The sequence below is a fragment of the Stegodyphus dumicola genome, chromosome 7, assembly GCF_044657685.1.
Source record: "Stegodyphus dumicola isolate Sdum_Otavi_A_Nest chromosome 7, ASM4465768v1".
NCBI classification, from domain to species: Eukaryota; Metazoa; Arthropoda; class Arachnida; order Araneae; family Eresidae; genus Stegodyphus; species Stegodyphus dumicola.
This window is the reverse complement of record NC_140774.1, coordinates 160,153,353-160,297,531: the sequence shown is the minus strand read 5'-3', so window position 1 is coordinate 160,297,531 and position 144,179 is coordinate 160,153,353. Positions and strand designations below refer to the sequence as shown.

The 144,179-nt window shown below is 33.3% G+C and overlaps 2 long non-coding RNA genes and 1 pseudogene across 3 annotated transcripts; 2 read left to right on the top strand and 1 right to left on the bottom strand.

The window, feature by feature from the left end:
* The first annotated feature begins 42,863 nt into the window (after window positions 1-42,863).
* On the top strand, window positions 42,864-96,305 carry LOC146996566 (beta-1,4-mannosyl-glycoprotein 4-beta-N-acetylglucosaminyltransferase-like; annotated as a pseudogene). Its single transcript, XR_015042227.1, has 3 exons — window positions 42,864-42,929; window positions 43,606-43,668; window positions 94,878-96,305. The product of XR_015042227.1 is annotated as a beta-1,4-mannosyl-glycoprotein 4-beta-N-acetylglucosaminyltransferase-like (transcript).
* On the bottom strand, window positions 82,564-91,826 carry LOC146996567 (uncharacterized). The gene is made up of 2 exons (XR_015042228.1): window positions 91,366-91,826; window positions 82,564-82,915 (listed from the first exon to the last, which is right to left on the bottom strand). It is a non-coding gene; the product is annotated as an uncharacterized LOC146996567 (long non-coding RNA).
* Window positions 96,306-98,728: 2,423 nt separating the features above from the next.
* On the top strand, window positions 98,729-110,974 carry LOC146996565 (uncharacterized). The gene is made up of 2 exons (XR_015042229.1): window positions 98,729-99,107; window positions 110,880-110,974. It is a non-coding gene; the product is annotated as an uncharacterized LOC146996565 (long non-coding RNA).
* Window positions 110,975-144,179: the final 33,205 nt, after the last annotated feature.

Here is a 144,179-nt window from a genome sequence, read left to right as displayed (position 1 = left end):
TTTCATATTTCGCAATTATCCTCTCAACCAAATAATTTTAAAGTTAATATAAGTAAAAAATTTACTAATATTTTAATATGTTTCTCTCTAGATTCTTTTTGGTGCGATGCTCTGTACAAAATATAACACGTTTTTCTGCTCTAAGGTAAACTTGAGGATTGCTAAAAGTTAAAACATGGTTCAGTTAAGATCACTTAAGTGTTATTTAATGCATTATTTCTTCCACAAAATTTACCAAATTGATTCGAATATTGTTTTCTGAATGATACAAATATTAAAATATTAAAAATACTTCTTACAGATTTAGTAATTTGTTGCAATGCATTTACCAAAATTATGCAAATGCATTCATTTTAGATCATACTGCTGTATGAAAAATTGCTCTCATTTAAAAATTGTTTCATAACACTTTAAAAATTAGTCTATGATTCAACATAATTGATTACCTGAAAAATTAAGACACATAGTAAATCAATCACTAACTAAATGTAATTTGTGATTACTTTTATTAATATTTTTATGAGTCGTAAGTTATAAATGTTCTTATAAACCACAAGTTATATTTTTATAAGTTTTTGTGTAATTTCTAATAATTTTATGTGCATTTCTCAATTTACATAAATACATTCTCCGAAGAAATATATATGTAAATTTTTGATCCATTTATTTTAATCCATTTATTAATGCACTTACATGAAGTAAAAGAGCATACTGCATATTAAATTCATTATGCATATGCTTCCCAACAGAAAAACATAGTATTGACTTCCTAATCTACCCGCATCTCAATTAAGTACCAGAAAAAAAAATTCTTTCCACCTCCAAAGTTTAATCTCACTTTCAAAGTCCAGCATAGCATAAAATAATACAGCACTTCAATTTTCTGTTCATAAATAACATTAAAATATTTTATGGCAAAACTTGCTCTTCTTGAGTAAGTAACTGGTACGTCATCTTAACACATCTTTTAACTGAGAAATTTGTATTGCTGAATTTTTAGAATTTGTAGGAGACTATTCATTAAAAATGTAGTCACATGTATTTTCCTAGTCATTTAGTAGCCAACAAGTTAAATAAATTTTATAGAAAGCCCACGTTAAAGCCAAGAAGTTTTCAAATTTGGCAAAAATAAATTTTTAAAACTTGATATTATTAGCTATTGCAATGCAATTGAGTTCTGAATTAAAATCATCTGAAACGCTACATAATCATACTTAAAAATTTGTTAAAGTTCAGTGTACATTGTCAAATTATGCAATTTAAGGATATTTTGTGAATAGGCACAAGAATGGAAGAAATTAAGGATATGGATATCCATAAACAGATTTTAGAAATAAGAAGTTAAAAAAAGAGTAAAAGCTGATCCAGAACATTTTGGAAGGAATAAAGAAATTATTTTAAATTCTGCTATGAATCCATTTAATTGAATGCAAAAATATTTTTAAGATTTCACTTAAATATATTCATTTAAAATCAAATTTTATTAGACATCAAATTTATACATCACATATTGGTTTTTATTAAATATAATGCAGAAAGTAAATATTCTTTATATAGTTACAGATAATAGCATTAATTATAACTAAATAAAATTATAAAATAATAATTACTCATATAAGATATATGAAAGGCAGCTTCACACCTTCAACGAACGTAAAAGATATCGAAATGCTTATGTCTTTAGACTGTTGCAGCAAGCAAGCCGATTTAAGGTCTTGCATCTTGATACCCCTTACTTTAGAGCGAGACCATCATGTATAAATGTCAACGAAACCAATTCATTTTCTTCATAAAAATGTTTCCTTTTGATTTTAAAGTCTTTCAAGCACTGCTATTTCATTCAATCATATGCATCAATCACAATTTAAAACTACAAAACATAGTCACGGATCATTATATTTCTGATTAATATCTGTCTTTTGAGAAGAAGAATTATTCTTCTCTGTTTTTTAATAGTGTGGTATTAATAGAGAAATAGTACAAAAGAGTTCCCTTTTATTTTCCAGAATTTCTGGCATATAGAACACAAGTTATACATAGAAAATATTAAGCGTGAATTGTAAATATTGAGGAAAACAGACAAAACAAATAACAAAAGCAAGCTCAATTTTTTGGCATATGGAAAAAAAAAAAAAAAAGTTAAATTTGAATATGAAAGCAACAAAAGAGAAAATTAATTGGAGCCAGAAGAAGATGTTCTTAAATGCGCTGTGAAATCAGTGAAACCACGTATTGTAATTTTTCCTCTATCTCCTAGTTTATATTATTTCCAATAATTTTTAGCATTTTTCTAGTTTGTTTGCTAAAACATTTGAGGGTTATGTGTGTCATGGGATAACTCTAGCTTTCTAATTCTCTGTCTGATACCCCTACAGGCCCCCCCTTTTTTTTTTTTCAAAAATACATGTGCGATATAAAAGGTAATGTAAAAAAATGGATATTCTCAATAAAATAATGCATAATAAACAAAAAAGAAATTCAAAAGCTCAAGGATGTTTCCTTCTTTTCACTTGGAAAAAGTGATCCAGTACATATTTTTTTTCTTTTTAGAAATGTATTTATGAAATCATCCAAAGGCAGAACAATTCCTTTGATTTCTAAAAAAAGAGTATGATCAATCTTGTTCTCAAAACCTGGTTAAATTATTTTTTAAGGGAGATATGGAGGAGGAAGAGTGAAAATTAAAGTCTTACTAAAATTTATGTTTTATGAACTGCATTGTTACGAATTTTGTATTTAGTTATCTATTTTTAGTGGAATTATAATTGTTTTAATCCCCGGTGCAATGCAACGTGTGATAAATTTTAAGAGAAAGCTACGCTCAAAAAAGTAAAAACATAAGAGCACGTGCATTTAACTTTGCATAAATGGATATCTCTTTTATTTGTATTTAATTTGAATAAATGTAATTGACTATTACGTTATCTGTAACCGTAATTTTACTCTTTTGCTTTCCAAAGAAGCAGAGAAATTTCTAGAATCTCTCGCGACCGATTTAAAGCTATAAAAAGGCCTATCTCTGAGCAAAATTCCAGCGTTTAGTTATATTTCTTGCGATAAGAATAAATTTTATTAACCTTTTATCTGACTTGTGCTTTCAATCTATTAGGAACCCGTACGCACGCAACAGTATTCTCCTTGATATGCAATTGCGCATGCAAAAACGAAGAACTAGATTTTGCAAATAAAGAGGATTTATGTTGTAAAACAGTTTTATAGCCTCGAAATTTCACAACAAATTAATAAAAGTAGAGAGCAAAATGATTCTTCTTACCTTGTATCCAGCGCAGTTTCAAGCGAGATCCAAAAAAAGGTTGTAGACGGAAATTGTAAGTGAAACGCATACTTTATTAATGCGTACATGAAAATAGATTGAGATTTGTTAGTATCACAAATACATATCGAAAAAGAGAGTTATATGATAGAGAGTGTCATATCACTGTCCTTTCCTGAAGGAGTGAGAAAAGGTAAGAGAAGGTAAAACGAGTTACACAATTAACTCCTTTGCAGGGTTTTCAGTTCATAATGTTTATCGTGCTGTTGGCGACAGTCCATCACTATTTGCATACCAACACCCCTACTTAATGGGCAGCATCACCATTTGCAGCAGTTCTCGAAGTTTCTCGAACACAGGCTTGCCTAGTGGTTTGGTGACTAGATCCGCAATCATGTCGGAGCCTCTGCAGTAGTCTAGGCTTAGGATCCCGTTTTGTTGAAGTTCACGCAAGTAGTGGTATTTGACGTCTATATGTTTTGTTCTGCAGCTAGTTTTCTCCATTTGTGATAGTTTGATGCATGATTTGTTATCTTCATAGAAAGTAATCGGCAGATTTTGTTTTAGTCCTAGATCTTTAAGCAAATTTAACAGGCATTGTGCTTCTTGTGCTGTATTAGCTGCTGCAATATATTCTTATTATTCAGTTGAAGATAGTGCAATGCAGTTTTGTCATTTGCTGCTCCATGAAATGTAGTTATTTCCTAATTTGAATATGTATTCACTGGTGGATTTTCTTGTTGTTCTGTCATTTGCCCAATCTGCATCTGAATATGCAGTTAGTATAGGTTCTTGAATTCTTTTAAAGACCAACTTAAAGTCTTTAGTTGTATGCATGTATCGAATGACTTTCCTGACAGCATTCCAATCTATGTTCCTAGGTTTTTCATTTCATCTACTCAGATTGACAGCTCATGCTATATCTAATTCTGCTGATTGTTGCAATATACACTCAAGAGCCAAAACATTATGACCAGCCCTACATTTTGCGATGAAACGCGCCTGGATGACGTGGAAGGCACATGATCAGGTGGAAGTGGTATTTAACTGCTGCTGGACAGTCTGAAGAATCATTCTTTCACTTACTTCTGTGTGTGATGGGAAAGGCTGCGGATCTAAGCTACTTTGATAGAGGGCAGATTGTAATGGCTCGAAGGCTCGGAACACGTATTTCCGAAACTGCACGACTCGTGGATTGTTCGCCATCTACAGTTGTTCGCGATTGTACGCTATCAAAGAAAAAGGTCGGAGACTGTCTCGCATGGTGAAGCAAAACCGGTGCCAGACAGCGGCTCAGCTGACAGCCGAATACAGTGCAGGGCCAAGTAGAAAAGTATCGGAGCACACTGTTCAGCGGACACTGTTGGATATGGGGCTACGCAGAAAACGTCCCACTCGTGTGCCTTTGCTGACCAAGCGTCATCGCCAACTGCGCCTGCGCTGGGCCCGGGAACATCGCAACTGGTCCATGGATCAGTGGGAGAGAGTTGCCTGGTCAGATGAATCACGGTTTGTCATTCATCACGCCGATGGCCGTGTCAGGATACGTAGACTTCCAGGCGAATAGTTGCTCCCTCAGTGCACAGTAGGTCATACACAGGCCAGTGGTGGCGGTATTATGCTCTGGGGGACGTTCTCTTGGGCGTCTCTGGAACCCGTGGTTGTGGTAGAGCAGACCATGAATACTACAGGGTGTCTGAACATCATTGCGGACCAGTTGCACCCTTACATGGCTTCTGTTTTTCCAGCTGGAAATGGAATGTTTCAACAGGACAACGCCCCGTGTCACAAGGCTACAATTGTGTTGGAGTGGTTCCAGGAACATGATCCTGAATTTCAGTTAATATCCTGGCCGCCTAACTCACCGGATCTCAATCCGGTAGAACACATTTGGGATGTCATGGGACGGCAGCTCAGAGGTCAAAGACCACCAATTCGCAATATCTCGGATTTGCGTGACCGTTGCTACAACATCTGGTACAATCTGTCTCCAGCCATCTATCAAGGACTTGTGGCATCCATGCCAAGGCGGGTTGAAGCTGTGTTGCTCGCCAAAGGTGGCCCAACTCGTTATTGACAGGTGGTCATAATGTTTTGGCTCTTGAGTGTATAATAATGCCCCTACTGCTTGTCTATATTTTGTATTGTCCTCTAGAAGATCATCTTTAGTTCCTAGTTTGCAGTAGTATGTTTCCATTGGTCTATATGTTGGCTTTTCGTTTTGAAGTCCAAATTTGTGAACTATTTCTTCGATTTTATTGTTTTGGTTTATGGCAAAGGTTCCATCTCTAAATCTTTCGATGTTTATGTCGAGGTAGTAGGTGACTTCTCCTAGGTTTTTAATTTCCGATTTAGCATTTAGTTGTTGGATTGTTTTCATTACATCTTCTTCTCTTTCACTTCCGATAACCATGTCATCTACATATAATATTATATATATGAATTTTTCATTGATGTTTTTGAAAAACAAGCATGCATCTACTTTACTTTATTAAATGATATGTTTAGAAGTATTTTCCCAATTTTTAGATTCCAAGCTCTAGCGGCCTGTTTTAAACCATATATAGATTTCTTCAGCTTGCAAACTTTTTTTTCATTTCCAGCTTTGAGTATCTTTCAGGTTGAGTCATGTAAATTTCTTCTTCCAGTTCTCAATGAAGGAAAGCTGTTTTGGCATCGATATGTCTGACAGACATGTTTTTATACGAAGCTGGACATAGGAAAGCTCGTAGAGTTGTATATTTTACTACAGGAGCAACGGTTTCATCTAGTCAGATCCAAAATTCTGGCTAAATCCTTTTGCGGTTAATCTGGCTTTGTATTTTTCAATTCTTCTTTCTGCATTGAGCTTAGTCTTGAAAAACCATTTACATCCTATTGGTTTTCTTCCTTTTGATAAATCAACTAATTCTCACGTATTGTTTTCTTCTAGTGAATTAATTTCTTCTCGAACAACTATTAGCTATTTGGTTTTTTCATTTTCTTCCAAAGTTTGAATTTCCTTAAAGGTTTTGGGTTTGGAGGAGACTGGATATTTTGCATGGAATCCGTAGCGATTAGGAGGTTTACCTCTTGTGACTCTGTTCGATGTTTCGACTTCCAAAGTTTCTTCTTCGTGTTCTGATATTTCTTCCTCTTCGGGTTCTTCTATTTTTATTTCTTCCTGTTCTGAGCTTTCTTCCTTAGGATTTCCTTCATCCTGGTTTAAAGAGACGTTTACAGGTTCGTCAGTTCCAGTATCTTCAATAAATCGTACAGATCGACTTATTATGATTTTGTCTCCAGGGACTAAAATTCTGTAGTCTTTACTTCTGATGTCGTAGCCGACGAGTATTCCTTCTATAGCGGTATGATCAAGTTTACCCCTTTTAGATTTATGCATGTAAGCAAAAGCGTTGCACCCCAAAGGCCTCAGACGAAAGAGGTTGGGTTTCTTATTGTTATTCCATATTTCGTATGGCGTTTTTGCATTTGGCTTTTTAGGCGTACGATTCTGTAAATAATATGCAGTCAGCAATGCTTCTGCCCAGTATTTGTGAGGTTAACCTGAGTAATCATAGGAGAGCTTCATCTTAGATTGCGGGGCAAGTAATCACCTGGTAAATAATAAGAAATATTTAACGGATTTATGGGTTTACATTCCGTGAAATATTTCTTATTATTTACCACGTGATTTACTATCGAAAATAAAGCTCTGCGATGATTCATGCATGATTCTGTCAGCAGACAGAGCGACGCCACCGCATCTGGATTCGATTCCATCAGGATGTTTTAATTTTTGTTTCTTGTTGATTCATCGCGAGGTCACACGCATTCTTTGCTTAGCGTGTTTTAGAATCCGCGTATGTTTTCTTTAAGTTTTGGCGCGGTTCATTTTTTTTTTTTTTTTTTTTTTTTTTTTTAAATTTTAGATGATAACACACTGATCTAAAATGATTATTTTCATGATAATATGAGCAAAACTTTTCTCTCTTTGTCTTGTTTTGAACTGAGGCTTTAAATGCCTTTGAATCTGATGAATTAATTTTAACTCTCTTGTTAAATTCGTGAATTAATTTCCCTTTTAAGAATTCTGGATTCAGGTCCAATTCTGCTTTGGCTTCAAGAGCCGTAATTAGCGTATTATAAGAACTAGGCATGGAACAAAGCAAAAATGCCGAAACGTGTTCGTCTTTTATGTTCTCACCTATTGATTTGAATTTATCGACAAACGCCCAGTAATGTATTTATATGTGTTTTTATATTTCCGTCTTCCTCAAGCTTTAAACTGTATTAGACCTTCCATGTACCTGCCTGAGTTTTTCCCAGGTGGCTTTAGCAGTAGCTTCATGTTTAATGTGAATTATTTGGCTGTCTTCGATAAATAGATTTATCATCGCGCGACATTGCCGATCCCGTTTACTCCATTGTTCTGTAATAGGGCTTTCAGGAACATCTTCGATTACATTGTAAAGATCCTCCTTTATTAGTAGCATTTGTATTTTGAATTTCCATGTCGAATAATTGCTGGAATTCAGTTTTGCAATTTGCATTTGACTTGAATTCAACATTTTTGTATCGTCGAAAAAAATTTATTTCGCTTTTGATATGAAACTAAAATTTACCTTTAACAGTTTTTTTTTTTTTTTCTTTATTTTTATTTATTTATGCTATGATCTTTTCGCTTCAAGACTCATAATCTTTTGTCGTAAAACAGTTTTATAGCCTCGAAATTTCACAACAAATTAATAAATGTAGAGAGCAAAATGTTTCCTCTTACCTTATATCCAGCGAAGTTTCAAGCTAGATGATACTTAATTAACTTGTAATCCAAAAAAGGTTGTAGACGGAAATTGTAAGTGAAACGCATACTTTATTAATACACGAAAATAGATTGAGATTTGTTAGTATCACAAATAAATATAGAAAGTGGGAGTTATAAAATAGAGAGTGTCATATCACTGTCCTTTCCTGAAAGAGTGAGAAAAGGTAAGAGGAGGTAAAACGAGTTATGCAATGAACTACTTTGCAGGCTTTCCAGTTCATAATGTTTATCGCGCTATTGGCGACAGTCCATTACTATTTGCATACCAACAATTAATGAATAGTGTTTAAATAATTCGAAAATTCATCAGGCTGTCTTTCCATTCATTATGAAAAAAATCTCATGTGTTTACCAGGATTTACTTGTATGGAATATTAAATTATACGCATTTTTTGCTGCAGTTCGTTTATACTTTTTTCTCTCGAATTTTATTATATATATATTTCTCATTCATTTAATTTAGTTCTCACTTCGCGACAAGCCAAAGATACATGAAATCTCAAAATACCTTTATTAAAAATTGAAAAGTATAGAAAAATATAAAACATATATACAGTTCAAACAATTTTTACAATTAAAATTAGAGTTTCTACGCAAGAATCTGAAGGCTTTCAGATTTTATATTACGCCCAAAGGGGAATTTTTTTTTAACGTTTCGTGTGTTACTTTTATTTATTAAATATCATGTTCTTCGTACTTAAACCATAAATTCAATTCAACAGCAATATCACAAAATATTTAAAATAGCATATTTTTAGAATTTCCAATACACAGTCTCATGCACTGGAGATAATTATTTTTAACATACAGTGTTGCCATTGCTCGCTTTGAAACCGTTGAGTTTCTTAATCAAAAACTTATGCTTTATAAAATATGAAAGAGATAATAAAACAAATTCCAAATTTGAGATTCCACATGCCCATATTCGGGTGGACGAATACGTTATTCAAAATTTGATGCCTCTAGGTACCATTGTTTTATCACAATGCGAAATATACGTACATTTATGCAGATTGTACATTATTTAATTTCTTTAAATAAAATACAGTGCTCTAACATTGTGCGGCAACTATTTAAAAAGTGATTCGCCACTTATAGTGAATCGACGCAAAATGAAATTAATACAGTACAAAGTCTTTAATCCGGACTTCGGCGATTCCGAATTAGAGGTTTTTCGGATTATAGATCATCAATTTAAATCTGGTAAAATGGCATGCAGAAATTATAAAATTAAAAATATGAAACCATAATTTATGAAATAAAGAGCAATTATGATCTAAAGGGTATCAAAATTTACAAAAAAAAAAAAAAGCTTAATATTTAGTTGTTTACTTTATTAAACATTTCATTCAATGTAAGTTGTTTAAGTTGCTTCGTTTTATGTGCTAATACTTTCTCTTTAATCCTATAAACAGACATAATTCCTTGTTCAGTTACAAAGTTCTGCTGTTCAAGTCCTGTAATTGCTGTGCCGAGAATACCGACTAACTTGTCAATCGAAATTTTTTCGTTTTCACTAACCTCTCTGTCACTTTCTTCATGCCTTTATCCATTTTTTTTTTTGCAGCAATTCCACTTTTTGTTTGATGGACATCGAAACATGCTTTCGCTTTGTAGATCCTTTGGCAGCTCCAGAATCGGAAACTCTTTTTGACATAATCGAAAGTTCAAGCTTACTTTTTATAAAATTGCTGTAACAGTCTGCAAAAAATAATAAGCCGGATTCAATTAGAAGATTAAGGAACAACGCAATCTGCAACATTAACTGAAATAGATAATTTTAGCCTAGCTTACACCGTCTGTTATATATTAAACGCACATGCCATGCGTAAAGGTATTATGCGCATGCATAAACGCAATATGTGTTTACGCATGCGCATAAAGTTTGCAGCTTAGAGGTCCGGATTAACTTTGTACTGTAGTCCTCCTGGAAAAATTGCCCTTTGGGTTAATAAACCTCTTTATTTAAACAGAACTTAGAACATAAAGGCACATTCTTATGCTAACAAAATCAACTATAGCTTAGCTCGTAGTGATGTAACTAAACAGGAACAATCAAATCCAAGCACAAATGGTGACCAGTAGTCAAACACTACACAGTTTTATTTTAATTTAAGCTGGCTCAGTAACTCTATCATCGAAACAAATTCAAATGTTGGCAGACATAATGCAAAGACGAATAATTAAATTATCAGAGCTGGCAGGAACTAATGCAGCATGCAGGCAGAAAACAGAAACCCACTCTGTTTTATAATAAAAAAACCTCAGTTTAAATACTATCCAACTGATTTGCATTCTGGTGAGGTAACAGAAAGGACAAGTAGTAATAGTAAACTGGCTGAAATTATAAACGGGTTAATTTAGATAATAATAACTGTACATATCTCTGAAATATAATTTTCTTTCTCTTTATGTATTCAGTTTCTTTCTTCAATATGTTTCCACATGATTTAAAAATTTTTGGATTTAATTAAAGATTTCTGTCATTCTAAAAAATGCATTTAGAATCTATAGAAGAAGCTGCTAGTTTTACTTTTTTAGTAATATGAACATTCAGAATAAATATGAAATTATATATGGTCAGTGCCAGTTACACAGCCAGTCTGGCAGAATTTTTAGAATTCAGTGATGCGCCTAGCAAGAAAATTTAGAAATGGCAAAACTTTTACAATTTAGGACAGGCACTGGGGGCAGCATTTAGGACCTACAGAGATTGCTTCATGTGGGAAAATGCCTAGTGCCAGTCCTGTCTACGATGCACTGAGATGTAAGATGAATCTCTTAAATTGCCAGTTTTTCAATTTCTTTAATAACAGAAAAATTCTTTTCTAAAAATGCCTGTCCATGTGATAAAATTAGAAGCATATTTTGATATTTTCCATGCTCATGTCCAGTGAAAGGCAAAATAAGGGGAAAATAAGCATGTTAAGAAAAATACATTTAGTATCAGAAGTAAAACATTTAAATACATATTAAGTTTTCATTGTTCTTCCAAAAATTCGGGAAAAAGTAAGAAATTCATAAATTTTCTCTAAAATACATCCAACATGTGTTAGTACAATGAAGACATTTTTCATTTTGTCACATTTTTCTGGAATCGCGGGTCTATAACTTGTGCCTTCAAATTATCCTAAACTTTCTAAGTTGCAATGTCTAATAGCCGAAAGAAAAATTATCCTTTTTAATTTAATTTTTTTCCCTCCCAGAATTATTTTTGCATCTACAATTAAGTACGGACTGCTTACAGGAAAGATTGCTATTCCATAGAAAATGGCATATTCACTGAAGCAAATTTATATATTCCTTTATAAATGTACAATAATATTATTAAATTGGCATGGTCAGAGCAACAATATTCTCTACACTGCAGCCAATATCTGTGTTTCAGTGTTTTGATTTGAAGAATATTTTGTATATATCCAGATGCAGCTACACTTATACATATCTCTTTATATACTTCTGTATCATGTTACAATACCATCCAATTCTCTTCTGCACGCTACTGCAATCTCAGACTGTTAATAATGTGATAGTTTCGCTGATACTCCAGCAAGCACTCAACTGTACTTCAGTTGTCTGCTAGAATTAAGTGAAGTGCACAATGCAGTATGGGAAATCTCCCAGTTTGATCAGCTCCAAACAGGTAGGAGCATTCTACCTCCAATTTGACAGGCAATTAATACTTGTTCGCCATGTGAATCCTACACTTGGGAAGAACCAGTTTTCTCCATCGGTCAAATGTGCTATTGTGAACAGGTCTTACTAGTATCAATCAGTACATATAACTAGCAGAAGAAATAAATACATGATTAACCTATAATTTTGTGATTAGCTTTACCTTATCAACTGAAGTATAAACACAATTGCTAATATAAGGACTCTGAATATACCTGTATTTTAAGTAGTTGAACTTCATAATTTATCTGGTAGATGTTATCAATACAAGCAGCAGTTAAGCAATACATTCTGTATCTGTTAAAACTAATAAAATTACAGTATATAAAATCAACACCAAGTTATTTATATAGTTCAATTTTAAGGTATTTATATGGTTTAATTTTATTTTGTGGAAAACCCTTACTAATTAAATGCTATTGTAAATACTCATATACATAAATAGTGCTCATTTCATTGAGATAACGTATTGGTACATATGGAAAACCCTGTGTGGACCACAAGAGACGGCGCCAATCGTGTCAAACCAAAAAAAAAAAAAAAAAAAACCCATTTACTAAATACAAGAAAAAAGCGTTCTAATTCTTCTTTCAAATATTTCTGTTGGCCTTGATAAAAGGCTGTGTCTGCAAACTTCTCTCAGGTAATTATTCCAATTTAACTTGTTATGTAACTCTAATTCCTCTTTTCCCCCATTCAATAGTCGTCAATTCTCCGCGCCAACTATAAATGAATCGGAATGCAGTCAAAAATGAAATAGTAGAACCCTCGAACCACATTTCCTTTCGAACTGACACTCGCTTTGCACAAGCCTTAACGTTGCAATGCCATTGCTTCTCAGTTTTTAAATAAAGTGCCATATCATGGCCATTAACAAATTTTTTTTTAGGCCTTAGGCCAGTAAGATTCCATAACTTTGGAAATATTCAACAGTATGCTCTTCTGTAGTAAGCAAGTCCCAAATTAAAAAAAAAATTCTTTTTTTAAAAATGTTTTTTTTTTTTTTTTTTTCTAAATGCGTTTTTTTGAAAATGCGTGACAGAGGGGGAAAAAAGGAGTCTTTACTCAAGAATAACAACTAACACGTGTAATCAAGGTTACGCCAAACCCAGCGTGTTTCAAGACTTTTCCATTTTTAGCGAAAAATCATGTAGTTAAACGTTTTTCTTTAATAGGCAAAATGGTAGACGGGATTTTCTGTAAGTGCTCATATTTTTATGTATGCAATCTTATATAGTTATGCATGTAAAATTCTACTTGCATGTGTTTGCATACTCATTTATATGCACTATTTCAAGTATTACAGCATAAATATTTCTGAAAAAAAAAAAAAAAAACTTGTAATAAAGTGAATGGCAAAGAAAACTCTCTCAATACTTATGAAATACGACACACAAATTATTTAAAATAAATTTTGTCAGTATGTTTTATTTACTAATGGAAAGTACTTTAGCAATAATGATGTTAAAAAAGATTCATGCAAATTCAGTAATTCAAACAATCATACATCATAATTTACACAAGTAAGACATGCAGAATACCAAAACAGTCTTATTTTGAGCATATCTTCTATGTTTAATAATACAGAAAATCATGGAAAATGCATTATGTGTGAACAAAAACTGCATATTCAGAATACATGTATAGGGATTTAAAAGACTAAAATAACTATGCTTATTATATAAAAATATTAACACACAAACCTATATTTATTTAACTGTCAAATTACAGTATGTGAAATTTCCAAAATCAACCCAGAATTTGTGTGGTACACAGATATTATTTAGAATTTTCTTTCAACCTAATAAATTTTCAAGGAGATTAAATACTACCTAAAATATGTCATTTCAATCATTTATATAAAAAATTTTAGAATATCTTCAAAATTTCAATATTTTAAACATACATAGCATTTTTATCACAATTTTTTAAGAAAGATAATGAGATTTAATCAATAAAAATATAATAAAATACATGAAAAACTACTGCAGTCAATCCTATATACTATAAATAATATGCTTGGCATAAGGCAGATTCCAACATTGAACACTCAAAGCTAGATGATGAACAATGACTATTAAATCAAAATAATTTTAAAAGCAACAAGGAAGAGAAAAGGACCTTATTCATCAAGCTACATATTATCACTGTGGCAGTGACACAATCTGAAAATGACCTTTCAATATTATGCACATAACAGTGAGTTTGTGATACATGATTTCTGGACATTTTTAGCACTGAAATAGTAGCTATGCGAAACGTTCTGTTAACAGAAGTATCTGTTTCTCACTGGAACAGAACGTTTCACGTAGCTACTATTTCAGTGCTAAAAATCTGGTTCTGATAACAGAAAAGTACTGAGAAAGCAAGAAATTTCAGGCTGCAGCAATAAAGATATCAGAAAACAATACATTTCACAAAAATGCTATAGTAAATGCAATTCATAATGAAAGATTCAAATTTGTAGATGAGGGAAACATCAAACCCTTAAGAGTCATTCAATTTTGAAAGTGTTTCAGGGTTGTGACTTTTTAATCAATCTAGGCTGAGGTTTTTCTTTCATAAGAATGCAAAGTTGCTTAAAGTCAGCATTCCTCTAAAATGATTTCAGATTTATACCAGAAGGCTCTTCCTTGTAGAATCAAATAAACTGTTTCTTAGGCATTTAGATGAAATGACAATTTATATACCTCATAGAATGATATTTTTTCTTACAGCACATAAAAGGAAAGTTTCTTATATATCGGTACTTTTCCGTTTCGCTGGCGCAAATCTCGTCAAGCAGACTTTATTGGAGACAACATACAGTATACACATAAAAACTGTGAACAAATGTTATTTGTAAGAATTTTTTATTTTGAAGGCATAAACATTTTTAATATTGTTTAAAATTATGTAAAAAGCCAATAAATAAAGACAATGAATTTGTAAAAAGACATTAATTTAAGAATTTACTATGCTTTAATGGCATAATATCCTGCTTCGCTGGCTCATACCACATTACCCCAATTCATTTCGTCTCACATAAACTACACTACAAAAATCTAATTCTCTTAGTAATTATCTATATTAATTTCAAGTTAAATCTTAATTTGGAATACAAATTTAAATGTCAGAATTATTTCAATATTTATCTTTTTCTGAAAAGATATGTAGCAATTATGTAGTCTTCAATGCAAATTATGCTCCTCTACATAGAGTAACATTTGTTATCCTGCCCAAGTGAATAGTTAGTTACAAATATAATTTATACAGTTTTCCCCTTGCACAAGTAACCGTGTATTTGTCTAAATCACTCTTAGGAGTGATGGCTCGATCATAGGAAAGCTTAAGTTAACGCCAGAGCCAACCGTTATGTCTCAGTTTCTGAGGTAAATGGTCATTCTAACTGCAGCACTAAATAAAAGGGATCTGGAACTTTTTTAATGTAAATGGAACAGAGTTTCAGAGGGAAAAATTCTATTTTAAAAATAAATATGCATTACAAGAAGATTATAACTTCTGAGTACATGTCTGTTTTTCTCTGGTTAAAAAAACTGGACGGAGGTGAGGTGTTAACACTTTTAAAGAAAGAAAATCCTACATCCACATGTCGAAGATTTATTTTCCAAGTAGTGCAATGAATTTATGAGAGTGCGTACAGTCAAAAGTCGTTAATTCGGACTCGTCGGGACTTCGGCGATTCCGGATTATAGATCATCAATTTAAATCTGGTAAGACGGCATGCAGAAATTATAAAATAAAAAATATGAAACCATAATTTATGAAATAAAGAACAATTATGATCTAATGGGTATCAAAATTTACAAAAAGAAATAGCTTAATATTTATTTGTTTACTTTATTAAACATTTCTTTCAATGTAAGTTGTTTAAGTTGCTTCGTTTCATGTGATAATACTTTCTCTTTAATTCTATTAAACAGACATAATTTCTTGTTTAGTTACACAGTTCCGCTGTTCAAGTCCTATAATTGCTGTATCGAGAATACAGACTAATTTGTCAATCGAATTTTTTTCATTTTCAATAACCTCTGTGTTATTTTCTTCACTATCGGAAGCAAATTATAATGACGAGGAGCTTGATTTAAATCATATCAAAGACGGAGTACATCGAGATGAAATACTACATTTAGTAAGGAATTATAAGCCAAATAAAATAAAAACATCTGCCCTGAAGATAAGGATAGTGCTGACAGATCAATTTCCAATTCATTGTGCGCCTCGTCGTTTCCCTCCACCCGCAGAGCTGCGTGAAATTGATAAACATATTTTGGAATGATTAGATAATCAAAGGATATGCCTTTATCCATTTTTTGCAGCAATTCCACTTTCTGTTTAATGGACTTCGAAACATACTTTCGCTTTGTAGATCCTTTACATATTAGTAAATATATATCGGAAATTCTATTTGACATAATCGAAAGTTCAAGCTTACTTTTATAAAATTGCTCTAACAGTCTGCAAAAAATAATAAGCCGGATCCAATTTGAAGATTAAGGAACAACACAATCTGCAACATTAATTAGATAATTTTAGCTTAGCTTATACCGTCTGTTATACATTAAACGCGCATGTGTAAACGTATTGTGCGCATGCGCACACGTATATTCGTAGCCGTAAAGGTCTGCACGCGCACATGTAAACGCCTATGCACATGCGTCATCGCAACGCATGCGCAGAGAGTTTGCAGCTTTGAGGTCCGAATTAACGACTTTTGACTGTATAATGTTTTGTTCCTGAAAGCACTAAAAATGATTATGCTGGCTGTGCACTTCCAGCACTAGTGGCCTGTCACAGCATAGCTCCTGCAGACTTGAACAATGTAACCAAATAGGGGGAACAAAATTTTCACTTTTGCTAACCTCACATTTGTTATCAGATAGGATTCAGGGGAAACTTTTCTGCTCAGTCCCATTCTGTTTGACAGCTAGAATTCTACGGGCAGTGCATCACAGTCAGAGAGCTTAGGACTTTGTTTTCAAAGCTACATGTCTCTATTTAAAATTCCTTCCATATTATTTCTATCATTCTCTCTCTGTTCTCATTAGTGTCACTTTAATGGTTTTATTTTTTCTCCCCCATTCATGCGCTGGGAAAAGAATATTTTTTTGTTTCTCTCATCCCTTGAAATCATAAGTTATACCATACATTCGGTGCCTGAATTAAACCGGAGGGCGGCTAAGTTTAGTTTTCTGAATGAAATTTAAGTCCAGCCAGAGCTCCAAATAAGATGAGGTGTGATATTTTATTTAACCATTAATAGTGAATTTAATAATTTTTTTTATATTTCATTGATTTATAATTTTAATTTAATTATTAGTCATTTTATTTTTTTCCCTTCTTTCTGACAGCCGTTCATACGGCTTCAACACTTCTAATTTTGGAAATTAAGCTCTGCCTCGCTCCAGGGCTGTGGAGTCGGAATCAGGCAGATTTTGGAGTAAAAGGAGTCGATAAAAACAAGTCAACTCCAACTCCAGTTTTTGTTGGACAGTTTGAATTTGAAATGAAATTAAAATGAATTGAAAACAAAATTTAACGACAAGCTGAGTTATTATTTTTATTTATGGACTATATACATTAATAAATAGTTATTTTCTATTTTATTGACATATTAATAAATAAATATAAGGGAGATGGATGGATGTGATATTGGCCATTAGTGAATAAACTGATTCATACAGTTACAAATGTCACTGGCAAATTTAGGTAAGCAGCAATAGCAACAAGAACTTCTAAAATTGATGTCATTCTTAGGAAGCGAGCAGGAAAAGGAGCAATTATTGATCAAGCAACTTTATAAGGAAGTACATATTTGATCATCAACAGGTTGTTAGAATTAAGAACTTTTTAGAAGATGTAGATAACCCTAATGTTTCACTAACAGAAAGACTATGGAATGATCTTACAGAATTCGAAACTCTTCTTTCTACACTGTATATAGCCACAAAAAACCCGAAATCTGAAGAATTGACAGGAGGCGAGAATGGAAGATGTTTGTTCTTTCTGAAATGGATGGTTTATTGCAGAAGGAATCATTTCTTTAATGAAGAAAAGAGAAACTAATTTGCTTGACAATGAGATCTTGCTGGGTTCAATATATGTATATCCAAAACACTGAATTTTCTTGGATGACGAACAAATTAAAAAGGCAAAGAAAGCCATCTATGAACTTTCATTAAGAATGAAATTATTCTCAGAACAATTCGAGAATTCGAATCAGGACAGTCAAACTGCAGACATTGCATTTGAGTCTATCATCCTCTTCCAGTGATGAATTAGATTTTAAGAAATATTTTTGGATAATATTGAAAAGGCTAAGACAAAGTGAATAAAAATAAAGAACCAAGAGCATTTAGATATATAAATGAAAATACAAGATTTCTACACGGCCTTTGAAGAAATAGAGAAATATGATTGCGCTTGCAAGACACCTTTCAGAACTTATAAAAATATATCCTGAAAAGTTAAAAGAAATAGCCCTAACAGTAACAACTCTTCCTCCTACTCAAGTTAGTGTGGACTCTTCTCAGCTCTGAAGTTTATCAAATCAGATCTATGGGCCTTCAACAAAGATCTTGCCGAAGCTATACTGTTTCTTAGAAATAACTAATGCCAGTTTTTCCATTTCATAATAAATGCTAATTAATATAAATCGCTATGCCATCATTTTTTTCTGTAGCATCTATTACTTCTTTTATATTAAAAAAATAAGCTGTAATCCATATGTATATGTTTATATATATATATATATATATATATATATATATATGAGGGAGTCGGAACCTTTAAAATTCCAAAGTCTGTCATTTTCACAACCGACTCCACAGCCCCGCCTCATACCTGAGTTTTATCTTTAATGTGCACAAGCATGTGTAACTTTAAAGAACCCGTTTGTGTAAATGCTTTGTTGCACACCTCGCATACATGAGGTTTCTCTCCTGTATGAATAAGCATATGCTTCTTTAAAGCACATTGCTCTCTAAACGACTTTTGACATACTTCACACAAATAAGGTTTCTCTCCTGTGTGAAGTAGCTTATGTTTCTTTAAAGCATTCTTATATGGAAATGACTTATTACATACATCACACACATAAGGTTTCTCTCCTGTGTGGATACGCATATGGAGTTTTACATAAGCTTCTACTCCAAAGGATTTGTTACATACTTCACAAGAATAAGGCTTCTCTCCTGTGTGAATAAGCATATGGTTTTTTAAATTACGCTTTAGAATAAATGAATGATTACAAATATTGCACACATAAGGTTTCTCTCCTGTATGACGAAGCATATGCCTGTTTAAAGTACGCTTGCGTTTAAATGAATTATTACATATTTGACACAAATAAGGTTCCTCTCCTGTGTGAAGTATCTTATGTTTGGTTAAACTGTCCTTTCGTTTGAACGACTTACTACATACATCACACACATGAGATTTTTCTCCTGTATGAATAAGCATATGCGAGTTCAAACCATACTTTACTCTAAATGACATTTGACATACTTCACACGAATAAGGTTTCTCTCCTGTATGAATAAGGATATGGCGGGTTAATTCACACTTTTGCCTAAATGACTTATTACAAACATCACAAACATGAGGTTTCTCACCTGTGTGAATAGTCATATGCACATTTAAAACTCGTTTTAGTCTAAATGTCTTGTTGCATACATCACAAACATAAGGCTTCGCTCCAGTATGGGTATGCATATGGATATTCAATTGCTCTTTTAATTTAAACAATTTGTTACATACTTCACAGACATATGGTTCCATTTTAGTGTGAATAAAGATATGTTTGCTTAAAGTACTCTTATACATGAATGACATGCCACATACATAACATACTTACTCCTGTGTGGATAAACATATGCTGTTTTAATTTAAATTAAAAATTACGTTCCTCACACACGAGGTTCTGTCCTGGGTGGATATTCATCAGCTCTTTTAAAATATTTCTTTTTTATAAATGAATTTTTCATAGTTTCATCCCTACAGAGATAAGCAGTCTTGATATCATATAACTTTCCACATATCTCACAAAAACTCTTATGTTCTGCACATATGTTACATGGTCTCGCTAACAAGAAATTTTATTCAATATAATTCTTGGCTTCTTCACACTAGCTTTCGTTGTACCCTACCTTATACATCTTGTTATCTTTACAAAAATATTAACACATAATGGGTATGCAACACATCTACTGTGATATAGACATGCCAGAATTTACAACATTTCATTAAAAAAAAAAAAAAAAAATCTGCTATGTATCACATATACATTATTTCTTGGTGGAGCATGCATACATCTTTACTTATCAATGTATGCAATTATTAAATTTACCATTACGAATATTCTAAAGTTGTTAGGCAGTGTATACATCACGCACAACGTATTTTTAAGAAGGTTGTTTGAAAATGGTAAAAGCGTTCCGTATTTCACTGTACACAATGTGTCTTAGAGCTTAGCTTTATAACACAATCAGTCTTCAATATTTGGGGTTTTCTTACACAACGAACCCGTTGGCGCTTTGGGAAAGAAGCCCCTTATAGTTAAGAACTCGTATGATAGTTTTTAAATAGACACTTGCACAAAAGGTTTACACCTGCAGTAATTCATAGAATAAAATCAAGCTTAAAATACATACGTAATAAGTATGAAATAATGGAATTCGTTGCGCGCAGATCTTCACGAGAAGAAACGTAGAAGTTACGAGATTTTCTGGTTTATATGAAGATATAAATAATTTTTTCTCCAAGTGATAACTTAGCGTCATAGGTTCATTCGCGTAATGTGCAAGATAAATGGAGTCTACTATTTTGAGTGGATTTCCCTAGGGGAGTTAGATGCAGAATCGCCCACTTATTCAAGGCGCCTTGCTTAGCGCTTTTTACGAGATTTATAAGCGCGCCAATTGTGGTACCTAAGCCAAAGAATCTCTAAGACGATTTTGGAGAAACTCGAATTTCGGAGCATTTTCGCGCATGCTCAATATGTATTTTAAAATTGAGATTTCTGATTGGTGTAGACGGTACAGAAGCAGTGCATTAGTGTTACCATTGTAAAACAAACGAATGTCAATTATGTAATTAAATGCACATTTATCCTTAGCCACCCACGCCTTTGTCACAAAGCAATTTTTGAATCTTATATACAGTAGGGCTTAATTTCTAAGATTAGAAGAGCCGGAGCCCTATGGAAGACCGTCAGCAAAGAGGAAAAAGAGTAAATAAATAAATAAAATTACTATTAAAACTCATTAATAATTTTAAAATCAAATAATTAATTATCATCAAATTAATTAATAGCTATTTAATTAATGTTTAGAAATTGTTATTTAATCAATAAGTATTATATAATTAATTAATAATAATAATTTAATTGATAATTATTAGATAATTAATTATTATTTACTGAATTAATTAAAGATTGAGGTAATTAAATAAAATGTAAAGAGATAAATTGAAATTTAATAAGCGATTTTTAATATAATTTTATTGTTAAAATAAAATTTTCGAAGTGCCACAGCCGCGTATTTCCAAACCCTACCCCACTTTTCGAATTTTTGACGTCATGGAGAAATCGACTAGTTTCGCCTGGATGGTAATTCCTGAGCATGCGCTGAAGGGCGAGAAGTAACATAAACAGAACTTTGCCTTCAACTTGTAAACAGTGTTAAGTATATTGTCTGAAAGTGCATTCGTTTATGCAATTGCATAATTTTACTGTTTCTGTAATAAGAAAACTTTATTCAGATAAAATTTACTTTAATATTATTATCTTGGTATAGGATTATACGAAATGCTGAATACTCTAGGTACTATCGTAATCTTCGCATAATCATTCCACATTGTATTTTGCCTTATCATTGTAAAATGTATTGTATTATAAAGATTAAAGCAAAGCAAATTACTTTGTTAGAAATGTGAATGTTCTAACTGATTTTTCTTTTTTTATTACTCCTTATTTGGATTTTCATCCGCAGAGAACCCGTTGGCGCTTCGGGAAAGAACCAGTTGGCGCCGTTGCATTTTTACTCGCCAAGCTCTCGTTTCATCGGCGATGAGCCGAGCCGCAAACGTGATATTTTGTAAACGTGATTTTTTGTGCATGTAAATTCAAGTTAGCAGACAAAACAATATATTAAGCATATGGTAGTAAAAATTCACAGATAATAAGCATGTAGATGTCAAACTAACTGGTTAAACGTGATATACTAAATAAATTTGTATTAAATTCAAGTAAGCACAGAAAAGAATATATTAAGTATAAGACAATATATAAGCATTTATAACGGAAATAAAAATTCATTTGAAAAATATAAATTAGTATTAATGTACTGAAATTAACCGGTTAAACGTGATAAACGAAAAAAATTTGTCTTAAATTCCAGTTAATACAAAAAACAATACATTTCTTACACCAGCAGTGTTTGCTAATTTTGATGACCATGGTGATGCATCAAACTATTCTGTCATCTTAGATAATCGATGATATTTTTTATTTCAATTTAATCATCTATTTATGTCACACCAGCCGTACTCTGAAAGGTTATTGTTAAAATTTAAGCCAGAAAATTGATTTATTCTCATTTTAGATGACAATAACCAATAATAAAAATAAAAGCATTACTTAGTTAAATTGCTGGTTCTTAGAGCTGTTAATAATTAAGAACACAACGTGAACAGCCGTGTTACAAATTAGCATTCACCCCTCACGCCGTATTTTCTTCCTTTCATCCCGAACCGAGAACCGGCATCTATCTACGAAAATATTTCTATCCATTCGTTGTTAAAAAATTCAGAAAAAATAATAATATAAATCTGCAAATGCGAACAACGACAGTGATAATTCAACAAAATGAACCCAAAAGGAATGGTTGCAAACTTCGAACAAGCGAATAGGATAAATGCGCTGGGTTACCAGGTTTGAACTATTATCGCCAAAGTTGGCGATGTTTACATTTACCGGGTTCTCTGCGGAAGTGCTTTCCATTATTTATTTCTGCTTTGAAAACACATTCATATTTGACAAATAATTATCTCCGCTGAAAATTTTTTGGTTGTTATAAAACTATATTTGTCAGTAATGTAATAAAAACTCACTAATCTACTGCTTCATAGATCAATATAACAACGAATTCAAAAATGTTTTAAAAACATTTCTTTAATCTTTAGTTTGTAGTAGATGAAACTAATGTCACAGAAAAAAAATATTTCAATAAAAGTTCCCCATGTTAATTCAATAGCAAAATTCTTTTTATTTCAGTGAGAAATCCACTTTCAATGCTTATATAACAGAAAAATGTAACATAAGCATTTTAGAAGTTTTAAATATAAGCTAAAGGTTTACTGTACAATTTTATGTAAGGAACGTAATAATTTACTTTCATTCATTTTAAATTGACATATTCCTTTCCAATAGATAACTAAAATTTTTGGCAAGTTAGAGACTTCACTTGAACACACAGTATTCTGTCACTTAAAATATCATTTAATTGTGCTTTTTTATTTAGAAATACATTGGAATTGAAAATACCAAAGGCAAAATGTGTCGCAGATCCAACCTAATTCCTTATTTGGAAATTTTTCAAAAAATTTTCTGTCAGTTTTATCATATGTTGTTTTAAACAAGAAATCTATATTATTTTCTGCAGTAAATTCTGAAAAACATGTTTCTGTTGTTTTTGTTCAATTCTCCTTGCCAAAGTATTAGCTTAGTTTTAAAAGCTTCAATATTGGTGCTCAGTATTAAAATGCTTAGGTTTTTAGAAAATGTTTACTATGTAACTTAGTTTTCCTAATTAATCATTATTAATGAATGAACTTGCTGATGTATGTTTCTTTTCCTCCAAAAATATGTAAACTATATGTCTCAAATCGAAACTACGTCTCAGTATTTTTCTGTGTGAAAACCAACTGATTTTGGTAATAATGTCTCATATACAGAACTTATCTCATTACATGGTATTAAAAAGAGACAACTGTTTAGGATCTTGCCCGTTAATGTAATTAATTGCAGTAATAACATTGCATCTTGTGCAATTTTTTTTATCAATTTGCAACAAGAGCTTTTCTATGTGTCATCATACAGTGATGGAATATTATAGGGGGAGCAATTTTCATTATTAATCCTCTTAGTCCTTTATAATTTCCTGTTAATGCTGTAGCATCATTAGTACAAACTGTGACACAGTGTCTTTAGGTAAGGTTATTCGTTTCAAAATGTCTTAATAATTTCAAATATTTTCTCTCCAGTTGCTTTTCCTTCCCAAATATTACAACATAAAAAATATTCTACTGCGTTATCTTCAAAATCATATCTCAGATAAATGATGAATTGAGACATTTTTATAATGTCGGTAGTGTCATCAAGTTTTATAGTAAAGACTGGATTTTGTATTCTATAGTGTCTGATATGACAGAAATTTGGTGAGAAACGGTATCTTTTTTTTAATGCTATTGTTTTTAAATCATTAATATATTTTCTGTATGCATAAATGATGTCATTTTAATTGCTGAAGGAAGAATGAGTGATTCTCCAATTGTATGAGGTTTTTAAATTTTTTGCAATTAAATATGAAACTTTTAAGATGCCTGTAAATCCTTCTCAGGAACTGTTGTATATTTTTTCAAAAATACATTTTAATTTTTCATGCTGTTAGCTCATTCCTTAAAAACATTCTTCAGATTTATTTACTTAATCTTTATGTTTAGTTTCTGGGGTACTTTTCAGTTTCACTGGTGCAAATATACAATATATACATAAAAAATGTTAACAAACGTAAGTTCTAAGAATTTTTTATTTTGAAGGTATAAACATTTTAATATCTTTTAAAATTTTGTAAAAAGCCAATAAATAAAGATAATAAATTTATAAAAAGACATTAAGAATTTACTATGTTTTCATGGTTCAACATCCTGATTCGCCAGTTCGTATCACGTGACACCACGTGATCTCATCTCACATACACTACGCTACAAAAATCTAATTCTCTCAGAAACTATCTACATTAATTTCAAGTTAAATCTTAATTTGGAATACAAGTTTATTATTTCAATTCATACAAATAACTTACTCTGAAATTATGTAAAACCGCAGTGCTTTACTTCGCTACTGCATTCTCATTAGAATTGATGAATTTAACCCTTGATTTCGCCTTTTCTATATTTTTGCCATCAGGTGAGTGGTGTGATTGTAGTCTAACTGAATTAACGTGAATGATCTTGGGGTATAAAATTTAATTATCTTGTGAAAATTCTATGTAGTTGTATGCCAGTATTGAAAGAAACAATCAATCTGATAAGAAATGGCTGTGAAGTGTTTTGAAAATGTTAAAAAAAAAAAAAAAATTTAAAATGTTTTGAAAATGAGGCGTTGAAGGTTGACATCAGTTGTACCATTGTTGGCGACTTTATTGTTTGCAGCGGCAAAATGGGAAAAGTACCGTTTCTAAATGTGTTTTTAATTTCGCAGGTTTCATGCATTCCACGTGCCAAGTTTTCACTGCATTTAACACACATGGGTATTCATTTTCCATTGATAATGCAACATGTAAAACAGTATAAAATAAACTCTTCTTGATATTTACTCAATTTTTTTTTTTTTTTTTTTTAGAAGTAGAAAGAGAGCCAATGGTTTCATTTTTGTTTGCATTTTCATTAACAGTTTTTCTCTACTTTTATTTGATGTAGGTCCATCCATCCCATTTCTCTTGGTTCACTAGAGATTTGGGGCCATTTAACCATCATGAACAAAATTGCAACTAAAACAAAATCGTTTTTATTATCCTTCGAGATACTACTGAATTTTCCAATGCTTAGAAAATACAGTCAAAAGTCGTTAATCTGGACTCATTGGGACTTCCGCGTTTCTGGATTATAGATCATCAGTTTAAATCTCGTAAGATGGCATGCAGAAATTCTAAAATTAAAAATATGAAACCATAATTTATGAAATTAAGAACAATTATGATCTAAAGAGTATCAAAATTAACAAAAAAAAAAAAAAAAAGGCTTAATATTTATTTGTTTACTTTATTAAACATTTCTTTCAATGTAAGTTGTTTAAGTTGCTTCGTTTTATGTGATAATAATTTCTCTTTAATTCTATAAACAGACATAAGTTCTTGTTCAGTTACAAAGTTCCGCTGTTCAAGTCCCGTAATTGCTGTGCCGAGAATACCGACTAACTTGTCAATCAAAATTTTTTCGTTTTCACTAACCTCTCTGTCACCTTCTTCATATCTTTATCCATTTTTTGCAGCAATTCCACTTTTTGTTTGATGGACATCGAAACATACTTTCATTTTGTAGATCCTTTGGGAGCTCCAGCATCGGAAATTCTATTTGACATAATCGAAAGTTCAAGTTTACTTTTATAAAATTGCTCTTACAGTCTGAAAAAAGTAATAAGCTGGATCTAGTTCGAAGATGAAGGAACAAAGTAATCAACATTAACTGAAATAGATAATTACATAATTTTAGCTTATACCATCCGTTATACATTAAACGCGCACGCGAAAACGTATTCTGCACTTGCGCACACGCATATGCGCAGTCGTAAAGGTCTTACGCGCACGCGTAAATGCCTATGCACATGCGTCAACACGGCGCATGCGCAGAAAGTTTTTAGCTTTGAGGTCCGGATTATGGGTGTCCGAATTAACGACTTTTGACTGTATTATGTGCTTACTTGACAACAAATTTGATTAGAAATAAGAAACATAGTTTATAAATGATGCGTACTACAATTACAAATTGCATGCAGGACACTACTAAGATAGCCAAAAAACTACATCTTAGCTGCGCGTATGCAATTGCTTTGAAATTTGATTCGAGCTGTTTGGAAATCATCAAAAATAACACATAAATCAAGTGGAAAGCAATAAAATCAAAATTAAAATATGGAAATGTTTAATTTAAAATTCCTGGCAAATGTTAAAAAACATCCAAAATTCTCTTCAAATTCCGTATATCTTTTATTGTCAAATAAATTTCTTTGAATTTGGTCTTTGAATTTTACTATTGGTCGCGTTGCCGGTGGCACCCATGGTGCTGTAGCCAAGTCAAGTGCAGGTCATCGGTGACCCCCACGGCAATCAACATGTTAAAATAAACCATCACAAGAAAAACCAAAAACGTAGTATAAAAGAACAAGAAAGGTGAGGAATCCAACCAACTTTAACATAATATCTTCAAGAAGAGCTATGTCGAATTTAATTACATTTCCACATCTAAAACAAAATCCTTGCTTTTCTGTATCCAGAATCAGCTGATGAATCATTTCAATATATTTTTTATCTTAATAGTTCACCAAAAAATTCTAGTCCTCCTCAAAGCGAAGGAAAATCATTGAAAATATCTTCGGATTTAAAAATATTTTTCTAATCTCAAAAGAATGAAAAAAAAAAAAAAGAAAGAAAGAAAGAAAAAGAAACGAAAACATGCCCTTAAAAATGTAGACAAAATTAAAATCCTGCAGTGAAAATCTTTGAAAGTTCAAAATAATTTTAATACAAAACTTTACTAGAACCTCTTATCAAACAGCAGCAGCAAAGGAAAATGGGGGGGGGGAGAAGTAAAATCATTAAAAATATCTTCCAATTTAAAAAGATTTCACTAGTCTAAACAGGATTTTATCAAGTTAATGTGAATTTCAATTTTTATTCTTTCTAAAAAATTGGTTCTAAATTTCTTTCTTTATATATTTACTAATCAATTTTTAACAGCATAATGCAAAAAAAATTTTGGAAGGATTATAAATTTTCCTTTTAAAAAATTATTTGTATATACATAGTCCAAACACATCTGTATACAATGGAATACGTTTAACGTGAAATATCGGCTAACAAACACGAAATAATGCAACGGTCCTGACAAACTACTACATATTTTCATGCATTTTGTTTCTCTTAACATAAAATAAAAATTGCTAAACACGAAAAGATATCCTTTCTGGAAATGAACAAAATACAGAAAAGACTGGCATTACAGGCAAGATTTAAGCGGGGTGTGAAATGAAAGAGAGGTGGTTTCACAAGTTTCGTAGAAAAGAGGCTAATTTGGCTTTGAAATACCCTTGGAATAGCCTGTGACACGAGCCAGTTTTGTTTATCTACGGTACTTTCGCCTTCCACGTCTACAAACACAACACAAACATCTCATCTCTCATCAGATAGCTTTGGAATTCGGTGATGAGTACATGGCAGTGTGAGTAAAAATTAGCGAGTTTGGCTCATATGTTGCACTGCATAGAATTCAGCGACTCCAAGGATAAATGAAAATTATTTTCATTACACACGATTCTCAAAAGTATCAGATTCTTTGGCGCCAAAAGAAATGGAGAATTAGGATATTGAAACTGAGCTGACACTTAAATATTTGAGAAAGTTTTTGTACTAATGAACTGTCCTACTGTACTATCGGAAGAATTCGTTGCAGTAGTTTATGATAATGTGTGTACAGCCCCAATTATGGCAGACAAAGTTATTTTGGAGTTTGTTCAAAGCTAAAAAGATACCATTGATGCAGATTCTGATGACGAAAATAAAATGAATGCAGTACCTGTTCCCACGTCATCCGAAATGAGGAATATCATAAAAAGTATGGACAGTTATTTAGACGCACATTCCAATGGTGAAATGAATAACAAAATGTTTGACATTAAACGATTTGATACTAAAAAAGACAATGCAAAGAAAAATATCAGATTATTTTCCCAAAACTCAATAAATGTTTTGTTTTTCAAAAACTTCAAAATTTTGTATTAAATTCCATTAAGTTCTTGTGGATGTTTTTGTTCCATTGGTTTTTATTAAATACATGCATACATACATATCTATGTAAATAAAATGTACTCTAATAAGCTTAATTTTGTTGAATATATGCTTTTTTTTTCTTTTCAATATTCTTTAACACGAAAAAATATTTCAGTCTCCTCAGTTTTGTGTTAAATGATTTTCATTGCATATCTGTTGCACATAAATCCCTTTTTTACATAAAATATAAATGTATGTATAAAATAACTAAATAAAATTCTAAAGGAAGTTTAATTAGCAACTATGAAATCTTAAAAAAGTACATAGTATGAAATTTATAATGGCAAACATTAAAAATCATTACATTAAAAATTAAGTAAATAAAATTTAAATTATAGAATGTACTTTATAAAATTAATAATAAGTGGTTAAAAATATTTTTTTTAATTACTTAAAACATGGAAGTTATTTGGCAGAGATTGTTGCATATAAATTTACTACTTCAAATTTTCAGATTACTATTCATATTTAAGGTCTCAACTTGCAGTCTTAATCCACATAACAACCATTGTAAAAATCACCTGTTATCATATTCCAAAGATCAGCAGCATACATTTTTTCAAAATTGTGCATAATATTAAATATTGGCTTTTGATAATCAAGTTGATACAAATAAGATGAACTGTTTTTATGGTTTTAGACTAGTAGTTTATTCTTCCATTCACTTATTACAATATTTCATTTTTTATATGGTTGGCTATCCAAAATTTCAAGAGCTTTCCAGAAATTTTTTTGTTGAGTTTTTACTGTACATACATTTCAGCATTTACATTGTCAAAATTGCACAGACACATACTTGAAGTGAATTTACTTTTACAGCTAAACATAGGAACTGGAAAACAAAAAAGTAATTATTCGGAGATTGTATTTCTTTTTCGTTCATGAAAATCAAAGTTCATTACACAAACATGCATTCACACTGTACAAGCATGTATGGAAATTCTTAATTCATTCAATAATCGTGATAATTGATTACACATTTAGTAAATAAATCAGAAAATATTTTAATGTATAACAAATGAATAAAGTAGTTAAGCTTTTATAAAGCAGAGCATAATACCACAGTTACGAAGATATTTAATGTTATAAAGTTAGGTAATTTAGTAAATTTTAGTTGTTCACCAAAGCAATGAATTATGAAGTTCCTTGTATATCTTTATAAATGAACTTTTTTGCTGTTTTAAGCAATTAAACAACTGTTCAAGTTATTTTAATAATTTTGAAATATATACACTAAAAGAAACATTAAAATGTATTAATCTGTTTGTCAACCTTGATTTTGATTTTGGCACGAAAGTCTGCAGAATGCTTCGTAGTTTTTAAGCACATAGAGGCACTGCAATTCTTTCTTATTCCTTGATCTGCAGTTTTCTGCAATTGTTTTCTTTATTTAAATTGCTGTATGGGGATGTTTCCATAACCGGCACTTGGCGAAATTGCGGATTTGTTTACATCGGAAGTGAGCGTACATGCGCCAGAATATGGTAACCCTGATAATTGTTGCAACCCACACAGGAAATTTTCCTGAAGGAGGAAAAGGGAAATTTTCTGTTTACTTTTCGAACATTACGATAAGAGAAAATAAAGTTTGAAAGTCGCAAATCATTATTAGTTCATATTTTCGCAAAACGTTTATGGGGTTTATTTTTCGAACATTACTGTAAAAGAAAATAAAGTTTTTTTATATTTTCGCAACGAACATTACGGATTATTACGGTAAAAGAAAATAAAGTTTTTTATATTTTCGCAAAACGTTTATGGGGTTTGGGGAGTTAAAAAATGCAGCAAATTATTATTATTATTATTAACATAACAAAATGTTCCTTTTTTAGGTATTATATATGTTATAAATATTGCTATTGCCATGAAGACAAACTGGGCAAAGTTAAAATGATACCAACAACAACAGCATTTAATTTATTATAGCTTTTTTCTTACTTTTACTAGAATTCTAATGATAAAATGATTAGTGCATTTAAATACATATTAAATGAAAATATTAAAATAGATATGGAGATGCATTAAATATGATTTGGACTAATTTAATTATGTATTCTTACATATATAGCTATGCACATTTAATTTTTCTCAATAAAAATAATTAAGCTATCCTTATTATTTTTATATGTCTATACATTTTTTAACTCTGCACATAGCTACTTAGAAAGAAAGATATATGGGTAGGATATAAGAAGATAAAAATTATTAATCTTCCCTTCAAAGTCAAATGGATATAGCTGTAGTATATGATTTCAAAAAAAGTAAATCATTAGAATATTAAGCTGAAAATATAAGTCTGAAAGAAAGAGATTTTTCTTAAATTCAAACTGTGCACAAAACATTTCAGATGCATTCAAACTCTGAACTGGAACATGTTAATTTACTGTTGTGGAACTAATATGAAAACAATATTGTTGACAGTATAGTAGTGTACCACCAAAGAATTTATGCTGGGAGAAGAAGCAAAGCTTCGATGACACCACAAAGCCAAATGATAACTGCCTTAATTTTTACTCTTTTTATGCATAAAATGTCATAGTTGTTAGTATCTCATTAAAATGTATTTTCTAATAATATAATGATTTGCAAATGATGGAAATTTACTTGTCATTAAAACATTTTGTTCTAAACATGCTTCAGCTTATCAAAGAAGTTAAAGCTATTCCAACCTATTCCCCATATTAAAGTTTTTTTGATTAAATCAGGTTCATGTCTAATGCATCAAAAATATAAATAAACTTTCTTTAGTATTTGTCAAACATCAGTTCTCATGGCCTTAAATTGGATGCAAGATTTATTTCACAAAGTTATGTTTCACTTATGGGGCAAAACTTTTTAATTTGTTATTTGAATCTGTTACATTAGTCTTTATTTTAAAGAATATATTGTATGTCATATGGCCATGAAGGCAACCTGGTTAAAGTAGAAATGAAATCAAACTTTCTAATTAATGTGATTTGAAGCCATTGTGTTATACTTCGAGGAATATGTTATATGGTAAATATGTGTGCTCATGTTTTTCCTGGAAAGGGCATAACATTTTTTTACAGAAATAAGTTACCAACCTAAATCTATTGTCATGGCAATTAAATTTTTCTGAAAGAGCAGGATTATTTATAAGCCAAGTGCTAAACCTTTGTATTGTTACCCTGATCATGAAATTTTAAATGGTGATTTAATTTCTTTTTTCAGGTTGAACTGCCCTTCAATGAAAGCTTTTGCTCGATGTGTGGCCTGTAATAGCAATAAATGGGACTTTTGTGAACTGAAATCTGTTAGGCTTTCCAAAATCCAGAAAGGTAAAGTTTAACTTTTTATTTAAGCCTAATGTTCTTAAAATATATTAGAATATCCATAGGTGACATTTGATTATTGTTTAATAAAGACACCATAGCAAAATAAGCTGATTGAATCACCAAATTTGTAACTTGTAACTTTTAAATATATCCAGACTGTCTGCTTTAATAAGGAAGTAACATACAGTGCATATATAGTAGTGTTTTGATTTTCATTTATCATTTTATTCTGTTTTAAGTATGTTCAGCAATGCTCCAACATAAGGTATTCCAATTTATATGAGCTTTAAGTCGTACAGCTCCTTATTTTATTTTGCATATTTATACTTGTTGTTTTGAAATTGTCAATAATTCATAAAATGCTGATGAACAAAACATTACTATGCCTATATATATGAATTAGCTTTAATGAAATAAGAAGCATCAAAGTATATGCTAATTGCCATAAAACTCCATACCCTTCTTCAAAACAGTACTTCAGTTATAACTGTGTTAACAGACGATGCAGTTGTTCAACATTTTTATACACTGTGCTGTTACTTTCATACTTTGGTTCAGGAAAGTAAATGGGATTTGATATTCTATATTTCTTCTTTTTTCCACACATTATAATTATGAATCGAGTTATCAGAAAAGAATAATTAATTTTATGAAACCATTAGCATCAGAATAACTCCATTTCTTGCACATGTACTTTTTGTTTCCAATGGTGGATGCTTGCCTATGCCGGCATTGGCCACTCCTAAAATCAGATATGGTGATCTATTATGGAGGCACCTAATAGGCAGGCCACCTTTGCCTCCTATGAAGGGACAGATAATTTACATCCATGCCTTGTTCGTTATTCGAACCCGGGTCCCTCAGTATTGTACTCAGGCTTCCCTAATCACTATACCATCCGGGCAGCTACGACTTTATTTTAATATGCTATTTTGTATTGATATGTAATATGAAAAATACATTTTTATTATGTATTTTTTAAAACAAGTGCTTTTTAGTCATTGGTTCTATTTAACTAGAATTCACATGTATTGTTTTATATGCAAAATAAATACGACCCAGACTGATTGGAATCTGACTTCAGAGCTTTCGCTCGTCGCATCTGTCACATAGCTTCAGAGCTATAACTGTGTTATATTTAATTTTTAGTACTTAAATATTAATTTGTTAAAGTTAAAAAGTAATAAAGCTGAAGAATGTCAATGTGATATATTTCTTAACAATAATGTGCAGTAGTCCCTCTTTAAAAATGGTTTTGATTATCTGCAGACAATAAAAATTGAGAAAGTTATGAAAATTAGATTATTTTGTTGAATTCAAATTGTCCAAATGATAAAGATATACAGTCAAAAGTCGTTAATTCGGACACCCATAATCCGGAATGATCTATAATCCGGACCTCAAAGCTACAAACTTTCTGCATGCGTTGCGTTCATGCGTTGCGTTCACGCATGCGCACAGGCGTTTAAGAGTGCGCGTAAGACCTTTACGGCTGCGAATATGTTTGTGCACATGCGCGTTTAATGCGTAAGGGAGGTATAAGCTAAGCTAAAATTATCTGATTCAGTTAATGTTGCACATTGCATTGCTCCTTAATCTTTGAATTGGATCCTGCTTATTATTTTTTGCAGACTTTTAGAACAATTTCATAAAAGTAAGCTTGAACTTTCGATTATGTCAAATAGAATTTCCGATATATATTTACTAATATGTAATTTATATCTACAAAGCGAAAGTATGTTCTGAAATTCGAAATCTGTTTATCAATTTTACGCCGCGGATTGGAAGTTGATCTGTCAGCACTATCCTTATCTTCAGGGCACATGTTTTTATTTTATTTGGCTTATAATTCCTTACTAAGTATAGTATTTCATGTCTATGTACTCCGTCTTTGATATGATTTAAATCAAGTTCCTCGTCATTATAATTCGCTTTCGATAGTGAAGAAAGTGACCCAGAGGTTATTGAAAACGAAAACATTTCCATTGACAAATTAGTCGGTATTCTCAACACAGCAATTATAGGACTTGAACAGCGGAACTTTGTAACTAAACGAGAAATTATGTCTGTTTAATAGAATTAAAGAGAAAGTGTTATCACATGAAACGAAGCAACTTACATTGAAATAAAGTAAACAAATAAATATTAAGCTTTTTCTTTTTGTAAATTTTGATACCCTTTAGATCATAATTGTTCTTTATTTCATAAATTATGGTTTCATATTTTTAATTTTGTAATTTCTGCATGCCATCTTACCAGATTTAAACTGATGATCTATAATCCGGAAAAATCGATAATCCGGAATCGCCGAAGCCCCGACGAGTCCGGATTAACGACTTTTGACTGTACTTGCATATAAATCACTTCTGCATATGATTGAAGCTTTGCAATATGTGCTTGTTAACTTCAGTTGTCTATAGTATTATTATTATGACAGTTTAACACTTGATATTTGCAGCACATTACTTCAGATTAGAACTATAGGATAAAATGTAGTTGAAAACTTTGGGAGGTTATAAATGAAATAAACGCAGAAGAAATTAACTCAAGCCATTACTATTGTGAATGAATAACAGAGCAGTTAGAAAATTTATTATAATTCAGAATTAATGTTTAGTACTGGCAAAGAGAAAGTGAATAGTGTATTAAGTCAGATAGTTTTCACAATAGAAATATTAACTTAAATAAAAAGAACAAAACTATAAATTTTCCCTCATTAATTATTAATATTTTTATTATGTTTCATTATTAAACATGTTTATTACTTGTGTATCCTGCCAAATAGACTGGCTGCATGGAAGTTTTCATAATTTTCTCTATGTGTGACATGAATTTATGCATCCAAAATGCTAACCTTTGTATGCAACACTCACTCATTTCTAATGCTTTAAAGTCCCAATACTCGTTTAATTTAGCATTTGCAGTATCAGCGTTGTTACACTATGAGTATTACTAATATTTTAATTCAGTGCTGCTTTCTAATTACTTTCACATTTATTTTATTCAATAAATAAATTAACTAAAATATAAAATTCATTGTGAATCGATTTTGTAATTATTTATGTTTATAATTTTTATCCCTTCCAGCTGATTAGGTGTGCAGAAGCAGCAGACTTGTAAATGTGAAGGAGCTATTTGCTTAGTTATGCAGTAGAATTCACCACCCTGCGGCAAGCTTCATTAAAGCTGTGAACAGCCAAGCTAACCATCTTCAGGGCAAGTAGCTGCATCAAGCAAACCCAGTGACATTCCAAAGAGGAATGTCAGTCAAAATAAAAACTTAATACCTAAATCTCGGAAAATCAGACAATTAAGCCACAAATCTTGTGACCAATTTTTCAGTTGCTGTGCTTAGTGCGATAAAGTTATAGGCAATAAACTGAAAAGCTATGGCAGGTATTCTATTGTACCCTTTAATGAAATCAATTTAAAGCAAGCTTATCATATGATAAGCAAAATGATTGTATCATTGGATGGTAATGATTGCATTGCTGGGTATGCAGGCTATGGTTCTACAATGAGCCAAATGTAATATCTCAGTATGCTGTGACTATTAAAATTATAAATTATGTATTATTACTTCATATTGGTCATTATGTTCCAAAATAAATGCTCTTTTTATATAGAACTATATAAATGTAGAAAATCTGAGAAGTTAATTTTATATGGAAAGCCTTCGTGCAAAATTAATAGCATCTTGTTAATTTCATATATGTTTTGTGAAAGTAATTGCTGCTGAATCTAGAATTAATGCATTATCTGAGATTTGAGACAAAGTTTGTCAAATTAGAAGATAGTGAAATAGATAAATAGGAAATGAAACATGAAATTTATATATTTAATATTGAAATAAATATCTCAGTAAAGTGGCTGTATGTAAAGTATAATGATGCAATTTTTATAATTTTTTACTAAAATGCTAAAATTATGTGCTATGAAAATTTTATTTTCATTAATATTTATAATTTTTTCCTCGCAAATTTTTATCCAAGGTGTATATGTTTTAGCTATTTTAGATTTTTCTGTTTTAATGTTAAAAATATCTTCTTTATCAGCATTACATTAAAATCCATCTCATAATCATTTGAAAATGAAGGAAATTTCATTCTTTTCAATAGTTTAAGAATATTTTCATAAAACATAATTATAGAAAAAATGAACTGATACATTTTTAGTTATATATATGTAAAGAAAGTTTTTTAGAAGGATCCTTTTTTCCATACCAGAAACATTTCATGAGCTGTAATATGTAATATTAGTTGGCCTAATATGTAAAAGGAATGTTTAATCAAATTATTTTTATTATACTTTTATAAATATCACTATAATTTTAAGAGTTATTGAATTTAAAAGTGAAAGAAAAAGCTACAGTTATTTCAAGACTCTTTAATAAAACAATTCTTTATTCTTGTATTCTCGTATGAAAATTTTCTGTATATTTAACATAAAATTGTATGCATGTAAATAAATTTTTTAATTTATTATTATCATTCTGTTAGCTTCAATTTTTATTCTCAATAAATTTGATACATATATTTAATATTCAGCTAAGTTTTATTAACCATGACTGATAAGCATTTTAAATTTCATCCTGTCAAAAAATTTAAAATTCCCTTTTTTTCTTGTAATTTTTTCATACACCTCTCATTTTCTGTTTAATTGTAAATATTGCATACTTATAATTTTATAAAGCATAACTTCCCTTCCCTGAAAAAGCACACAGATTCTTTCTTAATTTAAATTTCAATTACAAGTCTAATGTGAAAATGAATTAGCCAATGGAACAAAATAACACATATGTCTTTAATAGAGGACAACATATCAATAATTCCCTTAGTTTCATTTATCCCATTAGCTTCTTTACCTATTAAAAAAATTCTGATCCCCCCCTCATGGGGGAATCAGAATTTCAGTGTAAAGTCATAAATACCACTAATGCACACATTTACATATACACATTTGCTTCCCCTTAATGTAGTATAAGTAATGTTACTCTTCATTGATAATGTTTATTTTTATTTTAACTTTGCCTGTATTATTCACTTTTAAAATAAGCACAAATTTCTATTCTGTTTTTTTGGTTATCAGTATTTATTTCAAGATTCACACATCTGCAATTTCCAGCTTCATTTATTAAAATATATTATGCATTTTACTCATTATTTACATTATTTATACATTATTACTGGTATTAATCTTATTATCTTTTATGGATTGTAAACTGACTCTGGATGAAGGAAATTTCCATTATTAAATATTTTCTATTAGCTTAAATAAAACATAAATACACACACGCAGAATGTTTGAAATAGGTTTTATGCTTAGTATATTGACTGATCTAAGGATGGAAAAGTTGTACAAATAGAACATGTAATTTTGTAAAATCATTACATTTGTCAAAGTAAGAAATAGGGCAAATATGCAAAATTCTATCTGCAGTGCCAGACTTAATTATCGATGCTCAGGATGGAAATCTCACTTGGTCACCCTATATCGGAATGATCACCATACAAAATGTCAACACAAATATAAAATTAACATTTATTTAATTAAAATTAAATATTTGAATTGATTTGAAAAGCAAGTCTTAAGATTAAGGGGAAAAATTACATTTAGAAAACAAATTTATATTTAAAAATGCTTATTAATCAGCTATTTTTGATGATTTAAAAAATATTGTTAACTTTTCTAAAAATAAAAAAGCTATAACTGTTTTTAGTGAATTTTGACTTACGAAAGTTTGTTTATAGTTTTGTCAAAAATTCATTAACATGTTTAGCTACCGTATGTTCAATGCAAAAAGACTGACAAGCCATTAAATCTTGGCACCTTGTTGATCGAAGATAGCTTTTAATCCACTTCAACTTCAAAAAGCTTCTCTAGCATGGAGCAACTGAAACATACACCGTCCCAAAGATATCTTTAGTGCCAATTATGAGTTAGGGATTGATTCTCCCAATACAGACCACATTTTAGGTTCATTTTTTTTTAATATATACTTAAAAACTTAAGGTTCTTCGGAGGCCTCTCCTCTTACTCAGTGGCCTGTTCTGCTCCCCCTGGTACTCTTCTGCCTAGCCAGAATATGAAAAAGATGCAATACCCTAGCCAAATTTTCCATTGCGGTAATAAAGGAGAAAATTCCTTGCATTCTCCCCCACTTCTAGGGCGACAAGGAAGGTAAGGATCAGTTGCTAAATCCTGATAGTGACATATTATAGGCTACCACATTTTACTTCAGGCGCCAATAGGCAGGGAAAATATACGTTGCCCTCGCCGAGTTTCGAACTCCTAACCTCATGATTTCTAGGCGGGCGGGCTTCCGATTATACCATTAAAGACCGCTTTAAAGAGGAAAAAATACCTATAACTCTTCCTATTAATAATGATTAGTTTTTCTCAGACTTCGTTTGGCTTATTAAATTACGGCAAAGCACTCGAGAGCTATCTGCATTAAGGGAGGGATGCCTTCGTGGAGGACTTTTTAAGGAAAACTGGCTCGTATACACGTCACACATGGGGAAAACCACGAAAACACCCATGCAGCCAGCCCGTTCGCGGGATTCGAACCTCCGACCGAACTACCAGTGTTCAGCGACGTTACCGCTCGGCCGCTGGTGGGCCCCTTGTTTTCCAGTTAATTAATTTAATGTGGCTTCATGTTTTATAGTTTTACTAGCTTTTACCCACGGCTTCGCTCGCGTTAATATCCTTAAATAAGTTTCAACTTCGCGTGAATTTTAAAAATACACTCTGCGTAAAATTTCAGTAAATACTGCCCTTCTTCTATACCTATAGACCGCGGATATTTTGTATTTACGTGGAGTGTATCGCCATGAAATCTAGTAAAACTGCTACGTATATTTTCTTAATGACTGAAAAATTTTTGTGAAAGATGACCCGAAACCCGTAAATCCTGAAGGATTTCAAATAATAAAATTAAACAAGGAAAAATTTATAAATGTTACGCTTTCACGCCTTAATTACTTAACGGATCATCATGAAATTTTCAAGAAATATTTTTGATATATTAGCAGTGGCGTAGCTAGGGTGAGGCTATCTGTCTCTGGGCCCAGCATCCAAGGGGCGCCTTATTGATGCTACGAAATTTTTGAATGAAATGTTTTCCATTTTTGGCACATAGAATGGGGCGCAAATGCTTCAGTTGTCCCCAGGCGCTGGAAACTCTAGCTATGCCCCTGTATATTAGAAAAGGTTATAAATAAAATGTTTATTAAATATTTATTGTCTATAAAATGTTTGCGTGGCTTAAACCACGCAAACATTTTATAGACAAGCCAAGCACCTGTGCGCGCAGACAAACTTTTATATCGTTTAACATTTAATGTTTATACAACGGCAATCATTTTAACTATAAAATTTATTGTATAGTTTAAGTTTCAACTGATAAGTTACATTATATAGCCTATAACCTTTTCTCATCTTTCTTGAAAATTTCATGGTGATCGGTTAAGTAATTAAAAAGTGAAAGGGTAATAAACAAACGCACAAACAAACTCGCATTCGCATTTATAATATTAGTTAGGATTATATAATATTAAAAACAATTTTTTTTCGTTATGACATAATTACGAATAACCTTGCTTTGTTAAGTTCCCCCACTTTAAAGATAACCTCTCATATGCATCGCAAAATACAATTCATCTTTCTGTTATATATACAGGCTGACTCATCTTTAATAAAAATCAAACGAAATAAACCGTATTTATATGGAGCAACAAGGCCAGAAATGGAAAAACAGATAAATCTGTATTTAGTACCAGTGCTCCTGGTAGGCACTTGGAGAGCTTTCTGATTCCAACCACAGAGTATATACCGTTTTACGAATTCAGAGTTTGCAGACATTCACTTCGTGTATCAAACAGCTGACGGCAATGGAGGAGCCACTGTAAGAATGTATGGGAAAAGGTGCCCAACCACATGTGTATCATAATATTAATGTTTGCACATTTGCATCAGAACCTGTTTCAATGAACATGGTCTCTTCAGGGTAAGAATATAGAATGTCAAATGGCAAAGATCAACCGAAACACCTGGTATATAGGAGGATGGGTCGCATGTTATGGAAGCTGTGTATATGCTTATACCAAAATTAAAATGCACAAACATATATGCAATTGTGGCTCCAACAGGAGTATCTAGAATCAATGGATATTATGCAGCTCACCTTGCCTTTAATTTTATCTGCAATGTGCCCAGTTATTACGATGATAATCTGTGATGTATGGTATTTTTTTGCGGTGGTTCTTAGAGACACCTTCATAATAGCACCCAGATATAATGGTGAATACACCTTCATAAAGATCGATCGCTGTTCGAAAAAATAAAATTCTTTGTAAGGGTGCCTTGGCATAAAGGCATGTGAACCTTACAAAAAATCAATCTGTAATTTTGAAAAATGCAACCTCTGTAAGGATACGGACAATTTAAGGCAGGTCTCTTTATGCGAATGGGGTTTTCATTTGCATTGCAGATTAATTAATTAATGATGCAGTGGATGGAATTAATTTTCGGCACTTTTGTGAAAAACAAGATCTTTCTACGGAAACGTTCGTCACACATTTCTCAAAGGGTACATTTATACAAAGTCCAGTGAAGTGAATTTGCATAAAGGTGCCGAAGATTTATTTGATCCTTCGCTTAATTAATTAATTCTTCGCTTAATCAGAAGAGGCGTAGCTAGGGTTTTCGGCGCCCGGGGACAACCGAAGATTTTGCGCCCCTTTCTCTGTGTCAAGAACGGAAAACATTTCATTCTAAAATTTCGTAACATCAATTTCGCGCCCCCTGAATTCTGCGCCCGGGGATAGATGTCCTCCCTTGCCCCACCCTAGCTACTCCACTGCTAGTCAGTAATGAAAACAAAAATTGAACTTACATAAGTATGCACTTTTATGAAGAGTGCTTTTCTGAAGTTAGAAAATGATACTCATCAGGGACGCTCGTCTTCAAGGCAGGCGCATTTCTAACAATTTCTTTAGGTAACAAGGATTATCAAACAACAACAATTTGCACAGGTGTGCAAGTATCTTTATGATGCAGGGCCGTTCCTAGTGAAGGTGGAGAGCGTAAAAGTAAGCGGGCTTCGAAAATCAGGGGCGGCCGGACTTCCGCGATACCTAAATATTTCAAATTCATTGTAAATACTTGTCATATTATGTCAGTACTTGTTATACAATGTGTCATATGTAAGTACTTAGTGAGTATGAAATATAAATTTTATTAATCATTGAGCATTTTGTTTTAAATTTGGGGGCGGCAATCTCGAATGTACTCGGGCATCTAATGGCCTAGGAACGGCCCAGTTATGATGTACTCCTTATCAAACCATCTTGATTCAAGGCAAACTAGATATCTAGTTGGCTTGCTTGATTCTTTTAACAGAGCCCTTGTGATCTAGAATTTAGAAGCTGTATTTATAGATGATAAAGTCCAGTAAAGTGAATTTGCATAAAGGTGCCGAAGATTTATTTGATCCTTTGCTTAATTAATTAGTCAGTAATGAAAACAAAAATTGAACTTACATAAGGATGCACTTATGTAAGTTCAGTTTTCCTCCTTTCTTATAAAGAGGTCTTCTAGATCTCAGCGCAGACTGTGGATTCAGATGAACTCACTGCTACTCAGTCCCATGTTGCGTGACACCGCTTCGCCATTTTTAATATGTAAGTGGATGACTGTTTACTGAGCCTATACCTACTATTACCCAAGATGGGAGACTAAGATTTTTGTAGGCGAGATTTCACATGATTTCTGAAGATAATCCCATGACTCTGAGCCACTGTTTATGATTCCAACCCGAGTGGCTCCAGCCCATTACGTCATTCATGCATGTGAGTATTAAGTGAAATTTTGTAAAGCAATGGGTTGGGGCATGATGAACCTCTGTCGAAGCTCCCATATTCACATGAATTATTTAGCACGAATTCCTTTCTGAGGAAGACACAAAGCTAGATTTAGACTTGATAAGGCTCTAGGCTGTTTGAAATATAGGGCCCTTTATAAGTCTGTTATACTATATTTTAATTTTAGGGGGGCGAAGAAAGTGGGGGCCCTAAGCTATATATAATAGTAGCTTATATGTGTAGCTTATACGTAAATCCTGCACTGGAAAGACACTTGAGACCAATGTGCATTAAATGGCTGTTGTTTCTGATCTAGGGCTTGCTGGAATAACTGCAAAAGTAGCTACTATTAAGCTACGAAATTGAAGGTGCCTTTGTAAATATTTGGCAATCCATGTGGAGTTAACGACGGGGATGCATTACAGAAATTAGCTGAAATTTCAAACATCGTTTTTAAAACCCTATTATGCGGCTACAAGTTTTGTTAGCTGGTCTTCGTACGTTTATTCAATCGGGCCAAAGCTCTATTTATACTGTTATTAATGTTTGATAAGCCAGTAATAATATTTGATTCTCTGTGATAATACAGATAAGTAAACTGGAATCATTCTAGCTAATAAATGAAGCTTTTAAAAAAGTTACATTTTCATTAAAAACGTTTTTTTTAATCTTGAATTTAATTTTTCTTTCCAAAAATGTAATTTAGAATTGTAAATAGGCAGACAGAAGAGCATCATGGATGATTAATAACTGCTCGGCGCTAAATTCTCAAATGTACATAAATAAGTATATTTAGTATAATTGTTTGCAGCGAAATAACCTATACCATTCTGTTTGAAATAATTTACTGTATTTTATTTTAATCAAATTAGAAAGCAGTATTATTAATTATACATTCTGAACTGTAAAAACAAGACCTTAAATATAATCAAATGTAGATTGTGAATAAACATAAGAGTAGGAATATAAGAAAAATTATACTATATAACAATTTTATATTTGTTTATTGGCAATAAATAGCAGTTCTAATTTCAATAAATCTATTTACAAGAACTTGCAGAACTTCTTAATAAATTTTGCCAAAATTATTAACTTAACGATCCGAGTTCATCGTTCACTGCAACCGTAACTAGTAACCGTAACTTTGGGCGCCAAATCGATCGCGCGCGGAAAGGATGTCTCGTGTACAAAGTAAGTGCTAATTTGTTATTAATGCAATTTAATATTATTATTTATATATATTATGATATAAATTAAATTTAATTTCATATATTGTCAGAGGATGCTAACGAGAATAAAGTAAATTCGTAGTTTAATACGATTACTTAACTTATCCCTTACTTACGATACTGAGAATTTTTTTTTTTGCTTTTACTGTATGTTTTAAGCGTTTTTAAGTATTTCTAGATTTATAAAAATAGTTTATGTATTTATAAAAGAGTAGGTTTCTTGATTAATTTTATGATAGATATTTCTTTTAGTTTTAAAGCATGAAACTATTTTGTAAAGCTGATTTCTGCAAATCGTATATTTGAAAACATTAAGTAGTTGTATTTAATGTAATTTAAGCAATTTCGTTTATTATTTCTTAAACTTTTGCCCACCAAAAAAATATTATATATATATATTTTTTTATAATCGCATATTTGAAAATATTAAGCAGTTGTATTTAATGTAATTTAAGCAATTTCGTTTATTATTTCTTAAACTTTTGCCCAGCAAAAAAATATTATATATATATATTTTTTATAATTTGCATTTCTGCTGAGCAGTTGTATTTAATGTAATTTAAACAATTTCATTTAATATTTCTTAAACTTGTGCTCAGCAAAAAAATATTATATTTTGTTTTTCTTATTATTTGCAGGTATCCTGATAGATATCTGAAGGAAAAGCGATGAGTAGCCTTCAGGATGGCACTATAAATTCGGTAAGTTCGTTTTTTCTTGTCCTTTCCAGGTTTGGTAGGTCAGAGTTGTTTTCCCTGTCCGATTTCCCTCGGACAGGGAAAACAATTTTGGCCGCCATCTTGGATGAGGCGCGTTTTTGAAATCCAAGATGGCGGCCAAAAAATAGCCAAGGGCCGGTTACGGAAAATTTCCCTGCTGTATTGGCACACATACAGTTTTTGTATATTGGCTTCAGTTGCGGATAAGTTTTTCGAACACTTTCGTTTGTTTTATTGGCGTCGCTGAATTTTGCGATGAAATGCAGAACATTTATTGCCGAGTATCACCTTCCAGATTTTTCATACTGTAATGTATACATCAGCAGTGAATTATTCTCCTCTTTCCTCAAATACACTACGGCGTTAAACAATAACCATTCACTAAAGATTTTGCGTAAATTCCCACTCATAATAATTTAAATTGCGAATAGTCAAAAGTGGGGTAGGCGTCTTGCCAGGTGAAACTAGTCGATATTTCCGTGACGTCAAAAATTCGAAAAGTGGGGTAGGGTTTGGAAATACGCGCCACAGCCTTCTTATTCAGGGCTCCCGTGCGTTCCGGCTAGAATTATGATTTATTACAAAAACTAAGAAGCACCCGAGCCGATATCCGTTGGGCTCCGCCCCAATTTAAGCTCTGATCGTAAGGGGCGGAGTTCTTTTATCATCACAAAAATTAAATATACTTAAAGTATAGCTAATGAAAATTCCAGGGCGAAACAGAATGAGGGTATCAGTGCGTGGAAACAAAAAACGACGGAATCTTGGTGAGAGAGAACGTTCTCTTTGATCGCGGCTCTCTGCTGATATAATTATAGCCATTAAGCATATGTGTGTCAGGGGAAAAATGAGTCCTTAATCTGGCTCCTAAGGATGAATGTAAAGTTGCTGGTTACACTTTTCGTCCCCCCCGTATTTGGTTACATTAGTGGATACTGTGGGAAGACGATGTATAGGACGTTCTTGAGCGTATTATCTCAGTATTTCACTCTTATTGTACTCGCTGTCACTTAATGCACGTTTAAGAATACAAGTTTTCCTTCCTGCGAGGGTAACTAACTGTAAGCATCGATAACAATACGCTAGATACGATGGCATGACGAGAAATTTACGCATTCCTAAACAAACTCCCCCAAATTTTTGTCCTTCTCAAAGGGAAAGGTTTTGGCATGTAAGTGAGGGAACGTTACTTCAACGTCTCATGTTCTCATGAGTTCGTATTTCTAAGGAAATAGTGTATTGCAAGGTCTGCTTATTGTTAAACAAAAACGTTCGGAATTCTAATTCTTTTTCCTTTAAATTGTGGTTTAGTTTTATAAAAAGAAGTACCAGAGCTCATCTTATTCAGTGCTCCGGTGCGCTCCGGCTAAAATTGTAATTTATCTTAAAAATTGAGAAGTAGCGGAGCCGGGCTCCCGTGGGCTCCGGCGCAATTTAAGCACTGATATACACACATACTCTTATTAAAAAGCAATTTTTGACTCTCTCTCTCTCTGTATATGTATATATATATATATATATATATATATATATATAGCTAAAGAATAAAATTGTTTGCTCCTTACAATATAAAAATTAAAGAAATCCAATTGTGGTAGCTGTTATAATATTTTATTGATACAGAAAAAGAATGAATGATAATGAATAAAAATTATTTAATTGTGATTATGTTGCATTTTGAGATGAAATAAAATATAATTATTTAGATAGAAAATAAGGCATAAAACAAGTTTCGTGTTTATTTCTCAATTATTTTTTTTCTCTTGAGAGTTAATCTGTTAGCTAAAATTTTACGAGCAAGTCAGCATTTTAATATACAGATTCTCTGAGTGATTGTATTATCTATATTTCAGTAGGAGCTTTTGTTAGCATCGCTTTGCCTATCTCTTTGTTTTCATTCACTCGAGCCAACTGAAACTCATTCAGGCCTCAGAGAAAAACCTCACTGCGGGAAAAAAACCCACCGACGCGCTCATTCCTGGCACCTGTGCCAAGAATTATTTTGGTTCTCAAACTGAGGATTCATAGGATTATTGCAGATGACAAAACCTCGTACCGTTTGTCAAATGAGTTCTTACATACTTTTGTCCGAAATAACTTTTGCTTGCTCTCTGTTAGTCTGTAGAGGGGCTTGTGATGGAAGAAAAGACCTTCACAAATATCCTATAGATGCAAAGGCTGAAGTTAGAAGCCATAATTAAAGCCGTAGAACATTACAATGTTTTATGGCCTTAACCAATCTTCCCTGGTGGCAATAATTCCTCTTTGGTTTAAATAGACAGTTGCTCATGTATGCTGCGAAAGTTTCTTGACCGTTTATTTGTTAGGAAAAATACCACGGACACTCTGAAAACTGGCATTGTCATTCAGAATAAACATTTTGTCGAGTTGAGGATACATGAGGATTGTCATAGAGGTTAAAACATCCTTCAGAGTGTAAAATATATCCTCATGTTCTTTTTTCTACAAGAACCTTTCTTTCTCTCTATCAGTGTGGGAGTTGTGATGGAGGAAAGACCTTCACAAATCTGCTATAATAGGTGCAAATCCCCAGCAAACATCTGAGCTGATGAACAATTTCGGGACGTCTCCAATCTTTAACTGCAGACACATTTTCTGAATCCGAATACACACCTTTAGAAGGAATGACATGTCCGATGTAATTAAATTCTTGTCTGAAGAATTTACATTTAGCGGGTCATAGTATTGGATTGACTTCTTTCAGTTTCTGAAATACCTCCCTAATATTTTCTAAATGCTCTTTAAAACTGCTCGACGATAAAGATATCATCCACGTACATCGGACAGGCTCCGTAGGAAAGACTGTAAGGATCTTAAGTTTTACTAACGTTTATTTTATTTTAAATCTTTACTATCACTTCTTATTTTCTACTTCCGGCCAGAATTAAAAGCGTTAACTTATTTATGCAAAATTTGTCTGGCGAACGCCAAGTACTTAAGTTGTGGCTTTTTGCCAAGCGAGAGAGAGGAAGGAGTTAGTCGAAGCAGGCCGCTTGCCTTAGAAGTTTTACTCGGTTGCTGGTTGCCTTCCAGGCCAGAGGTTTAATCCTCGTGATAATTTTAAACGTATTGTAGTATTAACAGTTCTCTGTACTACATACGGCTTCCTGTTAATATAAGGCCAATCTTCCACGTTTATTATTCCAAATTTAAGTTAGAGTTTAGTTATATTTTTATATTCTTACGTTCAGACCACAAGTAGTTGGTCTCTGTATTCCGAAGTACGGAAATTATTGTAAAGAGTGAAAAATAAAGGGTTTTGTATACCCTTCCTGTGTATCCTGTCTACTTCCCACATTTATTGAACATAGCTTTAGTAAGCTCCCTGTTCCGAGTCAGGTCCTTGCATGTTCCCAAAGAAAGTAAGGAGGAACATAGAACCTGATAGTGGCGCCCAACGAAGAAGAATAACCATGGCCGAGTTTCAAGAAGAACCTGTGCTGCCTGCAGAAGCGGCTCAGAATCCAGAAATGCCAGCTGCCGCTCTGGAAGGATTTGGTTACATCGTCCAGACCATGCGCGCTTCGATGAAACCAGAAGCAACATTTAATGGAAACTCACCGGTAACCAGTTTTTTGCAAAAATTGGATGACCACTTCATGCTCTACCCCGTGCACAAGTTTCAAAATGTTACCTTAGCTACCAGCGCTTTGAGGGGCCAAGCGCTTAACTGGTTCAAATGTATAGGCAGAAGTCTCTTGGGTTAAGCAGGAAGTCCCACCTATACTTACGAGAATTTCAAGACTGCCCTAGTAAAAGCCTTCCCTGTCGTAAGGGATCGTGCGAAATTAGAAACGGAACTTTTTAGCGTATATCAGCAAAGAATCGAAAATCTCTCAAGCTTTATTTTAAGAAAAATTCACGTCTTCAAACTCTTGTATGGAAACCGTCCGGATCCTGAGATAATTCAACTGATTTTGCCGAGGTTACTTCCCCAAGTGCAAGACTTTATTGAATTAAAAAATCCGACTACACTGGAAAAGTTATTTGAGCTAGCAATCCAGTTTGAAAGTAGAAGAACGGCGGACATTGAAAGAAGACGCCAATATCAACAACGAAACCAATTTGGTGCGCCAAGACCACAGCAAAGTCAAGCACACGGCTACAGAAGCAAAGCGAATCAGTGGGCAAGGAAACCAGAGCATTCAAAAACAGCCGGCAAACGTCGAAAGTTCAATAGCAATCCAGGAAAAAAGTCTCAAGGCCAGTGGAAAAAGAAGGAAAGCATGGAAATGAAAAATGATTTAAACTAAAACGGATTATTTGCTGACGGGAGGGTGCGGAAATCCGAAGGCCAAGAAAACCCCTCTTCCTTCAAGTTAAATACAGTAATGTTGAAAAATTTGACTCTTCCGAAGATTGAAGTGTTGGTGAATAATATCCCAGCCACCGCACTCCTGGATACAGGCGCGCAGTGTTCCTGTGTGGCAGAAGATTTTTTTAGGAAGTATTTTCGGAAATACCGCATATATAATTCGGATAATACGACAGTGTTAGCGGCGCAAGGAGAAAGATGTAAGTGCATAGGTAAATTACCACTATACATCCGTATCAAGGACGAACAAGTAAAGGTTATGTTTTTCATAGTAAAGAATCTGCAAGCACATATTATCTTAGGAATAGATTTTCTTTCAGAGGCACAAGCAACGCTGGATTTTAATAAAGCGTCCCTTAAGCTGACGATGAAACCAGTTCGAGAAGAAAAGCCTGAACCGCCGATGTTAAACCTTGACCACCTGCCTAATGAAGAGCAACGAAGAATCCGACAAGTGGTAAGTGAATTTGCTTCGTTATTTAGTGATATTCCAGGATTTACTCAGGTTACTAACCATAGTATTGACACCGGAGATTCAATGCCAGTTCGCCACAAAGCATACCGGTATGATAAGAATAAGGAAAAAATTATAGAATAGCATATCACCGATATGCTACGTAAAAAGATCATAACGCCCATCTCAAGTAGTTATGCTAGCCCGGTGGTTTTATGTAAGAAAAATAATGACTATCCATTGACACATCCAAAAAGGTGGAGATTCGCGATTGACTACCGTAAATTAAACTCCATAACTAAATATCCGGTATATCTGTTACCTATTATTGAAGAAATTCTAAGGAACATAACATCGACCAAATATATGACGAATTTAGACTTAACGACTGGTTATTTTTAAATAGGGGTTAGGCCTGAGGACGTGCCTAAGACTGCTTTAATAACCAAGTCTGGCACTTATGCATTTCTGCGTATGCCGTTTGGCCTTTCAGGGGCACCGGCAACATTTCAGCGATGTATGGACATTGTGTTAAGGCCTGTTCTTGGAAAGTCCACATTTATCTATTTAGACGATATCATTATTACTAGTGATAATCTCGACCAACATGTACAGGATTTAAGACAGGTGTTTTCTTTATTAAATGAGGCCGGTCTAAAAGTTAATGTCGAAAAGTGCAAATTTGCAGCCCCTGAATTAAAATATTTAGGTTACAAAATATCTCAGAAAGGAATAGAGACAGACGAATCAAAAATAATTGCTGTACAAAAGTATCCGACTCCAAACACGGCGAAGAAGCTCTCTTCTTTTCTAGGACTTTGTTCATATTATAGGTCCTTTATAAAAGATTTTGCAGCTATTGTTGAACCATTGTTAAAAATTAAAAAGGAAAAAGGCAAGATTCTCGTGGACGGCCGAAGCCAATAGTGCGTTCGAAAAATTAAAGCAAGCATTAACGCAAGCCCCAGTGTTGAAATTTCCTGAAAAGGATGAGAATTTAGAAATTTCAGCGGATGCTTCGGATTATGCGGTAGGAGCGGTACTTTGACAAAATCAGCAGCCCGTGGCATTTTTTAGCCGAACTTTAAATCAAACACAAAGAAACTATTCCGCGAGCGACAGAGAGGCACTTGCAGTTCTATTAGCAGTGCAAAAGTTCCGAGTCTATTTTGGAAAGGCGCCAATAACAGTGTACTCTGATCATGCGGCGGTAACTAGATTGTACTCAGGGAAAAACTTATCCCCAAGGTTAATAAGATGGGCACTCAAGCTACAAGAATATAATCTGGTAATCAAGCATACCCCCGGAAAGGAAAATATCGTAGCAGATGCCCTATCCAGAATAAAATAGATGAAGAAGGTAATACTGTAAAGGTGGCAATGCTCACAGCATGTACAATAAATTCCCGAGAAACTGTAATAACCGAACTGGGTAAGGATCCTGAGTTTGGAAGCATTTATAAGTATTTAAAGGATCCTGAAAATTTTAGCCACCGAGATATTAATAGGGCGGCCCATTACGAACTAATACCTGGTCTATTATTTTATACAAAAACTACGAATTCCAACAACGAATTTCGACCTGTTATTCCAGCTAGTCTTAGATTAAATATCCTGCAAGAGCTCCATGACAGCCCTTTAGCTTCTCATGCTGGTATTTGAATAACTATCCAACGCGTACGCGAGGCAGTCTACTTTCCTGAACTGCAAAAGTTAACAAGGTCGTATGTCCAGTCCTGCCCAACATGTCAAGCAGTTAATTATATTAATTTCCGCCTGGCCGGGTTTCTAAATAGTATTAAATCCGAATTTCCAAATGAAATAATTGGCATCGATTTATTGGGCCCTTTCCCAAAAAGTCAGTTAAATAAAAGTCGCTATCTCCTTTTTATGGTTGATTATTTTAGTAAGTGGACCGAAATTGTTCCCTTAAAACGAGCCTCCGCGAAATTTGTTACTGATTCTATTTTAAATATATTTTAAAATATGGGGCGCCCCTAAAAGTTATATCGGATAATGGTCCTCAATTTGTAAGTAATGTATTTGAAGACACGTGCCAAAAACTGGGCATACGTCATTTAAAAATGGTCCCGTATCGGCCGCAATCAAATATAGCGGAACGGGTCAATAGAAATATAGTGAAAATTATCCGTAGTTATGTTAAAAATTTTCATAAAAGCTGGGATAACTATGTCAATGAATTTGCTTTCGCCCTTAGGACCGCAAAACATGATACAACGGGCAAAACTCCTGCTGAGTTATTTTTAGGCATAAAGATTATAACGCCGTTAGATAAATTATTTTATGTGCAACAAAGAGCCCCAGAATTTAAAATGAGTGATATAGAAAAATTAATTAAAGAAGCAAAAAAGAATACTGAAGTAGCACAGAGAAAACAGAAGCTTTATTATGACATGAAACGACGGGGAGTAACTTATAAAGTAGGGCATGAAGTGTTAAAAATTAAGCATTCACTTTCTTCAGCACCAGAAGATAAAACTGCCAAATTTTTTCCACGATTTGAAGGACCATATGTCATAGAAAAAATAACTCACGCTGTAGTGGTGTTAAAAGCCAGAAATGGTGAAACATGCTCCGCAAACATTGATCAAATAAAACCCTACTATGATCGTAATAAAATGCAAATTTTCAAAGATCTTTTGCAGGATCCGGCACGGCAGACACGGCAGGCACAAGCTCCAGAGGTGGAACAACGTCAAGCACAAGGACAAGCCATTAGGAGGCAGGAGCAATTGAAAAGAAAGTTTCCCCGCTGGAAAATTGAAGGTAACAAGAAAAAGAAGCCGTTCCACCGTCCAGAAAAGAGAGCTCACGAAAACCCCCAGAATGAAGAAGGGAGAAGTACGACGAATCCAAGAAAGCCAGGAGAAATAACGGCAACTATAACCCGGCTCCCAAACGGAAGATCAACTCATCGGACAGGACTCTCCGCAGCAAATGTCGCCGAACTGCGGAAGGGCCACCAGCGGCGGAGGAAAAGTTACAAGGAAAATTTGAACGGCCAGCAACGAGGTCCAAGCAGGAACGCGAAAGAAGTGTCCCGGTTCCGCCAAGACCAGCTGCCATCAAACGGCCAAGACCACAGGCAGAGGCGAAAAAGAAGGTATTCAAGGGTGACCGAACTGGAGGAAAAAGAAAGCTTCTAGAGGAAGAAACTGAGGGGCGAGCTCGCACAAGAAGGAGGATAAATCAGACAAGAATCTTCACTACCTTCCAGGACTGGGCTCAGAAAAGAATTGTCGAATATCACAAAGATAAGTAAAATTTTATGTTACTTTGCAAACTTAAGTTAATCTTTCATTCTTACTGCAAGTGGCAGATTTCAAGAAGTTTTACCTCCTGTGAGGTCTACCTTTATCGCCAAAAAGGCGAGAAATGAGTGGTTACCGATTTTGGTATTATGTTTTTCAATTACTTGCGCGTAAAATTAAAATTGATGTATAATAGCGTTGTGTAAATACTTGAATATTGTAAAAGTTATTGTATAAATTTTATTTAAAACATTCTGGCAAGAAAGAAGTTTTAGTCTGAAAGACTTTTTGAAATGTAGTATTTCAATGTAGAAGAATTGGCACTTGCTTTGAAAAGAATAGAAGTTAACAATGTACTACTAATGTATGTTTTAAATTGCGTAAAATTAATGGCATGTTAATATGTTCTTATATACAATGTGAACTGTTATTTTAAATGTTAAGAAATACTGTGATATGATAAAAGTGAAAGTAATGCCAAAAAAATTTTTTTATTCGTGTGACTGTAAAAAGACCAAATTATGGTGAATATGTGTTAAAGGTTGAATGAATGTAGTTAGGCTCTCTGACGCTACACTTCAGAGTTAGCCACTTTCAGAATAGTACCTCAGGGTTTAAAGTTGAAGATAGGGTGTGTTACGAGGTCTTGTCATGTTGAATTTTAACACATTAGTGTTTTGATTGTAGGAGGCAGTGTTGAACACGTATATATAAACACATTCGTGTTTGGTGTTCTTTTACAACACAAGTCAGAGAGCACGGGGAGAGATAATTAAAATAGTCATGAAGGAAATAAGAATGTTAAGAGAAATATAAATATGCATGTTACTTGCCATTTCATTGTGTAACATTTCATTAAACTACTGGAAGGAACCAGATTTGAATAAAAGCTCCTGTTTAGATGCAGTACAGATGGGTGTCCATGGAGCTGCTATTGTAAAAACAATTTTTTTTTTAAAATTTCTAGTTTCTAGTGAGAAATGTTTGTAAAAGATTGGCCTCGCGTTAGATTCTAGAGCTAAAAGTTTTCAACAAGGTCGTTTTAGACCTCAGTTTCAAACTAATTAACTCTGGCGGGAAGTATGTAAGGATCTTAAGTTTTACTAACGTTTATTTTATTTTAAATCTTTACTATCACTTCTTATTTTCTACTTCCGGCCAGAATTATAAGCGTTAAGGTTTTTGTGCAAAGTTTGTCTGGCGAACGCCAAGTATTTAAGTTGTGGCTTTTTGCCAAGCGAGAGAGAGGAAGCAGTGAGTCGAAGCAGGCCGCTTGCCTTAGATGTTTTACTCGGTTGCTGGTTGCCTTCCAGGCCAGAGGTTTAATCCTCGTGATAATTTTAAACGTATTGTAGTATTAACAGTTCTCTGTACTACATACGGCTTCCTGTTAATATAAGGCCAATCTTCCACGTTTATTATTCCAAATTTAAGTTAGAGTTTAGTTATATTTTTATCTTCTTACGTTCAGACCACAAGTAGTTGGTCTCTGTATTCCGAAGTACGGAAATTATTGTAAAGAGTGAAAAATAAAGGGTTTTGTATACCCTGTCTACTTCCCACATTTATTGAACATAGCTTTAGTAAGCTCCCTGTTCCGAGTCAGGTCCTTGCATGTTCCCAAAGAAAGTAAGGCGGAACATAGAACCTGATAAGACCTCTCAACACGGTCTCTGTGGAGGTGTTCAAATGTTGCCTTTCAGTCGTTGAGCCAGATCTTTTCGGATGATTGTAATATTAGCTCCTGTAGCCATGCAAGTAACTCCATTCATATGTCCATGACGAAGAGTCCGTTATTGTGCCGCTGACTTCCAAGCTCTGAAACTCAGTGCTTAAATTGCGCCGGAGCCCACCGGAGCCCAGCTCCGGTACTTCTAAATTTTTAAGATAAATTACAATTCTAGCCGGAGCGCACCGGAGCCCTAAATAAGATGAGCTCCGGTACTTCTTTTTATAAAACTGAACCACAATTTCAAGGGAAAAAAAAATCAGAATTCGTAACGTTTTAGTTTAACAATAAGCAGACCTTGCAATACTCTATTTCCCTAGAAATACGAACTCATGAGAACATGAGACGTTCAAGTAAAGTCCTCACACACACTTGCGGAAACCTTACCCTTTAAGAAGGGCAAAAAATTTGGGAGAGTTTGTTTAGGAATGCGTAAATTTCTCATCATGCCATCGTATCTAGAGTATTGTTATCGATGCTTACAGTTAGTTATCCTCGCAGGAAGGAAAACTTGTGTACTTAAATGTGCATTAAGTGACAGCGAGTACAAGAGTGAAATACTGAGATAAACGGCTCAAGCACGTCCTATACATCGTCTTCCCATAGTATCCACTAATGTAACCAAATACTGGGGTGGTGAAAAGCGTAACCAGCAACTGATTCGAGACTCATTTTACACCTGACATACATCCGCTTGATGACTACAATTATATCGGCAGAGAGCCGCGGTCAAACAAAACGTTCTCTCTCACCAAGATTCCCCTAATTTTTTTGTTTCCACGGGCCTTCATTCGGTTTCCCCCTGTTTTAGATTATCTGAATTTTCATCAGCTATAGTTTAAGCATATTTAATTTTTGTGATCATAAAAGAACTTTTTCCCCCTCTACGATCAGAGTTTAAATTAGGCCGGAGCCCGGTGCTTCTTAGTTTTTGTTATAAATCATAATTCTAGCTGCAGCGCACCGGAGCCCTAACTAAGAAGGCTGCGGCACTTCTTTTATGTAATGGAATAATTTCAGTAGAAATTTTATCTCGAGTATTTTATTTTTAGCAATAAAATTATATTAAAAATCGCTTATTAAATTTTAATTCATCTCTTTACATTTAAAGTAATTTTAATTATTTAATCACTTTAATCTTTAATTATTGAATTATTTCAATAAATAATAATTAATTAACGATTTAATAATTAACAATTAAATTATAATTAATAAATTATATAATAATTATTGATTAAATAACAATTAATAAACATTAATTAAATAGCTATTAATTAATTTGATATTAATTAAGTATTTAATTTTAAAATTATTGTTAAGTTTAATAGTCATTTTATTTATTTACTCTTGTTCCTTTTTTTGACGGTCTGCCATAAGGCTCCGGCACTTCTAATTTTAGAAATTAAGCCCTGCTGAAACGTTTGAAAATGGGACTTTTTCAATATCTGGCAACTTTTGCCCTGCAAGATGATTAATTAGTGTGCCTCCTTATTTCTGGAAGCGTTCTTAGCTTCTGTGGCTTGCAGTGTTCTGCAGTTCTTTCGGGCGTGGCCATCATCACCACAGTTCCAGCACTTTAAGAGAGATTTGTTGCCCTTCATAGTCCGCCTCAGGGTATTGACATGCCTAGACAAATCGTATCGAGCACTAAATTGATCCACTGCTTTCCCCTGGATATGAGCAGTTCTTATTGGGTGGCGGTCTCTAATGGTTGCTTGCTAAGCTCGAATTTCATGGTGTTCACTAAAACATTTTTTTAATCTTTGACGTCCGTCATTCGCAGGACTTTTGTATCTCAGGAGTGCCATTGATGAAGTGCTTTAGAGACATGATTTTACTTTTGTTACTTTACGTTGAGTAAACTCATAAATGCTTTACAAAATATGAAATAGATATTAGAACAAAGTCCAAATTTGGATTTCCAGATGCCCATATTCAGGTGGAAACGTACGTTATTCAAAATCTGATGACTCTAGGTACCGTTGTTTTATCACAATGCGAGAAACATACATACATTTATGCAGATTCTTCATTATTTAATTTCTTTTAACATCATGCAGTGCTGTATTATTTGGTGGCAACAATTTGAAAAGTGAACCGACGCAAAATGCCAAAACAAAATTAATAACCCCTCTGTGCAAATTGCCCCTTTGGGCTAAAATTAAATATTTATGACAAATATGATCTACAGGAGTAATAGTCATCTGCTCCTTGATTTACGTAGACATTTATCAGGGTGAGTTTTTATTGGTATGAGCTTCTATCAGTATAGGTTTTATTTGTGGAGACTTTTATCTGCATGGTCTTTTTCTTAAGCGAATATTTGTCATGTGGGCTTTTGTCAGAAAACAATTCATAGATGTAGTTAAAATTAGCAGATCACGCAGGGCATTCTAAAACCTGATTAAAAAATGTCAGAAGGAGCGTAATTATTTGAAAACTGGGTGTTAATCACACTATAAATGGTTTTCCTTTTCTTTTTTCTTCTTCTCTTTTTACTTATTTGTACGAAGTAAAAAGGAAGTATTGAACTCGCGAAAAATTTCGGGTATCATATTTCAACGAAAATATTCATTTTGACCGCTATCGAATGCAATTTAACGATGTTTTGGCGTGACATCCGTACGTAAGGGTAGTATAAAGGATTCTTTTCCCCCAAAAAATATTATAAAACTTATTTAAAATGAATTCTAAAGAGATTTTTTCGTGGCGTCTGTAGGTACCTATGTATCTCGCATAACTCAAACACAAGTAGCCTCAGAACGTTGAAATTCTGTATATAGGACTGCTATAACATGTAGATGGGTACCCCCCCCATTTTGGTTGCAATCGGCCGCACCAAAAGGCTATAAATAAATATATATATATACTCTTTTACTCGACTCAGTGATCTCAATTCCTTTATTCTTATACGTTTGTAAATTGTGCATTTTTTGCTTCAAAAATGATTGAATTATGTTGTTCTTATCTTCCGGTTAAGGTTTTTATGCCTTACTTAACATGCATGCAATAATTATGGAATTATCAAGAATTTAATAGTTTTTTAAGTGCGGGTAAGCCTAATTTTTGTTTAGCATAGCAGCCTTATTTGTTTACATTGGAAACTTAGCAGAATAGTGTATTTGCTGCCAATCTAGAGAAACTAAGGTTCTCAACAACAAACTAATGTTTTATTATTGCGAATTAAATTATGCTTAATTCATTCTGGAATCATCATTTAAGTTATTAGCTTGTTTTTGCTTAGAAACTGTAATTTTAATTTTAAAATGTTTCTTTAATTGTTTTAACTGTACTTGGTTGTTTTGTGCTTTTCTATATCTTTCAATTTTTAATGAAAATAGTTTGAATTTTTATGTATTTTTGCCTTGCCGCGAAGTGAGAACTGAATTAATTAGAAGCACAGGCGCATTAGGTATGCGACGCTGAATCATCTGCGAAAAACTGTTTTTTTTATTTGTTTAATTTCTTTTATACAGAGTTTTAAATTTATTATAGTATTTGAATAGAACATGCGGTAATTCTTCAGATGATATAATTTTTGTACACATAAAATGAATGAGATGTAAAGCTGTTAAGTGAACCTAACGCCGAACTTTCGCTATAGTAAATAAATATAGTGAACTTTAAAGAGTGCGTTTATTCTATTGTGGTTTATGCGCTATCGATGAAGTAGATTTAATTCCAAATTCATTAAATGTTAATTCAGTATGTTTAAATAAAATGCAGGAAATTTGCGTATAACTTAATATCGTTTACAAGGAAGTCATGTGGTGTACACATCATATTTTTTTAAATTTCAAGCTCATTTCTATATTATGTAAACATGATTATAAATTATTTATTGTTATTAGACAAAATATCTGCTGAGAAATGGCAATAGCTAATTCTGGATGTCTTTCTATTTTATATTCTTAATGATGTACGAAAAATATACTTAGGTTCGAGGCAATAAGAAAGTCTATTTTGATAGAGATATTTAAGAATAAGTTACTTGCAGGCTTATTAAGCTACAAATACAATTTATCTTTTCATAAATGTTTGTTTGCCTTTTAGAAACTTCTTATGAGGGATTATTTAGATACAGACGAAGCTAACGATGATATCATTAAAATTAATAAACTATGAAAAAAAAAATCAATGCAAATAAATCACGGTTTTGGTGTGTGACAATAATATAATTATACGATTAATAATGATAATCTCACTAGCATTGTATTTTTGATTAGTGTGTGATAATTCTAAGTACAGAAATTGAGTGTGGCACAAAGCTCAAAGACTTTGGTTAAAATGGCTTTCTTGGGAAAAGGAAAAAAGATTGACTTAATACAACCTAGCAATAGAATTAGGGGAGGAGGCTATGAGTCTAAAGATTGTGGAGCTAAAATCTCTGATTCAGAAAAGTGCAGCTTATGACGAAGAGTTCGTTAAGGGTGTTTTCGAGGGAATAGTAAATGGTAGGTTGGAGGAGGAGAGACTTAGAGAACAAGAGAGAGATGATTGCCGGGCTAGGGAGATAAGACAATTTGAGTTAGGACAGCTAAGGATCGAGGCAATGGGTAGATTGTCGGCTGCGGTATCGGAAAATTCAAGGTCGAGTAATAAGCAGTTTCATGGTGAGATACAAAAAAGTTATTCAAAAATTTGATTCGGATAGTGGGGATATTAGTTTGTATCTAACAATGTTTGAGAGACAAACAAAGAGGTTTGGTATCGAGCGACTGGGTAGCTTATTTGTTAGCACTATTGCCCATGAAAATCGTTCAACTTATATGTAAAGAACCCAAAGAAAAGGCTTGCGATTATATATATGTAAAGGCTTTGCTCATAAAAAGATTCAAATTGAGCCCCGAAAAATTTCGTCTTAAATTTATTCAGCATCAACGAAGATCAGATGAAACATGGAGGGATTTGTGTTTTGCTCTGAGAAGTTATTTAGATGGATGGTTAAGCGGTCTGAAGATAAACAATTTTGAGAAACTAAAAGATTTGATGGTTACCAATCAAATGAAACTTCGAGCCGACAGCAAAGTCAAGGAACATCTCTTGGATGACTGGGTAAAAGTTATTTCAGCTAAGTTGGCAGATATGTTAGATGACTATGAAGATGTCAGAGGAATTCGGAAGAAATCAGCCAATCCGGGGTATCAAGACCGAAGGAAGAATCATAGGAATTTAACTGATCCTAAAGATAAAAAAAGAGATGACAAGAAAAAAAAAAAAAAATGTTTCGTCTCGGGCAGAACAAATGAAGACCAGCCGAAACAAAGCATTTGAAAAAAGAAAGGCTTCTAAGCGTTTCGAATGCGGCTCAGAAAATCAACTTAGATCCCAGTGCCTAAAACTCATCAAGAATCACCAGCCATGATAAACAACATATACCAATATAAAAGTGCAGAGGAATTGCTGTCTTCGTTTATCACGAATGCACAAGTAAATGGTCATCCTATTAAAGTGCTGTGGGACACTGGAGCAAGCCGCGATTTGGTGAGTCGTAACTATATCGCTCCGGTAATGTTTACGGGAGAAACAGTATGGGTGAGAAGTCCTTTGGATATGGAAGCGAAATGTCTACCATTAACATGCGTAAAGCTTGAGATGAATGAAATTGGGCTCATTCAAGCTCAAGCCGCAATCGTTGGAGAGGATTTAGACATAGGTATGTATATTCTAGGAAGACAAACTGCAGGAAGATTGCAATCACTAGTTCCAAATTCCATAAATGCCGTAGAAACGTGGGCTATGGCCCGAAAGAAAAGTCATTCCCCACAGGAAGTGGCGGATCGGGTTTCGAGGAAAGCGACTTTTCGGGAAGACGCGGTCAGTGAGTCCCCCACTCCAATCCTTGACCCTACCATGGGAACGGAGAATTTGCTACCGCAAGCAGAGAGCAGCGGGGCAGAAATTGCTTTAATAAAGACTGACCGAAGGACATTTAGTGACTCCCAGAAAAGGTGTGAAACGTTAAAAGCGATTTACGACGCTATTAGTTCAAGAAATGGAAATCAAACATCGAAACATACCTACCTTATTAAGAACGATCTTTTCTTTCGAGTTCAAAGAGATCATTATGGAAATGAGAAAAAAATGCTGGTAGTGCCAATAGAATTTCGGAAAAAAATCCAAGCATTATGCCACGAAGGAACTTCGGCTTATTTGGGAATTACAAAATCAAAGGATAGGCTTTTACGGTATTTTTTTTTGGCCTGGTTGTTATAAGGTAATTGAAGATTACGTTCGTTCCATTGACAAATGTCAACGAGCTAGGAGACCAAATGAAAGGAAGAAAGCCCCTTTGAAACTAGTACCTATCATTCAAGAATTTTTTTCTAAATTAAACATTCATGCAGTAGGCCCCCTGCCGGTCAGTTCAACGGGAAAACGTTACCTAATAACAGCCATATGCTTAGTGATGTGAGTTCAGTTTCTGTGACGGTTGCCCTGATTAATATATTTAGTTGTATGTTTTTTCGGAAAGAAATCCAATGTGATCTCGGAACGTCTTTTGTAACTGCACTTACTACGGAACTTTTCGACATGTTTGGGATTAAGGTTAGCCATAGTTCGGTTAGCCACCCCCCAATCGAATCCGATCGAACGTTTCCAGAGTACAATCAAACGGCTCTTATGAGCTCTGTGTCTGGATGCTGTAACGGATTGGGAAAAACATCTTCCCTCAGTGTTGTTTGCCTTAAGAACTGTAACCCATGAAAGCACTGGGTTTTCACCTGCCGAATTAGTGCATGGTAGGAATTTAAGGACACCCGAAACCTTATTATTTGAGCATTGGACGGAGAACAAGAATGAAGAAAATCCAGTAACTGAATATGTTTTCGAATTGATCAATAAATTAAAACGGTGTCAGGAGATCGCAGTGCAAAGAATGGAAGAACTGCAAATTAAACGTAAGCTATGGTATGACAAAAGCGCCGTAAAGCGTGAATTCAAAAAAAGGGGATTTAGTGTTGGTTTTCGCTACATCGAAACCGAATAAACTGGCAGTCCAGTGGTTGGGGCCGGGAGTTATCGAAAACAAAATATCGGATACAAATTACAATGTAAAAATGTCTGGAACGAAGTCTCATATTTATCATGTAAATATGTTAAAACCCTATTATAAAAGACCTGAGGAAATCAATGCCTTATCATCTGAAAGTAAGAATGAAGAAGGTGTGGATCAAGAGTTACATTTTCCGTCTCTAGATCCAAATCCTAACATTTACGATTTCGAAGACATCATTCAATCTAGCAGCTTAGAAGAGTGGTTGGAACCTCGCCATGTAGATCAATTACGAAATTTAGTAAAGAGATTTTCTAAGAATTTCTCCAAAGAGCCGGGAATAACGGAATTAGTAGTGCACGACATTGAATTAATAAGCGACAAACCAGTTAGATCTAGACCCTATAAAGTATCCCTAAGGCAAACGAAAATATTGAAAACGGAGATTCAGAGGATGCTAGATTTGCACATAATCGAGGTAGGGTAATCGAACTACACTTCGCCTATGATTCTAGTGGAGGCACCCAGGAAAGACCTGAGACCGTGTTTAGATTACTGGCACCTAAATGAAGTAATATGCACTGAGTTCTTCCCCCTGCCAAGTATAGAGGAAAGAGTGGAGCTTGTTTTGTCTGCCAGGTATATAACAATTCTAGATTTGGCAAAGGGATGCTGGCAAATTCCTCTAAAGGCCCAAAGATTGGCTGCTTTTGTCATGACATTTGGGATATACAGACCACTGCATATGCCATTTGGGTTGAAAAACGCTCCCTACATTTTCAGTAAGTTAATGGCTGAGTTATTAAAAGGTTGTGAAGGCTTTGCTGTCCCATATTTGGGCAATGTTGCTATTTTTTCCAATACTTGGGAAGATATGAAGCATTTAAATTGAGTTTTGGAAAAAATAACTGCGGCAAATTTGACCATTAAGCCATCAAAATGTCGTTTTGCTCAAAACTATGTAACGTATCTAGGGCACATCGTAGGACAGGGAATCAGACGACCAGCTGAGGCAAAGGTTAAAGCAGTTGCTGATTACCCTACCCCGAAAACAAAAACTCAAATAAGGGCATTTTTAGGTTTGGCAGGTTATTACAGCAGGTATATTCTCATGTTTTCGGTTCCCCCTGCCAAGTATAGAGGAAAGAGTGGAGCTTGTTTTGTCTGCCAGGTATATAACAATTCTAGATTTGGCAAAGGGATACTGGCAAATTCCTCTAAAGGCCCAAAGATTGGCTGCTTTTGTCATGACATTTGGGATATACAGACCACTGCATATGCCATTTGGGTTGAAAAACGCTCCCTACATTTTCAGTAAGTTAATGGCTGAGTTATTAAAAGGTTGTGAAGGCTTTGCTGTCCCTTATTTGGACAATGTTGCTATTTTTTCCAATACTTGGGAAGATATGAAGCATTTAAATTGAGTTTTGGAAAAAATAACTGCGGCAAATTTGACCATTAAGCCATCAAAATGTCGTTTTGCTCAAAACTATGTAACGTATTTAGGGCACATCGTAGGACAGGGAATCAGACGACCAGCTGAGGCAAAGGTTAAAGCAGTTGCTGATTACCCTACCCTGAAAACAAAAACTCAAATAAGAGCATTTTTAGGTTTGGCAGGTTATTACAGCAGGTATATTCTCATGTTTTCGGTTATAGCTTCTCCATTCATGAATGCATTAAAGGGGAAAGCAAAGAAGGGGGAAATTCTTTGGACAAAGGAATGCGAAGACGCATTTATTCAGTTGAAGGAAAAATTAATGAAGGAACCCATGCTACACGCACCAGATTTTAATAGAGAATTTATAGTGCAAACTGATGCTTCCGATTTAGGGATGGGAGTAGTATTAACACAAATGGATGAGAACAACACTGAACATCCCATCTTGTACTTAAGCAAGAAGATTTCAGTGATGGAAGCTAAGTACAGCACAACTGAAAAAGAATGTGCATGTATACTTTTTGCTGTAAAAAAAAACTGCATTGTTATTTGGATGGTCCAAAATTTACTATAACTACTGACCACAACCCCTTAGTTTAGTTAAAAACTAATGCAGGCTCTAATCCCAGGCTAATGTGGGCTTTAGCCCTGCAGCCATATAATTTCCAAGTTATTCATCGACCTGGGAAGAGCCATAAAAATGCTGACAGTCTAAGCAGGTCTGCAACTTTTAAAAAATAAATAAATAAATAAATAAAAAACACTTTAACTTGTATTTATCTATGTATTCGTTTGTGAATTTTATGTATTTTAATTGTGTCACTGGCCTTGATGTAATATCACTGTACTTCTATGTGATTTTTTTCTTATGTATATGTGTAACTAACTCTTTATCTCAAATATACTTAAACATTTTGATGAGCAAAATGTTTCTTCGAAGGGGGAAGGAGCTGTAACATTCCTTCTCTGAAGAACACTTGGTCACCCACCCTAAAAAGAAGGGACAGAGGACCCTCTTCTCGCCTCAGCCAGAAGAGGGGAGTGAACTTTCCCTCCTGGTTGCAGGTGGGAGAAAAAAGATTGAGATGTAAAAGAGAAAAAGAGCGGATGCTGGTTTGCATGCTCTATTGTAGTGAAAATGTATTTTAAAGTTTTTCTAAATTGTAATCTGTACATAGTTGTATATAAAGATAAATATTTAGCCAAGAGCAGGTCTTCTTTCTTTGACGGAGATACAACTATGGTACAGCGCAAATAATTACATCTTTAAAGCATTTCATTTAGAATTGTTTTTGTTTTGATAATTATCGAAGAGGGCTAACTTTTCTTCATTGGCAGTACAACCCAAAACACAAGTAAAAGAAGTGTCTTTATCCCGATTGTTAACACAGAAAATGTTTTTAACCTATTGAATGAACAGTTTTGCTTGGAGAAAAATAAAAAATGATGATTACTTCATCCATACTAATTATGTATTTTAAATTCAAATTTTGTTCTTTAAATTTTCTTAGGCATGTGTTCCAAAAAAGCTATCTTTTTTTTTTCAAGCCAGTCCATGGGAAGCTCCTAACCAACTGTTGTTTTGATTCTTATCAGTGGCGGATAGGGCCAGCAGGTGACCAAAGCGATTTCGGGCCAATCAATCAACTGTAACGATTGAAACCACATGGATGACTCGGTGAGACAGCCCTGCGTTTGAGGGAACGTGCCTAGAATCAATACTTTCACTCAAAAGTATATTATCCAGTGATATACAAAATACACACACATGACAAATGGCAAAATCTACTAAATCACTCTTAAAATATAAATAGCTGTAAAATAAGATATGATAAAATATCACCTTCTAAGAGTTGATAAAATATTAAATTAGAACACAAAGATTTTTTTGAATGAAATGCCTCTAGAAAATCTAGTGGAATTCCATTGGTGAACTGGATTTTCTAGAGGCATTTCACATTAAAAAAAATCTTTCCATTCTAGTTAATGACCCTAATTCCAATCCATCTTTGCCTTCAGGCTTTAAAGAAAATATCAACTCTTAGAATAATTTTGTCTGCTCACGTATATTTGAAAATATTTCAATATACTGAGCCAGTAACAAAACATTTGCAGACTAAAGGATTAGATTACATCCTAGCATATAACATGGTTAGAGAGGCTACAAATTCTTTAACCCATTCAAGACCAGCGTCACGTATACGTGACGCAACAATTCCACTCCTACCAGCCCAGCGTCACGTATACACAATGCAATGATTCTGCTCCTACCAGCCCAGCTTCACATATACGTAACATTAAAACGGAACGATTTATTTTAATTTTTAAAAGCCAGTAAGTAGATGGAGGTAAGTGGTAACTGTTTTCACATGGGTTGATTCATACGGCATTTGACCTTCATGTACTGGCATTAGTTTCTGCTTTGTGCTTCTGGTTTTGATAGATTTATTGAAATAAACAAACTGGGAATCAGACTCTTTATAAGTGTGCCTGTGAATTAAAGGGGTACAGGCGTTTTTGTTTACTTAGTTAGGATTTTCTTTCTTTCTTTCTTTTCTTCTCTTTCTTTTTTTTTTTTCTATTTATTTTGAAACTTAACATAAGCTTTCTTGGTTAATTAATAAGTAACATTATTACAGAAGGGGAAAATCTCGGCTTTCTCGACACGTAATGCGGCTGGCTTACTTGCTCTCATTTCTCAGGAAAGAGCCAGAATTTTTTTTTCCCTTACTCGATTTAATAGGTCATTATATATAATGACATCATTATATTTTGATATATAATGAATTTACTTTACATATATGTAATTATATATAATTTATATATTGACGTGATCAGTAATGGATATCCTGCCAGTGGGGGGGGGGCTCTTTCTTTGATCACTTTCCGGTCATTGTGGACACTGTTTTCGATTTAGAAAAACAAGAAGTTTTCTAATATAAACCTGATGTCACACAGGGTTTGTGGATGAAATATTTCTGAGTGTCTTTTGAAGAAGTTTTGGGACATGGTTTTGGGGTTATATTCAGTTTAATTCTGTTAGCCATGGCTAAGAGACCTTACTTAAAAACTTAAAAATCTGTTCAAAATCATCGGACACTCCACCTTTCCTTCTAACTGGAAGACAGTTTCCAAAAATGTACGTTGACGGAAAAGGTAATAAAAGTAGAAGATGCATTGTGTGTACCAAGGAAAAGCAAAAGCAAACAACATATTTTATGCAATGTAGTACTATGGGTCGATCCTTGTTTTGAATTATTTTACACACAGCAGAATTTTTAATTTGGAACTTAATTACCTACAGATAATTCTTGTTCAGTTTTTTTTTTAATTTCATATTTGTAATTTTTTTTTCATGTTTATAGTATTTATTTCTGTGTGTATAGTTATGATTTTAGTATTTTGCCTGTTTAATTTATTTCTATTAATGTGATATTCTTTGTATTAATTCACATTAAAAACAAGTACATTAAATATGCAACTTCAAAAATTGAAGTCATAATATCAAAATGCTGATTTTATACTTTTTTTTTTTTTTTTGGTAAAATTAGGCGTAACTGCTGAAAATGCATGGGCCGGTTGTGACGATCCATTTCAGCGGGTCCATGACTGCGCTGGTTCTTAAGGGGTTTAGAAACTTCAATTTACTATTTAACACATCAAAATCGTTTGCAGCAGATTGAAATAATAATCTAGAAAGGCTGGGTTGTGATATAATTATAGAAGAAGAACTACTAGTAGAGATGCCCAAAAGTGAAGCTAATGAGCAACGAGAATCGTCCAACTATAATTTCAATTGCCCTATCAAACAATTCGAAGTTACCGTCTTTAATTTTATCATGGATAACACCATTTCATTGATGGAAAGTAGGTATAAAGGGCATAGGAAGTTATGTGAAGACATATCACGTCTCGATCCCAAAAACTTTTCTAAGCCATTGTCGCTGAACTCTTTCAACTATTTATCTATATTATTAGGGCACTATGCTTGTGTAACAATTGATAATCTTAAGGATGAATATCAGGACCTAGTAATTAAATAAGAAATACTAAAAAATTCAATTGAAAAATCATTTTGAATCTGGTACTGAGTCAGAAGAAGAAAGTGCTCTATCTATTAATGAGCATTCATCCAAAGCTAAATGCAATTTTTGAACAAATTGCGTCTTGTGTGTATATAAATTACTCTGGAAATATAATTTATATTGTAATACCTATGCCAATGTCTTTTTTTTTTTTTCTTTTTGCTTATGAGTTTGTACTCATCCTTTCTATAAGGCAAGTTGAATGCGAAAGATTTTCAAAATTAAAAATTGTAAAAAGTAGATTAAGGAATACTATGAAGCAAACTAATTTGGATCGTTGCTATTGATGAACGTAGTGAAGGTAATTTTGGCTAAAGCAAAAACTGAAGATATAATGGAGAAAAGATTTGGCCAGGCACCTGAAATTAAAAAATATTTAAATTTCTAATTATGAATCAGCCGCTGTTTTGTTTATATAATTATTTAGTCACTGTTATTTATTGTTTGTAGTTTATTTGTACTTATAAATATAAATTTAATAAATACTATATTATAATCTCATTCATATAAAGCAAATTTAAATTTTGAATTATGTAAATTCAATTGGAAACAAAATAAATTCATAAATTTTTGCTGTGAACTAATTTGCAATATCATTAAATTCAGAAAACATAAGTAAATAAAGTGCAAGCATGTAAATACAAGGAGGGGAAAATAAAACAATCCTAAAATTTATCTTAAAAATGTTTAAAAAATTTTAATAAATTTTAATTTGCATAAGGTGAATAATTGTTGAGCAGACAGGAGACAGATCTTTTAAAGGGGAAGTTCCCCCCCCTCAATTCTTCAATTAGTCAATTCGTGTTTCATCACCGATATAAGTATGGGTAAAGAAATACACAAAATCAAAAGTAGTGATATATTAAAATGAGAAATTTAATAGTTAAAGAATTTTCAAGAAATTTAGAAAACAAATCTACTACAGGAAAAAATTATTATAAATTAAAAGTACATGCAAAGGTATATTTTTATTTTATAAAATTAATTTTTATGATGATGACAATGATAACTTATATAATGACATTTCATATGGGGCTTAAGGGCTGACATATTTTTTCTTGGCAGGGTGATTTCTTTGGCCAATATGCCATTGGTCCTGATTTATAATTTCTTAAGTTTCATGAACCTGAAATGCAAACAGTTTTTAATGCTCATTTGTTGAGTGGTTACTTTTGCTCAAAGATGAATTCTAACTGTTGATGCTGATAATTCCTTTTCCGTCTGTTCTATTGTCCATTTTTCTAAATTGTCTTCCAAAACAGGCCAGGCTTTGACTCCAGTTTGACAAGATCTTTTATTCTTAGGCACTTTTTATAAGCTACAGAGTTCACGCGAGTTCAAACTTGGTGCCCTGCCTTTTTAGCGCAACTTGAACGTTTGTATCAGGCTAAAATGTTGCAGTGAATTCTACGTTAACTGTTTCACTTGTGCATGACTTACGATTTAAACTAGCAAAATTCTAAAGACAGAGAACAAGTAAAATTCCCTCCAAATAAGCCACAGACTGAAATTTTAAACTTTTAGACCCATATAAACCATGGCTTATTTACCCAAAATTATGGTATATGAAAAAATAATAAAATGAGCCTTACCTTTTCTAATCATGTATCTCTTGCATATGGTGAATAAATGTATTTTGTTGCTTTCAAAAATTGGATAACGTGATTCCTTGATGATAAATTAGCCCCTTCCCCAAATACCCATGTACTATTCACATGCTTTCTACTATATTTTTCTTTCACCCAACTTTCATCAATTTCAACCATACTTCCGAGACCTCAAAGTACATCATTCTCTCTCAACCACTTCTTCATATACATATCTCTCTACAAAACAGCTTCCTGTCTGCCACAGTAGGGGGACTTGCACTTACATGCAACTCATCCATAATTAACTGATTTGTATCTTTCTTATCCTGCAAATATGTTAGTTGGAAGATCAGATTTACAAGTGTTAAAGATGGGCAAAATAGCTCTTTTATAGGATCGAATCATTTACTCACTGAAGTGAACCTATGTAGTAAAGTAAAATATCAAGCGGGCTGTATTAATGAAAACATATTTATTGAATATTGAAAGAACAGCCCCCCCCAAAAAAAATCAAGTCAACACACAATATTTTTTTTTTACTTTCGTCATATAACTAGGGCAAGTTAATTTGCATCAGCCTGTGGTTGCCATCTAGTTTTGAAAATGTGAGCCTAAACATTCTGCCCACCATTAAAACACAATTTCAATTAATTACAGTTTTAAACACAAACTTTTTAAACAAAATAGAATGCAGACATTTTTGAAACTGCTAATCAAAATCATACTCAAGAGTCTATATCAGTTAATAATTTATATCATATTTAAGAATTTGTTTCATGGTTCAATAAAGGACAAAGCTTAAGGATAAGCTCTTGAAAGCAGTTCATACCATTACTGCACGGATCTTACCATCACTTTCAGAATGGAGTCTAATGACTCTTCCCATATGCCACAACAGTGGTGGAATGTTTTCTTCTTTGAGTAAAACAAGATCGTCGACCAAGTCTCTTTGTGATCTTTGCCACTTAGGACTTTGTTGCAGTTGGAAAAGGTACTCTTCTGACCACCTGTTCCACAAATGTTGTAGGATGGATTGACACAATTGCCATCTATAGGAGGAAGGCTCTTGCGAAAGCTCCTGCTATGGTAAGTAGAAACTGGAGCTCCAATCAGAAAGTGGCTCAGTGTGAGAATTTCTAAATCTATAGGATCCTCAGACATTGCTGTCAATGCACATGAGTTCAAGCAGGATACGACCTGAGTAATGAGTGTAATGAACTCGGGATATGTTAGTATTACAGATTCTACACATCAACGAAAGTGATGTTTCATTTCATTATGTTGTGTGAGGATTTTTGTCATTGATGTTATATTTATCCCAGTGATCAGATTGAGTGATCTGCATTTCAGGACTGTTATTCAAGTTATTGGTGTGTGTAGGATGTCATTTCATACCAAACTGATGATGCTGTATGCATTTTGCCCTTTTTCACTCTATCATAGTTTTTGCAGCATCTGGAGGCACTGCGGTCATTCTCATATGGTAAGGTATAGATACTATATTATAGAGAATCATGATTTCTTCAACTCTAGCTTCCTTCATTCAGGAGTGTTTGTCCTCCGGGGAAACCCCGGAATTCCGTGGATTTTGAACTTCGATACCCGGAAATTCTGCGGATCGTCGTTCAAAAGGAAGTAGGAATAATAATGAATTATTTATTTTGGTCTGGGTAATTTTGTTTGCTTTGAAAGCAGAAAACGCAAGGTCTGTGTGTGTGGTGAAAACTTTTCCTTTCTTTCTCCAAAGGCAGTGAAAAGGGGGAAAAACTTCTTTTTTGTTTTTTCCTTATTGCGAGTTATGACTCATTCCCCCGGTTCTCGGACATTCTCTTCTGGATTCTTTTCGGGAAGTAGGTGCGGCAGAAAAAAAAGGGAGAGACTTCGTTCGACCAGATGTGCGATCACGTGACTCTGGGTTCAAAGGTCTTATCTCTCCTGGCGTGACACCAATAAGTAGAGAAGGGGGATTTTTCGCCGTATTAGCTATTTATCATTGATCGCTTCTCAACTTTTTTTTCTCCGCTGTGTAAAATTTTCATTTCATTTATTGATGCATGTGTAAATTTTTCGTTTTGTTTATTGAAATATTTTTTTTTTATTTATGTACGCAAGAGAATTTCATTATGAAATTTCTCAATATAAATAGTGATATTATACAATTAGAAGAAGGTGTCCAGAATGCATTTAGGTGGAATTGGATTGAATGGAGAGATGGTAATGGGGATACAATTGGCACATGGTGCAAGAAAATAAATGTTGCTGGACAAGCATATTGTGTTTTTTGTAACTCGCTGCTGCTCAAGTATGGTGGGGAAGGATTCAAGGCTTTCACAAATCATTCTAAAACTTACTGGAGACTGATGCTCGGCCATTGGATATAGTGACAAGAAAAGCACGGCAAGAGGTATTAATAACTTCGTTTATCGCCGAAAATTCTCTTTCTTTCAATGTAGCTTCCAATTTAATTGAACTCTGCAAACACTTGAATCGTGATCATATGGCACTAAACTCGTTGGAAATGTCCAGGACTACTGCATGTTATAAGATGAAATATGGGCTCGCAAAAACTATTAAGGAAAATATCATTAAAACTTTAAAGGAGACTCCATTTTCTCTAAATTTGGATGAAAGTACTAGCAATGCTCAAGAAAGTATACTGGCAATATTGGTGCAGTTTTATGACAACAATCAAAATGCAGTAAGTTGTAGTTCATCATTTTGCATCTTTAGAGATGGAATCTTGCAATTCAGAAGCTGTTTTTAAAGCAGTTGTTCATACTATTGAAGATAATAATATTCCATGGGAAAACTTAATTAGTGTATTAATGGACTCATGTAATACCATGCGTGGAAAAAAAAAGGGTGTTGAAACCAGACTACGATCAAACAAAGCACCCCACTTATTAGATATTGATGGTGACACATGTCACACAGCTAATAATTGTGCAAAAAAAATTTGCTTCATGTTTTGATAGATACTTAGAAGATTTGTTTGATGACATCTATTTTGATATGAAAAGCTGCAGTAAAAGAGAAAATTTTTTCAAAATCTGTGAATCCCTTGCCATTAAAAAACTTAAGCCCTTGAAGAGACCAGATCATAGGTGGGTGTACATTTTATGTGTTTTAGAAAGAATCAAAGATCTGTGGGATGCTCTTATTGCATTTTATTTTCACTACTTGGATAAAACTGATAAATGGATTATTTTTCTTATGTTGAAACTGTATACAATAAAAGAAATATTTCTGCAGCTCATAAAAAAATTGTTGAAGGGGTGCATTCTTGCTTGCATTCCCAACAACTCGCAAAGGATGCTTTAGCTCAGAAAAAAAAAGAATACTAAATGGGTTATTTGTTATGCAAAACAAAACTTTATTGCATATGACATTATATTCAGCAGTATTACCAGAGTTCAACACATATATTAAATTATTTGAAACAAAAAAACCAATGCTTCATTTAATACATTCCAGTATTTATAAATTGATGGCAAAATTTTTCTCTTTTTTTATGAAGCCAGAAAATATAGAGTGCACATCTTATAATGATTTATTAAAGGTTGATGTCACAAATCCAGAATTCCATCTACCTAGCAAAGTAATATTTACTGGTGCAGAAGCTTCCACTCTCCTGAAGAAATTATCAAAAAATCATCCAATAGCAAAAGAATTCCAAATTTCTCTGATGAAAGCTTATACTAATACAGCACAGCATGTGAAACAGAAATTACCCCTTAAAAATTCATATCTAATTAGTTTTACAGCATTAGATCCAGAGCTAAGAGGTAAAACCAGTACAATATTAGCTTTTGAAAAATTATCATCTTTTATGTCCCATATTTTTAGTGATAATGAAAAGTCAAAAGTAGAAGCTGAAATAAGGTTATACCAGAGTGATATTGATATCACCAAAGAAATGCTCTACACATCTGATGAAAGTGGAAATCAAGTCAAGTGAACAATTGATAAATATTGGTCTAAAGTTTTTAATTTAAAAGATGATTTCACAAATGATTATAAGTATTCTACATTGGCTAAATTGGTCAAAGCCTGCCTTAGCTGCTTCCATGGCCCATTAGTGGAAAGTGCATTCAACTTAATGGATACACTTGTCACTGACTATAGAACCTCTCTTAAAATTGATTCCATAGATGCAGTGCAGACTATTAAATATGATTTAATGGCTTCTAAAGAAACCTCATGTGAAAAATATGGCTAAAAAAATCCAATGACTGATCCAATTCACAAAGATCTCTTACTGAATATGAACAGAAGTTGGAAAACATATCAAGAGGACTTAAAAACATGTATTTCAGATGAGTCATCTATAAAAGTCTCTGAAAAACCTTCTACATTAGCAGAAAAGCAAACTGCTTCTACCTCTGCATGTGCAGTTCTCGAGGAAATTTCTTCAACTGTAAATGAGGAAAATAAAAGTCAACCTTCCTGCAATTATGAAGTTCACCACAAAAGAAAGACAAGCCCACAAACATCAGAAAATAAAAAAAGCAGCAGGAATTAAATAATTTTTTTTTAAGAATTAATTCAGGTAATTTAAAATATTTACATAAAATGTAGTAGTTTATATGTTTGAAAATTTATGATTATTAATTTTGCAAAAAAAGTAATTCATTGAACTTTTATAATTAGGTCATTCAATACTTCATAATTGTAATTTTTCATTTCTGTCCCCCCCCCTTCTCGAAACTCCAAAACGTCGGTAGTAAGTCCGTAAAAGTTTCAGGGGATTTTTTGGGTCCCACAAACACCCCTGGCCATGTATGCACCATGCTGTGTCAGGTACTGTGTGAATTGTGAAGAGCTGCTATTTTAATTCTGGTTTACTTTTGGATAAAAATTATACAATCTTCTACTTGTAGTGCTCGACTCCCAGTAGTTTTGCCATTGTTTCATTAATTCACATTTGAGAGTGGTTTTCAGACAAGAGTTTGGAAGGGGCACGTTAGTGCTACTCGCATGGGGCTTGTTAACTGCTCTTTTGGCAATTACAGGAGCTGCTTCGTTTCTTTTAATCCATGCATGGGCTGGAACCCAATATACCCTAGGAATGTCAACTGCAGACACCTTGGGTTGCCAATTTTGGAAAATTTTCATAGTTATCCATGATTTTTTTATTAGACTCACAAATTACTGGTAATGTTGATTTTGATATTGCTTTCATCCTTCTTGGGTTTTTGAAATGATAAACAAAAAGTGGCTTTAATTTGAAGTCTTCATTGGGGTCAGCACCCAGGAGAAGTGGTAAATATGATCTGCTCATGCTGCATAATTCTTGCATGTTTTGGGATATTATTTTTATTTCAAGGTGGTGCTAAGAATTTAGAACCCCAGAGTTCATTTTTGACATGTGTTCTATTGTTTTAAAAAGGGGTAAAATGCTAGTCTATCTTTGTAACATTTGTGCCGTATGTGAGCAAAGTTTTTTTTTTTTTTTTTTTTTTTTTTATGATATAGTTCGAAAAATTAAAATGCAGGAATCCCCCCTCAATGATGGTGCCTGTTCTATTATACCATTCTCTGTAAAGAAGAACATATCAAAAGGAACTCTCACTGAAGATTAATGTTATACAATATAGAAACAGACAGACTAAATATTCTCTAAAGTACAGTACATGATCATTTGAAGAAGATTGTGTGTGTAAGCTGCTACGATGTGTAGGCATCCCATGCTTCCAGGAGATGGTTTCTTTTCTAGATTGTCAAACAGCATCTTGATAACTTCTTTACAAATAAACCTAGTGACTTTAAAAAAAAAATAGTTAAAAAAAAAGGAATTTTTCAGCTACGGGTGGGATGGCAAAAAGTGATAGAACAAAGTGGTGCGTATGTGATTCAATGAAATTTTCTTAGATTTTTATACTGCTTTATTTGTGTTTATCATTAAAAAAACACACAACTTTCTGAATAACCCAATGCGTTAAGAAAAGGGAAGTTTTATGCCAGATCAACTTTTGTCATTCAATACTATTTTAACCCTTCAAATGGCATGCAACTTTCATTAGTTTGTGAAATTTATTTCCGTTTTAGAGACAATAATTAACAATAATTTTTTTTTTAATATTTTGCTCTGCCATTTTCTTTAAAATCATCCTCATCAGTTAAAGGTTGTGAAAACATAAATAGTAAATTTAAGTCCAAAATCAAGGTAAATAAATGGATTATGTGTAAGTGTAGTACTTTGCAAGTCAGTATTGGCATTTGAGTCATTTCAAATGTCCTTTATCTCTTCACTCAAAATCATGCTGATTCAGCTACTTCTTTTTCTCATCAAGATCCCTACTGAGGTAATCTTTCCAGTTTCACCCCCTTTCTGAAAAAGTCAGCTGCTGGGACATTTTCATTATTGTTCTAAATTGTTTTATTCTGATGTCATTTATTTAAATTTGCCCTTTCATAGTTGCATGTGCTTCTGTTTTAAACTTAAAACATGACTATGGGTTTATCAAAACCAGATATGTGCAGTGAGCTCTAATATCTGAAGATAACTCATTTGCAATAAAGATAAATTTAGAAAATAATAAGTGCTGGATTTTCATAGAAACTCACTGCAGTGAAACTTAATTGGACAAATTTTGAAGGTAATGTGTTGCTGAGAGAAACCGTATCTCTAGTCAGAATTTAAACTCAACTTCTGACTCATGTTTAGTTTTTGAGCAAAATGTAATTTCAGCTGGAGTCCCAGGTAAAATGAGCTCTTTTACTTTGTTGAGTAATTGATTCAGGGTACCAAAAAATGTAAATTATCATCAACTTAATTTAACTGTTATTGACTTTATCTTTGAACTAAAAATTTTATTGCTAAATTTTTATTGTTTCATTAATTATTATTTCATGTACTTATTTTTGTTCACAATTTCTAATGGTTTTCCACAGGGCTTGGCATTCCTAACTTTAGTAATTAAGCTCTACTTGTATTTGTAACATTGGTAAGATGGATATAGAAGAATATTGTGCACCTTCTGTAAGATAACCATCACAGATCCAGATGATTTTGATCTTCTGTAGAGGTGATGTTTTTTATGTTCTTCAAAATATTGATCACTGTCAGAGGTGGTCATCTTAGAAAGGTTTTAACTTTGAGGGCATATGCCAAAAAAAAGGGCTCTGTGATAAATTTATTCCAGTTGAAGAAGTTAAGGGTATCTTCTCGCCAGTGCAAGTTTTGGGATAGGATTCATATCAGAAATCCCTAGATTTGAGTTTGAAATTATCAATATTCAGACACTGGCTTAATCCATTAAAATATTGATTTATTCAGTTTCTTTGAGATGAAATACCTCTGAAGCAGAAAATCACAGGGTGTTTATAAATGAATGGTCCAGGTTTAAAAATTAATGATGAATTGATGCATTATTTTATATGGGCAAACCTTATAGCATAAGCAACGACAACTGTTCAAGTTTTCGATCCATTAATCACAATTCTTTTGTATGTGTAGCCTTAATCACACAACACACATCTACACAGTTATCAAATTCTTCCAATATTTGGTGTAGCATGTTTGCCTAGGCGGTCTACATTGCATGTTTTATCCCACCACAAACTTCCTCAAGGGATATGAGTATTGGCGGTACGTAAACTTGGTCTTTAACGTAACCCCCAAAGAAAGAAATCATGGTGTTAAATCCGGCGAACAGGGTGGCTGGAGGAGAAGGTTGTTGTCTCAGCACGTCCAAACCAGCATTCGACACTGATTAAGAAGCTCTTGTATATTCCTGTGAAAATGGGGTAAGCCATCCAGTTTTAAAATGTAATCATCATAATTGGTGTTCAACTAGGGTAACATCCTGTATGTCTAGAACTTTTTTAAGTCATCAATCACAGTTTTTTGTTCAAAGAAAGATGGGCCATATACTTTCTCGCAGGACACCGCACACAAAGTGTGTATGAAACTCACACTGCACTGAAACCACTGATCTGTATACCTCAAAATGGAGCACACAGAGAGCCTATTCCTGTTTCGGTGCCATCTTGGTTACTGACACTGCAACTACACAGTAAGCATAACAAGCAAATAGCAGGTAGCACATGACAAACTTGAACAGTTGCCCATGCTTATGGTGTAGGTTTTATATGGGTAAGGTAATACATTAATTTATTATTAATTTGTAAAGCCACACCATTCATTTATAAACATCCTGTATTCCTCTCCTTAATGAATTAATTTTAGATAATTTTCTGCTGTATTATCTAAGTAGTATAATTAAATTTGAGCTAAAATAACATGCCAAATGATGATTATTGGAGAAGTTAAGGCAACAAGAATCACTGTAATATTCATAAATTTGCAGGACTAATTGTGAAGGTTTGAATATAGAATCCCCTTCTTTAGCTGCAGAAGTGCAAACGAAGAACAAGAAGCCAGTGGGAGTCAAGCTATTGGTGCCCTCTATTGATGAAAAATGAAAACAGCTATGAAATAATTTGCTTAAAAGCTCAGCTGGTTCTTTTTAGAGAAGAAACCAAAGCTATAGTCAGAACTTAAATTTGAATGGAGCTGGTAATATATTGAAAAAAAAAAACTGATAGTTAATTTTAAAAAAATATTATATTGCACTTAAAATCTCTCCTAGAGCAGAATGCTATTAGAACAATTAGTCATTTATTTAAATTTGAAGGAAATTACATAATTATATTAACTATAAGAAAGAAAATTATAGCCTATTCTTTCATAGTAACTACTGGTAGTGATAAACGTAAATAAAAGTTTATGTTCATAAAAGTTCTGTTTCGGAAGATCATCTCTGTAAGACAGTCGCAACCACAGAAGATTCAAATCCTTTGGAGCCATGGGAGGTCATCTTGGAGAAGACTTGCAATGCAGTCAAAAGTCGTTAATCCGGACTCATCGGGACTTCGGCGATTTCGGATTATCGATTTTTCCGGATTATAGATCATCAGTTTAAATTTCATAAGATGGCATGCAGAAATTCTAAAATTAAAAATATGAAACCGTAATTTATGAAATAAAGAACAATTACAATCTAAAGGGTATCAAAATTTACAAAAAAAAGAAAAAAAAAAAGAAAGCTTAATATTTATTTACTTTATTAAACATTTCTTTCAATGTAAGTTGTTTAAGTTGCTTCGTTTTATGTGATAATACTTTCTCTTTAATTCTATAAACAGACATAATTCCTTGTTCAGTTACAAAGTTCCGCTGTTCAAGTCCTGTTAATTGCTGTACCGAGAATACCGACTAACTTGTCAATCGAAATTTTTTTGTTTTCACTAACCTCTCTGTCACATTCTTCATGTCTTTATCCATTTTTAGCAGCAATTCCACTTTTTGTTTGTTGGACATCGAAACATACTTTCGTTTTGTAGATCCTTTGGAAGTTCCAGCATCGGAAAATCTATTTGACATAATCGAAAGTTCAAGTTTACTTTTATAAAATTGCTCTTACAGTCTGCAAAAAATAATAAGCGCGATCCAATTCGAAGATTAAGGAACAACGCAATCATTAACATTAACTGAAATAGATAATTAGATAATTTTAGCTTACACCGTCCGTTATACATTAAACGCGCAGGCGAAAACGTATTCTGCTCTTGCGCACATGCATATGCACAGTAGTCAAGGTCTTACGCGCACGCGTAAAACGCATGTGCCAACGCGGCGCATGCGCAGAAAGTTTTTAGCTTTGAGGTCCAGATTATAGATCATTCCGGATTATGGGTGTCCGAATTAACGACTTTTGACTGTACTTGTTTTAAAGCATGTATAATTAATCTTAATTATGCATTTCTTGCATTCTCCCATCTTTTATGTCATGGAACCATAATTCCATTACTCTAAAGGTAAATGAAACTAAAAATGATCAGTATATTTTTAAAAACAATAAAATTTCAGATAAACATATTTTGCATGTGCCTGAAATCCAGTTTTCTGTAATTGTAGAATACATTGTGAAAAGGAGGTGATTGGTAAATATAAGAAATGGCAGGTGAGAGCAGTAAGGGGTACATCAACTAAATTATTTTTAATTGATGAAAGCCAACATTTTCTATTCAGAAAGTAAATTTTTGAACAGAGGATAAAAGTAGGAAGGTTGAAATAGTATCAAAATAGGATTTAAGAGGGTTAAAACTTAATAAGGAAACTGTTAAAGTGTAGTATTCTTCATCCTGCACATAAGCTATTGGATATTTAAAAAAAAAAAAAAAAAATGATGAAATGTTTTAGTAGTACTTCAGTAATTAATAAAACTTTGATATGAATAGTACCAATTTAGAAGTGAAGTTAAAAATAGTTCAACTTTTAAAGGAGTGAATTGCAAGCACACTGGCTTCTTTGTCACTTGAATATTTGCTTAAATAAATGCTGATGTTAAACTGGTTTTCTTTTTGAAAATTGTTTAATGTTTCTGTAATTTTAATAGGTGAGAATTATATATATGTGGAAAGTATATTTTTACTTTAGGTATTTTATTTACAGCATTACATTACAGAACCTAAAACCAAAACACTTTTTGCATAACGGAGAAGCAGAACATTCAGAAATATTGTTACTCACTAATAAACAATACATAAATAAAAATTAACTCTCAATGCCATCTTAGGCTTAACTTAGCTTAGTCTTAGGCTTAACTTAGCTTAGCATCTTAACCCAACTTAGCTTAACACATTCGCTGCCAAAGTTGATATGGTGCATCTGTTTGCATGCACCAAGAATACACATAGCTACGAGATGCATACTCGTAGTTGACAAGCAAATTCAGTCTGCCAATTATGAATATTCTTGTGGTTGACAGTGAACCTGTTAATTTCTTCTATTAAATTCAGAAAGTTAAATCAAAATAGCATTTTAATAGTTTATGCCCTTTTACTGAACTAAAATAATTACTTAGCACATTAGACACTACGTTAAATTATGTAGTGTCTAATGTGCTAAGTAATTCTCAAACATATTAAAACTTCCTTTTTCCCCAATGGTAAACATATTTTTAATCATATCTTCTGTATTCTTTTCTGAAGTTACAAAATTATATTAATATTGGGTTTTAACGAAAGTTTCCTGCCACCACAAGTATCGTCTGCACAAACAGTTAACATTAACATGTTTAATCTTTTTTTTTTTTTTTTTTTGGTCAAACGATTTTTGGCATTTGAAAGAAAGAGATTTCCTTTAGAACATTGTGTTATGTAATTTGTAAAAAAAAGTATCATTATTATTAAGTACACGGGGTCTAAAATGGAACTATCCCGCTAATAGATTAGAACCATCATTTACCTCCAGTTCTGTTGCAAAAGTCAGCTACAGAATGTCACAAAATCATGTGTACAGTTTCGTAGTGGCTAATCGCACCGACGGTGCGAATAGCCAAGAGGCTATTCACACCACCTACGTTCGCGCATGCGCACAGTCAGCCCAGAAACCAGCATTTTATGCCGATTTCCGTAACGCAGGCGGTGACCAGAGCAAAGGCTGTTAACTCTAACTCAGCAATAGAAAAGGTTGTTAATAGTTCACCGGCAAGAGAATAATTTGCGAGTAGTAATTATCAGTTACAAAGATGAGTTCAATCTATATACATGATAATGTTCAGGAAATTATTAGATAAAATAGGGATTTAATGATGGTTCTAATTGCAAGCGAGGATGTGTAATTAGTTAAAAAATCCTTAATGTATTGACAAAAAAGCTACAGAAATTACTTAAATTCTTTTATTTAACAAAGAAATTTTTATGTAAACTTAGACCCTAGTGCTATAGCATGGACTGTCAGAATTTATAGTTCAATAAGAAAACTTACTGAAAATTATAATATTCTTATACATTCATTACTTTTTCAGTATCCACACATGTTTATAGGTTCAATTGCCATATTTCAAAATCGAAGTTATTTATGAAATAAAACCTTATAAAATCTGATAAATCATTTGTGTGTGCAAATTTTTAAATCTAAATCTCTTACATTAAATTATTTCTGTCTTTTAAATTTTAAATTACATCCCATTATTTATTTCAGTTTAATTTATTAATGTGTTTGTACTAATATTTCAAAGTTTTTTTAACTACTTTTTGTGTCTTGAAAATGCCAAGTATTTTCATAAAAAAAATACACAGGCATACAGAATTGTTACTAACTTATTTCCTGTCTACAGTTTCTACACAGAAATCCTCTGTCTAATTTTTATTATCTTTTCTCAGGGGAAAATTTTCAAAGAAGAATGAATTAAAGTCTTGATTGCGCAAAACACATCTTTGAAGCTAAATGTATTCTAAGAAGTACAAAAAATGTAAACAAGATTTTGTCTGCCCCCCCCCCAAATCAGTCATTCAAAATATTCAAACCGTTCAGGAAAACGATAAATATTGCGAACATAAAAATCTGCCCTTTTTTATATATACTTTAATAAAAGGAAATGTGTTCCTTCTTTTTATAAGAAAAGGAACCCATTTTCCTTTCAAAACTTTTGAAAGTCGCCAACGCTAAAAAATGATAAATTGCGCCAAGGTATTAACGCGCCTCTTTTTTAAAAAAGATTCACTACAGGTAGTTCACGTACGTAGAATCCGTTCTTTTCGATTGGGTTCAAATGACAGATCTGACAACTCAATGCGCATGCGTGGTTAATGTTGGTGCAAATAGCATCTGCCGTACAGCTTTAGGTACTAATGTTGTATCATATGACACTGTGAAGGTTTGGTACCGAAAACTGAAAACCAAGAACTATGACATTGAAGAAGCAGAGCGCTTTGGTCGGCTTACTGATGTTGATGAGGCTCGTCTGCAAGAATTTGTGGAAGAAGATCAATATGCAGCCACTTGAGAGCTTCTTTAATCATTCATTTAAATCAGATCATGATTTGTTCTGCTGCCATGGTAAAAATTTATAGATATATGCAAAAGCATACTTTTACTGTATATGTTTTTATGAACCAGTTTCACTTAGAAATACTGCTGTTGTCACCCACTTACAAATAATTACTGAATAAAAATTACAACATTGCAAAAAAATCAATTTTGCATTTTAAATTTTAAAAGATTAACTTTGCATTTTCTAATAAATATCCAGTCGTGATGTGCATTGAACTCCCTAAGGTATGTTAGGTATTGCATTCTATAAACCTTTATGTAACTCAAATTAATTGCACATATGCTGAATTTGTAATTAAGATGAATTTATAAATGAAACATTGTGTAGCAATATTTACTTAGCTATAAACTATGAAAATTTAACCAGCGACTAAAAGAACATAGTGAAATAACTATTTCCAAATAAATATATGCCCTGTGATGGCTAATTTAGCTCTGTTGTGACAGAATTGGTGCTGGAGGTAGATGGTTGTGCAGAGAAATTCTGTGGCAACTTGTACTCCTCTCAGTGTTGAAGGTAGTTGCAGTACTCTTAGTATTATCTTGATTGTTGTTGTAAGTAGCATCTCTGTCTAGAGTAGATTATGTAGTTTTATACTTTCTGTCATTGTAGATGGCCTTATAGCTGGATATATCAGAATGGATATGGCTACTAACATTTTTTAATCACACAGTGTTCCTATTATACTTTCTAGTTTTGCTTACATTATGTCTATCATGTTAAAAGCCTTGCCTAGTCCTTTTGTTGCAAATTCCTCATGTCTGCAGTTGAAGGTTCAATTGGTATAATATTTTTAATATTAAAAACAATTATTATTGCTATTTTAAGGGTAAATAAACAATAAAAAATAATAATGATACAAAAAAGGCTAAGCTAATCATGTGAATCTTGTTTGAATGCCAAACGGGTAGGGTACAAACTGCGCCAAATTTCATCGAAAATCCCCGTCCCCCTCTTTTCTAATCCACGAACTGCGCAACGTTTCCTGCCCCCTCATTTCTTTCCAAGAAGATTCGGTGCTACAAAAAGTCGTTTATTACCGTTAATGGGACATTCTATTGAGACTGCAAGCCTTTATTTTCATTTTTCAATATTTTAAAAATTGTGCATGTAAAACAAATATTAATTTAAAGTCTGGTGTGGGCTAAAAAATAAATTTCTTTTACACTCATTTTAAAGTTTTATGATCCTTAAAGGAATGATGAGCCAGATCTTTTTTATTCTCTGTAAGATTTAAAAACTTTCCAAGTTGTAGATTTTAGTCGCTGATAATATATATATCAGTTTTGAATAGTAAAATTGAAAGATTAATGACATATCCAAAACTGATACATAATCAACGTATCAAATATCGGATTTGTAGCTCACCTTAAATAAGTTTCTTGTCTAGATAAATATTAACAAATCTTCTTAGATAGCAGAATGGTTTTAACTTTCAAATTTACCATTTAAGTAAACAGTTCTAATTTAATTATAAACATTATCTTTATTAAATCTAAAAATTGGACTTCTTAAGTCGTTCTAAATTCACACTAATAGTATTGCAATATATTCCCGTATTAAGCTTTCCATTTTTAGTCATTGAAGTTATTGTAAGGTTATTTAACTTTGTTACAAATTCCATATTTTAATACTAGAAACGTTTAAATATTTATTCTGTTTTCCACCTGATGTACTTTGGCATACATTTAATTTCTAATACACATTTAATTAATAATTATGAGCATCGGCAGAATTTTCATAATTAACAAAATAAATAAATAAATAAATAAACTCCCTTATATTCATATCCTGGGATTTTCAATTCCTTTTAATCCATTTCTTTTTCACATATTGTTGCACTGTACTCAAGTTTTCATGTATGTAGAATTTATATACTTTGTATTGTATTTATGCCAATTTATATTTAAATGATAATTTTTACAAATTCTTGCATCACAACTCTAGTTAACAGAAGATGTTTCTAACACCTTGTCAAAGCTTAATCTTCAGCATGTAGCTTATTTTCCAACCTACTTTCAGGCTGAATTATTTGTAAAATTAATTACTTGAAATTACTTGTTAACAAAGATGGTCGCTAAAAATATTTCTGACTGTTGTAATTTATAATGCAACGAGTTCATGTGATGTATAATATAATTCATTTATAATTTTTTCAGCAGTATTGAAATTAATAGCAGATACTGATAATGATATACAGGGTGTCAGAAAAGTCTTTCCTTGATTACATAAGTTGATAACTGAGGCTAGAAGTAAGATACAAATATGAAACTGGTGTCTAATTGTTTACAAACTATCAAAGTTTTTTTCACACATCAGTAAACTTCCACATGAGCAACCTTGGTAGCACGTAGCACATCTAGGCAATATTCAATTTCCGTCCACACATTAGCCAACATCACTGGAGGGATCGATTCAACGACTGTGGTTAACATGGCTTCTTGGGCACTGCACCTCATCCACTACTTACGTACTGCGAACCTAAAACAGGAAAAAAACTTTGATAGTTTGTAAACAATTCGACACAAGTTTCATATTTGTATCTTACTTCTAGCCCGAGTTATCAATTTATATAATCAGAGAAAGACTTTTCGGACACCCTGTACATTTAGATTACAATGATTTAGATTGCCATTGCCTTCTTCACTCATGCTTTTATGCTACATTCCTGATATTTCATAATGGCATACAGGTAAGTTTAACTCATTCACCAAACATGTAAATCTCTAATTCAGCCCACTTTTGTTCTTACGTGTGCTGTATCTTCAATTTTCTTTAATATATTGTTCAGCCTAATTTCAAAAGGTCTTGTGGAAAAGTCACTAAACATTGGTAGTTCGACCCGAGTTTCTAGTCCCAGTGATCCCCCAAGCTCTTTCTTTTTTTTTTTTTGTACTTATTTACTGTATAAAAATATTGCAAAAATTTTCACCTTTACCTTAGCATATCTTTTTACAAATCCCTCTAATAAGAAAAAATAAGGGAAAAAATTAATGAACTCAGTTTCGGTGATTGATACCTCGGTGCAAATTTTATGTAACATTTTCCCAAAAGCATAGAGTTTATATGGATATCAATAAATTAAGGATTATTTCTCAATCTAATTTTCTTAACATGTTTATTCCAGAATTTTCTTTTCACAATGTAGCGCTTAACTTTATGAGTTTTCTATAATCATTCAATTTCTCTAGCCATGGCAACTTTGCATACCTTCTGACAAGAAGTTATATTTTTAACCACTGTGTTTTAATTCCTGTTGACTATTAGTACATTATTCACTTGTTTCACAAGTGCAACTTTTATTTTATACGCAAATCTACGTAAAATAGGATTAAAACTTCAGTTATACGGAGCTCCTGATCGATTGCTTGTTTTAGATTGGATGAAATTAAGCTTAATGTTACTGTTAATTAGCTTGTTATTAATTTAATTGTATGTTTCTAACTAATTATATGTTCAGGTATTTCCAAGTATATTACACAAACTTTTGCATCCTAATTTTTAGTTTTTGGTTAAAAAAATAAGCTTTTATTTATTGAGAGGCCTGATTGATTATATTAATTTGCAGTACTGTTTATCTAATTCTTTTCTTCTAGATAAATTTTAGAAAAACTTCTTAGCGTAATATTTTAAATTTATTTACAATTTATACGTCAGTGATCCAAATGCATAGTAATGTTGTTATAATAGATTTCATGCTAAGCTTTTTATTTTAAATTTAACTATTAATTTCTGCAAACATTTACACAATTGCTTTAATTAATGAAAACTATTTTCTAGCACACTGTAACACACTTTGATATGGAATAATTTTTTTGCACTCTATTAAATTTTCCAGTCTAGTTCAGACATCTTGACTATTATTGATGCAATTTATTAAAAATATAATTTGTATGCTTTATAATTATTTAATTTATGATATTATTATCATAAATGAAAGATGTTTGTAATGCTAATATGTATGTTTACCAATACCTTTTATTTTCTTTGTTAGCTCTTGCATTTATTACTGTTATTCAAGTAATTAGCCTGCTTGTTAGCTAATCCTTCTTTACAAAAAATGAACCGGCTTATCAAGAATTAATCAAATTTGTGTTAACCAAAGCGACTTTCTTATGATTGTGTTGTGGTGTCATGCTTATCCATTACTAATGCTAAATCAAACTGTTTGGTGACAATGTATATGTGTTCATTTTATTACAAGCTCTATAAATCTCTCATTTATAAATATTATTACAAATTTCTCATTTACTAGATTTTTCCAGGGAAAAATTTTTCTAAAATTTTAAAATATTTTATTTGCTTGAACTGGGGTCGAGCTGTTACTGCAATTAAAAGTAAATTAATTTTGAGAATTCAAAGGTAATTTAATTGTCATTCAAAAATAATAAGGAATACAGTATAAGCATAACATAAAAATTATAGTGTCTGAATGTAGTACAGTGAAAGCTCAACTGTTCAGAAAGCTTGGGAAATGCCAAATTCTGTGCATGTAAAAATTCTTGATGATTCGGCATATAAAATTTGCAATTCACAATAGAAAAGCCAAGTGAATGGAAGAAAAAATTTCCAGTCTAAAATTATAGAGTTCATTTTATTTGCTAACAACTTATATGTTAAACACCTACATATGCAGGTGGTTATCAAATTAACGGAAACACCTGTGACTAAAAGCAACAATTAAGTATGCATTTCGTAAGCAATAAAATATAATCCTAGTTACCAGTGCTTTTTAATATAAGAATAATAGAATTAATATAATAATCATAGTAGTATGAGGTAGCTTTACTGAAGTTGTATACATCTTGAATTTTCATCAGAAGTGTAAAATGCCAGACCTCACAGAGTTTCAAAGAGGCTAAATTATAGGAGCCTGATTAGCTGGAACAAATGTGACTGAAACATCCGAGCTATTAGGTATTTCTAGAGGTACAGTGTCTAAAGTCATGACTGCATACACATAGCATGGCAAGACAAGCTCGGCAAAGCACAAAAGAAGATGAAGGAGAAGCTGAGTGAAAGAGACCAACGAGTATTGAAGCGGAGTGTAATGTCTAAAAAAGAAAACAGCTGTGGCCAAAGTGACTGTAGAACTCAATCAGCATCTGTATTCTCCAGTGTCAATAATTACAGTTAGGAGGCACCTTAATAAACAGAATATTTACGGCAGAGCAGCAATTCCCAAGCCACTTGTCACACATGTTAATGATAGACATCATCTACAGTGGTGCCACAATCACAAAACGTGGACGATTGATAAATGAAAGCCAGTTATATGGCCAGATGAATCATTTTTCACACTTTTCCATACAACAGGATGGGTGCATATTTGGACCAAGGGACCAAGGCGATGGCTTCCGGAGTACCTTTGCAAATAATTGCAATTACCTCCACAACTTTGTTAAGAATGACTGAATAATTAAGACAAAGCATGGCTAGAGTAAAAGGAACGAGAACCGTTAAGGGTTTAAAGGTACAAGGGATGAATAAGAAGTCCAAAGGGACGAAAACTTCTTTCAGCTTTCAACTTCGCCTAGGTAGGGGTCAAAGACCTCCCGCCGCAGCAAATTTAAAAGAGAAAGAGGTAGTTGAGGCGTGCGTAAATGGAATCGAAACAGGTCGAAAGAGCATGGGACAGGAAACGAATCCTTCAAGCCCCGGGAAAGGTTCTCGTGGCAAATCGAAGAGCCACGATGTTCGCTAATGCCTTGGTATGGTCGGCGGGGGGAAGAGGGGTTGAGCTACCTAAAGAACTGGTATTGAGAGGAGAAATAAGAGCGCAAGGAGAAGTTGAGGGGAACGAAGTCAACTGATTCTGCAGGGAGTGATAAGCGAAGTTCTTTCAAAGCGCTTAAGGGGACGGTGGACTTGAAAAATTAGTTTTTTTTAGTTTTTGTGCTTTCAAGAAGAAATTTTACACATATATGTATTATAACATCAGTTTATAAAATATATGTTCAAACTTTCAATTTACTTTAAATTAAAAAAATTTTAAACAAATCATTAATTATTTTAATTAAAGATTTAAAATGCTCCTTGCACGCTAATTTTCAATATTTTTTCCTAATTTTTCCTTTTAGTTATAAAGACTTAACAAAAGTTTTTGTGTATCCGTTATTGAATATGATGGATCAGAAATTTTTAAAAAGAATTTTTTTGAACTTAAACCCGGTTTTCGGAAAAATGTCACCTTTTGTTAACCATTATCACAAGTTTAAACTTCTTAATAACCTCATATCCAAAAATGCATACATAGATCTACTGTAACATATAACAAGATAGTTTCTTCCAAATATCATTCATTTTTAACAAAAAAAAAAAAAAAAAAAAAAAATGAGACGCATGGAGCATTTTCAAGACATACAAACTGCGGAAAAATTTGTTTTGAGAAAACCGAATTTAAAGTTTTTCTTCAAACTTACCTTTAATACATGGTCATGAGAAAGAACAAATTAACTTTAGATATGAATAGATAACATTTTCGTATCATTTAACTATTTTTAATATCATAATATTAAATATGAGAAAAATAAACATATCGCAAATTGGTATGTGATTCAAAATTAGAGGTAGAAACAATTTATGCATTATATCCAATGAAACCTTTAAAATTCACTCGCATCATATGTTTTACTTTCATTTGTTACATTTACATTATCTTTTAATGCTTTACAATATTTTTCACTATTTCTGTTTTTATCCAAGCAGGTAAACTTCTCTTTTTGCTTTGGTTCAAGCGACGTTGACAACGCTTTTTTGTAACGAGTAGGGAAAACGAGTTTGTTTCCTCCTGTCCGTTCCTCCTGTTTACAAGTCAGTTCATTAATAGTTGTCAATACTGTCATTTCTAGATATATAAATTATAACATCAGTAAAAAACTGTTGAAATACATTTTTTTTAATATTTTCTCTTAAATTTAAAGGGCAATATTTAAGTCTTACAGATTTTAAATGCTTGTAACTTCTTTAAAAATTGGAATATTTTAACTCGGTTTTTTGCATACGATGCAGTTATGTATATGGAATATTATGAAAAAAAAATTCAATATTTTGGTTGACTTTTAGATATTTTAAAGTCCACCGTCCCTGTAAGGCTGAAGAGAGAACTTCTTTCTAACAAGGACTTAACTTTTTAGATAAAAAGAGTTACTGATAAGTTTTAAAGTTAGACTTTAAGCTGGAATAAGTTAATTTAAGGTAAAAATATTAAATAATAAATTAGATAAGTTAAGTATTTAAGATTAAATTTTTTGAATAAGATAAAAGTTAAGATTACAAGTTAAGATTATTTCCCCATGTAAAAAACAAGTCTGGACCGTGTTTTGTGAAAAGGAGACGTCTTGGCAAATGGAGGAGCAAAATAATGTTAGCAGCATGGATATACGATGCCAGTTGAACAAGGCCGGATTAGGTCCTGCGCGTGAGTAGAAATAATTAAGGATCGCCGGGTTTGGCCCGTAAAGTGCTAGTGAAATTTAATTCAGAGAGAATTCCTAGTCAAGTAAACACCTCCGCTTAAGCTTTGTAGGGAAGATGTTAAATGTTCTATCAAGAACACTCCTAGGTCGCTTAGCAGAGCTCGGTTCTGCTGGTTCATATGCGGGAAGTGAATGCACTCAATCTGTGATATAATCTATTGAAAAACTTGGCCGAATTTTGCTGAAAAAAGGCATCAAGGGGTAAAATTTGGAGATTGTTATGTAGCACCTCATTACGGACGAAATAATGAGCATTAGTGAGGATACTAAGCATGATGCTCTGGAATACTTGAATTTTCTTTAGATGACTGTTAGCTGCTGTGGACCAGACAACGGCTGCGTACGTCAGGATAGGAAGGATGGTGTTCTTTGTAGAGGAGAATCTTATTGCTGAGAGAGAGAGGTTGCTGGTTCTGTTGATAAGTGACATTAGCTGGTTCCGAGAGTTTCTTGCTTTAGAGATGGCATAGTTGATGTGTGTATTCCAGAGCAGCTTCGCATCTAGATGTACTCCAAGATATATGAATCCACTCAGGGTACGTTTTCATCAAACAACCTGAGTGGTTGGAGTTGACTTCCTCTTTCTGGAAAAGAAAACTGTGGTGGCACTTTTGGCGACATTAATTTTGATTTTCCAGGTAATAAGCCAGGACTCCAAGTCTGACAAATACTGTTGGAGGTGATTGAGAGTGAGATGCAGTGTTGAGTGCTGTGAAATGATGGCTGTGTCGTCTGCATAAAGTGCTAGGTTGACACTAGGTGATTGTGGTATGTCATTTACATACAAATTGAAGAGAAAAGGACTAATTAGCCCTCCCTGTGGTACGCCGGCCCGGATAGGACGAGGAGAAAAGACAGAAAATTTAACCTTAACAGAAAAGGAACGATTATTGAGGTAAGAGTGCATTAAGTGCACAAAATTTGCCGAAATTCCAAGTCGCATGTAGCTTGAATAAAATTCCGATATGCCAACACCTGTCGAAAGCCTTTACTACGTCTAAATAAACGATAGCTGTGGGCTTTCCACTGCGAGATCCTGTGTGAATGATTTCAACTACCCTCAGTAGCTGGATCTGAGTTGAGTGTTTAGCACGAAAACCGAATTGTTGAGAAATAATAATATTTCGTCTTTGGCAGAAATCATTCAGGAATCTAAGCAGTATAGCTTCGTAGATTTTACTAAGTGAAGACAGGAGGCTGATCGGTCTATAATTTTGAGGGACCTTTGAGTCCATTCCTGGTTTTAGTATAGGAATGACACAAGCATTCTTCCAGCTGTCAGGAAAATATTTTAACCTTAGCATAGAAGTAATCAAAACTGCTAGGTAAAATATGAATTTGACTGGTAAATTTTTAATCATGCGATTAGAAATCCTATCCACGCCAGGAGCTTTTCCAGGTTTGAGATTTCTGATAATAACAGAAATTTCTGACATTGCTATAGTAATGGGTTCCTCAGAGTGAGTATCTGAGGAGAGAAACTCTTCAACTTGGTGTTGGACTTCATGCGTATGCTCAGCACAGGTATCGAACATGAGTTCGGTGTTAGGTGAAAATTGAGTTTGGAGGCTGTCCGCTATGCGTTCAGCCTTCTCGGTGTCTGTTAATGCCATCCGGTCATTGACCGTGCCCATTGGGGGGGGGGAATGTCGTGTTTAGCTTTGCGTAGCTGAGTGCTAGCTTTCCAAAGGCTATTGTTTGAAGTCTTTATTTATTAGATTATTTGAGTATTTTTCGTCTACGTATTTCTTAATATCAGACTTGATCTCATTCTGGAGTCTTCGCAGTTGACCTCGAAAGCTTTCAAGATGTGTATTCTGCCAATCTCTGCGAAGACGGTTTTTGTTTTTAATTTTCTCTTTAATGAAGTCAGGTAATTTGTGATGATTATACCTGAATTTAGGTTTGGAAGCAGCTGTAAATGCACTTCCTAGGGTTTGGTTGAGCCTGTTAATGGCTAAATCAACGTCCTGATTATCGTTAATGTTGATAGGGGGAAAATACCATTTTCCAAAACAAACCGAATGTTGTCCCAATTTGTGGAGACTTGCATCAGTAAATTTTGATTGATTTTGGTTGTTTTAAGGGTGAGGTGAACCAGATAATGGTCAGAGGACTATTCCAGGATCACTTCGATCGAGTAATCTACTGGAATATTTTTGAAAAGAGCCAAATGTATAATTGAAGGAGCACCTATACCCCCAGGAAACTGAAAGTGGGTAGGTGTGTTCGGCGCAATAGTTTGGATATGGGCGTCCTGAGCCCAAATTTGAAGTTTATTGCCATAGTTGTTGGCAGTGACACAATCCTAACTTCTATGACGGGCATTTAAATCTCTTGCGATAATCAGGTTATTAGAAGCACCACTGAGTTTTCTGAGATCAGAGATAAATGCAGGTTCCTGTCTTGGAGGTATATAACAGGACGCTACTACTATGGGGGGGGGCAATTTGGAATATGAATTTGAATAATAGTCGCTTCTAGAGCCTCCAGTGGTGGCGTGGGAATTCTAGAATGTTTTAGAGAGCGTTTTACATAAATGCTAGTACCGCCACTAGCACGAACAGTGTCACTGATGCAGTTCGCTCTATCATTGCGGTAGCAGTAATAATTCGCGATGTTCGCACTAAGTCCCTCAACCAGATGTGTCTCCTGAATGAGGAAGAGGTCCATGTGATGCTCATTAATAAAATCCCGGACTTTGTGAATCTTCTTGATTCCGTTGGCATACCAAAAGGAGATCAGAAGGCGGTCATCACTTGCATGTTTGGAGAAAACCTGCACAAGTGTATAATCGTGATTGTTTACTTCCAGCTGTTTAGTATGGAGGTGGATCCGTCATGGTATGCACAACTGTGTCGTGGTTTTCTGCTGGCCCAATAGTAATACTGCAAGAAAGGATCACTGGGGAGAAGTATAGAGAAGTTTTAGTTAACCAGGTCCATGCTATGATACAAACTTTTTTTTTCCTGCAGGAGATGGAATTTTTCAGGATGATAATGCTCCTATTCATGCAGCGAGATTTGTCCGATCATGGTTTGATGAACATGAGGATGAAGTAAAACACCTGTCATGGTCTGCACAGTCCCCTGACCTCAAAATAATGGAACTGCTGTGGTCTGTTTTAGATTGCTCGATCTAGAATTGATATCCTCCACCAGCATCTCTCCCATAACTTTTACAGTATCTCCGCGAAGAATGGTGCAATATTCCTCTGAACACTGTTGAGCACTTGTATGATTCGATTCCCAGGTAAATCCAAAATGTATTACTGTAGAAGTCCAGAAATCCACAAAGCTTGGGACCAGAGGTTGTGCGGATTTCAGGACAGAAAAGATAAATCATAATATTCAGACTAAAAGCGCAAAATAAATAAGGCATATTAGATACATTTAATTAAATTATTATATACATTATTGAAACAACTTGTTATATGCGTTAAATTATTATTACATATATAAATTGATTATATTATATATACACAGCATCGAGGTTTGCCGATTTCGCCTCATGCAAAGATTTCCGGTTTTGGATTCCAGTGTTAGAATCACTGTTGCTGTAAAATTTCAACAGCTTTTCTTTATTTTTCTGTATATCATACACAATCGTATCGCAATTCCATACGATTCTGCTATAAATTGCACCTATCTCCATCTTTTGCAGAATTTGCACTTTTTGCATTACCGTCAATGCAACTTGTTTATGTTTTTCAACGTTGCAAGCAGTAAAATCATGAGTGTCTTTCTTATCTGTAATTGTTAAAAAGGGCTGAAACTTAAAATATTCTTAATTTATCTACAAAATATCCGGATAAAAAAAGGCAGCACTAAATAATCTCGTGAAATAACAAAGCTTAGAAAATACAACAACATGAATCATGAACTCGAAAGAAAAGTTGAGCGAGTTGTCTGCTTTCTTACCTCGATGCAGATTAGAGAAAAAACTTTTATCATGATGTCAATAATTTGGTATTTCCGTTATGACTCATTATTATTCGGTAATTATGACGTCATTATTCGGCATGTATGTTTTCTCTACTCCGTGCTGTTCCATTGAAGACAAGCCCTAAATTGAGATTTTTTAAATGCATTTAAAAAACAAACAAATAGCAGTTAATTTTTTTTTTTTTTATTATTTAAAAGGACTTGTTGAGAATTAATCGGGTTTACATAAATACAAAGCATTATGTCACACTTACCCATTATTGGTCCTAAATCGCACTCTTTGGCAACAGTTTTTATTTGATTCAAAGTCTAGTCTCATTCCTATTTTAGCAGTACTACAAATCTCTCAGGTGCTGAATTTTATGCAAAAAAAAAGAGAGAGAAATAATAAATTTGATAATATTCCGGCAACTTGAGCTTTCTATTTGGTTGAATGCTCGATAGTCTGGCTTTTACTTTATATTATGAAGAAAATTTAAATTAGATGTAGTTCCTTCAGACAGTTTGTTCAATGATCATTTATGAGTTCAAGTGCATTACTTATAAGTAATGCAAAGCTTGAAAAAAATTAAGTATTTTAGAAAAGGCTGTAGCTGTAGATTAAATCATTTAAGATTTTTATATGATTTTAATGAAGTGTTTTTGAAAACTTCAATTAGACGTCTCATTGGTGCAAAATTTGCTGTTATGTAAGTCTTCCATATTTAAATTAATTCAAGAAAATACTGGTAACAGGTAATTTTCCCTTAACAATTTTAAATATCAATGGACAAATTTAGATAATCATGTTCAATCTAAGAAATACTTGAAATTTTTGTTTTTTGTCTCCATTATGCAAGCTTGTTTCAAATTGATGACTAAATAAAAGATTATGCAGCATGTTCTAATGACAAAAAGGTTTCAGTGTTTTAAAAAAAAATTCCATGAAATTTGCGCTTTCATTTTATGTAGCTGCAGTAGTGGAATGATATACCTAAACTTACTGGCAGAAATATTATGTGTTTAGCTTCCTTAAAGGAAAAGTTTTTCAAAGATGGAGCTGTCCTTCACTTTGTCATAAAATTTTATATGTTCAATTCCAAGTGTGCTAAAAATATTTTTTATCCTTTTTTTTTAAATATTTTCCTTTAAATAAGAATTTCATGCACATGTTCTCTTAATAAGCAAGTTTATATAACCTGTTGATTTATGTGCTGCATTCAAACAGTTATTAACAATGCAAAATGATTCTTTTATTTTCCGTGCCTCTTTTTCAACTTTGCTTATATATACAGTACAAAGCCCGTAATCCGGACTCGTCGGGACCTTTGGCGATTCCAAATTAGGGTTTTTTTCCGAATTATAGATCATCAATTTAAATCTGGTAAGATGGCATGCAGAAATTATACAATTAAAAATATGAAAGCATAATTTATGAAATAAAGAGCAATTATGATCAATTTGAAACAAGCTTGCATAATGGAGACAAAAATAAAGAGCAATTATGGCTATCAAATTTTACATAAAAAAAAGCTTAATATATATTTGTTTACTTTATTAAACATTTCTTTCAACACGTGCATGCGTAAAGCATACATTACGCATAGTCAAAATTAGAAAATTGCAACTAGAAAACTATTTGATGTGTATTTGTGATATTTATAATGACCAGGAAATTGATTTAAATCATATCAAAGATGGAGTACATCGAAATGAAATACTACATTTAGTAAGGAATTATAAGCCGAATAAAATAAAAACTTCTGGTCTGAAGGTGAGGATAGTGCTGACAGATCAACTTCCAGTTCATTGCGCCGCCGCAGAGAAGCATGAAATTGATAAACAGATTTCAGAATGGTTAGAGAAACAAATCATTAAGCCAAGCTGTTCTGATTACGCAAGTAATATCGTGCTAAGTAGAAAAAAATGCGGTTCATTTAGACTATGTCTGGACTTTAACGACACTTAAAACCTGGTGAATTCCTTTCCGAATATTTAATTGCCATGCGTGAAATAGCCAGTCACGCTTCTGTTGATGATTAATCAATTCTTGATTATGTAATCAATGGGATACGAGATCAGAGTAGTAACAAAATTATTTTGTATGGGTCTAAAACTATTTCTGAATTCAAAGAGAAATTAAAAATTTATGAGAAAAATCCGCGTTCCAGATACGAAGAATTCAAGTACTAAAACACAAAGTAAAGCACACACTATACCTAATAAGAGTACAAAACGAAGGTGTTATGACTGTTGAAGTATAGGGCGCATAATGTATGCGCATTCTTGCTGCGCATGCGTAAAGCATACAAAAAAAAGTTTGCGGCTTTGAGGTCCGGATTATAGATGATTCCAGATTATGGACTTTGTACTGTATATATTAGGTAAATAAATATGATTCTGCCTTTTTTTCCAGTAAATAAAAGAGATTTATTTTCAGAATGAAAGGAGGATTTAATTCAAAGTATTTTCCATCAGAAGCTGCACTATTAGCCCATCTGTCAGGTAATGGACAGATTCTATGAAGAAACAAATACTGGTAACAGTATTTCTACTTGTTTTGAAACAATGCGGTCATCAAGCTAATTTTTATTTTCCTCATAAGTACCAAACCATAAGGTTTGCTCTGTATGGATCAAAACAAATTATAATATGAAAGAGCAACATTTGGTGAATACAGCTGGTAGAGCAACACATCCTTAGTACACTTTGAAAAATAATATAAATTTTCTAAGGTTAAAATACACGAAAAGTTAATTATAAATACCTTCATTTTAAGAATAAAGGGATTTTTACTCTCTCAGCACAGTTGTAGTATTTGCTTTTTTTAATTTAGCATGTTTTTATAATCTCTTAGGGTCTCAGAATGTAAAAAATTACTTTTAATGGCTTCAAAACGTAGAACTTAGAGTTTCTCTAAAATTATTAGTTTTATTGATATAGTAAAATTGTTTTTATTGCATAATCTTCGCAATTTTTTGTTTTTTTTTTTCCCTGCTTCTGTTTTTTTGTCTCATGCTAAAAGAATGTTGTTTCTCTTAGGAAAGTGAAGAGACCTGTGCAATGCATTTTCCATCTTTAACAAGACATGGGAAAAAAATTTTCCTAATCTTAGTAGCTGTTAATATTGTTATTTGGTTTATTTATTACAGAAGTAATAATTCATCTCATTTTGAGTTTCATTCAAAACAAGATACAGTGAAAAAACTTCATTCATCACTACGTAATGTTTCTCTATTCCATATTCCTCTGCTTAATGTTAAAGATATGGCATCTCTTTATATTGATGTTAATACGAACATTTGGTGTTTTCTTGAAGGTAGTGATGAATCAAGTGAACTGAATCAAGGAAACTTAAAAACTGCATTTGTATTAAAGAGTGGTATGGCTTAGATTGTGGAATCCCAGCATCAGTGTGGAAGTCTAGTTTTTTGCAAGAAGGAAAAAATGCTGGTATTGAAATAAGACGAAGAAAAAATCCTCGACGTATTATCATCTCCTTAGTGGTTGAAGATTTATTTGATCTTTTAGATATTAATATTCAGAATCTTTTCTCAGTGGTAGATTTGTTTTTATTGATAGAAGAAGTGGACCGTAATCCATCATTATTAACTATGCTTGAAGAAGGATTTCTTGCTGAATTACAAAGTAAAATAATGCCTTTTAAACTAAATAAGACTGTAAAGTACAGTAATAAACATGAATGGGTCATGTCAATGCTAAGTGAACTATGGTCTTTTGGTTGGAAGAGATTAGCAGATTTCCGTCCAGATGATATAATTTTGTTTACCCATGTATCATCACTTATGTCAAAAGAAGTGTTGTTATTTTTGAAGCTTTATGATGGTTACCCTGAACCATTCTATTTCAAGCTAAGGCCATTAGTATTTACCTTTTGGAAGCAAATTAAAAATAAAGTAAGTCTAAAATTAGTGGCTTTCAAGCCATTAGGTTCTACATTTCAGTTCATTGCTTCATTATGTGATTACAAAGTGATGAAATTATTCACAAATAAATGTATTCAAGATGTACATCAAAAAGCATTATTCGAAAAAAATCATTGGGCAGTTCAAGATTGGATTATAGGAGATGAATATTCATTTAGTGGTTGGCAGTGTAATTTGTGTTGCAGAGGTGATTGTTTACAAAATAAAATTAAAACAGAAGAGTGGGTTTTAAAAAATATTACTGCTTCATTGACATTGTCATAAATTGCCAAATATGTCAGTGATTGAAACAATATTAGGAACTAAAAACTCTTCATTTATTAGAGACTTTAATATAATTCCTAAATCTGATCCTTTTTATGCCCCAAAAATTGTTTTTGAAAAAGGTAATAAATATTCTTACCTTATAGATCAAATTTATTAATGTTGTTTACAAAGTGTTCAGATTCTTTTGTTAAAAAAGTTTAGTTTATACTTTTGCATTTATTTGTGTTTGAATAAAAAGTATTTATCAAGCTTAAAAGGAGTAATTTTTAAGCCTAACACAATTCATTTAAACAGTACACTGTAAATTAAATTAAATGTTACACAATAAATGAAATTATTCTCTGCTTCTCTAATTGCTGTTGTCTTTATCCTACTTTTAACTGTATGTGTGTAATTTTAAAAGTTAATTATTGCTGCAAACTAATATACAATATCATTTAAATTCTGAGAGCATATGTAAATCAAGTGCAAGTATCAAAATCCATGAACAAATATATAATTCCAAAAATTTATTTATCCTGTTATTCACTTATGTATTTTTATAAATTTTTTAGGATTAAATCTATCCTATTATTCATTTATGCATTTTTATAATTTTTTAGGATTAATAATCTATCCTATTATTCACTTATGCATTTTTATAATTTTTAGGACTAATAATCTATCCCATTATTCACTTATGCAATTTTATAAATTTTTTAGGATTAATAAATTTTTGGAATTATATATATTTATTCATGGATTTTGATACTTGCACTTGATTTACATATGCTCTCAGAATTTAAATGATATTGTAGATTAGTTCGCAGCAATAATTTATCGTTTATTTGTTTGCATTAAATTTCACTTAAATTTAATTAACTTTAAATTTGCTTTTTACGAATAGAGAATGTTTGTTAAATTCAAATATATATGTACAGGGTATGCTTTAAATTAGTATTATATAATTTTCAAACTTTTTTACGGGGGGGAAATTTAAATAAATAAGAGCATAAATAAAACAATATATTTAACACATGTAATAATAGAAATAAATTATAAAACACGAATATAGATCAAATTGAAACAAAAAGCTGGAAAAGTTGCAGACAGGGTGCAAAAAGCGTATGGTATTTGAACTCACGACCTCCAAAAGTAAACACTATTACCGTCAGCTTTCCCACTAAGCTAGCATCACACGGTAATCATATGCATATTTTGGCTTATAAACATAATCAAGTAAATCAATTCTTAAAACTAAATTTTTTGGTCCTATTTCAGTGTGCTATTGTCTGAAAAATTCCCAAGAATTTATTATCTTTTAAAGTGGCATTCCGATTGAAGTTAAACAGGCTGCTAAAAATATATTTCATGTGCTTACAAATATATGTTAGTCAAAAAGATATATTTATAAAGGGAAATACAAATTTAACATACTCTTTAATGCAGTGGAATATTTAAAAGGCTATCAAATTTAATTTATAATTAACGTTTTTAGTTTTTACCTGTTTCAAAAGAAAAAAATAAATCTTTTAATCATATCTAATTTGCTACAGCAGTTTGATATAGTCAGACATTCATTTTCATTAAAGGTAAATGAGTATGCAGAACTAGGAAATAATTGTCAGGACAAATTTTGCTATTTCATAGACTTGGAATTATAATTTTTGGCCGCCTGATTTTATCTGCGAACAAGTACTGTAGTTGCAGTTATCTTATTTTTCTTATCTTTTTTTAACTGAATTCAGCTGATTGCTCACTTTTTCAGTAAGCAAATTTCTCCTTATAATGTTAATTCAGCTAGAATGTATTTTTTAGCAAAACATTCTTTCCAGCGTTCATCGCTACTTCTGCCGCCATTAATTGTTGGTGGCAACACCTGATTGCTCCTTTTTTTACCACGTGACCATAACGCATCCGCAGCCATACGGATAGAAGTTGAACATTGTTGAACTCCATCCGTATGTCATTCGTCACATCGACCGGATTGCAGATGTCAATCAAAGTGAATTCGCTCGCTGATTAGAAAAACGCATAGACACTGCAACGCATACGCAGCAGTGAAAACGGGCCTTTATAACACGATTTGTTTGGGGGGAGAGAGACAAGTCCTCATTCCCATTTAGTGTTTGATGTTAATTTAAGAAATTTTGAGGGCACGTATGACCATAACTTTGAAGTACTTTCTCAAAACAAAATATGTGGATGTGTTCTAAAAGTAGTTGATCACAATACACTGAAAGAATTAAAAGAAAGAAATATTACCTTGTCTGATTTGTAAGCTAAAGAATATGACATTGAGTTGCTTTTAGGAGCAGCTGCCATCGAGGACATTATTACTGGCAGCTCTTTGAAACTGAACTCGGGTGTAACTGTAGTTGAGACTAAATTCGGATACACTGCAATTGGTAAACAGCTTATTTAAAGAACATACTTCAGCTACTATTCCAGCATTACTAGAAAATAATTTGTGCAATAATGTAGTTTCGTTGCACTGTGCCAATCTTAGCGTAACCGAACTCTGGAATTTAGATGCCATTGGCATAACAGACCCAACTGAAGATGTTTAACGTAAACTTGCTCACTCTGACACCGTTAAGCAATTTAAAGGGAATTTAAATGTTCTTCCTGATGGCCGATATGAATTGCCACTACCTTTTAAATATGAAATTCTGTACCGGTTTGATTAGAAACAAACTTTTCTCTGCCTCGAAATGGCAACAGTGAAAGCTTGACTTTCGATTTGTTATGACGCAGCTAGAACGCTTCTCATGAGGTATAACATTAGATTTCATTCTACATTCTAGATTAGATTAATTTTAGTATTTTAATAAATCCTTTTAAAACTAGATTGAGTATTTGATCATAGAATTAAAGCTGAACCACCGCTTGATATTTAGATATGTCGTTAAATTCATAGTTAGATGCATAGGCAGCGACATTCGTGATTAGATTAGTGTACATTAGTGCGAACATAAACATTTTTTGGTGCATCGGCCGGGACGCCGGCTAATATTCGAAAATATGGATTCTTAAGTATGGATTAGCACGGTGTGAAGTGTGCGAAGCCTGCAAACAGGTAGGATAAGTTTTCTATTTTAAAGTGTAATTATGGAAGATCCTGTCAGTAGTAGACAGAGTAATTCGTGCGGCGGAAGTGACGTCACAGAAAAGGGGCGTGGCCTACACAGCCGCCATATTGGGTCACGTGACTGCCATCCACCATTTTGAACCACGTGGTCTTTCATCCTCCATCTTGAATGACTCACCCTCTTCCTCCCACCATGCTTTTATCTGGCCGCCGTGTTGGATCACGTGATCGTCGTCCGCCATTTTTAATCACGGGTCGACGTCCGCCATTTTGGAACACGTGGTCTTTCATCCTCCATCTTGAATGACTCCCGCCATGTTGGATTATTTTTTAATCTAATTTTCTTTCTAATTACTTGTTAAATTAATTAATGTTTTATTTAATTTAAATTATTTATTGAATTATCTTCGAATAGCCGCCATTTTGAATCACGTGGTCTTATTTTTTTTGCTGGAGAGCGCAGATTCAAAAATCACCAGCCAGGCCCGAACCCACTATGTTGGGATCTGCAGCCACGCACTTTAACCGCTGAGCCACGGTTTACTTAGCAAAGAGGTATAAAAATGGGTACTTGTAAAAAAAATGACAAAGTGTTCAACGTGTGTTTTACATCACTTTTTATTTATTTTTTTCTCTTTCTATGTGTTAATTTATTTTTGTTCATTTGGAGTTTTAATTTTTCTTAATGAATATTTTTAAATTCGAAAATTAATTATTTATTTTCAATACATTTTTCTAAGTGGGTGATTTCATTTCTAATGGGAAGAATGTTTCAAAATCATTTTATTATTTGCAGCGAATGAGTTAAAAACGGTATTTTTTAAAACATTATTGGATTTTCTTAAATACATGTTGCTGCTGGCGCCATCTAGTGTACATAACATCTACTAAAGTTAACAGGATGGTTAAAAAAAAATGAAGAAGTAATATATATTTTCTTTCCACGGGAAATCGAACCCGCTGTCCCCGCAAAAATGAATAAAAAGGAATTGAGGGGGACCGCATCCAGTACTTTAGGCGATACCCCACAATTCCTTGGTTGAAATGGTTCTAAATTATGTATATAAGGTTTGAAACGCCATCTTACTCTGAATCCGCCATTTTGAAAGATTTGCTTTGGGGAGGATGACATCACCCATATCATGTTTGTGCATGACTTTGTTCGAAAATGGCGTCTGCCTTTTCACTCCTCCTTTGGGTAGACATCGGCATAGGCGAACGAATACGTTTCTGTGGACCAATCAGAAAGCTGAAAAATGATATCATGGTCTCTTAGCCTAGTAGAGTAATGGAAATTCACTCGTGTTGTATGCTGCATAAACTTACCTACATTTCTCTGTCTTTGAAATTTTAAGCTGGAATTTACATGCATATAACTTCACTAGATAATATTTTCTGTAACTTTAAACCAATATACACAATGCTCATTCTATATAGTTTAACTGGAATACTACATTTCTTACTTTTTTACTACTAAGTTGGAGATACTCAGAACTTTTCCTTCTAATGTATTGTACTAACTATTAATGACTGTATTAACTTTTTGGCCAACTATACAAAACTTTGTTGATTCCCTTTTACACGTCTTACTTTATTCAAAGGATTAACCAAACTATGTCTGACAAATGTAATTTTTACACTTTCCATTTACGCATTTACCCTTATATTTAACTTATAAAACATATTCATGCTGTATTTCTGATTCCTTTTTCCCATAATAAATACAGACTTACACATGTTTCTTTATTGTAAGACCTACTGACTTTAAACAAATCTTATAAGGAGCAATAAATTTTCATGGTATGAAGCCCACTCAAACCAATGCATGGAGCATTTCTACCCAGTTAAGTTTAGATACGTACCAATAGTACTTCTTATTTTACTCTACAGATATTTATACATATATACTATTCAGAACACCCTTTTATTCAGTAAGATTCATTTATACTACTAACACAAATTTTGCTAACTCTTTGAAATATTTTACAAAAATATCTTGTACTTTCTTGCACACATCCTACTTAAATCACCAAACATACACTGAACCTTAATTTTTCCTTCATGTGAAAACGTCATTCGGATTCTTAATATGATTCCACCATTTACCGCAGAACTTTATAAACACTACTCTATTTGAACTTATCACAGCCTTACTCTCTTAACAAGGTACAGAAGATTGAATTATATTTCAACTACAGAGAAGAATATCCACATTGTAACATATTGTTTTAAATTTGAATTATAGTCACATTTTGTGAAGGAGAACTTAAAGTCTATAATACACATGGAATTAATATTCAGCCATGGAAATGAAACTTTATCGCCTTTTTCCCAATTTGGAATATAAAAATTTGTTAACTTGGAATATTTTTAACTTAACTGAAAAATACCCATATTTCACATTGTCAATAATTTATTTAGCACTGAACTCTTACAGCCTTTCGAGAAAGAAATTTCATTTATCATACCTGACAAATGACTCCTACATAGTTATGATACATTACACGAAATATTGAGTAGAATTCCAAATAATGATCTAACAATGTAATTAAAATAAAAGACCTAACACAAATAATTTTAAGATAGAAATTTCAAACTGACATTGCTTAATAATGAACTTTTACAGCTTTTTTGACATTTAACTTCTCATAGATAGTAAATAAAATTACACACAAATAATTATACAAAATAGGTAATAATGACAGAAAGTCCATATAATGATCTACTATAGTCACCAACTTTAAAAAAATTTAACGCATTTTTTATATGTCATAAGAAAGACCACACTTTTTTGAAAAACATTATTTTAATTAAACATTGGAACCACACAGTCCTGCGCACATGTATGACAATTTTATTTATCATGAGCATGACAAATAATAAGTAAATAAAATTTTCCCAAAGTACGAAACACATTTCTCTTTTAACTGACTGTACTCTTAAGAAAAATGCAGTATGGAATGCTTAGAACACTCAGCGCCACAGTACCTCAAATCCCCACGCATTGACCAAAATATACACGTACTTTAAAATCAGTTAAACAAATTCAAATGCAAGTATTCAAACAGGAATACTTCACAAATTACATGAAAGATAGCTACACAATGAACTTGAGTGATAAATACAGAAAAGCATGTAAGGACCAAGAAAAAGATGTATTCGAGGAGAACTTTTTAAGATAAACTTGCTCTATTTTTGCCCATGGGTTACATTTTGCATTTCAGATTAAGGAAACATTCAAGATAATTCCTGTATAACTAAGGATTTTATTCGCACTTGTTAGTAATGTAATTTATTAGAACAGTCGCAGACATATAGCACAAGTATGCCATTTCCGCGGAAAACAATTTTCCCAAGCCGGACTTTAACAGTGAAATATAAAATGGAATAAGAAAATGTCATATTTTCAACAAAATTAGTATTTGTGTATGCAAAAACATGAACTTAGTATTTGAGTATGCAAAAACATGAACAAGAAACGAACATTTTTTCTGAAAATGTTCCGAATGGAATAAGTCAGGACTAGTTTCAGGACTAGCGTGAAAAATAATGATGAATTTTTAATTTTATTTTGTCTGTAGTACATTTACTTATGCTAAAATCTTCCATTTTGGTTGACTGTACATTTAGACGCAAGTTGATAAATCAGAGTGATTTTGTGTTTTAAAGCTAAAGATTCAGAAATATTACAACTTCAGAAATAATAGAACTCAAAAGAAAAAAAGATTAAAACGACAAGAGAATATACTGCAAGCAAGCGAACGTGATAAATGACTTTTTTGGGGCTGATTTTCATGAATTCATAGATCGGGTGTAAAATTTTAATGCACTGTATATGAGCTATTTTTCAAATGTATTACGATCACTGTTTTCCAACTTTACATAGACTTTAAGTAAACATTTCATGTTAATTTACCATTTTTCCTGAGATTTATCTACGTATTTACTAAATTTTTGCATTTTGTTTATAATTATAATACCAAAAGGACACAAGAGAACATTTGTTTCTTGAAAACGCCCATATTTTTACCCAACTGTTATTTCTTTCATATCTTCGAAGTAACCTATTAAACACATAGTTATCTTGTATTGACCAGACAGCCGTTGGTCTTGCCAATGTCTGAGTCACAAAGCTAGAGAATTTAAGTAATATTTTCCCAGTACGGAGAACTTCTTACGGCGTTTTTGATGAAAATTGGCCGAATTTAGTAGTTCATTACTGATCTAGAAGTCTTTAACTATTTCTATTAAAAACAAGCACACTCAGAAATTATCTTTAAGATTTTCCATACAGATATATTTGCCTAATTTCCATGCCATTACATTTCCAATAAAATATGATTCATTGCCAGATAGTTAAATGTTCGTTATCACATATGCTCATTACATATGATTTAACAAAAGTACAAACAAATTGGAAGTTAGATTAATATTTCCTGAAATAGTGTACATTTTCATTCCGGAAAGTTTACATGAGTATTTTCATTTTGAAACCTCTAATGTTTTCTTTTCCTGCATTCAAAGTAAATTTTGAGTATAAAATTTTCAGTTGTGACGGAAGTTATTTGTGGGTGGCTGTGATGTGTTCGTGTTTTCATAAACCGTTTTTGTGAAGTACCTTATAGGTAACCTTTAGAACACTTTGAATATTACCATTTTTTACATTACTACCACTGCAAATCATTGAATTTTCAAATATTTTCCTATTTATGGTTTACAATGCCTCGTAAAGTCTGGGGAGCAAATTTTTACTAAATGATTTAATTATTGTGTTACATGTTTGGAAGATTTTAACTTCAACAACACTATCACACTAAACCAGAAGTTAAGAAACGAAATGTAATTTTTATCTTAGTATTCTATGGGGATAGATTAATTTTCTCTGACATTGACGTATTCGTAAGTAGATAATAGAGACTTTTAACCCAGCTCATACAGACTTGGAATATTTTCTCTAAGTCACCACGATCACTGACTTGCATTGTCCTAGACTTTTTCTCGTGAAGTCTATTTTCTTTCATAAAAGTTTATATACTAATTTCATTAGAAACATGTCTAAGAAAATACCTCATCTTCATAAGAAACATCAGCGCTTTGATTGAAATTAATAATAAAATAAGAATCATTGTTTTGTGAATATATTTCTTTTTCTATACTCAAAAGTTTCTTCTTTATCATATTCGAAATGAACAATTAACTGTACATAACTAATGTATTGTATTGATGAACCAGAGTTATATTTTAACTTATTGCATTACATTTCAAGTGAATGTGTTTTATTTCCGCTTTTTCCAAAGAATTTCGTAGACACATATGTTCAGTAGAGAATATTTTCCTAACTTAAAAGTATTATTACCAAAATAGAAAAATATGCAAAAGTTTCCTAAAAATTTGTATATTTGTTTTTTTTTTACAAACATGGGCACGAATGCCCACATTTAATTACTTAATGTGTACTTCCCTAGGTCAGAACTAAAATTTCGAACAAAAATTTTTTAAATAATGTCATATTCCATAAAATTTATGTCTTTGTGATGTCATTGTCTTTTCGCAAACGTTTTGAGAGTAGACGTTTAGACAATTCGAAACTGTTTTCTCTTTGCTATTGGAAACTATTTTATCTTTGCTGTTGGTATATGCCAATGAATTCTCGATACTTTTTTTCTCTTGGTTTATCTTCAGCTTATGAGTTATTTAAATACTTAAAAATATATTTGTAGATCTTTTATGCTGACACTTGTGATAGATTTTTTGGACGTTTTTGGAAAATGTATTTTATTCACGTGAATGAAACTGATATTTTCTTGAAATTTTATTATTCAGAGTATTAGTCAATTATGATAGAATGCCGGATTTGTTCTCTTTATTCAACATTCATATCAACTTCGGTATTCCAAATCCCTCACGCAAAATGTAATTTTTCTATCAGTAATAGGAAGACGAATGGAATAAATGCAGGTTATGCAGACACAAGGTAAAAATCTGGAAGTAAAAGAAATTCTCCAAATCTAGACAATTTAGTAGAATGTGCAAATATTCATCCTATTCGAAGCTTATTTTTTGAATTACATAGAATATAAAATGTAAATTTAATAAAAGGAGATATAATGAAGATCAAGTATTCTGCAAAATCTGGATGGTAATTATACAAAATTAGTCATAAAGCAGGTTTTCATAAAAAGTGGTTCCAGCGGAGAAAACACGCCAGCAGTCTCCAGAAGCTCTAAGTGAGCACCTGATCTTTACTCTTACAAAAGCTAAGTAGAATTGTAAATTCTACGTAAGAGCGAAGATCAAATTTGTAAAAAAAACAAATATACAAATTTTTAGGAAACTTTTGCATATTTTTCTATTTTGGTTATAATACTTTTAAGTTAGGAAAATATTCTCTACTGAACATATGTGTCTACGAAATTCTTTGGAAAAAGCGGAAATAAAACACATTCACTTGAAATGTAATGCAATAAGTTAAAATATAACTCTGGTTCATCAATACAATACATTAGTTATGTACAGTTAATTGTTCATTTCGAATATGATAAAGAAGAAACTTTTGAGTATAGAAAAAGAAATATATTTACAAAACAATGATTCTTATTTTATTATTAATTTCAATCAAAGCGCTGATGTTTCTTATGAAGATGAGGTATTTTCTTAGACATGTTTCTAATGAAATTAGTATATAAACTTTTATGAAAGAAAATAGACTTCACGAGAAAAAGTCTAGGACAATGCAAGTCAGTGATCGTGGTGACTTAGAGAAAATATTCCAAGTCTGTATGAGCTGGGTTAAAAGTCTCTATTATCTACTTACGAATACGTCAATGTCAGAGAAAATTAATCTATCCCCATAGAATACTAAGATAAAAATTACATTTCGTTTCTTAACTTCTGGTTTAGTGTGATAGTGTTGTTGAAGTTAAAATCTTCCAAACATGTAACACAATAATTAAATCATTTAGTAAAAATTTGCTCCCCAGACTTTACGAGGCATTGTAAACCATAAATAGGAAAATATTTGAAAATTCAATGATTTGCAGTGGTAGTAATGTAAAAAATGGTAATATTCAAAGTGTTCTAAAGGTTACCTATAAGGTACTTCACAAAAACGGTTTATGAAAACACGAACACATCACAGCCACCCACAAATAACTTCCGTCACAACTGAAAATTTTATACTCAAAATTTACTTTGAATGCAGGAAAAGAAAACATTAGAGGTTTCAAAATGAAAATACTCATGTAAACTTTCCGGAATGAAAATGTACACTATTTCAGGAAATATTCATTTAACTTCCAATTTGTTTGTACTTTTGTTAAATCATATGTAATGAGCATATGTGATAACGAACATTTAACTATCTGGCAATGAATCATATTTTATTGGAAATGTAATGGCATGGAAATTAGACAAATATATCTGTATGGAAAAATCTTAAAGATAATTTCTGAGTGTGCTTGTTTTTAATAGAAATAGTTAAAGACTTCTAGATCAGTAATGAACTACTAAATTCGGCCAATTTTCATCAAAAACGCCGTAAGAAGTTCTCCGTACTGGGAAAATATTACTTAAATTCTCTAGCTTTGTGACTCAGACATTGGCAAGACCAACGGCTGTCTGGTCAATACAAGATAACTATGTGTTTAATAGGTTACTTCGAAGATATGAAAGAAATAACAGTTGGGTAAAAATATGGGCGTTTTCAAGAAACAAATGTTCTCTTGTGTCCTTTTGGTATTATAATTATAAACAAAATGCAAAAATTTAGTAAATACGTAGATAAATCTCAGGAAAAATGGTAAATTAACATGAAATGTTTACTTAAAGTCTATGTAAAGTTGGAAAATAGTGATCGTAATACATTTGAAAAATAGCTCATATACAGTGCATTAAAATTTTACACCCGATCTATGAATTCATGAAAATCAGCCCCAAAAAAGTCATTTATCACGTTCGCTTGCTTGCAGTATATTCTCTTGTCGTTTTAATCTTTTTTTCTTTTGAGTTCTATTATTTCTGAAGTTGTAATATTTCTGAATCTTTAGCTTTAAAACACAAAATCACTCTGATTTATCAACTTGCGTCTAAATGTACAGTCAACCAAAATGGAAGATTTTAGCATAAGTAAATGTACTACAGACAAAATAAAATTAAAAATTCATCATTATTTTTCACGCTAGTCCTGAAACTAGTCCTGACTTATTCCATTCGGAACATTTTCAGAAAAAATGTTCGTTTCTTGTTCATGTTTTTGCATACTCAAATACTAAGTTCATGTTTTTGCATACACAAATACTAATTTTGTTGAAAATATGACATTTTCTTATTCCATTTTATATTTCACTGTTAAAGTCCGGCTTGGGAAAATTGTTTTCCGCGGAAATGGCATACTTGTGCTATATGTCTGCGACTGTTCTAATAAATTACATTACTAACAAGTGCGAATAAAATCCTTAGTTATACAGGAATTATCTTGAATGTTTCCTTAATCTGAAATGCAAAATGTAACCCATGGGCAAAAATAGAGCAAGTTTATCTTAAAAAGTTTTCCTCGAATACATCTTTTTCTTGGTCCTTACATGCTTTTCTGTATTTATCACTCAAGTTCATTGTGTAGCTATCTTTCATGTAATTTGTGAAGTATTCCTGTTTGAATACTTGCATTTGAATTTGTTTAACTGATTTTAAAGTACGTGTATATTTTGGTCAATGCGTGGGGATTTGAGGTACTGTGGCGCTGAGTGTTCTAAGCATTCCATACTGCATTTTTCTTAAGAGTACAGTCAGTTAAAAGAGAAATGTGTTTCGTACTTTGGGAAAATTTTATTTACTTATTATTTGTCATGCTCATGATAAATAAAATTGTCATACATGTGCGCAGGACTGTGTGGTTCCAATGTTTAATTAAAATAATGCTTTTCAAAAAAGTGTGGTCTTTCTTATGACATATAAAAAATGCGTTAAATTTTTTTAAAGTTGGTGACTATAGTAGATCATTATATGGACTTTCTGTCATTATTACCTATTTTGTATAATTATTTGTGTGTAATTTTATTTACTATCTATGAGAAGTTAAATGTCAAAAAAGCTGTAAAAGTTCATTATTAAGCAATGTCAGTTTGAAATTTCTATCTTAAAATTATTTGTGTTAGGTCTTTTATTTTAATTACATTGTTAGATCATTATTTGGAATTCTACTCAATATTTCGTGTAATGTATCATAACTATGTAGGAGTCATTTGTCAGGTATGATAAATGAAATTTCTTTCTCGAAAGGCTGTAAGAGTTCAGTGCTAAATAAATTATTGACAATGTGAAATATGGGTATTTTTCAGTTAAGTTAAAAATATTCCAAGTTAACAAATTTTTATATTCCAAATTGGGAAAAAGGCGATAAAGTTTCATTTCCATGGCTGAATATTAATTCCATGTGTATTATAGACTTTAAGTTCTCCTTCACAAAATGTGACTATAATTCAAATTTAAAACAATATGTTACAATGTGGATATTCTTCTCTGTAGTTGAAATATAATTCAATCTTCTGTACCTTGTTAAGAGAGTAAGGCTGTGATAAGTTCAAATAGAGTAGTGTTTATAAAGTTCTGCGGTAAATGGTGGAATCATATTAAGAATCCGAATGACGTTTTCACATGAAGGAAAAATTAAGGTTCAGTGTATGTTTGGTGATTTAAGTAGGATGTGTGCAAGAAAGTACAAGATATTTTTGTAAAATATTTCAAAGAGTTAGCAAAATTTGTGTTAGTAGTATAAATGAATCTTACTGAATAAAAGGGTGTTCTGAATAGTATATATGTATAAATATCTGTAGAGTAAAATAAGAAGTACTATTGGTACGTATCTAAACTTAACTGGGTAGAAATGCTCCATGCATTGGTTTGAGTGGGCTTCATACCATGAAAATTTATTGCTCCTTATAAGATTTGTTTAAAGTCAGTAGGTCTTACAATAAAGAAACATGTGTAAGTCTGTATTTATTATGGGAAAAAGGAATCAGAAATACAGCATGAATATGTTTTATAAGTTAAATATAAGGGTAAATGTGTAAATGGAAAGTGTAAAAATTACATTTGTCAGACATAGTTTGGTTAATCCTTTGAATAAAGTAAGACGTGTAAAAGGGAATCAACAAAGTTTTGTATAGTTGGCCAAAAAGTTAATACAGTCATTAATAGTTAGTACAATACATTAGAAGGAAAAGTTCTGAGTATCTCCAACTTAGTAGTAAAAAAGTAAGAAATGTAGTATTCCAGTTAAACTATATAGAATGAGCATTGTGTATATTGGTTTAAAGTTACAGAAAATATTATCTAGTGAAGTTATATGCATGTAAATTCCAGCTTAAAATTTCAAAGACAGAGAAATGTAGGTAAGTTTATGCAGCATACAACACGAGTGAATTTCCATTACTCTACTAGGCTAAGAGACCATGATATCATTTTTCAGCTTTCTGATTGGTCCACAGAAACGTATTCGTTCGCCTATGCCGATGTCTACCCAAAGGAGGAGTGAAAAGGCAGACGCCATTTTCGAACAAAGTCATGCACAAACATGATATGGGTGATGTCATCCTCCCCAAAGCAAATCTTTCAAAATGGCGGATTCAGAGTAAGATGGCGTTCAAACAAAGATGGCGTTTCAAACCTTATATACATAATTTAGAACCATTTCAACCAAGGAATTGTGGGGTATCGCCTAAAGTACTGGATGCGGTCCCCCTCAATTCCTTTTTATTCATTTTTGCGGGGACAGCGGGTTCGATTTCCCGTGGAAAGAAAATATATATTACATCTTCATTTTTTTAACCATCCTGTTAACTTTAGTAGATGTTATGTACACTAGATGGCGCGAGCAGCAACATGTATTTAAGAAAATCCAATAATGTTTTAAAAAATACCGTTTTTAACTCATTCGCTGCAAATAATAAAATGATTTTGAAACATTCTTCCCATTAGAAATGAAATCACCCACTTAGAAAAATGTATTGAAAATAAATAATTAATTTTCGAATTTAAAAATATTCATTAAGAAAAATTAAAACTCCAAATGAACAAAAATAAATTAACACATAGAAAGAGAAAAAAATAAATAAAAAGTGATGTAAAACACACGTTGAACGCTTTGTCATTTTTTTTACAAGTACCCATTTTTATACCTCGTTGCTAAGTAAACCGTGGCTCAGCGGTTAAAGTGCGTGGCTGCAGATCCCAACATAGTGGGTTCGGGCCTGGCTGGTGATTTTTGAATCTGCGCTCTCCAGCAAAAAAAATAAGACCACGTGATTCAAAATGGCGGCTATTCGAAGATAATTCAATAAATAATTTAAATTAAATAAAACATTAATTAATTTAACAAGTAATTAGAAAGAAAATTAGATTAAAAAATAATCCAACATGGCGGGAGTCATTCAAGATGGAGGATGAAAGACCACGTGTTCCAAAATGGCGGACGTCGACCCGTGATTAAAAATGGCGGACGACGATCACGTGATCCAACACGGCGGCCAGATAAAAGCATGGTGGGAGGAAGAGGGTGAGTCATTCAAGATGGAGGATGAAAGACCACGTGGTTCAAAATGGTGGATGGCAGTCACGTGATCCAATATGGCGGCTGCCTAGGCCACGCCCCTTTTCTGTGACGTCACTTCCGCCGCACGAATTACTCTGCCTACTACTGGCCTGTACATGTTTTTTACAACGTCCTTGACATTGCTGAACTCAATGCTTTGATTATATTCAAAGGATCCTTGGGCACCTCTATTTGACGTCGAGAATTTATTCTTGCACTCGTGGAAGAACTACGAGTTGGTGCACTACGCAACAGATGCCCCCCAATTGCTCAAATACAGACACTTAAAGGAAAGAAATGTGCATTTTAAAGTTGCAAGGGACAAAACAAGACTGTTGTCAGCTGTAAGGGATGCCAGAAACCAATTTGTGGTAAATGTGTTGCTGTCACTGTCAAGCGTTCATAGTGTATCACCTGCGGTAACGTATAACAAACTTTGGAAAACATTGCGTGTTTATTCCCAATTTATGTTTTTTTGTAATTTTTTGCATATGTTCTATTTTCCTCTTTTTGCATTTGTATCTTTTGTTTGTTTTTCAAAGATTTTGTTTTTGTTTTTGTAATCTTACATTGAAAGATATGTGCTAATTCGCGCTAATTGCACGAAAAAAAATTCTAAAGTATATAAAATAAATAAAAACCTCTAAAAACTCTTTTACGTGGTCATTTCAGCATCATTTCAATCATTTGCTGTGTTTCTACTTACATTTCTTATGAGGGTCAAATTGACCCCTAATGGCGGTTTTCGGTTAGTCTGAAATTCGGCTGTTCTAGCGTTAAAAATGCTTCTAGACAAGTTCCCACAGTTTTGTAGTATTACTATACAGTATCGTAGTGCAGGTCTTGGTACTGTTCTTGGTTTCATCTGTGAGAGGTAGGACAAAACAGCTCTTACTCGGTTGTTTTCGGGGTATTTTCTTTGCCTGAGGTATTTCCGTAGTACTAAAATATCTCCAACTTGCGTCAAATGTAAAAAACCATGAAGCTACTGAATAAGGTCCCCTTAATGGTGCTTGCTGCATTGGTGCGTGAAGATCTGCTGAAGAGACATAATTTCGTATTGGAAGTTATGAAGGCGAATGAACTCATGCATTTGATCTTATTCTGATAAGAAGGGTTAGTAGGAAGAAGAAGAATAAGACAACATTTTATCAAGAATAGTTCCATAGCTCCACGAAACACTGAAATATAGCGGAAAATCGGTGCGGATCAGACATGGAACGGCAGAGAAGAATATGCCTGGACAGGACCACTGTGATCACCATTCGCGAAAAAGGTGTTGGATGAACACGGTATTTTTTTCCATCATTTAATGTAGTTGTGGAGAACAGGATAAAGTAATATCAGATAATAAAACACGAGTGCTTTTGAAAATAATGGCACGAAATGTACGCATATTTGCATTGCCTTTGCTAATGTTATAGTGTAGTCTCAAACTATGTCTCCATTTAAATTTCTTAATTTATATTTCTTTTATTTAAATCATACAAATGGCGGAGAATTAAATTTGAAGCCGAAATCTGTACATTTTCTTAAGCTCTAATAAATAGGTTATTTAAAACCTTCTAAGTATTTAATGCACACATTTATCGAAACTTCGCTTAAATCTTAATACGAGTAATAGGGTTAAATAAGTTTAACTTAGAAATTAAAATAAATTTAAATTTGAATCCGTTTGAAATTTGAAAATAAGATCCGCTAAGTTTGAAATCCGTTTTCCTAAACATAACATAATTCTATTTAAATTAGCACTTAAAATATTAGCCATTTTTCCTCATATATTTCTAACTTTGTATTTCACATATTTTATACTTATTCTTGACCAAAACGTTTCTTTCTGTAAAATGAGAAGAAAGTTGTGAATTTAATGAGAAATAGTGTAAACCTTATATGCATCTACTTTTTTATGAAAGACAAATTTAAATGAAATGTAATTTTATGTTCTATTGAGCAAGGTACACAAATACGTAAATAACATTCTCGAACAAGTATTAATAAATGCATTTATTCCGAACTCTTTCTAATTTTGAGAAAACAATTCTAATATATTTGAGAAAACTACATTAAAAGTTAAAACTTTCCGTCAATACGTATGTTTTAAAAAGTTTATTTTCTTTAATTTGTTTTTCTTTCTCTTTGAATGTATTAATGAGACGTATTTTATGTACATAAAAATGGTAGTTTAAAAGTCATTTCATTTCTTCAACAAGCTTCCAATGCAGTATCCAGCACAAATGCCAGTGATATACAGAGAAATAAGTACAGGTGCGTGTCCTTCTAGTGCTTTAAAAATGACATTATTTCTTCTTTTCTGAGAAGAAACATAAGAATCATTTGCAACATTTCCTTTACGTTTCATTGTCGCTAGGTGAGTTTCTCGTTGTTCCAGATATTTGTCGACAGAAAGATCCGTCTTATTTTGTTCGTCGTTTTCGTTTAAGTTTCGTTCAGTGTATTCATGTTTTTCATTGTTAAGGACATTATCGCCAGAATTTGGCAATATATTGGAAATTACGTGATTGACGTTTTCTTCCATTGTTACTGTGCCACTTCGAAAAGGTTCAATTCCACTATTAGTCGTAAAATGACTAGTGTCACAGGAATCCATTCTAACGTTATCTGTCGATAGATCGGCTAAATTACTAGAAATTTGATTGTGTGTATCTCCACTATTTGTGTTGATGCTCTTCTCACATTTCTCAAGGGAATTCTCGCCTGTGCTATCAGATTCACTCTCAGTGGATGTTTCATTTTGTGCGTCTTGATTATTTGGTACTTCACAGTTTTCAGCATCTATATCAGCGACTTCTTGCGATTCAGTATAGTCAGATCCAAGAAATGAATTACTTTTCAATCCTTCGCCATTGATAACATTTTCATTAAAGTCCGGTAGATCATTGTAGATTTCACGTGTAATGTCTTCTTTAATCGTTGTTAATACGCTTTTTTCAGAACATCCAATCTTGCTGTTTGGAGGAATTTCACTGTTTGCAGAGAAAAGAGTTGTATCACATTCTGTCCATAGATCTATTAAATTAATGTCATCTTGCTGGTTCATTTTAGTAATGCAGATTGGGCTCATGCTTATCTCCTTATACCCCAATGGAATCCTACATTGGATACGAGATTTCTTTTCATCCGAAATTTCTGGATATCGGTCTACAAGTGTTTCTCTTGTTTCTATCAAAAAGCTTCTAATGCTATCATTTGAATCGACATTAATTACTTTTGCACTTTCATCAGTTTTCATTTCGTTCCCGCGAAGTATTTTACCAAAATTGTCTTTATTTTCCTTAACAGCAGAAATTTCTTGTGAGATTTTTCTATCTTGATAATATACATCACATTCCGTAGAAATGTTACTAAGAAGAATATCGTTTTCTCGTCTAATACGTTTCTTAGTTGGCAACATTGATATATCCAGAATATTGTGTGTTGCATCAAAATTCCTATTTTCATTGTGTTTAAAATTATATGTATAAGTTTTATTACTTGTATTTGCATAAATAAATACATAAAACATTGCCATATAAAACAATATAAGCATACAACTTGCCTTCAATCCAAGATAGTTAAAAACGCTGGGAGCCAAAGCATTCGTTGGCATGAAAACCACAATCGCTGTTGGTATCATGAAAAAATATACGAAAATTATTTTACTTTTCAGTCCATGCATTATGCACAGCAATCGCCGTTTTACGGCTCTCTCTCACCACCTAACACAGTTTCTAATTATCAAATCGCTTTTCTATAAAGCTTTAAATTAGCAAATTAAAACACTTTCTGAAAGAAGTTCACTCCAGAAAGAAAATAAATCTTTATTTTAACAATATTGATCTCTTTCATTCCAAGAATTCTTTAACAATGCAAAAAGCTAGATTTGTTGTAAAAATTGGAAACTTCATAAACAAGCCCCTTTGGTTTGTGTCAGCCTTTTATGTATAATAATAATTAATTAATATTTTAATGTCCTTTTCTTAATATGTTACTGCTATACGAAAATTTTCGGTGCAGAAGTACATAAATCCGGAATTATACCTGTAACCGCGAAATGAAAATTTACAAAGCTCTTTTAGAATTTTATAGTTAGAGTATAAACACATTTCACATTCGTTGATGTAATACTTTACGATGTTTTTCAAGACAAAAATATGTATATAAAAATATAAAAATCTCTTTCATAAATATTTATCAAAATTAAAAAAAAAAGAGAAATTTAAAAGTGTGACTGTATATTTTACTCTGTCACTGAATAATAAAATATACATTTTAAGGCTCCTTGAAAATTTAATAAACCGTTTTATCAGAATCTTAAACAGCTATCTCATTAGAACGGTATTTTGTAAAAATAGGATATGTCCAAAACGTGATGTGTAACTTATATCACTTCACTCTTTTAAGTTGAAACGTTTTTTTTACTTAATAAATTAGGTGATTTTTTCTGTAAATGGAGTAAAGTTCTTAACACATTTCCAATAAGTAATATTAGCTGTCTTTGCATTCTATCATTTTAGTCAAAGCTAATAACTCTATTCATCAAGTAGTAAATCAGGGCTGAATTGAAAATTCTAAGAAATCAGGAAAATGTTTTCAAAACTTCTGAAATGTCTAGATTTTTATGCAGTCTCGCAGTATCTGTATTTTTATCCCAGTGAAATTTACTCTGTTTATTATAAATAAAAAATGCCAAGACCTTTGACCACCTTTCGAGAAAAGTGGAACAGTGTATTTAATAGTTTTGATTGTTAACTTGCCTCAAGGAAACATTTAAATTAATTCCAGCAAATCGAGGAAAGTGTAGTACAGCAAAGTATGTGTAAAATTTAATAGGCCGTATTAGAAAGTCGTGTGTTGTCCACGTAAGTTTTCTTTATGATGTATTTTCATGCAACATATAACTTCTGATTTATGCAGAGAGGTCGTGGCACGTTTTTATATCGCCGGCATATGTTTAGATACTAAACAATCTAAAATTTATTCACCGAACCAAATTCTGAAGGCTTGGACTTACGCTAAATTTATGGGTTATTTTGTCATCGGCTGTGTGGTCCTAGACTTTTTTATCGGGGATATTTAGTTTGGCCTTTATATTTTGGGCTACTTTGCCATTTCTAAAAGTGGTTAATTAGGATTTATTCGAAGGGCATCCGTGAAACTAGTTCCAGATTCATTTTAAGTAAATTTCTATTTGAATTCGGAGTTCAAATGTATTTTTTTCCGTAAACGGTCAACAGTTGGTTACTGACCAAATGATTCCCTTCTCGATCACAGGAAAATATTACAGAGCCCGTTCATAGAGATATATTTACAATTCATTTGCCATTATGTAACAAATTATCTAAACGGTGGCCGCAGTAGTTACAACTATGTCTAAAGAAACCGTCTAGAGAAATAAAAATGTTGGCCAGGGAAGTAAATAGAGCAAAAATCCAACATTTGATATAATTTCCAAAAGAAAATCTACAGACGAGGTGGAGAGGTCAAAGAGAGCATGAAAGGCTCCAAACGATGTTCAAGGATTCAGAGAGAAGAACAAGTACTTAGCAGACGTCAAAACCACTCAAATCAAGGCCAAGGAAGCTTCAAGTACAAGGCCAACGAAAGCAGAAAAGCCCACAAAGCAACAGTGCCATGAAGAACCCGTAGGTATAAGAACAGTTGGACAGTTGCACAAAATTCTGCTATGAAATGAACTCTTGAAATTAAAGAAGTACGATGCAAATTTAAAACATCACGCATCTATGAAAGGAAGAAGAAATTTAGCCCAGATGGTGGGATGTAGTTGTCGCAAAAAATTTTCATTCTATTTAGTGCCAGCACCTTTGTATTATACTCATGGAATTTGTTATTACTCGTGATTTCATAATTGGTTTACTTGTTGATGACATTCTACTTTGGTGTAGTTGTCCAAACATTGACAATAACGAGTCCAGTATAAGCAATTTAATGTTGCAAATTCAGGATTTTCCGGGTAATCACAAGTTCAGTTTTAATACTCTTAACTCTATTACTGGGTTGTTTATAACAAAAACACGTCTATATTGTTAGAGTCCGACACATTTCCTTAAATGGTCACATCTTACAAGCTGACAGGAATTCCAAAATCCTTTGTTTTGCCCTTGACTCTGAAATCGCGTATTATAAGCCCATTGATCGACTTTTATGTAAGGCTAGAAAGGGAGTAAATATTTTGAACTTTATGTTCGGCTGCAACTGACGACAAGATTTTTGTAAGGATCCTAAGTTTTACTAACGTTTATTTTATTTTAAATCTTTACTATCACTTCTTATTTTCTACTTCCGGCCAGAATTTAAAGCTTTAACTTATTTATGCAAATTTGTCTTGCTAACGCCAAGTACTTAAGTTGTGGTTTTTTGCCAAGCAAGACAGAGGAAGGAGTTATTAGAAGCAGGCCGCTTGCCATAGTAGTTTTACTCGTTTGCTGGTTGCCTTCAAGGCCAGAGGTTTAATCCTCTTGATAATTTTAAACGTATCGTAGTTTTAGCAGCTCTCTGTACTACATACGGCTTTTTGTTAATTAACGGCCAATCTTGGAGTTAGGCACTTGATTATTAATCCAAAGTTAGTTTAGTTGGAGTTTTAGTTAATATTTTTATATTCTTACGTTCAGACCAGAAGTGGTTGGTCTCTGTATTCCGAAGTCTGGAAATCTCTGTAAAGATAGAAAAAATAAAGTATTTCCGATACCCTTCCTGTGTGTATTGTCTACTTCACAATTTATTGAACATACCTTTAGTAAGCTCCCTGTTCCGAGTCAGGACAGTTAATGTTTCCAAAGCAAGTAAAGAGGAACACAAGTCCTGATATCCTAAGGAGAACGTATCAGTCTTATAAGACCGATTGTCTAATATGGTTATCAAATCCTACACGTAGACAGGAATAAAACGTTTCAAAAAGTGGAAACGTTAGTTTTTGTGAAGAACATCATACTCCAAACATTTTGAATGATAGGAGAAGAAATCAAAGATGAAAAAGAACAGTGCCCTGAGAAATTCTAAAAAAATTGGATAGTCTTCTGTTGAATTTAATTCTTTAACACCTCTCACATCACTTACAGACTCATTGCCTAGTGTGTTTCTTCAGACAGGGTTCGTAACTAATAAACCCTCATAACGTCTTGAATACTTAAAACTGCAATCGCTAATAGAATACATTTTAAGGCTGTTAGGATATATACAGATCGCAGTAAAAATGAACATGAACAGACTAGTAACGGTTATTTTATTAAATTTTCGCGGACAGGTAATATCTATCAAGGGCGGAAATAACAAATTCTGTTTCGTTTTCAGATGTGAATTGATAGCTGTTAATATGGGTCTGGATTGTGTTTTAGACCGACAGTTATCTAGGGAAATGTGGACAGCCGAAGTGTAATCTAATACCTACATAGTTGGAAAAGTATTAGAGAGTTGAAATGATTTAGAGGTATCGAAAAGTCAAGATTTTGTCGCATTCCATATTCCTCCATCTACAGTGGTTTTCATCTCATGTAAATCTGTAATATAACAATATAGCTCTTAGACTAGAAACGGAGGGGACTTTCAAGCCTCAGGTTTATGCTGAAGGTTTGACATGCCTTGAACTATGCTTTAAAGAACATACTTTAATTAAGAATTCTTCCAGACAAGTTCCGACAGACTCATGGTATAGTAATGCAGGTCCTGGTACTGTTCTTGGTTTCACCTGCGAGAGGTAGGATAAAACAGCTCTTACTTGGTTGTTTTCAGGGTATTTTCTTAGCCCGATGCGTCAAATGTAGAAAATCAGCAAGCTACTGACTAAGGTCCCTTTAGTGGTACTGCATTGGTGCGTGAAGATCTGCTCAAGAGACATAAATTTGTGTTGGAAGTTATGAAGGCAAATGAACTCAGGGATTTGAACTTGTTCAGATAAGAGGGATTAGTAGAAAGAAGAAGAATAACGCAATAGTTTCCCAAGAATAGTTCCATAGCTCCACACAACACAGAAAGATAGCGAAAATCGGCGGGAAAGAAGAATATGCCTGGACAGGACCAGTAGGATCAGCATTCGCGAAAAAGTTGTAGGATGAACACGATATTTTTTCCAACATGGAATGTAGTTGTGGAGAAGAGAATGAATGATTCTCAGATAATAAAACATGAGTGGCAGTTTGATTTATTTGAAAATAATGGCAGTAATGACACCTATTTTCTAAATCCTAAAATTGAAATGCCAGTGATATACAGAGAAAGAACTAGACGTGCATGTCTTTCTTTTGCTTTAAAAATAACATTATTTCTTCTGTTCAGAGAGGTAACTTAATAATCATTTGGAACACTCCCTTTACCTTTCGTCGTCGATTGGTCAGTTTCTGGTTGTTGCAGATATTTGTCGACAGAAAGATCCGTCTTATTTTGTCCTTCGTCATCGTTTAAGTTTCGTTCAGAGTATTCATGTTTGTCTTTCTTAAGGAAATTATCGCCAGAATCAGGCAGTATATTGCAAACTATGTGAGTGGCGTTTTCTTCCGTTGTTACTGTGTCACTTCGAAAAGAGTCATTTCCACTATTAGTCGTAAAATGACGAGTGTGATATTGTAGTTTCAAACTATGTCTCCATTTAAATTTCTTAAGTAGAAGGTCAACCAAAGGCGAAAACCTCACAAAGCTATAGTTCCATGAAGAACCCGTAGGTATTGGAACAGCTGGACAGTTGCACGAAATTCTGGTATGAAGTGAACTCTTGAAATTGAAGAAGTGCGATGAAAATTTAAAACATCACGCGTCTATGAAAGGAGGAAGAAATTCAGAGAAGATGACGGAATCTAGTTGTCGAAACAAAATTTTCATTGTATTTAGTCCCAGCAACTTTGCATCATACATTTCCGGTCTGGAATTTGTTATTACTCGTGATTTCATAATTGGCTTACTTGCTGACGATATTCAACTTTGGTGCAGTGGTCCGAACATTGAAAATATCGAATTCAGTATCAACGAATTAATGTTGAATATTCAGGATTTTGCTGGTGATCAACACTCAGTTTTAATCCTCTTAAATCTATTAGACCGATTCTCTAATATGGTTTTCAAATCCTACATGTAGCCTCGGATATAAATTTTTAAAAATCTTCTAATTTTTTAAAATTGGAAACGTTACAACTGACTGCAGCACGCCTTGTTAAGCGTTTTTCCAAGACTACTACAGCTGAACTCTTTCTCTACCAATCCGATTTACAATGCTTGAAGATGAGAAGTATCTTTAATCTTAAAATATATTTTAGCAAGCTCTCTAATTTTCGTTATGAACATCATACTCTTAACATTTTGAATGATAGGAGAAGAAATCAAAGATTAAAAGGAACAGTCCCCTGAGAAACGATAAAGGATTCGAAGTATGGCCATCTTCTGTCGAATTTAATTCTGTAAAACCTATCGCAACTTTTATGGACTCATTGTCTGGTGAGTGTTTTCATACAGGATTATGGACTAATAAATTCTGATTACATCTTGAATACTTATGACCGGAAATGGCTAATAAAATACCTGTTGAGGCTGTTGTGAGATATAGAGATGGCAGTAATAATGAACATGAACAGCCTGGTAGCGGTGATGTTCTTAAACTTTCGCGGGAAGGTGATATCTCTCAAGGGCGTAAATAACAATTTGTCTTTCGTTTTCAGATGTGAAATAATAGCTATTGATATGGCTTTTGAATGCTATTTATAGGGCTATATTTATATGGCTTTGTTTTAGATCGACATTTATCTCGTGAAATGCGGACTGCCAAAGTGTAATCTAATACCTACATGGTTGGAGAAGTTTTAGAGAGCTGAAAGGATTTAGAGGTATCGAAAACTCAAGACTTTGTTCCATTCCACATTCCTCCATCTGCAATGGTTATCATCTCATGTAAATCTGTAATATAATAATATAGCTGCTAGACTAGAAACGGAGGGGCTGCTAAGAATCAGGTTTATGCTGAAGCTTTGTCATGCCTTGAATTATGCTTTAAAAGACATGCTTTAATTAACACCAGAAGCGCCGTTGGGGTCATTTTGACCTTTTTTTCCAATTTACGCGTTTTTTTTTTAACATACAGCTGAGCTTCGAAGCTGATATTTTTTTACTTTTTCTAAAATGTTTCCAAGTATACAATGCCAAGTTTTCATATTTCTACCTTAATTATTTAAACAAATAATCGCAGATATACTTAAAACAGCCAACTGGGGTCATTTTGACCCTCATAAGAAAAACGACACTAGGAGCACTAGGCCATTCAAAACTTTGTGCAGATGATTTGTGGAACAAGAACTGAGGACCACCTGTGTTCAAAGAAACAATGTCACACAATCAGTTCCGTGAAAGTATTCGGTATCTCAGATTCTCAGATGTCCGAAGCACCAGAGCTGATCATCTCGCCACTAACAAATTTGCTCTCGCTTCTGTAACCTGGTACAAGCTAATGGAAAACTGTTATTTATGCTATACTCCTGGATCAGAAATAACCGTTGATAAAGAATTGTTGCCTTGTAAACCAAGATGTAGATTTATTCAGTATATGGCGAATAAACAGGACGAGTTTGGCATCAAATTCTGGCTAGCAACTGATGTAAAATCCAAATATGTTTTGAATGGTTATCCTTATCTGGGCAGGGATGAAGAACGACCAACTAATTTACAACTTGGAGAAAGTGTAGTTCTCAAATTACTGCAACAACATCTAAACTCCGGACTCAGTGTCACAACTGCCAATTTTTTTACTTCTGTGAAACTTGCAGATGAACTTTCTGCGAAATAAACCACAATTGTGGGGACGATGCTTCTGAATAAGCGAGAATTACCCCCATTGCTCGTGAAACTTCTTCAGCACGATATTCATCTTTTGCACTGAAAAATGGAGACAAAACACTCACAGTATATAGGTGCAAGAGCAAAACTAATGTCGTGATTCTGAGCACGACGTACAGTAATGTGTTTGTTGACGACAGCATAAAGAAAAACCGAACACTGTCACTTACTACAACAGTACAAAATGTGGCATTGATGTCGCAGATCAGATGCTGAGGAAATATAGTACAAGTAGTTGAAGTCGCAGGTGCCCTGTACATGTTTTTTACAACGTCCTTGACATTGCTGAACTCAATGCTTGGATTATATTCAAAGAATCCTTGGGCACCTCTATTTCACGTCGATAATTTATTCTTGCACTCGTTGAAGAACTACGAGTTGGTGCACTACGCAACAGATGCCCCCCAATTGCTCAAATACAGACACTTAAAGGAAAGAAATGTGCATTTTAAAGTTGCAAGGGACAAAACAAGACTGTTGTCAGCTGTAAAGGATGCCAGAAACCAATTTGTGGTAAATGTGTTGCTGTCACTGTCAAGCGTTCATATTGTATCACCTGCGGTAATGTATAACAAACTTTGGAAAACATTGCCTGTTTATTCCCAATTTATGTTTTTTTGTAATTTTTTGCATATGTTCTATTTTCCTCTTTTTGCATTTGTATCTTTTGTTTGTTTTTCAAAGATTTTGTTTTTGTTTTTGTAATCTTACGTTGAAAGATATGTGCTAATTCGCGCTAATTGCACGAAAAAAAATTCTAAAGTATATAAAATAAATAAAAACCTCTAAAAACTCTTTTACGTGGTCATTTCAATCATTTGCTGTGTTTCTACTTACATTTCTTATGAGGGTCAAATTGACCCCTAATGGCGGTTTTCGGTTAGTCTGAAATTCGGCTGTTCTAGCGTTAAAAATGCTTCTAGACAAGTTCCCACAGTTTTGTAGTATTACTATACAGTATCGTAGTGCAGGTCTTGGTACTGTTCTTGGTTTCATCTGTGAGAGGTAGGACAAAACAGCTCTTACTCGGTTGTTTTCGGGGTATTTTCTTTGCCTGAGGTATTTCCGTAGTACTAAAATATCTCCAACTTGCGTCAAATGTAAAAAACCATCAAGCTACTGCATAAGGTCCCCTTAATGGTGCTGCATTGGTGCGTGAAGATCTGCTGAAGAGACATAATTTCGTATTGGAAGTTATGAAGGCGAATGAACTCATGCATTTGATCTTATTCTGATAAGAAGGGTTAGTAGGAAGAAGAAGAATAAGACAACATTTTATCAAGAATAGTTCCATAGCTCCACGAAACACTGAAATATAGCGGAAAATCGGTGCGGATCAGACATGGAACGGCAGAGAAGAATATGCCTGGACAGGACCACTATGATCACCATTCGCGAAAAAGGTGTTGGATGAACACGGTATTTTTTTCCATCATTTAATGTAGTTGTGGAGAACAGGATAAAGTAATATCAGATAATAAAACACGAGTGCTTTTGAAAATAATGGCACGAAATGTACGCATATTTGCATTGCCTTTGCTAATGTTATAGTGTAGTCTCAAACTATGTCTCCATTTAAATTTCTTAATTTATATTTCTTTTATTTAAATCATACAAATGGCGGAGAATTAAATTTGAAGCCGAAATCTGTACATTTTCTTAAGCTCTAATAAATAGGTTATTTAAAACCTTCTAAGTATTTAATGCACACATTTATCGAAACTTCGCTTAAATCTTAATACGAGTAATAGGGTTAAATAAGTTTAACTTAGAAATTAAAATAAATTTAAATTTGAATCCGTTTGAAATTTGAAAATAAGATCCGCTAAGTTTGAAATCCGTTTTCCTAAACATAACATAATTCTATTTAAATTAGCACTTAAAATATTAGCCATTTTTCCTCATATATTTCTAACTTTGTATTTCACATATTTTATACTTATTCTTGACCAAAACGTTTCTTTCTGTAAAATGAGAAGAAAGTTGTGAATTTAATGAGAAATTGTGTAAACCTTATATGCATGTACTTTTTTATGAAAGACAAATTTAAATGAAATGTAATTTTATGTTCTATTGAGCAAGGTACACAAATACGTAAATAACATTCTCGAACAAGTATTAATAAATGCATTTATTCCGAACTCTTTCTAATTTTGAGAAAACAATTCTAATATATTTGAGAAAACTACATTAAAAGTTAAAACTCTCCGTCAATACGTATGTTTTAAAAAGTTTATTTTCTTTAATTTGTTTTTCTTTCTCTTTGAATGTATTAATGAGACGTATTTTATGTACATAAAAATGGTAGTTTAAAAGTCATTTCATTTCTTCAACAAGCTTCCAATGGAGTATCCAGCACAAATGCCAGTGATATACAGAGAAATAAGTACAGGTGCGTGTCCTTCTAGTGCTTTAAAAATGACATTATTTCTTCTGTTCTGAGAAGAAACATAATAATCATTTGCAACATTTCCTTTACGTTTCATTGTCGCTAGGTGAGTTTCTCGTTGTTCCAGATATTTGTCGACAGAAAGATCCGTCTTATTTTGTTCGTCGTTTTCGTTTAAGTTTCGTTCAGTGTATTCATGTTTTTCATTGTTAAGGACATTATCGCCAGAATTTGGCAATATATTGGAAATTACGTGATTGACGTTTTCTTCCATTCTTACTGTGCCACTTCGAAAAGGGTCAATTCCACTATTAGTCGTAAAATGACTAGTGTCACAGGAATCCATTCTAACGTTATCTGTCGATAGATCGGCTAAATTACTAGAAATTTGATTGTGTGTATCTCCACTATTTGTGTTGATGCTCTTCTCACATTTCTCAAGGGAATTCTCGCCTGTGCTATCAGATTCACTCTCAGTGGATGTTTCATTTTGTGCGTCTTGATTATTTGGTACTTCACAGTTTTCAGCATCTATATCAGCGACTTCTTGCGATTCAGTATAGTCAGATCCAAGAAATGAATTACTTTTCAATCCTTCGCCATTGATAACATTTTCATTAAAGTCCGGTAGATCATTGTAGATTTCACGTGTAATGTCTTCTTTAATCGTTGTTAATACGCTTTTTTCAGAACATCCAATCTTGCTGTTTGGAGGAATTTCACTGTTTGCAGAGAAAAGAGTTGTATCACATTCTGTCCATAGATCTATTAAATTAATGTCATCTTGCTGGTTCATTTTAGTAATGCAGATTGGGCTCATGCTTATCTCCTTATACCCCAATGGAATCCTACATTGGATACGAGATTTCTTTTCATCCGAAATTTCTGGATATCGGTCTACAAGTGTTTCTCTTGTTTCTATCAAAAAGCTTCTAATGCTATCATTTGAATCGACATTAATTACTTTTGCACTTTCATCAGTTTTCATTTCGTTCCCGCGAAGTATTTTACCAAAATTGTCTTTATTTTCCTTAACAGCAGAAATTTCTTGTGCGATTTTTCTATCTTGATAATATACATCACATTCCGTAGAAATGTTACTAAGAAGAATATCGTTTTCTCGTCTAATACGTTTCTTAGTTGGCAACATTGATATATCCAGAATATTGTGTGTTGCATCAAAATTCCTATTTTCATTGTGTTTAAAATTATATGTATAAGTTTTATTACTTGTATTTGCATAAATAAATACATAAAACATTGCCATATAAAACAATATAAGCATACAACTTGCCTTCAATCCAAGATAGTTAAAAACGCTGGGAGCCAAAGCATTCGTTGGCACGAAAACCACAATCGCTGTTGGTATCAAGAAAAAATATACGAAAATTATTTTACTTTTCAGTCCATGCATTATGCACAGTAATCGCCGTTTTACGGCTCTCTCTCACCACCTAACACAGTTTCTAATTATCAAATCGCTTTTCTATAAAGCTTTAAATTAGCAAATTAAAACACTTTCTGAAAGCAGTTCACTCCAGAAAGAAAATAAATCTTTATTTTAACAATATTGATCCAACAATATTGATCTCTTTCATTCCAAGAATTCTTTAACAATGCAAAAAGCTAGACTTGTTGTAAAAATTGGAAACTTCATAAACAGGCCCCTTTGGTTTGTTGCAGCCTTTTATGTATAATAATAATTAATTAATATTTTAATGTCCTTTTCTTAATATGTTACTGCTATACGAAAATTTTCGGTGGACAAGGACATAAATCCGGAATTATACCTGTAACCGCGAAATGAAAATTTACAAAGCTCTTTTAGAATTTTATAGTTAGAGTATAAACACATTTCACATTCGTTGATGTAATACTTTACGATGTTTTTCAAGACAACGCAAATAAAAAATCTCTTTCATAAATATTTATCAAAATTTAAAAAAAAAAGAGAAATTTAAAAGTGTGACTGTATATTTTACTCTGTCACTGAATAATAAAATATACATTTTAAGGCTCCTTGAAAATTTAATAAACCGTTTTATCAGAATCTTAAACAGCTATCTCATTAGAACGGTATTTTGTAAAAATAGGATATGTCCAAAACGTGATGTGTAACTTATATCACTTCACTCTTTTAAGTTGAAACGTTTTTTTTACTTAATAAATTAGGTGATTTTTTCTGTAAATGGAGTAAAGTTCTTAACACATTTCCAATAAGTAATATTAGCTGTCTTTGCATTCTATCATTTTAGTCAAAGCTAATAACTCTATTCATCAAGTAGTAAATCAGGGCTGAATTGAAAATTCTAAGAAATCAGGAAAATGTTTTCAAAACTTCTGAAATGTCTAGATTTTTATGCAGTCTCGCAGTATCTGTATTTTTATCCCAGTGAAATTTACTCTGTTTATTATAAATAAAAAATGCCAAGACCTTTGACCACCTTTCGAGAAAAGTGGAACAGTGTATTTAATAGTTTTGATTGTTAACTTGCCTCAAGGAAACATTTAAATTAATTCCAGCAAATCGAGGAAAGTGTAGTATAGCAAAGTATGTGTAAAATTTAATAGGCCGTATTAGAAAGTCGTGTGTTGTCCACGTAAGTTTTCTTTATGATGTATTTTCATGCAACATATATCTTCTGATTTATGCAGAGAGGTCGTGGCACGTTTTTATATCGCCGGCATATGTTTAGATACTAAACAATCTAAAATTTATTCACCGAACCAAATTCTGAAGGCTTGGACTTACGCTAAATTTATGGGTTATTTTGTCATCCGCTGTTTGGTCCTAGACTTTTTTATCGGGAGATATTTAGTTTGGCCTTTATATGTTGGGCTAATGTGCCATTTCTAAAAGTGGTTAATTAGGATTTCTTCGAAGGGCATCCGCGAAACTTGTTGCAGATTCATTTTAAGTAAATTTTTACTTGACTTCGGAGTTCAAATGTATTTTTTTCCGTAAACGGTAAACAATTGGTTACTGACCAAATGATTCCCTTCTCGATCACAGGAAAATATTACAGAGCCCGTTCATAGAGATTTATTTACAATTCATTTGCCATTATGTAACAAATTATCTAAACGGTGGCCGCAGTAGTTACAACTATGTCTGTAGAAACCGTCTAGAGAAATAAAAATGTTGGCCAGGGAAGTAAATAGAGAAAAAATCCAACATTTGATATAATTTCCAAAAGAAAATCTACAGACGAGGTGGAGAGGTCAAAGAGAGCATGAAAGGCTCCAAACAATGTTCAAGGATTCAGAGAGAAGAGCAAGTACTTAGCAGACGTCAAAACCACTCAAATCAAGGCCAAGGAAGCTTCAAGTACAAGGCCAACGAAAGGCGAAAAGGCCACAAAGCAACAGTGCCATGAAGAACCCGTAGGTATAGGAACAGTTGGACAGTTGCACAAAATTCTGCTATGAAATGAACTCTTGAAATTAAAGGAGTACGATGCAAATTTAAAACATCACGCATCTATGAAAGGAAGAAGAATTTTAGCCGAGATGGTGGGATGTAGTTGTCGCAAAAAACTTTCATTCTATTTAGTGCCAGCACCTTTGTATTATACTTATGGAATTTGTTATTTTCGTGATTTCATAATTGGTTTACTTGCTGATGACATTCTACGTTGGTGTATCAGGTTCAATGTTCCTTCTACCCTTCTTCGGGAACATACAAGGACCTGACTCGGAACAGAGAGCTTACTAAAGCTATGTTCACTAATTGTGGTAAGTAGACAGGATACAGACGAAGGGTATACAAAACCCTTTATTTTTCTCTATATACAATAACTTCGGTACTTCGGAATACACTGACCCTCCACTGGGGGTCTAACGTAAAAAAGTATAAAAATAAAACTAAACTCTAATTTAACTTTAGAATAATACACGTGGAAGATTGGCCTTATAATAACAGGAAGCGTATGTAGCACAGAGACTGTGAACACTACAATACGTTTAATTTATCAAGAGGATTAAAACCTCTGGCCTGGAAGGCAAATAGCAACTGCGTAACTTCTAAGGTAAGCGGCCTGCTTGGAACTCACTGCTTCCTCCCTTCGCTTGGCAAAAAGGCCACATTTAAATACTTGGCGTTCGCCAGACAAACTTTGCATAAAATCCTTAACGCTTATAATTCTGGCCGGAAGTAGAAAATAAGAAGTGATAGTAAAGATTTAAAATAAAATAAACGTTAGTAAAACTTAAGATCCTTACATACTTCCCGCCAGAGTTAATTAGTTTGAAACTGAGGTCTAAAACGACCTTGTTGAAAACTTTTAGCTCTAGAATCTAACGCGAGGCCAATCTTTTACAAACACAACTTCGCTAGAAACTAGAAAATTTAAAAGAAAGAAATTTGTTACAATAGCAGCTCCCAGGATATACAACAATCTTTTTTTCATCTGTACTGCATCTAAACAGGAGCTTTATTCAATTCTGGTTCCTTCCAGAGATCTGGAAGGAAAACTAGTTTAATGAAATGTTACACAATGACATTGCAAATAACATATAGAATATACTTCTCTTAACATTCTTATTTTATTCATGACTATTTTAATTATCTCTCCCCGTGCTCTCTGACATGTGTTGTAAAAGAACACCAAACACGAATGTGTTTCTGTCTACGTGTGCCACACTTCCTCCTACAATCAAAACACTAACGTGTTAAAATTCAACATAACGAGACCTCTTAACACACCCTACTTTCAACTCTAAACCCTGAGGTACTATTCTAAAAGTGGCTAACTCTAAAGTGTAGCGTCAGAGAGCCTAACTACATCATTCAACCTTTACCACATATTCGCCATGATTTAATCTTTACAGTCACACGAATAACAAATTTTTAACATTACTTTCACTTTTACCATATCACGGTATTTCTTAACATTTAAAATAACAGAACATATCAACATGCCGTTAATTTTAAAGATTTGAAAACATACATTAGTAGTACATTGTTAACTTCTATTCTTTTCAAAGCAAGTGCCAATTCTTTCTACATTGAAATAATACTTCATTTCAAAAAGTCTTTCAGACTAAAACTTCTCTCTTGCTAGAATGTTTTAAATAAAATTTATACAATAACTTTTTACAATATTTAAGTCTTTACACAACGCTATTATACATCAACTTTAGTTTTACGCACGAGTAATTTAAAAACATAATACGAAAATCGGTCACAACTCATTTCTCGCCCTTTTGGCGATAAAGGTAGACCTCGCATGAGGTAAAACTTCTTGAAATCTGCCACTTGCAGTAAGAATGAAAGATTAACTTAAGTTTGCAAAGTAACATAAAATTTTACTTATCTTTGTAATATTCGGACATCCTTTTCTGGGCCCAGTCTTTAAAGGTAGTGCAGATAGTAGCTTGGTTTATCCTCCTTCTTGTACGGGCTCGCCCTTCAGTGCTTTCCTCTGGAAGCTTCCGTTTTTCACCCGTTCGGCCACCCTTGAACACCTTCCTTTTCTCCTCTGCTTGTGGTCTTGGCCGTTTGAAGGCAGCTGGTCTTGGCGGAACCGGGAAACTTCTGTCGTGATCCTGCTTGGACCTCGTTGTTGGCCGTTCAAATTTTTCTTGTACTTTTTCCTCCGCCGCTGATAACCCTTCCGCAGTTCGGCGACTTTTGCTGCGGAGAGTTCTGTCGGATGAGTCGATCTTCCGTTTTAAAGCCGGGTTATAGTTGCCGTCATTTCTCCTGGTCCTCTTCACATACGTCGTCCTTCTCCCTTCTTCATTCTGGGGGTGTTCGTGAACTCTGTTTTCTGGACGGTGGAACGGCTTCTTGTTACATTCAATCTTTCCGCGGGGCAATTTTCTTTTCACTTGTTTCTGTCTCTCATTGGCTTGCCCTTGTACTTGTCGTTTTCCCACCTCTGAAACTTGTACCTGCGGTGTCTGCCGTGCCGGATCCTGCAAAAGATCTGAAAAGATTTGCATTTTATTACGATCGAAGTAGGGCTTAATTTGATCAATGTTTGCGGAACAGGTTTCACCATTTCTGGCTTTTAACCATACAACAGCGTGAGTTATTTTTTCTATAACATATGGTCCTTCAAATCGTGGAAAAAATTTGGCAGTTTTATCTTCTGGTGCTGAAGAAAGTGAATGCTTAATTTTTAAAACTTCATCCCCTACTTTATAAGTTACTCCCCGTCGTTTCAAATCATAATACAACTTCTGTTTCCTTTGTGCTACTTCCGTATTCTTTTTTGCTTCTTTTATTAGTTTTTCTATATTACCCATTTTAAATTCTGGGGCTCTTTGTTGCACATAAAATAATTTATCTAACGGTGTTATAATCTTTCTGCCTAGAAATAACTCAGCAGGAGTTTTTCCCGTTGTATCATGTTTTGCGGTCCTAAGGGCGAAAGCAAATTCATTGACATAGTTATCCCAGCTTTTATGAAAATTTTTAACATAACTACGGATAATTTTCACTATATTTCTGTTGACCCGTTCCGCTATATTTGATTGCGGCCGATACGGGACCATTTTTAAATGACGTATGCTCAGTTTTTGACACATGTCTTTAAATATATTACTTACAAATTGAGGACCATTATCCGATATAACTTTTAGGGGCGCCCCGTATTTTAAAATATATTTATTTAAAATAGAATCGGTAACTAATTTCGCGGAGGCTCGTTTTAAGGGAACAATTTCGGTCCATTTACTAAAATGATCAACCATAACAAGGAGATAGCGACTTTTATTTAACTGACTTTTTGGGAAAGGGCCCAATAAATCGATGCCAATTATTTCATTTGGAAATTCGGATTTAATACTATTTAGAAACCCGGCCGGGCGGAAATTAATATAATTAACTGCTTGAATTGTTGGGCAGGACTGGACATACGCCCTTGTTAACTTTTGCAGTTCAGGAAAGTAGACTGCCTCGCGTACGCGTTGGATAGTTATTCGAATACCAGCATGAGAAGCTAAAGGGCTGTCATGGAGCTCTTGCAGGATATTTAATCTAAGACTAGCTGGGATAACAGGTCGAAATTCGTTGTTGGAATTCGTAGTTTTTCTATAAAATAATAGACCATCTATTAGTTCGTAATGGGCCGCCCTATTTCTTATCGCCACAATATCTTGGTGGCTAAAATTTTCAGGATCCTTCAAATACTCATAAATACTTCCAAACTCAGGATCCTTACCCAGTTCTGTTATTACAGTTTCTCGGGAATTTATTGTACACGCTGTAAGCATTGCAACTTTTACGGTATTACCCTGTTGATCTAATTGAATTCGTGATAGGGCATCTGCTACGATATTTTCCTTTCCGGGGGTATGCTTGATTACCAGATTATATTCTTGCAGCTTGAGTGCCCATCTTATTAACCTTGGGAATAAATTTTTCCCTGAGTACAATCTAGTTACCGCCGCATGATCAGAGTATACTGTTATCGGCGCCTTTCCAAAATAGACTCGGAATTTTTGCACTGCTAACAGAACTGCAAGTGCCTCTCTCTCGGTCGCAGAATAGTTTCTTTGTGTTTGATTTAAAGTTCGGCTAAAAAATGCCACGGGCTGCTGATTTTGCGAAAGTACCGCTCCTACCGCATAATCCGAAGCATCCGCTGAAATTTCTAAATTTTCATCCTTTTCAGGAAATTTCAACACAGAGGCTTGCGTTCATGCTTGTTTTAATTTTTCGAAAGCACTATTGGCTTCAGCCGTCCACGAGAATCTTGCCTTTTTCCTTTTTAATTTTAACAATGGCTCAGCGATAGCCGCAAAATCTTTTATAAAGGACCTATAATATGAACAAAGTCCTAGAAAAGAAGAGAGCTTCTTTGCCGTGTTTGGAGTCGGATACTTTTGTACAGCGATTATTTTTGATTCATCTGTCTCGATCCCTTTTTGCGATATTTTGTAACCTAAATATTTTAATTCAGGGGCTGCAAATTTGCACTTTTCGACATTAACTTTTAGACCGGCCTCATTTAATAAAGAAAACACCTGTCTTAAATCCTGTACATGTTGGTCTAGATTATCACTAGTAATAATGATATCGTCTAAATAGATAAATGTGGACTTTCCAAGAACAGGTCTTAACACAATGTCCATGCATCGCTGAAATGTTGCTGGGGCCCCTGAAAGGCCAAACGGCATACGCAAAAATGCATAAGTGCCAGACTTGGTTATAAAAGCAGTCTTAGGCACGTCCTCAGGCCTCACCCCTATTTGAAAATAACCAGTCGTTAAGTCTAAAGTCGTCATAAATTTGGTTGATTTTATGTTCCTTAAAATTTCTTCTATGATCGGTAACGGATATACCGGATATTTCGTTATGGAATAAATAATTTAAATTAAATAAAACATTAATTAATTTAATAAGTAATTAGAAAGAAAATTAGATTAAAAATAATCCAACATAGCGGGAGTCATTCAAGATGGAGGATGAAAGACCACGTGTTCCAAAATGGCGGACGACGATCACGTGATCCAACATGGCGGCCAGATAAGAGCATGGTGGGAGGAAGAGGGTGAGTCATTCAAGATGGAGGATGAAAGACCACGTGTTCCAAAATGGCGGACGAAAACCACGTGGTTCAAAATGGTGGATGGCAGTCACGTGATCCAATATGGCGGCTGTCTAGGCCACGCCCCTTTTCTGTGACGTCACTTCCGCCGCACGAATTACTCTGCCTACTATTGGCCTGTACATGTTTTTTACAACGTCCTTGACATTGCTGAACTCAATGCTTGGATTATATTCAAAGGATCCTTGGGCACCTCTATTTCACGTCGAGAATTTATTCTTGCACTCGTGGAAGAACTACGAGTTGGTGCACTACGCTACAGATGCCCCCCAATTGCTCAAATACAGACACTTAAAGGAAAGAAATGTGCATTTTAAAGTTGCAAGGGACAAAACAAGACTGTTGTCAGCTGTAAGGGATGCCAGAAACCAATTTGTGGTAAATGTGTTGCTGTCACTGTCAAGCGTTCATATTGTATCACCTGCGGTAATGTATAACAAACTTTGGAAAACATTGCCTGTTTATTCCCAATTTATGTTTTTTTGTAATTTTTTGCATATGTTCTATTTTCCTCTTTTTGCATTTGTATCTTTTGTTTGTTTTTCAAAGATTTTGTTTTTGTTTTTGTAATCTTACATTGAAAGATATGTGCTAATTCGCGCTAATTGCACGAAAAAAAAATTCTAAAGTATATAAAATAAATAAAAACCTCTAAAAACTCTTTTACGTGGTCATTTCAGCATCATTTCAATCATTTGCTGTGTTTCTACTTACATTTCTTATGAGGGTCAAATTGACCCCTAATGGCGGTTTTCGGTTAGTCTGAAATTCGGCTGTTCTAGCGTTAGAAATGCTTCTAGACAAGTTCCCACAGTTTTGTAGTATGACTATACAGTATCGTAGTGCAGGTCTCGGTACTGTTCTTGGTTTCATCTGTGAGAGGTAGGACAAAACAGCTCTTACTCGGTTGTTTTCGGGGTATTTTCTTTGCCTGAGGTATTTCCGTAGTACTAAAATATCTCCAACTTGCGTCAAATGTAAAAAATCATCAAGCTACTGCATAAGGTCCCCTTAATGGTGCTGCATTGGTGCGTGAAGATCTGCTGAAGAGACATAATTTCGTATTGGAAGTTATGAAGGCGAATGAACTCATGCATTTGATCTTATTCTGATAAGAAGGGTTAGTAGGAAGAAGAAGAATAAGACAACATTTTATCAAGAATAGTTCCATAGCTCCACGAAACACTGAAATATAGCGAAAAATCGGTGCGGATCAGACATGGAACGGCAGAGAAGAATATGCCTGGACAGGACCACTATGATCACCATTCGCGAAAAAGGTGTTGGATGAACACGGTATTTTTTTCCATCATTTAATGTAGTTGTGGAGAACAGGATAAAGTAATATCAGATAATAAAACACGAGTGCTTTTGAAAATAATGGCACGAAATGTACGCATATTTGCATTGCCTTTGCTAATGTTATAGTGTAGTCTCAAACTATGTCTCCATTTAAATTTCTTAATTTATATTTCTTTTATTTAAATCATACAAATGGCGGAGAATTAAATTTGAAGCCGCAATCTGTACATTTTCTTAAGCTTTAATAAATAGGTTATTTAAAACCTTCTAAGTATTTAATGCACACATTTATCGAAACTTCGCTTAAATCTTAATAATAGGGTTAAATAAGTTTAACTTAGAAATTAAAATAAATTTAAATTTGAATCCGTTTGAAATTTGAAAATAAGATCCGCTAAGTTTGAAATCCGTTTTCCTAAACATAACATAATTCTATTTAAATTAGCACTTAAAATATTAGCCATTTTTCCTCATATATTTCTAACTTTGTATTTCACATATTTTATACTTATTCTTGACCAAAACGTTTCTTTCTGTAAAATGAGAAGAAAGTTGTGAATTTAATGAGAAATAGTGTAAACCTTATATGCATCTACTTTTTTATGAAAGACAAATTTAAATGAAATGTAATTTTATGTTCTATTGAGCAAGGTACACAAATACGTAAATAACATTCTCGAACAAGTATTAATAAATGCATTTATTCCGAACTCTTTCTAATTTTGAGAAAACAATTCTAATATATTTGAGAAAACTACATTAAAAGTTAAAACTTTCCGTCAATATGTATGTTTTAAAAAGTTTATTTTCTTTAATTTGTTTTTCTTTCTCTTTGAATGTATTAATGAGACGTATTTTATGTACATAAAAATGGTAGTTTAAATGTCATTTCATTTTTTCAACAAGCTTCCAATGCAGTATCCAGCACAAATGCCAGTGATATACAGAGAAATAAGTACAGGTGCGTGTCCTTCTAGTGCTTTAAAAATGACATTATTTCTTCTGTTCTGAGAAGAAACATAATAATCATTTGCAACATTTCCTTTACGTTTCATTGTCGCTAGGTGAGTTTCTCGTTGTTCCAGATATTTGTCGACAGAAAGATCCGTCTTATTTTGTTCGTCGTTTTCGTTTAAGTTTCGTTCAGTGTATTCATGTTTTTCATTGTTAAGGACATTATCGCCAGAATTTGGCAATATATTGGAAATTACGTGATTGACGTTTTCTTCCATTCTTACTGTGCCACTTCGAAAAGGGTCAATTCCACTATTAGTCGTAAAATGACTAGTCTTTATTTTAACAATATTGATCCAACAATATTTATTGATCTCTTTCATTCCAAGAATTCTTTAACAATGCAAAAAGCTAGAGTTGTTGTAAAAATTGGAAACTTCATAAACAAGCCCCTTTGGTTTGTTGCAGCCTTTTATGTATAATAATAATTAATTAATATTTTAATGTCCTTTTCTTAATATGTTACTGCTATACGAAAATTTTCGGTGCAGAAGTACATAAATTCGGAATTATACCTGTAACCGCGAAATGAAAATTTACAAAGCTCTTTTAGAATTTTATAGTTAGAGTATAAACACATTTCACATTCGTTGATGTAATACTTTACGATGTTTTTCAAGACAACGCAAATAAAAAATGTCTTTCATAAATATTTATCAAAATTAAAAAAAAGAGAAATTTAAAAGTGTGACTGTATATTTTACTCTGTCACTGAATAATAAAATATTTATTTTAAGGCTCCTTGAAAATTTAATAAACCGTTTTATCAGAATCTTAAACAGCTATTTCATTAGAACGGTATTTTGTAAAAATAGGATATGTCCAAAACGTGATGTGTAACTAATATCACTTCACTCTTTTAAGTTAAAACGTTTTTTTTTTTTTTTTACTCAATAAATTAGGTGTTTTTTTCTGTAAATGGAATAAAGTTCTTAACACATTTCCAATAAGTAATGTTAGCTGTCTTTGCATTCTATCATTTTTGCCAAAGCTAATAACTCTATTCATCAAGTAGTAAATCAGGGCTGAATTGAAAATTCTAAGAAATCAGGAAAATGTTTTCAAAACTTCTGAAATGTCTAGATTTTTATGCAGTCTCGCAGTATCTGTATTTTTATCCCAGTGAAATTTACTCTGTTTATTATAAATAAAAAATGCCAAGACCTTTGACCACCTTTCGAGAAAAGTGGAACAGTGTATTTAATAGTTTTGATTGTTAACTTGCCTCAAGGAAACATTTAAATTAATTCCAGCAAATCGAGTAAAGTGTAGTATAGCAAATTATGTGTAAAATTTAATAGGCCGTATTAGAAAGTCGTGTGTTGTCCACGTAAGTTTTCTTTATGATGTACTTTCATGCAACATATAACTTCTGATTTATGCAGAGAGGTCGTGGCACGTTTTTATATCGCCGGCATATGTTTAGATACTAAACAATCTAAAATTTATTCACCGAACCAAATTCTGAAGGCTTGGACTTACGCTAAATTTATGGGTTATTTTGTTATCGGCTGTTTGGTCCTAGACTTTTTTATCGGGAGATATTTAGTTTGGCCTTTATATTTTGGGCTACTTTGCCATTTCTAAAAGTGGTTAATTAGGATTTCTTAGAAGGGCATCCGCGAAACTTGATCCAGATTCATTTTAAGTAAATTTATATTTCACTTCGGAGTTCAAATGTATTTTTTTCCGTAAACGGTCAACAGTTGGTTACTGACCAAATGATTCCCTTCTCGATCACAGGAAAATATTATAGAGCCCGTTCATAGAGATATATTTACAATTCATTTGCCATTATGTAACAAATTATCTAAACGGTGGCCGCAGTAGTTACAACTATGTCTGTAGAAACCGTCTAGAGAAATAAAAATGTTGGCCAGGGAAGTAAATAGAGCAAAAATCCAACATTTGATATAATTTCCAAAAGAAAATCTACAGACGAGGTGGAGAGGTCAAAGAGAGCATGAAAGGCTCCAAACGAGGTTCAAGGATTCAGAGAGAAGAGCAAGTACTTAGCAGACGTCAAAACCACTCAAATCAAGGCCAAGAAAGCTTCAAGTACAAGGCCAACGAAAGGCGAAAAGGCCACAAAGTAACAGGGCCATGAAGAACCCGTAGGTATAGGAACAGTTGGACAGTTGCACAAAATTCTGCTATGAAATGAACTCTTGAAATTAAAGGAGTACGATGCAAATTTAAAACAAAACGCATCTATGAAAGGAAGAAGAATTTTAGCCGAGATGGTGGGATGTAGTTGTCGCAAAAAACTTTCATTCTATTTAGTGCCAGCACCTTTGTATTATACTTATGGAATTTGTTATTATTCGTGATTTCATAATTGGTTTACTTGCTGATGACATTCTACGTTGGTGTAGTTGTCCAAACATTGACAATAACGAGTCCAGTATAAGCAATTTAATGTTGCAAATTCAGGATGTTCCGGGTAATCACAAGTTCAATTTTAATCATCTTAACTCTATTACTGGGTTTTTTATAACAAAAACACGTCTATATTGTTAGAGTCCGACACATTTCCTTAAATGGTCACATCTTACAAGCCGACAGGAATTCCAAAATCCTTCGTTTTGCCTTTGAATCTGAAATCGCGTGTTATAAGCCCATTGATCGACTTTTATGTAAGACTAGAAAGGGAGTAAATATTTTGAACTTTACGTTCGGCTGCAACTGACGACAAGATTTTTGTAAGGATCCTAAGTTTTACTAAAGTTTATTTTATTTTAAATCTTTACTATCACTTCTTATTTTCTACTTCCGGCCAGAATTTAAAGCTTTAACTTATTTATGCAAATTTGTCTTGCTAACGCCAAGTACTTAAGTTGTGGTTTTTTGCCAAGCAAGAGAGAGGAAGGAGTTATTAGAAGCAGACAACTTGCCATAGTAGTTTTACTCGTTTGCTGGTTGCCTTCAAGGCCAGAGGTTTAATCCTCTTGATAATTTTAAACGTATCGTAGTTTTAGCAGCTCTCTGTACTACATACGGCTTTTTGTTAATTAACGGCCAATCTTGGAGTTAGGCACTTGTTTATTAATCCAAAGTTAGTTTAGTTAGAGTTTTAGTTAATATTTTTATATTGTTACGTTCAGACCACAAGTGGTTGGTCTCTGTATTCCGAAGTCCGGAAATCTCTGTAAAGATAGAAAAAATAAAGGATTTCGTATACCCTTCCTGTGTGTATTGTCTACTTCACAATTTATTGAACATACCTTTAGTAAGCTCCCTGTTCCGAGTCAGGACAGTTAATGTTTCCAAAGCAAGTAAAGAGGAACACAAGTCCTGATATTCTAAGGAGAACGTATCAGTCTTATAAGACCGATTGTCTAATATGGTTATCAAATCCTACACGTAGGCAGGAATAAAACTTTTCAAAAATTGGAAACGTTAGTTTTTGTGAAGAACATCATACTCCAAACATTTTGAATGATAGGAGAAGAAATCAAAGATGAAAAAACACAGTGCCCTGAGAAATTCTAAAAAATTGGATGTATGACAGTCTTCTGTTGAATTTAATTCTTTAACACCTCTCACATCTCTTACAGACTCATTGCCTAGTGTGTTTCTTCAGACAGGGTTCGTAACTAATAAACCCTAATAACGTCTTGAATACTTAAAACTGCAATCGCTAATAGAATACATTTTGAGGCTGTTAGGATGTATACAGATCGCAGTAAAAATGAACATGAACAGACTAGTAACGGTTATTTTATTAAATTTTCGCGGACAGGTAATATCTCTCAAGGGCGGAAATAACAAATTCTGTTTCGTTTTCAGATGTGAATTGATAGCTGTTAATATGGGTCTGGATTGTGTTTTAGACCGACAGTTATCTAGGGAAATGTGGACAGCCGAAGTGTAATCTAATACCTACATAGTTGGAAAAGTATTAGAGAGTTGAAATGATTTAGAGGTATCGAAAAGTCAAGATTTTGTCGCATTCCATATTCCTCCATCTACAGTGGTTTTCATCTCATGTAAATCTGTAATATAACAATATAGCTCTTAGACTAGAAACGGAGGGGACTTTCAAGCCTCAGGTTTATGCTGAAGGTTTGACATGCCTTGAACTATGCTTTAAAGGACATACTTTAATTAAGAATTCTTCCAGACAAGTTCCGACAGACTCATGGTATCGTAATGCAGGTCCTGGTACTGTTCTTGGTTTCACCTGCGAGAGGTAGGATAAAACAGCTCTCACTTGGTTGTTTTCAAGGTATTTTCTTAGCCTGATACGTCAAATGTAGAAAATCAGCAAGCTAATGCCTAAGGTCCCTTTAGTGGTACTGCATTGGTGCGTGAAGATCTGCTCAAGAGACATAAATTTGTGTTGGAAGTTATGAAGGCAAATGAACTCATGGATTTGAACTTGTTCAGATAAGAGGGATTAGTAGAAAGAAGAAGAATAACGCAATAGTTTCCCAAGAATAGTTCCATAGCTCCACACAACACAGAAAGATAGCGAAAATCGGCGGGAAAGAAGAATATGCCTGGACAGGACCAGTAGGATCAGCATTCGCGAAAAAGTTGTAGGATGAACACGATATTTTTTCCAACATGGAATGTAGTTGTGGAGAAGAGAATGAATGATTCTCAGATAATAAAACATGAGTGGCAGTTTGATTTATTTGAAAATAATGGCAGTAATGAGACCTATTTTCTAAATCCTAAAATTCAAATGCCAGTGATATACAGAGAAAGAACTAGAGGTGCATGTCTTTCTTTTGCTTTAAAAATAACATTATTTCTTCTGTTCAGAGAGGTAACTTAATAATCATTTGGAACATTCCCTTTACCTTTCGTTGTCGATAGGTCAGTTTCTGGTTGTTGCAGATATTTGTCGGCAGAAAGATCCGTCTTATTTTGTCCTTCGTCATCGTTTAAGTTTCGTTCAGTGTATTCATGTTTGTCTTTCTTAAGGAAATTATCGCCAGAATCAGGCAATATATTGGAAACTATGTGAGTGACGTTTTCTTCCATTGTTACTGTGTCACTTCGAAAAGAGTCATTTCCACCATTAGTCGTAAAATAACGAGTGTGATATTGTAGTTTCAAACTATGTCTCCATTTAAATTTCTTAAGTAGAAGGTCAACCAAAGGCGAAAACCTCACAAAGCTATAGTGCCATGAAGAACCCGTAGGTATAGGAAGAGCTGGACAGTTGCACGAAAATCTGGTATGAAGTGAACTCTTGAAATTGAAGAAGTGCGATGAAAATTTAAAACATCACGCGTCTATGAAAGGAGGAAGAAATTCAGAGCAGATGGCGGAATCTAGTTGTCGAAACAAAATTTTCATTGTATTTAGTCCCAGCAACATTGCATCATACATTTCCGGACTGGAATTTGTTATTACTCGTGATTTCATAATTGGCTTACTTGCTGACGATATTCAACTTTGGTGCAGTGGTCCGAACATTGACAATATCGAATTCAGTATCAACGAATTAATGTTGAATATTCAGGATTTTGCTGGTGATCAACACTCAGTTTTAATTCTCTTAAATCTATTAGACCAATTCTCTAATATGAATTATCCTAATATGAATTTTTTAAATCCTACATGTAGCCTCGGATATAAATTTTTAAAGAATTTTCCAATTTTTTAAAATTGGAAACGTTACAACTGACTGCAGCACGCCTTGTTAAGCGACTTCCCAAGACTACTACAGCGGAACCTTTTCTCTACCAATCCGATTTACAATGCTTGAAGCTGAGAAGTATCTTTAATCTTACAATATATTTTAGCAAGCTCTCTAATTTTCGTTATGAACATCATACTCTTAACATTTTGAATGATAGGAGAAGAAATCAAAGATTAAAAGGAACAGTCCCCTGAGAAACGATAAAGGATTCGAAGTATGGCCACCTTGTGTCGAATTTAATTCTGTAAAACGTATCGCAACTCTTATGGACTCATAGTCTGGTGAGTTTTTTCATACAGGATTATTAATTCTGATTACATCTTGAATACTTATGACTGGAAATGGCTAATAAAATACCTGTTGAGGCTGTTGTGAGATATAGAGATGGCAGTAATAATGAATATGAACAGCCTGGTAGCGGTGATGTTCTTAAACTTTCGCGGGAAGGTGATATCTCTCAAGGGCGTAAATAACAATTTGTCTTTCGTTTTCAGATGTGAAATAATAGCTATTGATATGGCTTTTGAATGCTATTTATAGGGCTTTATTTATATGGCTTTGTTTTAGATCGACATATATCTAGTGAAATGCGGACTGCCAAAGTGTAATCTAATACCTACTTGGTTAGAGAAGTATTAGAGTTGTCGAAAACTCAAGACTTTTTTCCATTCCACATTCCTCCATCTACAATGGTTATCATCTCATGTAAATCTGTAATATAATAATATAGCTGCTAGACTAGAAACGAAGGGGCTTCTAAGAATCAGGTTTATGCTGAAGCTTTGTCATGCCTTGAATTATGCTTTAAAAGACATGCTTTAATTAACACCAGAAGCGCCGTTGGGGTCATTTTGACCTTTTTTTCCAATTTTACGCGTTTTTTTTAACATACAGCTGAGCTTCGAAGCTGATATTTTTTTTACTTTTTCTAAAATGTTTTCAAGTATACAATGCCAAGTTTTCATATTTCTACGTTAATTATTTAAACAAATAATCGCAGATATACCTAAAACAGCCAACTTGGGAAATTTTGACCCTCATAAGAAAAACGACACTAGGAGCACTAGGCCATTCAAAACTTTGTGCAGATGATTTGTGGAACAAGAATTGAGGACCACCTGTGTTCAAAGAAACAATGTCACGCAATCAGTTCCGTGAAATAATTCGGTATCTCAGATTCTCAGATGTCCGAAGCACCAGAGCTGATCGTCTCGCCACTAACAAATTTGCTCTCGCTTCTGTAACCTGGTACAAGCTAATGGAAAACTGTTATTTATGCTATACTCCTGGATCAGAAATAACCGTTGATGAACAATTGTTGCCTTGTAAACCAAGATGTAGATTTATTCAGTATATGGCGAATAAACAGGACGAGTTTAGCATCAAATTCTGGCTAGCAACTGATCTAAAATCCAAATATGTTTTGAATGGTTATCCTTATCTGGGCAAGGATGAAGAACGACCAACTAATTTACAACTTGGAGATAGTGTAGTTCTCAAATTACTGCAACCACATCTAAACTCCGGACTCAATGTCACAACTGACAATTTTTTTACTTCTGTGAAACTTGCAGATGAACTTTCTGCGAAATAAACCACAATTGTGGGGACGATGCTTCTGAATAAGCGAGAATTACCCCCATTGCTCGTGAAACTTCTTCAGCACGATATTCATCTTTTGCACTGGAAAATGGAGACAAAACACTCACAGTATATAGGTGCAAGAGCAAAACGAATGTCGTGATTCTGAGCACGACGCACAGTAATGTGTTTGTTGACGACAGCATAAAGAAAAACCGAACACTGTCACTTACTACAACAGTACAAAATGTGGCATTGATGTCGCAGATCAGATGCTGAGGAAATATAGTACAAGTAGTTGAAGTCGCAGGTGGCCTGAGTAGTAGGCAGAGTAATTCGTGCGGCGGAAGTGACGTCACAGAAAAGGGGCGTGGCCTAGACAGCCGCCATATTGGATCACGTGACTGCCATCCACCATTTTGAACCACGTGGTTTTCGTCCGCCATTTTGGAACACGTGGTCTTTCATCCTCCATCTTGAATGACTCACCCTCTTCCTCCCACCATGCTCTTATCTGGCCGCCATGTTGGATCACGTGATCGTCGTCCGCCATTTTGAATCACGGGTCGACGTCCGCCATTTTGGAACACGTGGTCTTTCATCCTCCATCTTGAATGACTCCCGCCATGTTGGATTACTTTTTAATCTAATTTTCTTTCTAATTACTTGTTAAATTAATTAATGTTTTATTTAATTTAAATTATTTATTGAATTATCTTCGAATAGCCGCCATTTTGAATCACGTGGTCTTATTTTTTTTGCTGGAGAGCGCAGATTCAAAAATCACCAGCCAGGCCCGAACCCGCTATGTCGGGATCTGCAGCCACGCACTTTAACCGCTGAGCCACGGTTTACTTAGCAACGAGGTATAAAAATGGGTACTTGTAAAAAAAAATGACAAAGCGTTCAACGTGTGTTTCACATCACTTTTTATTAATTTTTTTCTCTTTCTATGTGTTAATTTATTTTTGTTCATTTGGAGTTTTAATTTTTCTTAATGAATATTTTTAAATTCGAAAATTAATTATTTATTTTCAATACATTTTTCTACGTGGGTGATTTCATTTCTAATGGGAAGAATGTTTCAAAATCATTTTATTATTTACAGCGAATGAGTTAAAAACGGTATTTTTTAAAACATTATTGGATTTTCTTAAATACATGTTGCTGCTGGCGCCATCTAGTGTACATAACATCTACTAAAGTTAACAGGATGGTTAAAAAAAATGAAGAAGTAATATATATTTTCTTTCCACGGGAAATCGAACCCGCTGTCCCCGCAAAAATGAATAAAAAGGAATTGAGGGGACCGCATCCAGTACTTTAGGCGATACCCCACAATTCCTTGGTTGAAATGGTTCTAAATTATGTATATAAGGTTTGAAACGCCATCTTTGTTTGAACGCCATCTTACTCTGAATCCGCCATTTTGAAAGATTTGCTTTGGGGAGGATGACATCACCCATATCATGTTTGTGCATGACTTTGTTCGAAAATGGCGTCTGCCTTTTCACTCCTCCTTTGGGTAGACATCCGCATAGGCGAACGAATACGTTTCTGTGGACCAATCAGAAAGCTGAAAAATGATATCATGGTCTCTTAGCCTAGTAGAGTAATGGAAATTCACTCGTGTTGTATGCTGCATAAACTTACCTACATTTCTCTGTCTTTGAAATTTTAAGCTGGAATTTACATGCATATAACTTCACTAGATAATATTTTCTGTAACTTTAAACCAATATACACAATGCTCATTCTATATAGTTTAACTGGAATACTACACGCCAGCAATCTCCTGAATCTCTAAGTGGGCATTTGATCTTCGCTCTTACGTAGAATTTACAATTCTACTTAGCTTTTGTAAGAGCAAAGATCAGATGCTCACTTAGAGCTTCTAGAGACTGCCGGCGTGTTTTCTCCGCTGGAACCACTTTTTATGAAAACCGGCTTTATGACTAATTTTGTATAATTACCATCCAGATTTTGCAGAATACTTGATCTTCATTATATCTCCTGTAATTAAATTTACATTTTATATTCTATGCAATTCAAAAAGTAAGCTTCGAATAGGATGAATATTTGCACATTGTACTAAATTGTCTAGATTTGGAGAATTTCTTTTACTTCCAGATTTTTACCTTCT